The sequence below is a fragment of the Scyliorhinus torazame genome, chromosome 3, assembly GCF_047496885.1.
Source record: "Scyliorhinus torazame isolate Kashiwa2021f chromosome 3, sScyTor2.1, whole genome shotgun sequence".
Lineage (NCBI taxonomy): Eukaryota > Metazoa > Chordata > Chondrichthyes > Carcharhiniformes > Scyliorhinidae > Scyliorhinus > Scyliorhinus torazame.
Window position 1 is genome coordinate 340056267 of NC_092709.1, and position 144179 is coordinate 340200445.

The 144179-nt window shown below is 46.6% G+C and overlaps 1 protein-coding gene across 1 annotated transcript; it reads left to right on the plus strand.

The window, feature by feature from the left end:
- Positions 1–18686: 18686 nt before the first annotated feature.
- On the plus strand, positions 18687–93396 carry pcgf1 (polycomb group ring finger 1). Its single transcript, XM_072497710.1, has 9 exons — positions 18687–18809; positions 28794–28899; positions 63967–64119; positions 69370–69441; positions 71211–71316; positions 78795–78834; positions 85526–85615; positions 85696–85776; positions 92360–93396. Exons 1-9 carry the CDS (start codon positions 18723–18725, stop codon positions 92408–92410), a joined length of 786 nt encoding a protein of 261 aa, XP_072353811.1. The 5' UTR covers positions 18687–18722; the 3' UTR covers positions 92411–93396.
- Positions 93397–144179: the final 50783 nt, after the last annotated feature.

The window sequence follows — 144179 nt, forward strand, 5'->3', positions numbered from 1 at the left end:
ATCCGGTCAAAGGCCTTCTCCGCGTCCATAGCTGCCACTATCTCCGCCTCTCCCTCCACCGAGGGCATCATAATCACATTGAGGAGCCTCCGCACATTAGTGTTTAGCTGCCTGCCCTTTACAAATCCCGTCTGGTCCTCATTTTTGCCAGCAACTTAGCATCCACATTGAGGAGCGAGATCGGTCTATACGACCCACATTGCAGTGGGTCCTTGTCCCGCTTTAGGATCAGAGAGATCAGCGCCCCGGACATTGCCGGGGGCAGGGTCCCCCCCCTCCCTTGTCTCATTGAAAGTCCTCACTAGCAACGGGGCTAACGGGTCCGCTTACTTCCTATAAAACTTAACCGGGAACCCATCTGGCCCCGGGGCCTTCCCTGCCTGCATGCTCCTCAGTCCTTCAACCAGCTCCTCCAACCCAATTGGCGCCCCCAAACCAGCCACCTCCTGCTCCTCCCCCCTCGGGAACCTCAGTTGATCTAGAAATCGTCGCAGCCCCTCTTCCCCCGCTGGGGGCTGAGATCTGACAGCTCCTCATAAAAGTCCTTAAATACCTCATTTATTTTCACTGCACTCCGCACCGTAGTTCCCCTACTATTCTTAACTCCACCTATCTCCCTCGCTGCCATCCTCTTACGGAGCTGATGTGCCAGCATCCGGCTCGCCTTCTCCCCATACTTGTACGTCGCCCCCTGTGCTTTCCTCCACTGTACCTCTGCCTTCCCTGTGATCAACAGGTCAAATTCCGTCTAGAGACTTCGCCGCTCACTAAGTAGTCCCTCCTCGGGGGCCTCTGCATATCTCCTGTCTACCCTTAGGATCTCCCCCACTAACCTTTCCCTTTCCATGCCCTCTCTCTTCTCCCTGTGAGCCCTGATGGAGATTAACTCTCCCCTGACCACCGCCTTCAGCGCCTCCCATACTACCCCCACCTGCACCTCGCCGTTGTCATTGGCCTCCAAATACCTTTCAATGCACCCCCGCACCCTCCTCATCCGCCAGTAATCCCACGTTCAGACGCCACAGTGGGCGTTGGTCCCTCTCCTCTCCTAACTCCAGCTCCACCCAGTGCGGGGCGTGGTCTGAGAGAGCTATGGCCGAGTACTCCGTTCCCTCCACTTTCGGGATCAGCGCCCTACTCAAAACATCTATCCGGGAGTAGGCTCGGTGTACGTGAGAGAAAAAAAATTCCCTGGCCAGGGGCCCAGCAAATCTCCACGGATCTACTCTTTCCCCCCCCGCCTCCCCCCCCCCCCCCCCCAAATCTGGTCCATAAACCCTCTAAGCACCTTGGCCGCAGCCGGCCTCTTCCCCGTCCTAGATCTGGAGCGATCTAATGCTGGGTCCAATACAGTGTTGAAATCCCGCCCCCCCCCCCATTATCAAGCTTCCTGCCTCCAGATCCGGAATCCGCCCCAACATGTGCTTCATAAACCCAGCATCATCCCAGTTTGGGGCGCATACATTTACCAATACCACCCACGCCCCCTGCAACTTACTGTTCACCATAACGTATCGACCTCCCTTGTCCACTACAATGTTCTTGGCCTCAAACGACACCCGCTTCCCCACCAGTATTGCCACCCCTCTGTTCTTTGCATCCAGCCCCGAATGGAATACCTGTCCTACCCATCCCTTTCTTAACCTGACCTGGTCTGCCACCTTCAAATGTGTCTCCTGAAGCATGACCACATCTGCCTTCAGTCCCTTTAAGTGCGCAAACACTCGGGCCCTCTTAACCGGCCCATTTAGGCCCCTCACATTCCAAGTTATCAGCCGGATTGGGGGGCTTCCCACCCTCCACCCCCCTGCTGACTAGCCATCTCCTTTTCTAGGCCAGTCCCGTGCCCACGCCTCCCGCACTCTCCAGTCCCCCAGATGGGGACCCCCGCCCTGACCACCTCTTCCATTTCCAATTCCCCATCGGCCGATGCAGCAGCAACCCTATTTCCCCCCTCCACCCCCCCCCTCCCCCACTAGATCCATATCTAGCTCTTTTGCTCCCCCCATAACACTCCCGTAAGTCAGCTGACTTCTGCTGACCCCAGCCTCCCCTGCCGTCCCATTGACACCCCCACCCGCCCCGGTGTGGGAATCTCCCCTCCCCATTTCCCGCGCTTTCCTGAGCTGTCCTCGCCCCCTCTGGCACCGCTCCGGTTGCGGCCTAAATTTTGTTTAACTCTTAACTATCATACATACTTTTAACTGTGGGTTGACACTATGCTGACTTGACTGGAGACCTGAGGCTAACCTGACCAGACTATCTTACTACCACATGGTGTATGTTCTAGTTGCTGCTCACGGGCTCTGACTGTCTCAGAGGCTGGATCCCAAGAGAGCGGGAAAACTAGTGCCCTCTGGCTTTATAGTGATCGTGTCCTGTCTGGTGATTGGCTGCTGTGTTCTGTGTGTTCACTGGTCATCCTGTGTGTCAATCGCTGCCTGTCTGTGCACCATCATATACCTGTGTGTATATTATGACATCTGCCCCCCCCCCCCCCCACCCCGCCTTTTTTTTTTACTTATTTAAAAAAATGTGTGTAGGTCAATAAATAGTAATTGTGTGTACGTGTGCCTGACTATATACAAAGTATGTTTATATATTTACATGGGAAGGTGTCCAGTGCAGATAGAGGGCAGATAACAAATTAGGAAGAAACAATATGTACAGATGTGTAAACGGATCACAAGGTAATGCAACATTCAGTCTATAAATTCAGTCTCTGTGGCGGGCGACGAATTCTGGTTGACCGCCTCAAGGGTGGGTCAGGGGCCGCCTGTACTTGAACGGGGGAACTGCCTCCAATGTAGAGGTCGTTAAAAGAGCTGGCAGATCGGTTGCCTCGTGGAAAGGTGCATCCTGAGGAACCAGCATGCGAGGCGGGACATCACGTTCAGGTGGCGGGCATGGAAGTAGCCGCAGTGCCTGCCTATTATGCCAAAGAAAGGAGCAATCATGCATGCGAAAGAGGAATGATCTCGGGCCGCTTAACCACCACAGCCGTGGCAGACCAGCCACCGTCAGGTAGCTGAACACGAACGCGGTCAGCAGGAGCCAGAGCAGGAGATCTGTGGCCTGGGCGTCGTACGCCAACTTGCATTGAGCCCGAGACTGTTGCATCCTCTGCAGGACCGGAAAATTGTCAAGGTCCGGGATGTGGATAGTAGGCCATAGTGTGCAGTTCATTAGCAGCTGTGCTGGGGACAGGCCAGCGGACAAAGGAGTCGCCCTGTAGGCTAACAGCGCCAGGTTAAAATCCGAACCCGAGTCAGCAGCTTTGCACAACAGTCTTTTAACAATGTGGATCCCCTTTTCAGCCTTCCCATTTGATGGGGGGTAGTGGAGGCTTGAAGTGATGTGCGTAAAATTGTACAGCAAGGCAAAATCTGTCCACTCCTGACTGAAGAAACAAGGGCCATTATCAGTCCTAACTGTAAGTGGAATGCCATGACGGGCAAAAGTCTCTTTGCATGCCTTGATTGACTGTTGCTGATGTGAGGTCAGTCAGTCTGACCACCTCGGGATAGTTGGAAAAGAAGTCCACGAGGAAGGAGGACATAGTCTCGGCCTTTTGCATGAGAGGTCAATACCAACTTTGGACCATGGGGAGGACACAGTTCATGCGGCTGTAGAGTCTCTTTGGGCTGAGCCGGCTGGAACCTTTGACACTTTGGACAATTGAGGACCGTGTTGGCAATATCCTGACTGATGCCTGGCCAATATACTGCCTCTTGGGCTGGACGGCGACACTTTTTGACCCCCAGGTGACCCTCATGGATTTGGCCGAGGACCAGCTCTCGCATGCTCTGTGGGATTACTATCCTGTCCAGCTTCATTAATATGCCGTCCAGTACCGCTAGATCGTCCTTTACATTATAAAGCTGGGGGCACTGCCCCTTTTGCCAACCATCCATGAGATGTCGCATTACCTGCTGGAGTAAAGGATCCCTGACCGTCTCCTGACGAATTTGCACAACCCTTTCATCAGTGGCAGGAAGTTGGATGCACAAAACTTTAGCTGAGCGTCTATCTGACAGACAAAGTCCGACTGCTCACACGGCATGGTGATGGATCTAGAGAGTGCGTCGGCCACAATGAGCTCTTTGCCCGGGGTGTAGACCCGGTCGAAATCGTAGCGGCGGAGTTTGAGGAGGATACGTTGTCGCCGTGGCGTCATATCATTTGAGGTCTTTTTGGATGATGTGAACCAATGGCGTGTAGTCTGTCTCGACCGTGAATTTGGGGAGTCCTTACACGTAAACATGGAATTTGTCAATCCCTGTGAGGAGGCCCAGGCATTCTTTTTCAATCTGAGTGTATCGTTGCTCAGTAGGTGTCATGGCTCGAGAGGCATATGCGACTGGGGCCCAGGAGGAGGATTCGTCCCGCTGGAGGAGTACTGCCCCAATGCCAGCCAGGCTCGCGACGGTGGAGATCTTCGTCTCCTTGGCGGAGTCAAAACGCCAGTACCGGGGCCTTGGTGAGTTTCGCTCTGAGCTCACGCCACTCTTGCTCATGAGTGGGGAGCCACTGGAAGTCTAGTTTTTTTGACAAGATTGCTTAGAGCTGTGGTGTGTGATGCAAGGTTGGGGATAAACCCCAAGGAAATTGACCATCCCTAGGAAGCGGAGGACCGCCTTGACCTCCGGGGTCTTCATGGCATTGATCGCCGACATCTTGTCGGCATCTGGCTGCACACCGAACTGCGAAATATGGTCGCCAAGGAACTTTATTTCTGCTTGACCGAACGAGCATTTGGCTCTCTTGAGTCGGAGGCCATGCTCATGGATCCTGTGGAACACTCGCTTGAGGCGATTGATGTGCTCCTGAGGAGTTGTGGACCAGATAATAATATCATCGACGTACACTCGCACCCCCTCAATGCCCTCTATCATTTGCTCCATTATGCGGTGGAACACCTCCGAGGCGGCGCTGATGCCAAAGGGCATCCGGTTGTAACAGTAGCGACCGAATGGGGTGTTAAATGTACACAACTTTCAACTGACGCATCCAGCTGTATTTGCCAAAACCCCTTGGAGGCATCCAGCTTCTTGATAAACTTGGCGTGAGCCATTTTGCTGGTGAGCTCTTCTCGTTTAGGTATAGGGTTCAAATCTTTGGGGTCAATACAAATGCGAAGTTCCATTGACTTTTTTTGACACAGACCATGGAGCTAACCCAGTCCGTGGGTTCAGTGCCCTTAGAAATGATGCCCTGGTCCTGGAGGTCTTGCAGCTGCTGCTTTGAGGCGGTCCTTAAGGGGTGCCGGCACCCGACGTGGTGCATGAACCACAGGTGTGGCATTCGGCTTCAGCAGTATCTTGTATCAGTAAGGTAGTGTACCCATACCTTTGAAGATGCTGTGGTATTGTGCTATGATGTCATTTAATTGGGCTTGGAAGTTGACATCTGGCGAGGCCGTTTCCTCTGCGGACAACATGGTGTGAACCCACTGCACACGATTCAGGATTTTGCAAGCCCGAGCACTGAGCAGGGAAGCTCTGTTGGTTCCTACAATTTCAAAATGCAGGGTTGCTTTTGAAGAACGATGGGATACCTCAAGCTGGCATGAGCCACTGGCACCAATGGCATTGCCATTGTAGTCGAGGAGCTGGCAGACCGGTGGAAGAATGCTTGGCTTGACGCAGATGATGCCAAGGTCAGACTTTGAAATGAGGTTCGCTGACGCGCCAGTGTCCAGCCTGAAGCATATGCGAGACTTGTTGACCATAAGGGTGGCACACCACTCGTCGTCCGGATCAATGCTCATCACTGGGAGTTGTTTCATCTTCTTCGCTGAAAGCATCGTATGCTTGGTGATGATGCCCACCCGGAATGGGGATGGGAGGCCCTCGGTGTCGGAATCTGGAACCATGTCGGAGTCTGCAACGGGTTGCTGTACTGACCGGATGTTCCTGCGCTGCGACTGGGATTGCTGTGTATTGGGCAGTTGAGCAGATCTGTACAGGGCTGCGTAGTGGCGAAGCTTGCCACACTAGAGACAGCGTCGAAACATTGCCGCTTTAAATGGGCGGAGCCACAGTTGCACGTCATGGCGCCGATATCAGGACGCTCCGTGCACCACCGCGCATGCGCGGTGCAGTCGAACGATGTGTGCACCTGCACAGTTCGGTTGTCAGCCTCACCGTCCCCTTGGTCATGGCGCGCATACGCAGGAGCCCGGGAAAAGCGCGCAAAATGGCCGCCCTCATCCAGACTCCGGCCCTGGAGCTGTTTTATGGCCTGTACACGCTCCGCATCGTGGGGGGCCTTGCCGCGCCATCTCTGCCGCCTTGATATGGGAGTACCGGTTGTTAGCATGCTCGTGGAGGACGCAGGTTTCGATGGCGATGGTAAGGGTGAGCTGCTTAACTTTAAGGAGCTGCTGGCGAAGGGGATCGGAGTGGACCCCGAAAACGATCTGGTCGCGGATCGTGGAGCCGGAAGTGGAGCCGTCGTTGCAGGACTGAGCGAGGATATGGAGATGTGTTAAGAAGGACTGAAAAGGTTCATCCTTGCTGGAACACATAGCGTTCAAAGCTCTCGTTGACCTCGATGTCACACTGGCTGTCGAACTTCAGCAGGACTGTTTTAAACTTTGTCTTGTCCTCGCCGTCAGCAAAGGTGAGGGAGTTGAAGATGTGGATAGCGTGGTCCCCGGCTGTAGAGAGTGATCTTCTTGGCATCCGATGCAGTTCAAGGTCGGTGGTGTCAAGATACAGCTGGGACTTCTGCTTGAAAATCTTCCAGTTAGCACAGAGGTTGCCGGCGCTGCGGGGGAGGGTGGACGCTGTCCATGTTACCGGATGGCTGATCGCTGGTCAAAGACAGACTATCACAAGGTAGATCCATCGAACTCGAGAATGACTCACTGGTACCATGATGTGTTGGGTATGCCGGGTCTGCGAGGACTGCGTTTACTGCAGCAGTGAGAGACCGGCTTCCAACACTTGAAGAAATGCAACTCGATTTTATTGAACTCTTAACTATCATACATACTTTAACTGTGGGTTGACACTATGCTGACTTGACTGGAGACCTGAGGCTAACCTGACCAGACTATCTTACTACCACATGGTGTATGTTCTAGTTGCTGCTCACGGGCTCTGACTGTCTCAGAGGCTGGATCCCAAGAGAGCGGGAAAACTAGTGCCCTCTGGCTTTATAGTGATCGTGTCCTGTCTGGTGATTGGCTGCTGTGTTCTGTGTGTTCACTGGTCATCCTGTGTGTCAATCGCTGCCTGTCTGTGCACCATCATATACCTGTGTGTATATTATGACAATAGTTATGGCCCCTAGTCTCCCACAGGTGGAAACATCACGATGTCTACCCTATCGAGCCTTTTTAATAATCCAGCAGGCCACCTCTCCTTTTCTAGAGAATAATAGTCTAGTTTGTGGAGTCTAGAACTTAATCTGCCACTTGTCTGCCCAATTCCCAAATAAATTAAGCTCCCATAGCGATTTATCTTGTTTCTTTGGATTCTCCCAGTTTTGTAACATCTGCAAATGTAGCTATTGTGCTTGTAACTGTCAGCTCTTAATTTCTGGTGATATTGGACAAAGGGGTTCCATATCTTTATACGTATGATGGTCAAGAGTATCGAAAGAATTGAATCTGGTGTTCCCACATTGGGTTTGGGTGAAGGTTTCAGCACCACTGGACAACAAGATGCTGTGTTGGATTTATCGGAGTAAGTGTGGGGTGAACATGGGGTTTGAAGCTCTGAACGTGGGTTTCAAAGAAGCCAAAGCTATGCACCATTCGATTGAGCCAGAGTAGGAAACTGGGGATGAAAAATTGTGGGCGAACCAGTGTTAACTTTTGAACTTGTTTGCATAGCAGGAACCCATTTGGTCTGTTATCTCTTCTGGCTTTTTGATGCATTCAGCCTCATGTTCTTCACATCGCCCTGTGGTTTCCTCTGCTTCAAATATTGATCCAATGGTTCCTTACGAGATGCAGTGCTCCATTTCCTCCAGGCAAAGAACAATACAGCACAGGAACAGGCCCTAAGCCTGTCCGACCATAACTGCATAACTAAGGCGGAGGACAACGGAGGCCATCACCCGTCCCTTTGGAGAGAATTCCATTTTTTACTGATCACCCTCTCTTACTGACAACTTTAAATTGTTCATTCTTCATCATAGACATCCCAGATGAAGTCTTTCTCCACTGACCCGAGTAGAGGTGTCAGAAATTTGATACCCCTCCAGTAACTCTCTGCTTGGATTTGTTCTACCCCTCCTAACATTGAGTCTTTCCTCATAACTCTTTCTCATAGATTCACAAGGGAGGTGGTAACATCAATGTAATATGTAACCCAAGGGTGCTAAGAAGCAGTATATGTAATTATAGAATGCATGTTTAATTCTAGAGTGTTATTTCTCATTGCACCGTGTTCCAACGCAATGCCTGACTTGTGCTGTACGTTTAGTTGGTTGCATCTTGCTCTAGTGCTGTACATCAGGTTGCACCCTTTGTGCTTTTAAAAACACTTGTTCTTGGGATGGAAGAGTTCTTGGAAAAGCCAGTATTTATTGCCCATCCCAAAAAGTTGCATTTGTATAGTGTTAGAGAGGGATAAGAGTGAACTGCAACCGTTGTTCCCTTCCCTTGCTCTCCATAATCCGTGTGCTTTTTGGAATGGATGGATTATTGTTTGAAGACAATCAATTGGCCTGGGGACTTGAGACAATCACCATCTTGTTTCACAATGACTCGCTTGAATCAAGAAATACTATTTTCTGAATGGACTCGGGGGATGGATAGTGACATCTCTAGTCTGGAATGTCCTTTCAAGATGGTGGGCCAATTCAAAGGCTGAGTGCGATGGCCCTCGACCACCTTTTTTCCAATTGGGGCAATTTAGCGTGGCCAATCCACCTACCCTGTACGTCTTTGGGTTGTGGGGGTGAGACCCACGCTGACAGGGAGAATGTGCAAACTCCACATGGACAGTGACTCGGGTCCTCTGTGCAGTGCTTGCCACTGTGCCACCGTGCCGCCCTAGCCACTGCCACCCAAGTACAACTTTTGTTATGTTTAGAAGTTATGACATCTTAAATTGGGCAAGATAACACTATCCTTGCATTTTAAGGAAGGGAGGATCATGGGCAGGAGGCAGAGTTTTGATCAAGCAAGATTTCCTCCATGTTGCTCATGTCAGTCATTTATAGCAGAAGCAACCCATGTCAGATATAGCATCGAATTTACAGTGCAGAAGAAGGCTGTTCGGCCCATCAAGTCTGCACTGGCCCTTGGAAAGAGCACCCCAACCAAGCCCACACTTCCACCCCTTCCCATTTTTAAGGGCAATTTATCATGGCCAATCCACCTAACCTGCACATCTTTAGACTGTGGGAGGAAACCCACGCAGACACAGGGAGAATGTGCAGACTCCACACAGACGTGACCCAAGCCGGGAATCTAACCTGGCTGTGAAGCAACTGTGCTAACCACTGTGCTACCTTGCTGCCATTATCTCTTTCCTTTTTTTGAAGACACTTATGGCATTAGAGTCACATAGGCCAGAATGGATAAAGTAAGCAGATTTCCTTTAAAGAACATTTGTGAACTACTAAAATTTCTACAACAACCTGACAGCTTTATGATCACCTTTTTATTAGTACCAGATGTTTTAATTGGACTGTGTTTTGGTACTCCAAGTCTGACTACATTTCCCACTAACTCTCATATCTGTCTCTTGCTGCATTTTGTCTGAATGCACTGTTTGCTTGCTATATATCTGCACCAGACTTCATGGGCTGGATTCTTCGCAGCCCCGCGCTGAAATCGCGCCCGGCGCAGAATCCACTTTCATGCCGTAATCGGGCCTAGTGCCGGTTCGGCGATTCTCCGGGACCCAAAAATCACGGCTGAGGGAAGCCTGCCCAACAAACCTTCGCTCCCGACCGGCCGAGTTCCCAACGGCGTGGCATTAACCACCTATTGCCGGTTGGGATGCTGGCGTGGCGGCTGTCCTGGTCGGGGGATCAAACATCAGGGGGAGGGGGGGCCTATAGGCGGCCGGTGGCAAGATCCTCGCGGTTTGATGCTCTGGCGCGCAGCCGATCGAGGGTCTCATTTTTCCATCTGTCTCTGAGCTCGGCGAGGCCGCCGCCGTGCACATGCCAGGGGGGCCCGTATCTGCAGCTAAAGCTGCAAGATTTACTCCAGGTCCCTGCTAGCCCCCCCTGCAGGGCCTTAAATTAGGTCAATTTGTTTCTCTGAATTTCTGGAGTAAAACTCCACTGTTTTTACGCTGGCGTGGAGACAGACCCATTTTGGGAGTATCCAGCCCCATGTCTTCCCAATTACCTTAGTGAAGAATTATGCATTTCTCATTGCTGTTCTCTGCCCAGTCATCTCCTGCTCTTCATCTGATTGCATGGAACTCTGGTACTTAAATGAACCGTGCTCAATCGCTGTGTCTGACTGCATGAAAATAAAATGGTGCGAGACTTTTCCCAGCATCTCAAAAGCGCTTCAAGCCAATTAATTACTTTTCTGAAGTGTAGTCACTGTGGGATCTTGCTGTGTGAAATTTGGGGTTGTTTTGAGCAGATAATCTGGGTTTAGCGATGCTATAAAATCGCAGAAAGAGGTGTTTGGCCCACTGGATTAACTTGCTCCGGCTCTGTGTCCCATTGAGAATATCTCCAGCTTCTCTGATCTTTCCAGACAACTCTAGTCCCTGAAGTCTGCTTCCATTCTGAAGCATCACTTCTACACTTTCTTCAAGGCCTTGATACATTTGTTGAGGGATGGGTAGTGGGTATATCAGAAGGAACTGATCCATGGAATATTTGTAGGAACAACGCTTGTAGGTAAGGTTTAGGTTAGCTATGGAAAAAGACTAGAAGCTAGCTAACGGTGGTGGTGATGAAGAATTATAGATCACTTAGGTGCTCTGGGAACATGCATTTTTACATGTTGCAGCTATAAATAGTGGTGATAAAGGCTCCAATTTCCTTTCGTCATGATGATCGACCCAGGGTCCTAGCCATTGGTGTTTGTTGGAAGGATTTACATTTCCCTAGGCAGGCATTTTCAAAGTCGGGGTCGCAACCCGCAGGTGGATCGCGGAACTGTCCATCACAGCGTTCTTGCCTTGCACAAATTCGAGCGCAGCAGCCGGCTTTTAACAATGTCGACTGCGAGCGGACTTCAAAAAGGCCGTTACCATATTTTTTTTAAAAAAATGCAGCCTCGCTGCGCGTGCGTGCTCTTTCATCGGTGCGTATGCGGCCATTTTGTTGTGGTCATTGTTAAAAGCCAGCTGCTGCTCGCTCTGCCTGGTTCGGAAGTGATCGGTTCTTTTTTTTTTAAATTTAAAATTAAGAGTACCCAATCAATTTTTTCCAATTAAAGGGCAATTTAGCATGGCCAATCCACCTAACCTGCACATCTTTTGGGTTGTGGGGGCGAAACCCACATAAACACGGGGAGAATGTGCAAACTCCACACGGATAGTGACCCAGAGCCGGGATCGAACCTGGGACCTCGGTGCCGTGAGGCAACAGGGCTTACCCACTGCGCCACTGTGCTCGGTTCTTCTGAACGAAGTCAAGGACGAGTTTCCCCCCCCCCCCCCCCCCCGGCGACTAGCACCATCGGACCCACCCGCAGAGATCCAGCGCCATGGCCTCCTAACTCGCCTATATCTACAGCGCGTTCAACCTGCACTATGACTAGGTCACTGTCAGCGAAGTGTGACCATTTGAGCCTTTCTGGCCCAGTCTGTTTGCCAAGGCATTGGCTAATATTGACGTCAATAGTCTGATCTGCAACGTTAATGCTGGTAGCAGTGTCCCAGTTGCTGGAGCAGTTGTTTCCACTGCTGCCCCTGTTGCTGCTGAGAAAAAGGACAAGAAACGAGAAGAATCTGAAGAGTCTGACTATGACATGGGCGTTGGTCTCTTTGATTAAACGTGCCGTGTAATAAAATTTACAAAAAATAATAAAAAGTTGAATGTAAAAGCCGGCTGTTGCTCGTGAACTTGCGCAATCGGAGGCAGAGAGCAGATCACGCCCCCCCCCCCACCCCCTGAAGGTTGCCATCACATGCTTTGGGCGCAATTGCGATTCCAGCAACAACAAGCAAAGTAAGAGAAAATAGTGGGTCACAATGGTTGGGCGGTTGGTAAAAATGGGTCCCCAGAAAAAAAGTTTGAAATCTACTGCCCCAAGCAATCCGATCCTGGGGTGGGATTCAAACCAGGGATGCTACACACTGCATCACAAGACCTCCCTTGAGCTAGAGTAAAATATTTGATAGTTTAGAACTAGATTCAATATAGAAGGTTCAGAGGGAAAATGAAAAAGCACAAGGCTGGCAACTAACAAGGGGGAATTCAAAAGTCTTCTACAGGCATATAAGTAATATTAGGGACCAAAATAGGATGTAGACATTGGGCAGAGGACATGACTGAGGTACTAAATGAATACTTTGCATCTGCACTTCCAAAGATGAGTATGCTCCCAGTCATTTATGCAGAAGAGATTGGAGGTGGTTCCCAGGGATGGGGAACTGGGGTTTGTGTGTGTGTGTGGGGATTGGAGAGGTTGGGATTGTTTTCCTGGGATGGAGTCTGGTGGTGTTCACGCAGGAGGATCTGGACAGTGGATAGGGAGACCATGTTTCCATTGGTGGAAGGATGGAGGACAAGAGGCACAGGCTAAAAGTATTTGGCAAAAGAAGCAGTGGCGACATGAGGAAAAACTCGTGCAGTGAGTGGCTGCGACCTGAAATAAAAAGCCCGAGTGTGATGGCGGCAGATTCAATTGAGATATTCGAGAGAATTTGAAATAATGTGTAGGGCTACAGTGAGAAGGTGGGGGAGCGGCACTAGGTAATATGCTCTTTCGGAGGGGTGACGCAGACACGGGTAGATGAAGTGGTTCGAGGCATATGGGATACTTGCCTTTATTAGCCGAGGCATAAAAGAGCAGGGAGATTCCGAGGCATAGAATAGAAGAGCAGAGAGGTTATGATGGAACTGTATAAAAGTTGGTTAGACCACCGCTGCGAGTACTATGCAGTTCTGGACATGTCCATATGGGAAGAATAAGATTGTACTAGAGAGGATGTAGAGGAGTCACCAGGATGTTGCTTGGGCTGGAGCGTTTCAGCTATGAAGAGAGACTGGATAGGCTGGGGCTGCTTCCCTTAGTGCAGAGAAGGCTGAGGGGTGGGATATGATTGAAGTATACAAATTATGAGAGACATAGATAGAACATAGAACATTAGAGCGCAGTACAGGCCCTTCGGCCCTCGATGTTGCGCCGACCTGTGAAACCACTCTAAAGCCCATCTACACTATTCCCTTATCATCCATATGTCTATCCAATGACCATTTGAATGCCCTTAGTGTTGGCGAGTCCACTACTGTTGCAGGCAGGGCATTCCACGCCGTTACTACTCTCTGAGTAAAGAACCTACCTCTGACTTCTGTCTTAAAGGTATGTCCCCTCGTGCTAGACATCACCATCCGAGGAAAAAGGCTCTCACTGTCCACCTTATCCAATCCTCTGATCATCTTGTATGCCTCAATTAAGTCACCTCTTAACCTTCTTCTCTCTAACGAAAACAGCCTCAAGTCCTTCAGCCTTTCCTCAAGATCTTCCCTCCATACCAGGCAACATTCTGGTAAATCTCCTCTACACCCTTTCCAATGCTTCCACATCCTTCCGATAATGCGGCGACCAGAATTGCACACAATACTCCAAATGCAGACGCACCAGAGTTTTGTACAGCTGCAACATGACCTCATGGTTCCAAAACTCAATCCCTCTGCCAATAAAAGCTAAGACACCATACACCTTCTTAACCACCCTCTCAACCTGGGTGGCAACTTTCATGGATCTAAGTACATGGACACCGAGATCTCTCTGCTCATCCACACTGCCAAGAATCTTACCATTAGCCCAGTACTCTGTCTTCCTGTTATTCCTTCCAAATTGAATCACCTCTCACTTTTCTGCATTAAACTCCATTTGCCACCTCTCAGCCCAGCACTGCAGCTTATCTATGTCTCTCTGTAACTTGTAACATCCTTCCACACTGTCCACAACTCCACCGACTTTAGTGTCATCTGCAAATTTACTCACCCAACCTTCTACGCCCTCCTCCAGGTCATTTATAAAAATTACAAACATGGTTAGCAGTTTCAAATTCTTTGGGGACACATCACCAAAAGTCTGTCATGGTCCATCCACGTCGACGTTACCACCAAGAATGCACAACAGTGCCTATACTTCCTCAGGAAACTAAGGAAATTCGGTATGTCCACATTAACTCTTACCAACCTTTACAGATGCACCATAGAAAGCATCCTATCGGGCTGCATCACAGCCTGGTATGGCAACTGCTCGGCCCAGGACTGCAAGAAACTTCAGAGAGTCGTGAACACCGCCCAGTCCATCACACGAACCTGCCTCCCTTCCATTAACTCCATCTACACCTCCCGCTGCCTGGGGAAAGCCAGCAGCATAATCAAAGACCAGATAGGAGGAAACTGTTCTCCTTAGAAGGTCAATAACCAGTGGGTATAGATTAAAGTAAGGTGCAGGAGATTGAGGGGATTTGAGGAAAATTTTCGCCCAGAGGGTGGTGTGAATCTGGAGCTCACTGCCTGGAAAGGGTGGTAAGAGGAGGGAACAAAAGTAATACTGTGCCTATACTTGGGAAACTAAGGAAATCTGGCATGTCCACATTGACTCTTACCAATTTTTTAAGATGAGATAAAGATCGTTTATTGTCACAAGTAAGCTTACATTAACACTACAATGAAGTTACTGTGAAAAGCCAGCTGCATCACAGCCTGGTATGGCAATTGTTCAGCTCAAGACCGTAAGAAACTACAGCGCCGTGAACACAGCCCAGCGAAACCGCCTCCCATCCAATTGACTGTCTACACCTCTCGTTACCTTGGGAAAGCAGGCAGCATAAAGACCCCTCCCACCTGGGTTATTTCTTCCATCGGGCAGACGATACAAAAGTCTGAGAACATGCACTAACAGATTCAAAAACAGCTTCTTCCCCACTGTTACCAGACTCCTGAAATGAGCATCCACTCCGTATGCTCCATTTTGTATTTGTTTTTTTATGTATGGAACAATCTGTCTGGACTGTACACAGAACAGTACTTTTCACTTGTACCTTGGTACATGTGACAAATCAAATTCAATTCAAAATTATGGAGAACGTGCAGGAAGGCGAGGCTGAGATGAGACATGCTCATTGAATGACTGAACGGGTTAGAGGGGCTGAATTGCCTACATACGAGCAGAAGTAGGCAATTCAATCCCTTTGAGTCTGCTCCGCTGTTCAATCGGATCATGGCTGATCTCCTGGTCTCTAATCCACCTGCTACCCTTTAACCCATTTTTTTTCTTCTTTAAACCACTTAATGATTCAGATTCCACCACACTATGGGCAGTGAGTTCCACAAATTCATCACTCTCTGCGAAATGTAGTTCCTCCTCATCTCCGTTCTAAATCTACTGCCTCTGAACCTACCTCCGCGACCTCTCATTCTAGATTGTCCCATGGGGGTGACATACTTCGTCAAATAAGGGGACATAATACTCCAGAGATCCCTCTACTCTTGAATCTGCTTTCCATTTAGATAAATGATTTGCTGATTTCCTTGGCCAAAATGGATAACCTCCCATCTCCTAGCCTATCCATCTGTAAAATCCTATCTCCTCTCCCACCGATTTTAGCATCTGCAAATTTTGCTATCTTGCACTCTGCTTGCATTATTTACTTCTGCTGCTAATTCTTGTCGTGTCAGGAGCATGAGTATAATACACTCCACTTGCCTGGATATGTGCATGCCAACAGCAAGTTCAACACCATCCAGGATAAAGCAACCCACTTGATTAGCATCCCTCCCCCACTGCACAACAGCAGTGTACAATCTACAAGATCCACCTTCCCCAACAAACCTTTCTTACCACCTAGAAGCACAAGAACAGATGCAGGAGAACACCATGACTTCTCAGCGGATCAAAATCCTGGAGCTCACTTCCACACAGCACTAAGGTTGTACCTAAAAGTGAGCCTGCACCACCACCTCGAGGAAAAATGAGGATGGACAACAAATGTTGTAATGCTCACATACCAGGAACGAATAAATAGAGAAAAATGAATTCATATTAATAAGGAGGTAGTACACACAAACTTGTAGGTTTGATGAATCCCCTGTACTGGACCAAATGAGCGGAGTGTTTGAAGGAGGTGGCAAGAGAGATTGTCAATTCATTGATGGACTTTCAAAATTCTGTAGGTTCTGGTTCCTGCAGACTGGAAATAGCAAATGTAACCACTATTTGATGTCAGTAAAGGATGTGATAACTGGACACTTAGAAAAATAACTTTTTGATGGGGATGTGCTGAGAAGACGCACAAAAGATGGCTCCTCTGAGATTTAGGCAGCTCAAAATAGCCCACTAAAGTCGGGGAATAAACATTCTTCGCCCTCTTCCAACAACACCAGGACTAGATAGGCCGAGCAGCAGCAGCTCCAGGGGCCGAAAAGCAGCAAAAGCCTGGAGAGACTAAATCGAGATGGCAAGCCTGCGGGGCAACGAGGCCTCCGCCACGCCTGACTGAGCGGGACCACCAGGCCACATACAAGAGCTTTCCCCTCCCCTGACAAACAGATGGAAGGAATTCCTTACAAAGGAACTGCAGGAGCTCATGGAGGCCATTAAAGCAGAGATGAGGGCAACGGTCAGTGACAGTTGTAGAGGCACTGATCACACTGCAGGCCGCCTTTAGAAAAGACAGAGGGACGGCTGGAGACCCAGGACACAACCATAAGAGTGATGGAGAAGTGACCGGATCGCTGCATTGGAAACGGAAATGGCAAGGTTGGTGGCTGCACAAGGGATGCTGGGGGGGGGGGGACCGGAGAAAGGTAGAGGATCAGGAGAACCGATTGCGGCGCCTGTACCTACATTAGTGCGCCTACTGGAGGGAACCAAAGGCAGGGACTCCACGGAATAAATAGCTCACATCGCCAAGCCACCAGAAAGCTCACATCCCCAAGCCACCAGAAATAGACACGGGTCACTCTGGCCCAAGGCTGGGGAACAATCATGGGCCATAGTCACAAAGCTACATTGATACCAGGACCGGGAAGAATCCTGAACTGGGCCAGACAGACAAGATCCTGCAGCTGCGAGGGAATCTTACAAAGGAAAGGAAGATGTGGGGGGCCTGGCCTTCCCAAACCTACAGTTCTACCACTAGGCAGCCACAGCAGAAAGCCAGTTCTACCACTAGGCAGCCACAGCAGAAAGCGTGAGGGTATGGGTGAAGGAACCGGGCGTGGAATGTGTGAGGCTGGTCGTTCCTGCAAAAGATGTCCCTCTGCGCCCTAGTCATGACCGCACACTCATCCCCCTCCGACCAAACAAGAAAGCCAAGTGGTGGAGGCCATGCTCCGAACATGGTATCACTTTGGCCTAACCCAATGTCTGCTATGGCCCCCATCTGTAACAACCACATGTTCACACCCACAACAATGGACGCCGCCTTCCAAAGGTGGAGATGGGTCGAGGGGACTTTTTTTTTTTTTTTTTATTGGCATGTACACGGGTGACAGACTAGCGACCCTTGAGGAACTCCGTGGTTCCAATTACCTACTTTCTCAGTAGAGAAACTACGCCGTACCCCTCGATGCCAAAGCTACTTGAGAAACTGTTGGACGTGGGCAACCTAGAGAAGGGGAACTGTGGGCGTCTGTACGAACGGCTGCTGGAAGAAGTCTATTTTGCTCCCACCCCCGTCCCGGCTGAGATGTGGGAAAAATGGGAGGAAGAACTGGGCAAAAGAGGTGGGGTAGGGGAATCTGGTTCGAAGCACTGCACGCGGCGAACTCCACCTCCATGTGCGCAGGGCTGAGCCTGATGCAGTTAAAGGTGATGCACAGAACGCACCGAGCCAGATTCCGTTTCCAGAGGTGGAGGCCCTTGAAAACCAATGATATGCTGTCAACATGAATTAATGAATGGGAAATCATGCTTGACAAACCTTTGGTGCTTTTTGAGGGAATGTGAATTGTGAGGAGGATGGAAGGAGGCTTCAAGGAGATTTGGACAGGCGAGGTGATTGGGCTAGATGGTAGATAATGGGCAGCATGGTGGTGCAGTGGGTTGACCCTGCTGCCTCACGGCACTGAGATCCCAGGTTCGATCCTGGCTCTGGGTCACTGTCCGTGTGGAGTTTGCACATTCTCCCCATGTTTGCGGGGGTTTCGCCCCTACATCCAAAGACGTGCAGGTTTGGTGGATTGGTCATGCTAAATTTCCCTTAGCGTCCGAAAAGGTTAGGAGGGATTGGGTTACGGGGAGGGGTTGGAAGTGTGGACTTAAGTGGGGTTGTGCAGACTCAATGGGCCGAATGGCCTCCTTCTGCACTGTATGTACTTCGTTCTCAGTACTTCATTGGAAATTGTACGTGGCTCTGGTGCAGTAGTCTAAGTGTGTTGATCTGATGCTGGACATTGTTCTCCATGCTCTGTTAGGTGTCTAATTAGTATCATGCTAGGTCTGATCATACTGTTCGATGGTGTTTCTGCACTTCACTGAACCTTGCGTCCTGCTGACCCACACCTGCAGCGCCCCAGTTGTCCCGCGACCGTCCGCGTTGCGTGGCACGTAAGGTAACGCAATGACGTTCCGCTCAGACGCAAGGTGACGCAGCGCCATGGCGGTTGACGCTCCGATGGCGAACGCGATGCGGCTCAGGAACCAGCTTCAGACCGTCTACAAACTGGACCCCCTTCGGAACGAGGTGTGACGTGAAGCCGGTCGGTCGGGGGAGGATCGCGTTATGGTCTCCGGCGATGAGTCGGTCGCCGGTCCGGTTTCCTCTTCTCAACCGTTGCGATCGAGTGGGGGTGGGGAGTGAGGTCCGGCGTCTGAGAGACGGCGCACGCGTGGTTGCCTGGTTGGCTGTGCGCGCACGCGCTATTGGCACAGCCGGTTTGTGACCGGCGGACTGCGCATGCGCAGTTGACGGCCGGTGGGTTGCCGGCGGGCTGCGCATGCGAAAGGTCACTGGCACCGGACGTGGCGCATGCGCATCGTGCAGCAAGTCACTTCGCCACAATGCGCATGCGTCTGTTCTGACACCAATTGTTTATCGAGTTGCAAAATCAGCTGGAAGTCGCACCGATCCAGTGAACAACCTAATGACAATCTTGTGAAATTATGGCTGATTTTCAATTTCTGCCCACTTTTTTTTTTCGGATATAAATTTATTTGCCCACATGTATAATGGTAATTTCCTGTGTAAACTTGCCATGCTGTAATTACATAATCCTGCTGTTGTTGACACTGTAGCACCCCCTTCACCTTGCCCAGTTGGAAAGATGACACCCACAGCGGCACAAAACATGGAAACAGGAGGAGGGCTTTCAGTCCATCAGCAGTAGGATCATGGCTGTTACCTAGCTTGTTTCCAGGTCACTAAATTCACTAATATAGAATTCCTACCATGCAGAATCATAGAATTTACAGTACAGTACAGCCCATTTGGCCCATCAAGAGTTTGCAACGGCTCTTGGAAAGAGCATCCTACCCAGGCCCACATCTCTACCCTAGCCCCATACCCCAGTAACCCCACCCAACACTGGGCAATTTTGGAAAAAAATGAAGGAGTCCATTTGGCCTGCAGGAACTCTTCACAGAATTTACAGTGCAGAAGGAGGCCATTCGGCCCATTGAGTCTGCACCAGCTGTTGGAAAGAGCAGCCTACCCAAGGTCAAAACCTCCACCCTATCCCCATAACCCAGTAACCTCACCCAACACTAAGGGCAATTTATCGTGGCCAATCCACCTAACCTGCACATCTTTGGACTGTGGGAGGAAACCGGAGCACCCGGAGGAAACCCACGCGCACACAGGGAGGATGTGCAGACTCCGCACAGACAGTGACCCAAGCCGGAATCGAACCTGGAGCTGTGAAGCAATTGTGCTATCCACAATGCAACCAAGCTGCCCTCTTGTTTTACCTTCTTCTAATGAGACTCAATTGTCCCATTGATTGGAGGTGTCAAATACAACTTTATTGCTAATTATTCACTTTAATACACTCTCATAAGAACTGAATCAAAACGTTTCTTGCAATCAAACATAAAAGCATAAAGAAATCACTTTAACAAACAGATAGATGATTCAGGAAGGCAGAATTTCAAGAATGAGATCTCGGTCACAAGGTCTTACTTTAAGGGAATCCTTAGCTATGGTCTAATCCCTCATTTACACTTATTGGTCTCTAATTCTCAGCTGAGACCTCCTGATTTGTTCAAATTGAACAGTGTTCAAACTTTTTTTCCGGGGATTCATTTTTACCAACCGGCCAACCTTCGGGACCCTACGCCGGCCGACCTGCGCGACCCACCATTTTCTCTTACCTTGTTTGCTGCTGACGTAAATGGAGGAAATGGTTTTGGGTCCCTTTGGCCTTCGGACACGCTCCTCCAATGGAACCTGTTGGATGAAGGTGAAGCCTTCCGGTGTCGGAAAGTATGCAGTCTCCTTCTGTCCAAAGTTCTGCATTTTTTTTCCTGTAAAATTTTATCAAATAAACCCCCCCCCTTCCCCCTGTACTGCTGCAGCTCTTGCACGCAGATTTGCACGATCGGGAGCTCTGCGGGTCACGCCCCCGTGTTTGACAATGCCTGAAATAGAACATAGTGCAGAAGGAGGCCATTTGGCCCGTCGAGTCTGCACCGACCTACTTAAGCCCTCACTTCCACCCTATTCCCCCTAACCCAATAACCCCACCTAACCTTTTTGAATGCTAAGGGCAATTTAGCATGACCAATCCACCTAACCTGCACATCTTTTGACTGTGGGAGGAAGCCGGAGGAAACTCACGCAGACACGGGGAGAATGTGCAGACCCTGCACAAGACAGTGACCCAGCGGGGAATCGAACCTGGGACCCCTGCGTTGTGAAGCGCAGTGAAAATCGTTTATTGTCACAAGTAGGCTTCAAATGAAGTTACTGTGAAAAGCCCATAGTCGACCCATTCCGGCGCCTGTTCGGGGAGGCTGGTACGGGAATTGAACCGTGCTGCTGCCCTGCCTTGGTCTGCTTTCAAAGCCAGCGATTTAGCCCTGTGCTAAACCAGTACTAACAACTATGCTACCGTGCTGCCCTAAATAGCTGTCTGTTACTTAAAAAGAGGATGATTTATTAATCAAGTATTGGCCATTACTTTGGACACCACTCAATCTTAATTAAGTGTCTACGTGCGCAGCCTCATGAGAATAGTTTTCTCTCATGCCACTGCTGGCCATAGACCTTGCTGTAACTAGAAATACAATAGTCTGTTCATTATATAAAACATTCACTGTAAATTTCCACAGACAAGACACCAGAGTTTAATAGTTGATTCATTATCTAAATCAATGACTATTTTCACAGTCAAGACATTTAAAATAATTTCATTCTTTAGCTATGCATTCAATTAGCACCCAAAACCCGTACAAAGTTATAACTCCCCAAAATACAACAGCATCAACAAACAAAAGGGAACCCCCAGCCGCCACCTTCTGGCAACATACAACAACTATATCCTCCAACCTGTACAGATGCAGCTCCTCCATTCCGCACCAACTCTCAGTTCTCCCCAGTTTTTGGTCCCTCAAAAGTCATTCGCCTCTTGTGTTTTGAAAAAGTACTCCCAGCCTTCGAATGTGACCCACAGTTTTACCGGGTACAGCTCCCGAACTGCATCTTCCTTCGGTAAAACATCGCCTTGGCCCTGTTAAATCCTGCATGCCTCTTCGCCAGCTCTGCACCAATATCATGAAATATTCTGACATCGTTTCTCTCCAATTCGCAGTCTCGCTTTTCCCTGGCCCACCGCAAGATCTGTTCCTTCTCCACCAACGGCGGCTCCCCCGCTCTCCCCTTAAAGACCTATGGGTTCTGTCCACCTCTGGGGCCTTGTCCAGTGTTCCATCAGCCCGGTCAACAACCTTGACACATTTTTGTGGCACTTATTCTGGCAGCCCCACAATCCGCAAGGTTCTCCTGGACGTGTTTCCCTGCTCTTCCACTTTCACCCTCAATGACTTGCACAAGTACCCCAGGAACCCCACCTCCAGGACTGGCACAAGTGCCCCAGGACCCCCACCTCCAGGAACACTATCCGGTCATTCTGCTCAATCACCAATGTCTCCGCCTCTCGTATCTTCGTCCTTTGTGCTTCTCCACTCTCCATCGATCCTCGCAGAAGTGCTACTGCTGCCTCGATGGCCTTCGACCAGTCCCCATGCATCTCCTTCCTCTACTGTTGAAATTCGTCTGATGGAGGCCATCAACTGCTCCATCAGGGCCTTTCCCACTGGCGTTGACCCTTCCTCCTCCGCCATTTTCACAATTGTTGCTGCACCACAGATCCCCTCCAATTCCTTAGACAAGCATTTGAGTGTTTACCGGGAATGGTAGCCAGTAGACATAACAACTTGGGGAAACCTCTTCCTCTACACCTATTGCACCACTTTCCTGAACGAGCTACCCCACTTAGGGGTATAAAGTGCCCAAACCAATGCCAGAGCTGCCCTGTGTGCGACCACTCACTCCATGGCTGCCACCAGAAGTCTCTACTCCCCTCAAGAGTTGTACCATTGAGACTATATTATCTCCCCATGTTTCTTCTACCAAGATGCATTACCTCACATTTCGCTGAATTGAAGTTCATCTGCCAGGTGTCTTTCCATTTGGCCAACTTGTCAGTGTCAGTTCTCCCCGTGTTTGCGTGGGTTTCGGCCCCACAACCCAAAAGAAGTGCAGTGTAGGTGGATTGGCAACCCTAAATTGCCCCTTAATTGGAAAATGAATTAGGTACTCTAGATTTAAAAAAAAAAAATGTCTGACAAATTTAATCGAGTTCTTTGAGGTGGCACAGGCAATGCATGAGGGTAGTACCATGGATGTTGTATATTTGGATTTTCAGAAAGCATTTGATAGTGTCACATGGCAAGTTTGTCAACAAATTTAAATCTGCATATCTTTGGACTGTGGGAGGAAACCGGAGCACCCGGAGGAAACCCACGCAAGGGTCCCTGACTTGAGGAGAGAACGTGCGGACTCCGCACAGACAGTGACCCAAGCCGGGAATCGAACCTTGGACCCTGGAGCTGTGAAGCAATTGTGCTAAGCACTATGCTACCATGCTGCCCGTGTTACGGGGAAAGGGTGGAGATGTGGGTTTGGGTAGGGTGCTCTTTCCAAGAGCCAGGGTAGACTCGATGGTCTGAATGGCTTCCTTCTGCACTGTAAATTCTATGTAATATGGCGGCCATCAGATTTCCCACTATTGATGGCAAGCTGTAGTTTCCTAGGTTATCCTTTGCCCCTTTTTTTAAAAAATAAATTAAAAAATTTAGAGTACCCAATTCATTTTTTCCAATTAAGGGGCAATTTCGTGTGGCCAATTCGCCTACCCTGCACATCTTTTGTAGGGGCGAAACCCACGCAAACACTGGGAGAATGTGCAAACTCCACACGGACAGTGACCCAGAGCCGGGATCGAACCTGGGACCTCTGTGCCGTGAGGCAGCAGCACGAACCGCTACGCCACCATGCTGCCCGCCTTTGCCCCTTTTTTAAACAACGGCGTCACATTTGCAACCTCCAGTCCCCTGGGAAAATCCTGTGTTCAGAGAGGCCTGGAAAATTTCTGACAACGGCTCCGCAATATCCCTCGTCTCTCTCAGCAATCTAGGATGCAACCCATCTGTGTCTGGCAACTTCTCTACCTGGAGTGCTGAAGTGAAAAGCAGTCACTGATTTTGGTTTTGGCGGAAATGAGAATATTGCTTCAACACATTGAATCAACATGCTTCTGGGACACTCCTTCTTGGTAGCAAGGGCCTAATCATCTGCAGAGCCAAACTTCTAGAGATGGTAGGAGGCATGTTGTTCACATTGATCTTGAAGAGGATTGGAGTTAAAAACTCCAATCCTTGAAGTCAAGTCTTGAAGACTTGAGGCTGTTTTTGTTAGAGAGAAGAAGGTTAAGAGGTGACTTAATTGAGGCATACAAGATGATCAGAGGATTGGATAGGGTGGACAGTGAGAGCCTTTTTCCTCGGATGGTGATGTCTAGCACGAGGGGACATAGCTTTAAATTGAGGGGAGATAGATATAGGACAGATGTCAGAGGTAGGTTCTTTTCTAAGAGAGTAGTAAGGGCGTGGAATGCCCTGCCTGCAACAGTAGTGGATTCGCCAACACTAAGGGCATTCAAATGGTCATTGGATAGACATATGGACGATAAGGGAATAGTGTAGATGGGCTTTCGAGTGGTTTCACAGGTCGGCACAACATCAAGGGCCGAAGGGCCTGTACTGCGCTGTTATGTTCTATATGTTCCATAATTCGGGGTTCTGGTGACACTTGTTTGGTCTCACTGCAAGACCTAGAACATCGAACATATAGTGCAGAAGGAGGCCATTCGGCCCATCTAGTCTGCACCGACCCACTTAAGCCCTCACTTCCACCCTATCCCTCTAACCCAATAACCCCTCCCAACGTTTTTGGTCACTAAGGGCAATTTATCATGGCCGGTCCACCTAACCTGCACGTCTTTGGATTGTGGGAGGAAACCGGAGCACCCGGAGGAAACCCACGCAGACACTAGGAGAACGTGCAGACTCCAAACAGACAGTGACCCAGCGGGGAATTAAACCTGGGGACCTGGTGCTGTGAAGCCACAGTGCTATCCACTTGTGCTGCCCTTTATCTTCGGAGCGTTGAATGATCCCACTTGGAGCCAGTCACTTGTGGGGTTTGGCAGCCTTCAACAGAAGACATGTTGCCACATATGCTGATGGAAGGTTGATGACTGCAACACTGTCTTGAACATGTATTGGTAGCCAGTCTCAATGTGGGGAGTACTTGGTCAGTGCGACTCGTACCGTGTCTGAATCCACTTTGCTCCTTTAAGGAGAAGCAAAGAGCTGTGGATGCTAAATACACAATGCTGGAAATACTTAATTCTGACGAAGGGTCACAGGCCTGAAATGAAATCTTAACTGTTTCTTTGCTGCCATGGCCTGCTGAGTATTTCCAGTATTTTCTGATTTTTATTTCCTCAAAGGAGGTTGGGTACAGGAGTGATGTGATCCTGGCCAGGAGGAGACTATCAAACAGTTGTGAAGAGGTACATAGCTGAGATACTGGCTGGATCCTCCGCAAGTTTCCCTGACTTGAGGATAGCAATGGTCTTAGTCTCTCTCCCGATTGATGGAATTACAACAGTTGCACAAATATTAGTACGGAGAGAAACCAAACCAGTTTTGAAGCACATTTTGACAAATGGTGCAGCCTCTGTGCTGACGCTAATATCGCTAATGAGTGATCTGATGGTAGAGCCTCCAGGATTTGACATTCCTCAAACAGTGGCCTACATTCAACAGGATCCCCACACTCCATGCAAGGAGATCACACCGCCTCCATGAACAGAACCACAAGGATAGCCCAGCTTTTGAATGTAGTCACCTGGTCAGACTCCTTACCACATGTTTTATGACCTAAGAGGCCCTTCAGCTCATTGTGCTTGTGCCAGCCAACAAGCACTTAACTGTTTTAATCCCATTTTCCTGGACCATAGCTTTGTATGCTGTGGTGTTTCCAGTGCTCATCTAAATGCTTCTGAAATGTGAGAGTCTCCGCCTCGATCACCCTTTTGGGACAGTGAGTTCCAGATTCCCACCACCCCGTCTATGTCCCTTATTATAATTGTGTACACTTTGATCAGGTCCCCCCTCAGCCTTCTCTGCTCCCAAAGAAACCAACCCCAGCCCAACCAGCCTCCCTTCATAGCCGAAGCACTCCAACTCTGGCAATATCCTGGTGAATCTCATCTGCACCCTTTCTAGTGAAATCACATTAGGGTGATTTTGAGCCCTCTCACCATCCGTGAGAAACTTTTGTGTGGACTTGAAATCCGGAGAGAATCTTCAATTTAAAAAAAAAAAAGTGATTCTCTCCGGCGTGATCGGATTTTGGAATTGTCTGTTTGCCCCTCCCCGAACCCCGGGTGGAGTAAGGAGCCCTCACTCTCACTCTCCAAACCTTCACCCCCTCTTGTAATCTTGAACCAGTGCCGGCATGAGGACATGCCGACATCATTTAATAATAATCTTTATTGTCACAAGTAGGCTTACATTAACACTGCAGTGAAGTTACTGAAAATTCCCTAGTCGCCACATTAAAGTGCCTGTTCGGGTACACCTGAGGGAGAATTCGGAATGTGCAATTCACCTAACGGCACATTTTTCGGGAGGAAACCTGAGCAACCAGAGGAAACCCACGCAGACACTGAGAATGTGCAGACTCTGCATAGACAGTGACCCAAGCCAGGAAGCGAACCTGGGACTCTGCCGCTGTGAAGCAACAGCGCTAACCACTGGACAACTGTGCCGCACACCAAGTTTGTCCAGGCGTGAGGCAGTCTGGATCCCACCAGGGATCCCGAGGTAAGTATAGCCCCTGGGGTTGGGGGGAGGGGGGGGGGGGGGTGGTGGTGATAAGAGGGACTTGCTGCCTTCAAGAATCTTTGTACGTGCACCCCAAGGTCCCTCTGGTCCTCTACTTCCTAGTGTCGTCCTTTTCATTGTGTATTCCCTTGTCTTGTTAGTTCCCCAAAATGCATCACCTCACATTTTGCACATTTTTAGTGTTGCTGCCACGAAAGACTTCCTTTGATCTTTTCTTGAAGATCTTCCCTGGAAGGTCAGCAGCCAGAAGGGTAAAGAAACCAAGTCTTATCGAGTGAGCTTCCACAAGATTGTACATATGCATGGTCATTTCCAGTGATTGTCTTTCTAAATACCCTGCATTAGTAAGAAGAGGAATCCACAGGGATATATATTTTTTTGATTTGCAGGCAGTGTAGGCTCTGAATTTTAAACTGTTATCCTCTCTGTGGGCACTGTGATGTTTTCTGCCCCCCTCTGGATCTTCCTTGCCAGGGTTCGATGGATGCAAGGTTCCTCCTCTAGAGTTAGTGTTCAATTGGCTGGGATCGTGAATGCTTATTGACGTTTGATTGTAGAGGACATCACAGTCTGGATGATTAAAAGTAATTCTCACACCACCATTAGCTAGAGAGTTTCAGAATGGTGTGTCACATATAGGACGGTGAAAAACAGTGATTTATAGTTTCAAGTCAGGATGATGTGTTTTTTGGAGGGGGAACTTGCAGGTGGCGGTCTTCCCATTCGTCTGCTGCCCTTGTCTAGCCTTTGGCAGGTGCTGTGGAAGGAGGTTTGGCGAGTTACTGCAGTGCATCTTGGAGATGATAGACACTACTACTTTGCGTCAGTGGTGAAGGGAGTGAATGTTTAAGACGTGGGATGTGTGCAATCGAGCGGGCTGAATTGCGTCCAATTTCTTGTATTGTTGGAGCTGCACACTTCCTGGCAATTGGAGCGTATTCCATCACCTCCTGACTTGTGCCGTGTAGATGGTGGACAGGCTTTGGGGAATCGGGTGGTGAGTTGCTGCAGAATACGCCTCTATTGCAGCCATAGTATTTATATGGCTGCCCAATTGCATTTCTGGTTAATGGTAATCCCCAAGATGTTGATGGTGGGGGTTTCATGTTTACCTATTGAATGTAAAGGAGCAATGGTTGGATTCTCTCTTCTTGGAGATGGTCATTGCCTGGCACTTGTGCAGTGCAAACTTTGCTTGCTAGCCAAATCCTGAATGTTGTCCAGATCTTGCTGCATTTGCACTACTTCAGTATCTGAGGAGGTGTGACTAGCTGACCATATTTGTGCTGATCCTCTATCCTGTGCCTCAGGCTGGGGTGTAGCTCCATGGTGTCCTTTAAGTCCAGAGGGTTTATTCCTCAGAGTCTGGATAGGGAATATTGATTAACTGATCCACCGCATCCAGTTGCACTGGATTTCACCTTCCACGGCGGGATAGTGATTGACAGACATGAACCCTGGTTAGCTTGCCCATCCCTAACTCTGGTACTGTGGCAAATTGTAGCAGTCGCCTTCTCGTCTCTGGTGTCACAGAATTATACGACATGTAAGGCGACCATTCAACCAATCTATCCCTGTTTCCTGCTATAAGATCCTGCTTTAACCTTCGGTCTGTAAGGAATAAGCCCAATTAAAATACTCTGGGTGGTCTGACTGGGCAGAGTGGTCTAGACTGGAATGGGAGCTCCATTTCCCTCCCCACTGGTCTGTAGATCTCTGAGGAAGTAATCTGAGGCCGAATATCAAACAGAATTGAAAATATAGTCCGTCTAGACTGAGGGCAGGCTCAGAATGGGTAAAAGTTGAGCATTACATCAGACCTCTACTAAGTCCCTGTTCTGTTCTGGTTTGGCTTGCCTCCATAGAGGTAGCAGTAAAGCATTACAACTCTTTTTCTTTCATTGAATTACAGAATCTGATAGCACAGAGTCCATCTGCCCCATTGTCTCCATGCTAGCTCTTTGAAAGAGCAATCCAATGATTTATGCTTTCCCTTTTGAAACCTACCTTTGAATCTGCTTTTACTACACAGGCAGTGTATTCCGGATCACAACAATTTGCTGCTTTAAAAAATAAAAGGTCCTATTTCTCCACTTTTGCCATTCTGGTCCTTGAGTTATCTGCCATGTAGATCTGGGCCATAATTGCATGTGCGTGCTTTTTCTTTTGTATTGGTGTCATGAGAGGGTGTTGACGCTGGCCTCCGATTATGATCAATTGCGTGACTAGCGAGGCTGTGCTTTATCATTGGCAGGAAGAAGTAAAAGTGAAGATTAAAGACCTGAATGAACACATCGTCTGTTATCTGTGTGCTGGCTACTTCATAGATGCGACCACTATCACAGAGTGTTTACATACATGTGAGTTTTTGAAGCGAGTATATTTATACAATGAGATACAACCTCGGTGGAAACTTAACATTAAAGGGTGCGTTCAGAACTTCCATGAAATCTGGTCTAGATAATCTCAGGAGAAGGCAGAGAGGAGATGCAAAGAAATTTTCTGCTCACTATTTTCAAACGGGGGATACTTGCTGGAGACACAACCTGGTCAATGGCGAAGCCGTGGGAACTGTTCCCACCTCTGAATATGTTGTCTTGATTTTTCTCTCGTGGCAAGGCCGAGAAATGCTTTTAGAGCCTGCTGGTGATCATCATTTCACCTCTTAAATCTTCTTCTAACATCTTTTTACTGTGTGTGTCTCTCGCGCGCTCCCGTTCCCTCGCGCGCTCCCGTTCCCTCGCGCGCTCCCGTTCCCTCGCGCGCTCTCGCTCTCTCGTGCGTTTTTTCTCGCGCACGAGAGTCTCTCTCTCTCCCTGCACACATTCTCTGTTTTAAAATTAAGACTCATTGCATTGTCTTCTCCAGTAAGTAAGTACTCTTTGACCTGGGTACAGAGCAAGTGGTTACTTTGCTGGAATAATAATTGAGAGCCTGGACTAAAGTCACCAAGTTCAACTCTCTCCTTAGCAACTGGGGAAATAAATTTCAGTTAATTTAGATAAATCCGAATCAAATGCAAATTTCAGTTAATGGTGACCATAGGACTACCCGATTGTCATAAAAGCACATCTGGTTCATTTAGGGAAGGAAATCTGCCACCTTTCCTTGAGGTTGTCCACTCTGAAATTTCTTAGCAAAACACTAATTTATGAAGGCGGCTCACCAAAACATTCTTTGGGATGGACAATAAATGCTCGTATTGCCAATAATGCTGAGATCAGTGTTGTTGTGCACCTGGAGTTGCCCATGAGAAGGTCGTGGATTGTCTTTGTAAACCGTTGCAGTTGGTTATGTCGAATGTGCTATTTGGTAGCAGATTTTAATAATAATACTCGCTTATTGTCACAAGTAGGCTTCAATGAAGTTACTACGAAAAGCCTCTCGTCGCCACATTCCGGCACCTGTTCGGGGAGGCCGGTACGGGAATTGAACCCGCGCTGCTGGCCTTGTTCTGCATGACAAGCCAGTTGTTTAGCCCACTGTGCTAAACCAGCCCCACATATGGCCCACTGGTGAATTTTTGACCTTGTGGCTTCAATTAACATGGGATTTGTTGTGATGAAACTTTGCTTCAAACTGTGTGAATCTGGTGAAGCTCAGGAAATTTCAGATGAGGAAAGACGACCGTTGTGAGGTCTAAATCCAGACTATGTTTAATTCATGATATCTGCCCTTTCAAATTATTATAACACTGATTGCTATAATTCTTTATTCATTTTATTGGTTCATTATTCAATGTCTTATTTCTACTAAAATTAATCAGTAAAAGAATGAAGTTGCATTTCTGTGGCAACCTCCAGTCAAAGCGCTTTCAACCAATGGAGTGCATCGTTATAAAATGTCGGAAACACCAGCAAACAATTTACACACTGCAAGCTCCTACAAACAGAAATGTGATAATGATCAGTTTGTTTTGGTCATGTTGTTTGGGAAACCAGGGCAATCTTCAAATAGCACAGTAAAGAGGTAGATGTCTTCCCAAAATGTTATACCTCCCAACATTACACCATTCCCTCAGGATTGCTCTGGGGGCATCAAATCTAGCTCATGTGTTCAGTGTCTAGTGTGGGGCGTAAACCCATAACCTTCTGACTCTCTAGTGAGTGCCACACATTAAGCCATGACTGAGACAAATTTACAGTATCTTCTGTTTGTAGCACTTTAGAACTCATGGTTGTCTTTGGAATACTGGGTGGCAAAGGTGACTTATGTTCGACGGCACCCTCTTGAGATTCTCTGACCCAAAAGTGCTTGGTCCTGACACTGCTTACTTCCAGTGCTGTCTGTCTCCACTGCTGTCTGTCTCCACTACTAATGTTCTCACCTTGTTGAGCCCAAAATTTTCACGCAAGCTTTTAAAGTTGTGAATCAATTAATATGTTCTCCATATGTGAACTTGACCTCTCATAATAAATGCAGCTGATATTGTTACTTCTTAGCAGTAACTGAATACATTGTAAATCTTAATGTAATTGTGGCTTTTATTGGACCACTTAAAACTCCATATCTCTACAGAAAAGAGATGACTGGAGCAAATTTTGAGTGGTTGTGAAATTTAATCCGGGTTATAGACTGTAAAAAGTTATTGTCAGAGAAAATCTGAATAATGTTTAAAAGTAGTGTGTGTGAGGGGAGCAGGGTTAGGAATAGTGGAACACTGAGGGGGGGGGGGGGGGGGGGGTTGCAGTGGAGAATAGAAACCTAGATGTTGCCCTGAGTATGCTCAAGTTGAGTGAGAACCTCTCCAGGTTGAGTCCCAATGTGTGATTATGGGTCTGCAGTCCTTTTGGGGAGTAAACGTATCAAATTTGTAATATGAACCTTGGTGGTTTGCTGTAGTGTATTCGTTTATAGTACACACTGCTGCCATAATAATAATCACTTATTGTCACAAGTAGGCTTCAATGAAGTTACTGAAGCCCCTAGTCATTATGTTGCAGGTGGGAGGGAGTCCATGTTTAGGTTGGTGTGGAGCACGTGGGTGACAGTGAGTGTTTAGGTTAGTGGATGGGATGCCAATCAAGTAGGCTGCATTGTCCTGACTTGTTGGAGCTGCACTCATCCAGGCAAATGGAGAGTATTCCATCACACTCCCGACTTGTAGATGGTGGACAATTTTGGGGAGTCAGCAGTGAGTTATTGAGTTCAGAATTCCTAATCTCTGACTTCCCCTAGCTTTGAATGGCTGGGCTGGTCCAGTTCAGTGTCTGATCAATAGTAATGCTATTTAATGTCAATGGGAAATGGTTAGATTCTCTCTTGTTGGAAATGGTCTTTGTCTGATCCTTGTGTGGTACAAACGTCACTTTTCACATATCAGCCCAAGCCTGAATGTTGTCTAGACCTTGCTGCGTATGGACATGGACTGCTTCAGCTTCAGAAGTGTTTGAATGGTACTGAACATTCAGCAAAAATCCCTACTTCTGACCTTCTAATGGATCATAGAATCATAGAATTTATAGTGCAGAAGAAGACCATTCGGCCCATCGAGTCTGCACCGGACCTTGGAAAGAGCTCCCTACTTAAGCCAATGCTTCCACTCTACCCCAGTAACACCACCTAACTTTTTTTTGGACACTGGGAGGGGCAATTTATCACAGCCAATCCACCTAACCTGCCCTTCTTTGGACTGTGTGAGCAAACTGGAGCACCCAGAGGAAACCCACGCAGACACAGGGAGAAAGTGCAAACTCCACACAAACAGTCACCCGAGGTAGGAATTGAACCTGCAGCTGTGAGGTAGTAGTTCTAACCACTGTGCCACCATGGAGAGAAGGTTATTGATGAAGGAGCTTGAAGATAGTTGGGCCAAGCACACTATCCTGAGGAACCCCTGCAGTGATGTCCTGGAACTGAGATGATTGGGACCCAACAACTACAACCATCTTTTTTTGTGCTAGGTAGGACTCCAACCAGTGAGAAGATTTCCCCATTGACTCGTTTTTCCTAGGTTCCTTTCTGCCATACTGCCAGATGTTGTCACATGTGAAGAGCAGTCACTCCCGCCACACCCTGGACTTCTGCTCATTTGTCCATGTTTGGACCAAGATTGTAATGAGATTGTGAACCTGGCGGAACGCTAACTGAGCATTAGTGAGCAGACTATTTCTGCACAAGTGCTGCATTCTAAACATATTTTCATTCACCTGCAACATACATGGATATGAGGTGAGGAAAGCCCCCACTGGTGCAGAACTTTGGGAACTATTGGCCAAAGTCACCTGTTGCTCCTAACCTGTTAAACTTGGCACATGATGTGCTTCAGCTTACTCAAATGTTGAATTCCATATTTTAGATTCTGGTACTTTACCAGAGGGAAGATTATCATTTCCCTGGTGAGGTTCCATTCCATGCCCATGTTATGCCACTCTTCAATTGAACCATAAGAAACTGCAGGACACAACAGACAGGATGGATGCTCCATTCAAAATAGACAACTTTTACTTTGGGGTCTTCCAGTCAAGTCAGCTGATGAGGTGTTAAGTCATGCTCGCTTGAACATTAGAAACACCGCACCTAAAAATGAATCTTCACTCTAGATGGCCAGCTCTAAGAAATAATGATCTTCATTGTCCACTCCCTCAAACATCTATCCTAGGAGCAGAAATAGACCATATGGCCCCATCATTCAGTAACATCATGTGTCCTACCTCCATTCCGCTTTCCCTCTGGCCCCCCATATGAATCCCCAAAAGATCAAAAATGTAACTATCTTTGCTTTGCAGGTGCTCAACAATGGAGCATCCACACACTTGGAGCATGTGTTCCAAAGATTCATCACCTACCAAGTGATGGAATTTTTCTTTGTCTCAGTTCTAAATGATCAATCTCTTATCAAGACTATTGCCACATGTTCTCTATTCATTAGCCAGGGAACACAACCTCCTGATTCTCGACCCTGTCAATCTCCTAAAGAATCATAAATGGAATCACTGCTCCGTTCCCTAAACTCCAGAGAGTATAGACCCAACCTTCAGGGGGAGACAGTAGCATTGTGTAAATGTAAATGGACTAGTAATCCAGAGGTCCAGGTGAATGTTCATAAAATCCCTACAATGCAGAGGGAGGTCATTTGGCCTATTGAGTCTACACCGGCCCTCTGAAATAGCTCCTTACCTAGGCCCAAACACAACACTCCATAACCCCACCTAGGGCCAATTTAGCATAGCCAATCCACCTAACCTGCACATCTACCTTTCCTGGAGGAAACTGGAGCACCTGGAGCATGCAAAAAGTGCAAACTCCACACAGTCACCTGAGGTTGAAAACTAACCTGGGTCCCTGGCATGGTTCTGGGGGTCAAAGGGTGGCATGTGGCGCAGTGGTTAGCACTGGGACTACGGCGCTGAGGACGCGGGTTAGAACCCCGACCCTGGGTCACTCTCCGTGTGGAGTTTGCACATTCTCCCCTGTCTGCGTGGGTTTCACCCCCACAGCCCAAAGATGTGCGGGTTAGGTCGATTGGCCACGCTAAATTGACACTTAATTGGAAAAAAATAAATAATTGGGTACACTAAATTTAGGGAAAAAAAATCCCATCTCAAAAGCTGGTGGAATTTTAAATTTGGAATTATAAAAAATCTAGCCTCCGTAATTGTGACCATGAAAGAAACTTAATCGATTGCTGTAAAAACCCATCTCATCACCTGTGACGATTGGAAGATTTTAGGAAAACTGAATTATAAATATAGGACTGGACGGCACGTGGCGCAGTGGTTGCCACTGCTGCCTACGGCACTGAGGACCCGGGTTTGAATCCCGGCCGCGGGTCACTGTTTGTGTGGAGGTCACTGTCTCTGTGGAGTTCGCACATTCTCCTCGTGTCTGCGTGGGTTTCGCCCCCACAACCCAAAGATGTTCAGATTAGGTGAATTGACCATGCTAAAATTGCCCCTTAATTTGAAAAAACAATAATTGGGTACTCTAAATTTGAAAAAGAAAATATTGGGCCTGGGGGGTATAGTGTGTGGCCATTTTGGATAAAGCTTTGGAAAGAGACTGGGTTTTGGATAAAAAGCTTTAGGAAGGTCGTCTGATCTGGAAGTGTAGTCTGATCTGGCAACTCTGTTTTTTATAAGATCACAGATAACGGCCGTTTTATTCCTAGTAGGATAGAGGAATATTTTAAAAGCAGAGCATTCTTGTCTGAAGACGAGAAAGAGGCTGAAACGAGGTGGCTATTTGAAGATATTCAGCCAGAGTCTGAAGGGGTCTAACAAAAGTCAGAAGCTGTTCTATACCTCCAGTATTACTCTATGCCTTGCTAATTTTAAGATGAATTAAGAGCTGTATGTTTCCTTGTTGTTTAATAGGAAATTGTATAGTTATGTTAAAGGGTAGCAAGATGTTCTTTTTCGGGTGTGTAGTTCAAGTTTAATATTGCATTTATAATAAAGGTTTTGTTTTAGGAATACCAAAGTCCTATTTTCTTCTTGCAATGACTCCTGGAAGAAATCATTTTGCTGCATAGTCTTGAAATAAACTAAAATACTGGGCTTTTGTTACAGTGTCCTAGCCACTGTTGAAGTCTGGTCTGGGATTGTAATAAAATTGAGGCTGGTCAGGGATCAGATTCTTAATTTCTTGTTTGGCTTGGGGGTTATTGAACTTTAAGACAGTGAGTGTGGTGGAATGATTTCATTCCTACAGGTTTTGACGTTTAAGTCGGGAGTGACTGGAGATGGCACTTTCAGTTGCAAAAATGTTCTTAGGGGGTGTGGTGGGGGTTGGGGTTGGAAGCGATTACTTGGGATAGTTTACAAAGGGTGACTAAAGCAAAACGTTTGGGTTTGGCGGAGAAGTTGCAGTTAACCTTAACAAAAAGGGTGAGAAGGTTATTGCTCAATATTTTCAATTTGCCCTAGACACAGCCTGAATCATTAGAATTAGCTAGAATTCAATGATAAATAGAAATGAAGAAATTGGAAATAGATGCAAAGGAAAAGGAGAGATTGACAAAGGCATAAGAAACCGAAAAAGAAAAGTTTTTTTGACAGGAAATAGAAAGGAGGAAGATAACTGTAGAAATGGAAAGGTTAGCAAAGGAGGAAAGGGATAAAGAAAGAGAGAGAATTTGATCTTCAGACCTGACACTGCAAGGAGAACATCAACTTGGCAGAAGCTAAGGACTGTCTGGAGGAAGAAGAAATACTTCCTAGTCAAAAGCTTAGAAGGTGTATGTTTAAAAATATTCAAGCATTTCCAAGATTTGATGAGAGCGATATGAAAGCCTTTTTCATTTCGTTTGAGAAATGGCCTAACAATTGAATTGGCCAAAGACCATGCGGGTATAGTGTTGGTTCAAAAAGTTGGCAGGTGATTGTATCACTATCAGAGGAGGTATCTAGGGATTATGATGAGATGCAGAAAACCATATGAGTGCATCTGAACTAGTGCCAGAAGCCTATGGAACATAAAGTTTTGGGATCAAATGAACAAAATAGGTCAGATATATATATATAGAATTAAACAAAATAATTTGACAGGTCGATAAGAGCATTTAAAAATAGACCAAACGTATGACGCTCTTGGGACAATTTATTATGGAGGGATTGTCACTTCCCGCAGTCGGGAGAACTCCTATGGAAGAGCAAAGAGTTAAAAATGCTAGACGGGCCACAGAAATGGCCGATGATTTTGAATTGGTTCATGAAACAAACTTTGGTTTTCAACATCACAATTTCAATCGGTGAAGGCTAGGAGCTGGGGAAATGAAAGATTCACAGGTGGTCAATTCAAAGAAGTTAACCTTAACAAAAAGTTCATGATGGTAAGGAGAGTGAGTAAAAAGGAAATGTATGACAGTGGTAGAGAGATAAGAAAACTTGTGTTTTCACTGTAATAAAGCTGGACATGTGAAGTCACAGTGTTGATGGCTTAAGAAAAGTATTGGGAAGATAGACTGGTAAAACAGCATAAGCCAGTGGGATTTATGAAAGTGAGAGCAAAAATTTTTGTCCCAGTGGAAGAGATGCAACAGTGTACAGCCTGTTCAGAGGTTCGTGGATAGCCAGGTACCAGAACATTTAAGGATTTTATTTGTGAGGCTAAGGTTTATTCATGTGTACAAGGTGGATTAGGTGAAGAGATTCAGATGTTAAGGGATACAGGAGCAAGTCCATCTTTAATGGTGAGCGATATGGAGTATTGCCAGAGAAGGTGGTAATATGTGAAATTAGTGGTGAGAGCAGTAGTGAGCCACTACGTAACGTGATGTAATGGAAGAGTCCAGTGAAAGGTGAAGTGGTAATCTGAGTAATAGATTTTCAGTGGTACAATCTATCCGAGGTAATGATTTAGCTGGATCACAGTAGGAGTGCAACCTACGAGATGTTGCAAGAAGTATATCCAGGAATGTTTCCAGATGTGTGGTAGACTGTTTAATACAGGAGGAAAATAATTTAGGAGTGTCACTAGAATTAGATTTATTGTCATATGTACCGAGGGACAGTGAAAAGTATTGTTCTCCGTACAGTCCAGGCAGATCGTTCCATACATAAAATGCACAATGTAAAAGCATAGGCATAGACATTGGAAAGCATAGAACATAGACCATAACAGCGCAGTACAGGCCCTTCGGCCCTCAATGTTGCGCCGACCTGTGAAACCACTCTAAAGCCCATCTACACTATTCCCTTATCGTCTATATGTCTATCCAATAACCATTTGAATTCCCTTAGTGTTGGCGAGTCCACTACTGTTGCAGGCAGGGCATTCCACGCACTTACTACTCTGAGTAAAGAACCTACCTCTGACATCTGTCCGATATCTATCTCCCCTCAATTTAAAGCTCCCCCAATTTAAAGCTATGTCCTCTCGTGCTAGACATCACCACCTGAGGAAAAAGGCTCTCACTGTCCACCCTATCCAATCCTCTGATCATCTTGTATGCTTCAATTAAGTCACCTCTTAACCTTCTTCTCTCTAACGAAAACAGCCTCCAGTCCCTCAGCCTTCCCTCATAAGATCTTCCCTCCATACCAGGCAACATTCTGGTAAATCTTCTCTGCACCCTTTCCAATGCTTCCACATTCTTCCTATAATACGGTGACCAGAATTGCACGCAATACTCCAAATGCGGCCGCACCAGAGTTTTGTACAGCTCCAACATGACCTCATGGCTCCGAAACTCAATCCATCTACCAATAAAAGCTAACACACCGTACGCCTTATTAACAACCCTCTTAACCTGGGTGGCAACTTTCAAGGATCTATGTACATGGACCGGTACCGAGATCTCTCTGCTCATCCACACTGCCAAGAATCTTACTATTAGCCCAGTACTCAGTCTTCCTGTTATTCCTTCCAAAATGAATCACCTCACACTTTTCTGCATTAAATTCCATTTGCCACCTCTCAGCCCAGCGCTGCAGCTTATCTATGTCCCTCTGTAACTTGTAACATCCTTCCGCACTGTCCACAACTCCACCGACTTTAGTGTCATCTGCAAATTTACTCACCCATCCTTCTACGCCCTCCTCCAGGTCATTTATAAAAATGACAAACATCAGTGGCCCCAAAACAGATCCTTGTGGTACACCACTAGGAACTGGACTCCAGTCTGAACATTTCCCATCAACCACCACCCTTTGTCTTCTTCCAGCTAGCCAATTTCTGATCCCAAATGCTAAATCACCCTGAATCCCATGCCTCCGTATTTTCTGCAGTAGCCTACCGTGGGGAACCTTATCAAATGCTTTACTGAAATCCATATACACCACATCAACTGCTTTTTCCTCGCCCACCTGTTTGGTCACCTTCTCAAAGAACTCAATAAGGTTTGTGAGACACGACCTACCCTTCACAAAACCGTGTTGACTATCTCTAATCAAATTATGCATTTCCAGATGATTATACATCCTATCTCTGATAAACCTTTCCAAGATTTTGACCACAACAGAAGGAAGGCTCACTGGTCTATAGTTACCGGGGTTGTCTCTACTGCCCTTGAACAAGGGGACAACATTTGCTATCCTCCAGTCTTCTGGCACTATTCCTGTAGACAAAGATGACTTAAAGATCAAAGCCAAAGGCTCAGCAATCTCCTCCCTAGCTTCCCAGAGAATCCTAGATGAATCCCATCCGGCCCAGGGGACTTATCTATTTTCACACTTTCCAGAATTGCTAACACCTCCTTATGAACCTCAAGCCCTTCTAGTCTAGTAGCCTGAATCTCAGTATTCTCCTCGACAACATTGTCTTTTACCTGTGTGAATACTGACAAAAAATATTCATTTAGCACCTCTCCTATCTCCTCGGACACCACGCACAACTTCCCACTACTGTCCTTGACTGGCCCTACTCTTATCCTAGTCATTCTTTTCTTAGCAGAGGATGGTTGGGCAGAGGTTCAGTTGTCAGAAACTATGTTTGATCAGATGGTTAGTAAAGATCAAGAGCAGGTGGTGGATGAAGCACTATCTTTTAGTTCAAGCAACATGGTTGATTTACAACAAGGATTCAGAGATAAAGCAGTCAGACAAGGACAGCAGTAGCTCCAGAAGCTGCAAAGAGGCCAAAAGCAATGGCAAAGGACAGGAGAAGTGAGCGAATGGATCAGCAGACCCATGAGGCGGGGGTTCCTGGCTACACCCGTGAGAGGGAGACCAGCAAGCCACAAAATGAGCTCCCACTGCCGATGGACGGAAGAAGTTCCTCACAAGTTAATGAAAGGAGCTGAAAGATGAAATCGAGATCAAGGCAGCGGTCATGGTGGCGGTCACAGAAGTGATGCCCGCCATGTAGGTGGCCCTCGGTAAGGTAGAAAAGCGATTGGAGGCCCAAGGAAACACAATTCAGGACCTGGAAAAAGCCTTGACGGACTAGAGCAACCGGACTGTCACCCTGGTGGTGGAAATAACAATATTGGTGGTGACCCAGGGGAACCTGAAGGGAACGATTGAGGACCAAGAGAACCGGTGGAGACGCCAAAATCTCAGGATAATGGCTCTGCCAGAGGGAACCGAGGGTACAGACCCAACAGACTATCTGGACCAGATGCTGGAAAACATGGTGGGGAGGGAACGCTTCCTCAACCCACTGATGATCAATGGGGTTCATGGGTCGCTCAGGCCAAAAGGCGAGGCTGGGGAGCAGCCAAGGGCGATCATCAGCAAATTACACCAGTGCCAAAACCGGGAGAGAATCCTGCGCTGGGCCAGGTAAAAAAGACCTGAAACTAGGAGGGACACAAGATCAGGATGTACCAGGACTTTGGGACACTGGCAAAGTGTCGGACAGAGTTCAGCCAGCCCTGATGTAGACAGGGCCATGTTCTCCTCTACGCTTCCTGAATTTTGGGATGCTGTATTCAGCCATACTTTGGGTTTCTGACCAGAACAGGGAGTGCGAAGAACGGGCTGGGTAAACGGCAACTAGACAACGATGAGGCAGACATTTGAGATGCGGAAAATGCTGAAGGTCAATTTGTGCGGGACTGTTTTGAACCTGGGAACCAGAGCATAGAAAGGAGAGGGCGATGACTGACAGTGAGCGCAGAAGAGAGTGAGGAGGAGATAGAGAATCAAAGCAGCGGGCAAAAGAGTTAAGTCAGGCCGACCACAGGCGGGGGCCACCACACTAGCGGGAAAGACTCCGATGAACTTGTATCTGAGGTCGCTATTGCTGATGTCTGAGCAACATTCTCCAAGGTCAACCCACGGAAAGCCTCTGGCCCGGATGGGTGCCCATACGGGCATTCAGGTCTTGTGCGGATCAGCTGGCGGGCGTATTCACAGACATCTTCAGCCTCTCTTTTACAACAATCTGAGGTCCCTATCTGCCTCAAGAAGACGACCATTGTTGCTAACTTTCGATTGGCTCTTAATTCGTAATTTGCTCTGTTTAACCTTTGCTCTAGAGTCGCCAGGTACCGCCACGAGGTTCAAGTTCAAGTAATGATCAATAACTCAACACACCAATTAGTAAGATTCAAATCAAAACACATTTATTATACACAGTAAGTCACTACTTATGCATATAATTCTACTTTCTAGGCTATTTCTATCACTCAAAGGCCGATACTTAGCTTCGGAATTGGCCCACCAGGTCAGGGGAACAAATGGCCTTTCGTTCAGATGTGCGGAGTCTGCATATTCTCCGTGTCTGCGTGGGTTTCCTCCGGGTGCTCCGGTTTCCTCCCACAGTCCAAAGATGTGCAGGTTAGGTGGATTGGCCATGATAAATTGCCCTTAGTATCCAAAATTGCCCTTAGTGTTGGGTGGAGGTGTTGACTTTGGGTAGGGTGCTCTTTCCAAGAGCCGGTGCAGACTCAATGGGCCGAATGGCCTCCTTCTGCACTGTAAATTCAATGATAATCTATGATTAATCTAGCACAAAGGTTCGGCACAACATCGTGGGCTGAAGGGCCTATTTTGTGTTGTATTTTTCTATGTTCTATGTTCAGGTCCTGAGTCTGCAGGATTCAAAAGCTGGGATGGACTTGTAGCTGGGAGCGCCTATCTCGTAGCGAGCGTTGACTGGAGACTTACTTGGTTGATGTGGCCGCTTGGGCAGTTCACTCTCAAGGGTTGATTCGCTGCTGAGTGACCCTGCCAAGACCCTCCCCAGGGGCTTCCCGCCCTTTGGGGCGGACCCCCTACCTGGTTCCAAATGATTGGACTGCGTTCCGATCGATTTCTCCAATACTGGAGTTGTTCCCTGATCGCTGGGCAGTCCCTAAATATCCGCTGGCCTTCCTTTTGGCTCCTGCTGGCGCCGTGGAGTCTGGCTTGGCTTTATTCACCTTAACTGTTGCAATTGTGCCTTGAAACTGCTCATTACTATGCAGATGGCTGCTGGTTTCAGTGCTGTCTGTTTTTTTTTGCAGGTTTCAATACACCTGATTTCTGCACTTGCTAGTCTTTGCCTGTGTTGGCTGAATTTCCCTTCCAGTCTTTGCGGTTCTCCATTTTAAGTCGGGAAGTGGCCAACCCAGGTGGCTACATGCCCTCATTGTGATCCCTCGCGCAAAGCGTGAAGGATCACCTAACTGCGTTGTTTTCATTCCCTGACCCGGTGAGCACTCTTCCATGGCCTCTACAACTATGCAAGAAAATTTTTTACTAACAATTTCCCTAAGTGGCACTATGTCAAACAGGGACATGCATTACAAAATAAAAAAAACGGTACCTCTAACTGTCTTCAATAAACTACACTCACTAAAACGTTCAGTCATAGTAACTTCCTAAACAATACAAAATAGCAGCATTTACAATTTTCCTGGCTTGGCAGTCAAGCACAGGGTTGTACAATCTTTCCATTTCTTTATTTACAGAAGAACGCAAACAAATGTCCTTTATTATAGATCGAGGGGCTCTGGGTCCTGGGGATAACTGAACATAGGGGATCTCATTCTGTATACCGGGGTGCTAGCGCGGTAGGCTCTCCTTCGCCATTTCCTCATGCGGATAGTCTGCACAATGCTGCAGAGTATCGCCAATGCTAATAGGGATTCGACTACGTAGGAAAGGGAGTACCGCGTAATGAGCTTATCACACCATGATGGTGTGGTGTTGCCTGTTACTGGGCTCTGGGTGCTATGGGGAAGTGAATCATTAACGGTTGGGGGTCGGGGGGTTCGTGTTCGCGCGCAACCGAATACACATTGCAATAACGACGAAATACACGTATGACGTCTTCATTGTTGTCTTCTTTCCTTTTTGTCTCTTCCTTTCCGTTTCATCTCTTTTCCTGGAGCGTCTTGGGTTCTATGGATCAAGCATAGTGTCGGTTACAATCTTGGTTCATATCTCGTCTGTCCTTTAGTGCCATTTGTCACTATGTGTGAGTCCCTAATTTTAAATTTTTTTTTTTTATACCCGAATATTCAGGACAAGACACACTTAAAAATAAAAATACTGAAACAGTGAGAGCCGTCTCTCAGGCTGTGCGATTTACCATCCAAATGTTTGAGGATGTAAATCGCATAGGGAAGGCAACCTAAGGGTCGCCTCCAAACAAAACACAACTTTTTGAACCAAAAGTGCCGAAATGAGGTGCGTATGGGCCGCGATGGGTAAGATTTGGATGGAATCCCCGGGTAGGACGGTGACCGATGCCGTGTGTGCACTACCCGAGCGTAGCTGACCAGAGGGGGGTTCCTCGGGCAGGGCGGAGACCAATGCCGTTTCTCCAGTGCCTGAGCGACCGGCAAGAACGGGCAAAAAATGTAGTCATCGTGGGGAGGTTGCCGTATTGGTTCTTCCTTCGAACCAGAAGAGCAGTTATGAACGGGGGTCTGGCAAGCTCTCGGCGGTTTCTGCCGATAAGCGTGCTGGCAAGTTCTCATAGGTTTCTGCAGACAAATATGGTGTGGGGCTGTGGAAAAATAAATTCCGATCTTACGTACAACACATAACAATACCACTACAAACAACATTAAACATGCTGCAGGTTCCATCAGAAAGGACACCGTTTCTCCCAAGCGGTTCCTTTTAAAACATCATCTGGACACTTCAGTTATCGGTGGCGAACAGGTCGCAAAGGGGTTCTCGCTTTGGGAGTCAGACTCAAAGTCGTCATCTTCTCCCGGATACCATACTCTCGAATGTATAAGGGCTGATAGGGCTGCATGGTGCGATTTGGGGTCCATCACGTCGTTCCGGACGAGCCTGTATGAGTTATCGTGGTGCCAAAAGGTGGTGTCTAGTTCTGTGGGGACGGAATCGTCATCGTAGGGCGGTGGTCTTTGGTGGGTTTTTTTGAGGAATGTGACGAGGAAGGGATCACTCGAATCGTGGTCAGATTCGCTGGGTGTGGGTCCTGTTGCCTGGGAATAGTAGGGAGGCGTGCTGTGGCTATTGTCTGAGTCACAGTCGCTGTCGCTGCTGCTGCTGTCGCTGTCTGGGCGTTCCGGGGTGGAGTCTAGGGTTCGGGGGTGGAGTCGAGGGCGAGTCCATGGATGTGGTGGGAGTGTTGGGGGAGGGTAGGGATACGTTGGGTGTGGTCTGCTGCGTCGAGCATGACATGGTGTGCGTGGTTGGACTGTGGGCCATATGCCTTAAGCTGGTTAACATGGAACCACGCAGTCTTTCCGTTGGGGTACTTAATTTTATAGACTGAGGGGCTTTGTTCGCAATGGAGTACGGACCCAAATACTTTGGTGACCGGAATGTGCTGGGGTTGTAAATTGAGAGCATGACCTACCTCAAAACTCAGTCGCATGCACTGTCTTGTCGAAACAGGCCTTGCTCTGTTTTTTTCCTTGTGCCTAATCTTACTGTGGCTGCTAGCTGAGGCGTTTTCACATTCTCCACTAACTGTTTGACTGCGTTCTCGTGTGTGAGGGCCGTCACTTCGGGGCTGGTCAAGTCCAATCCTAAGAAAAATTCTGTGCCTTTCATGGGGCGTCCTGTCGAGAGTGTGTGGGGTGTAACCTGTGGAAGTTGAGACAGTATTTCTCAAAAACATCAGCGCAAAAGGGAGGACTGAATCCCAAGTGGTGTTGTTTTGTTGGACCATTTTTCTGAGTTGATTATAGGGTCCGATTCATGCGCTCCACGATACCACTTGACCTGGGGGTGGTATGCGATGTGGAATTTTTGTGTAATGCCAAATATCGTGAGGACGTTCTTCATGACACGTCCCGTAAAATGGGAATCTTGGTCGGATTCAATGCTGCGGGGGAGTCCCCATCTCGTAAAGATGTGGTGGGTTAAGATCTTAGCTGTGGTCTTTGCCGTGTTCGTTTTGGATGGGAATGCTTCTACCCATTTCGTGAAAGTTTCTATGACGACTAATACGTACTTGTAACCATTCCTGCAAGGTGGCAATGGTCCTATAAAATCGATCTGGAGGTTGGTCCGGATTGTTCTGGCCACAGATAAGGCAATTCTCAATGTAGTGCGTTACGTCTTCTTTTAAACTTGGCCACCAACCGAGCTGCCTGAGGTGGCTGTAGTGGGATCAATTCCCTGATGTCCATGACTGTCATGGAACAAACAAATCAGTCGATTCCTGTCCTGTTCAGGAACCACATAAAGGGTGTCTTTTAACACCACACAGTCATGTGTGGTCAGTGCATTTTTAAATCTATCATAGGGTGCTGTAAATTGTCCTTTCAAAATCTCCCTGAGAATGCTATCTTGCTTCTGGGCCTGCACTAAATCCTCGATATTCGTCTGCGAGACCTGAACTGCATTCACTGGTGCGCTTTCTGGTGGTGTCCAAAAATATCCATGCCTGGAACCTGCTTTTGCCAGTGGTGGGTTTCCAGGGGTGGGAGGAACAGTGGTGACTGCGAACTTTGACAATTCCGAATGTCCTGTTCTGTGCTTTTTCTAAAATGTGGCAGAGCAATGGGGCTGAAGGGAGGGGTTTTCCGTCTGCGGAAACAAATCCTCTTGCTTTCCACAGGGGTAGGAATTCTGTAAGGCTATTGCAGACATACAGGCTGTCCGAGTATATGTCTGCTGGGCTGGGGAAGGAATCTGGGTGATCCACAATGTACGGCACGGCTGCTAGTTCTGCCGCCTGCACGCCTAAGTGGCCTGGTAGCTTTAAGGAAATCTCTTCAAGTGCGCGTCCTCAACATCTATGCCGCATTCTGTAATGTGCTTCCCTTCTAATACTGTGGAAGAACCATCCACATAAATCCTTAAAGGTGCGCACGTGTTTGTGTGCTGGGGGCCCTGGGGTGAACTACCTAACTTTCTGGGGGGTGTTTGTGCAATAAAGGGGCCTGTGTTATGCTGCGGTGAGATGATTTCACATTCGCGGGGTGTGCCTGGGTATCGGCTAGGAAAGTGTGGGTCTTGGTCCTTTTAACGGTGATGTCCCATCCCTGCAAAAGAAGGGTCCACCTAGCTGTTCTAATCTGACTAACTGTACCGTCCTTGAGTCGTCTGTCAAGTAGGAGTTGGGTGGGGGTGTGTTCCGTGAGGATTGTGATGAGGTTTAGTCCGGTTATGTAGGAAAAATATTGAACTGCCCAGTAAATTGCGAACAGGTGCCTTTCACAGGCCAAAAATCCCTGCTCCACAGGATCTAAGGGCGGGATTCTCCACTCCCGCGCTGAAGTGTCCACGCCGTCGAGGTTCTCGACGCTGCGAAACGGCCCCTATCCTGACCGATTCAGGGCCCAATAATGGGCTAGGAGCGGGGCCGTGTCATTTACACACGTCAGGCCTTGTCGCCATGACGCGGCCGGCGCCGCATAACTGGCGTTACCCGCGCCTGCATGGTTGCCGTCCTCTCCGAGTCCGCCTCGCAAGAAGATGCCAGACTGATCTTGCGGGGCTGCGGAAGAAAGGAGGTCCTCCTTCAGAGAGGACGGCCCGACATTCGGTAGGCACCGATTGTGGGCCAGACCCCATTTGAGCCCCCCCAGCGTTCCCGCGTTGTTCCCGCCGGCAGCGACCAGGTGTGGATGGCGCCGGGGGGAACCCGCCGTTGCAACCAATTTTCTGTAGGAGTTCCAGGAGTTCGGCCAGAAGCTCGATGTGCTCTGCCTTGGTGTATGTCTGCAGTAATAGGTCATCCACATACTGGACCAGACATTCGGGGCGAGAAAACTTCGATCATCCATTTGCCAGCTGTCAGTGGATAATGGAAGGGGAGTTGTGGAATCCTTGTGGAAGGCATGTCCACGTGTACTGCTGATTTTTAAAAGTGAAGGCAAATTTATATTGGGACGCTTTTGCCAATGGAATGGACCAGAATCCATTACAGGCGTCCGAAACCGTAAAGTATTGTGAGTTGAGTTCTTGTTTGAGCATGGTCTCGGGACTTGTGGCTACCGTGGGGGCTGCTGCTGGGGTGACTTTGTTGAGTTCCTGGTAATCGATGGTCAGTCGCCATGATCCATCGGGCTTTCTCACTGGTCAAATCGGGGCATTATTAGTGGAGGCTACTGATCTGACTACGCCCTGCTCCAATAAGCTGTCGATAAGTTTTGTGATTTCTCCCTCTGCCTCTTGGGGAAATCCGTATTGCTTTTGGGTCAGGTCCTGTGATTTGAACGGAACCAGTCATCCGACCACAGTCGTGTTTGTGGGTCGCGAATAATGTCCTGTGCTTCTGCAGAACTGCCCTAACATGCTTGTCTGTGCTAATCGTGGTCGGGTCAAACCAGAATTCGCCGACTGCGCTAATCTTGTTTGCGTATTCACCTATTGTGAGCGTTGCGGGGTACTCTTGCGGATTTTGCCATTCTCCAAACACATTGGTTTACCAGATCAAAGGAAAGGTTGTGGGAATTCATAAAGTCAATTCCCAAAATGTGTTCTGCTGTGTGGGGTAGATCGACTAAAACTATGGGGTGCTTTGTCGTTACATTGCCAATCTGAATTGGTACAGGGGCTGTGATGTGTCCCTGCTGTGAGTGGCCTGTGAAGCCGCTGAGGGTGATGGTGGCTGTAGTGAGCCACGTGTCTTTCTGGAATATGGTGGAGGAATTGATTGTGTTGCGGGACCCTCCTGTGTCCCAGAGAAATTCGATGGGCTGTCCCCGTATCTTTGCTGCAACTACTGGTCGGCCGGACCTATCCCAAAGGGTGTCGCAGACCCAACTGGGGGAGCCCGAACACAGTTAGTCCGTTCCGTTCAGGTCCCTCGGGTCTGAACGGGTGCTCACGCTATGTATGGACTCTGTCCTATTCTTATTCAGAGTGCCTGCCTGCTGGGCTCTCTGTGGCTTTCGTGGGGCATTGCATTCTCGTGCAAAGTGTCCTAACTCTCCACAGTTGTAACGCTCCTGTGGCTTTTGTCTGGGGCTGTTCCTGCCTTCGTTCACCCATGCGGGGTTCTGGTGCGTTTTCACCGCTTGGATGTCTGCTTCTGCCTGCTGTTCCTCGGGTTTCCTAACTGCGGGTTTGTTTTGTACAGACTGCTCCCAGGCGCGGGACAATCTTTTTAAAACCCATTTCTCATTGTGGGCTTCCTCTGAGGGGTCATAATTCGTACAGGCTTTTTGTCCTGCCTCTGTGGCATGGGAGATAAGGGTGCAGGTCCATTTAGCCATACCGTCTTGGGACAAATGGGCGCGGTCTAGATTACCGAAAACTGCTGTGAAATGAATCCACAGGCGTCCAGCAAACACTGGAGTGTTCCGTCTTTTTCTGCCTGCACTTATTCAGGCCTTCTACGGGGTCACCTCTGTTGTAGCCGATCGCATCTAGGATCGCTACATGCATCTCTGCAAGGGTGACTCCTCCTACATTCTGTCGGTTGGGAAGGGCTGCTACGACTGAAGGGTCTAAGCTCAAAATGAGCTTCACGTGCTCACGCTCGTCAAGGCCGTACATGGTCGCCTGCAGCTTTACTCTGGCAAAGAAGTGGTGGGGGTCTTAGGTGGGAGGAACAGTGTGATTTTTCTCGCATGTGTCCCGTAATTGGGTCACGGTTAAGGGGGTGGTATAAAGAAATTCTGTATCTCCGTCCGATGTGACTGTGCGGTGGGTGGTTACTGGATTCATTGGTGCCTGAACTATCTGCGATGTGGGGGGTTGGGGTGCTTTTCTCTTCTGGGGCTTTCCTTGCCCACATGTTCCCTGAACATATCTATGCGCGGTCTCATTTAATTCTCCCCAATCCGGGCCGTCTTCTGTATCTAACTGGGATCCAAAGGTGCTGTGGAATCCATTCTGAACTGAAAGCAAAGACTGCAGTTCTGCAATCTGCTTCCAGCACTTTGCGTGATGTAATGAGCTTTGTCTCGGCTCCGTGGTGGCAGCATGGAGTGCTCATAATGCTGCTTTCAGCTCGCTACACTGCCTTTGCAATGCCTCCACCTGTTTCTCTGTTTCCTCTCTTACCAGGACTGCACGTTGTGTGTCCTGATAGGCCTTTTCGTACTGTGTCTGGAAGCTGCTTAAATGCGTCAGACAAGACTGGTGTGCCCACTTGGCATCATCCACCTCTCTGTCCTTTGCTGCTAACTTTCTTCTCAATTCTATGTTCTCTTTCTCAACCTCACTTACATCGACCTTGCTCATTCGATGTAGTCTTTCTATCTCTTTACGGAGCGTCCGAACGACCTCCTCTGTGCCTTGCAATTGTGCCAAACAGGACACTATTGCCTTTGGCTTGCGAGCTTTTCCCAAGCTTTTCTTATGAATTTCTGACAGGTTCTCTCACCAAGTAGGTCCTATACTCCCGGGTCCTGTTTCCTCATTGTCACAGAATTCACTCCAAAGGGGCCATCCTTTCCCTTTGAGGTACTTTCTGATTTCCTCTTCCCAAACGGGACACTGTCCTGCTCTGCTGCTGGTCGCTGCGACCATGAATTCCTCGGTTCATGAGGCATTGCATTGTCTGCATTGCCATCTTTCCTCTCTAAATGCTCTCTTAAATTTGGAACGAGGGGTACTAAGGCGGTGCTGTAATTACGGGTACAGCTTTCGCTATTTTCCGGAATACAAACTCCAGACATTTTATCGCAACAAAAATCTATCAGTTTTACCTTATAGCCCTGTTAGTTACGCATGCATTAACACACTTCCGAATTATGAGGATTGATCAGAACTGCTTGAACACTTGTGGTTTTTCTGTTCCCAATTGGATTTTGAATTCAAATTTTGGGTTCTCCCGGAGTGGTTAAGCCACTTCTCAGTCGGGTCCCGTCAGGATGTCGCCAGTAATATGTTGCTAACTTTTGGTTGGCTCTTAATTCGTAATTTGCTCTTTTTGTTTAACCTTTGCTCTCGAGGCGCCAGGAATCTTTATGATACCGCCACGAGGTTCAAGTAATGATCAATAACTCAACACACCCATTAGTAAGATTCAAATCAAAACACATTTATTATACACAGTAAGTCACCACTACTTATGCATATAACTCTACTTTCTAGGCTATTTCTATCACTTAAATCGCCTATACTTCGCTTCGGAATTGGCCCAGCAGGTCAGGGGAACAAATGGCCTTTCATTCAGGTCCTGAGTCTGCAGGATTCAAAAGCTGGTATGGACTTGTAGCTAGGAGCGCCTATCTCGTAGCTGGAGACTTACTTGGTTGATGTGGCCGCTTGGGCAGTTCACTCTCGAGGGTTGATTCGCTGCTGAGTGACCCTGCCAAGAAGGACGATTTGAACTTGGGGGCTTTACTTTATAGTCCCCAGGGGCCTCCCGCCCTTTGGGACGGACCCCGTACCTGGTTCCAAATGATTGGACTGCGTTCCGATCATTTGGATCGATTTCTCCAATACTGGAGTTCCCTGATCGCTGGGCGGTCCCTAAATGTCCGTTGGCCTTCCTTTGTCTTGGCTCCTGCTGGTGCCGAGGACTCTGGCCTGACTTTATTCACCTTAACTATTGCAATTGTGCCTTGGAATTGCTCATTACTATGCAGATGGCTGCTGGTTTCAGTGCTGCCTGGTTTTTTTGCAGGTTTCAATACACATGATTTCTGCACTTGCTAGTCTTTGCCTGTGTTGGCTGAATTTCCCTTTAGTCTTTGCGGTTCTCCATTTTAAGTCGGGAAGTGGCCAACCCAGGTGGCTACACCAAAAGCCAAGCAGCGTGCCTTAATGCCTATTGTCCAGTGGCTCTGACACCATCATTATGAAGTCCTTCACAATGTTAATCATGGCACGAATCATCTCCAGCCTCCTGGATTGCCTTGATCCACTACAGTTCGTCTACCGCTGCAACAGGTCCACAGCAGATGCCACCTCCTTGGCCCTGAACTCAACACTGGAACACCTAGATAACAAAGACGCCTATGTCAGACTCCTATTTATTGACTACAGCTCAGCCTTCAACACCATTATTCCTACGAAACCCATCTCCAATCTCCGTGGCTTGGGCCTCGGCTCCTCCCTCTGCGACTGGATGCTGAACTTCCTAACCCACATAATCAGTAAGGATAGGCAACAACACCTCCTCCACGGTCACCTCAATACCGGTGCCCCACAAGGCCATGTCTTCACCCCCCTACTATACTCCTTATACACCTATGACTGTGTGGCTAAATTTCCCTCCAACTCGATTCTCAAATTTGCTGATAACCCCACCGTAGTCGGGCGGAATTCAAACCATGACGAGCCAGAGTACAGGAATGAGATAAGAGAATCTGGTGAACTGATACTGCGAGAGGACAGCGAGAGGACACCTCAGAGGGCAGTGAGGCTATATGGGTAGAGATCAGGAATAAGAAGGGTGCAGTCACAATGTTGGGGGTATACTACAGGCCTCCCAAGAGCCAGCGGGAGATAGAGGAGCAGATAGGTAGACAGATTTTGGAAAAGAGTAAAAACAACAGGGTTGTGGTGATGGGAGACTTCAACTTCCCCAATATTGACTGGGACTCACTTAGTGCCAGGGGCTTAGACGGGGCGGAGTTTGTAAGGAGCATCCAGGAGGGCTTCTTCAAACAATATGTAAACAGTCCAACTAGGGAAGGGCCGGTACTGGACCTGGTATTGGGGAATGAGCCCGGCCAGGTGGTAGATGTTTCAGTAGGGGAGCATTTCAGTAACAGTGACCACAATTCAGTAAGTTTTAAAGTACTGGTGGACAAGGATAAGAGTGGTCCGAGCATGAATGTGCTAAATTGGGGGAAGGCTAATTATAACAATATTAGGCGGGAACTGAAGAACATAGATTGGGGGCGGATGTTTGAGGGCAAATCAACATCTGACATGTGGGAGGCTTTCAAGTGTCAGTTGAAAGGAATACAGGACAGGCATGTTCCTGTGAGGAAGAAAGATAAATACGGCAATTTTCGGGAACCTTGGATGACGAGTGATATTGTAGGCCTCGTCAAAAAGAAAAAGGAGGCATTTGTCAGGGCTAAAAGGCTGGGAACAGACGAAGCCTGTGTGGCATATAAGGAAAGTAGGAAGGAACTTAAGCAAGGAGTCAGGAGGGCTAGAAGGGGTCATGAAAAGTCATTGGCAAATAGGGTTAAGGAAAATCCCAAGGCTTTTTACACGTACATAAAAAGCAAGAGGGTAGCCAGGGAAAGGGTTGGCCCACTGAAGGATAGGCAAGGGAATCTATGTGTGGAGCCAGAGGAAATGGGCGAGGTACTAAATGAATACTTTGCATCAGTATTCACCAAAGAGAAGGAATTGGTAGATGTTGAGTCTGGAGAAGGGGGTGTAGATAGCCTGGGTCACATTGTGATCCAAAAAGACGAGGTGTTGGGTGTCTTAAAAAATATTAAGGTAGATAAGTCCCCAGGGCCGGATGGGATCTACCCCAGAATACTGAAGGAGGCTGGAGAGGAAATTGCTGAGGCCTTGACAGAAATCTTTGGATCCTCGCTGTCTTCAGGGGATGTCCCGGAGGACTGGAGAATAGCCAATGTTGTTCCTCTGTTTAAGAAGGGTAGCAAGGATAATCCCGGGAACTACAGGCCGGTGAGCCTTACTTCAGTGGTAGGAAAATTACTGGAGAGAATTCTTCGAGACAGGATCTACTCCCATTTGGAAGCAAATGGACGTATTAGTGAGAGGCAGCACGGTTTTGTGAAGGGGAGGTCGTGTCTCACTAACTTGATAGAGTTTTTCGAGGAGGTCACTAAGATGATTGATGCAGGTAGGGCAGTAGATGTTGTCTATATGGACTTCAGTAAGGCCTTTGACAAGGTCCCTCATGGTAGACTAGTACAAAAGGTGAAGTCACACGGGATCAGGGGTGAACTGGCAAGGTGGATACAGAACTGGCTAGGCCATAGAAGGCAGAGGGTAGCAATGGAGGGATGCTTTTCTAATTGGAGGGCTGTGACCAGTGGTGTTCCACAGGGATCAGTGCTGGGACCTTTGCTCTTTGTAGTATATATAAATGATTTGGAGGAAAATGTAACTGGTCTGATTAGTAAGTTTGCAGACGACACAAAGGTTGGTGGAATTGCGGATAGCGATGAGGACTGTCTGAGGAGACAGCAGGATTTAGATTGTCTGGAGACTTGGGCGGAGAGATGGCAGATGGAGTTTAATCCGGACAAATGTGAGGTAATGCATTTTGGAAGGGCTAATGCAGGTAGGGAATATACAGTGAATGGTAGAACCCTCAAGAGTATTGAAAGTCAAAGAGACCTAGGAGTACAGGTCCACAGGTCATTGAAAGGGGCAACACAGGTGGAGAAGGTAGTCAAGAAGGCATACGGCATGCTTGCCTTCATTGGCCGGGGCATTGAGTATAAGAATTGGCAAGTCATGTTGCAGCTGTATAGAACCTTAGTTAGGCCACACTTGGAGTATAGTGTTCAATTCTGGTCGCCACACTACCAGAAGGATGTGGAGGCTTTAGAGAGGGTGCAGAAGAGATTTACCAGAATGTTGCCTGGTATGGAGGGCATAAGCTATGATGAGCGATTGAATAAACTCGGTTTGTTCTCACTGGAACGAAGGAGGTTGAGGGGCGACCTGATAGAGGTATACAAAATTATGAGGGGCATAGACAGAGTGGATAGTCAGAGGCTTTTCCCCAGGGTAGAGGGGTCAATTACTAGGGGGCATAGGTTTAAGGTGAGAGGGGCAAGGTTTAGAGTAGATGTACGAGGCAAGTTTTTTACGCAGAGGGTAGTGGGTGCCTGGAACTCACTACCGGAGGAGGTAGTGGAAGCAGGGACGATAGGGACATTTAAGGGGCATCTTGACAAATATATGAATAGGATGGGAATAGAAGGATACGGACCCAGGAAGTGTAGAAGATTGTAGTTTAGTCGGGCAGTATGGTCGGCACGGGCTTGGAGGGCCGAAGGGCCTGTTCCTGTGCTGTACATTTCTTTGTTCTTTGTTGATACGACGACAATAATCTCTCCCTCAATGTCACAAAATGAAGGAGATTGTCATCGACTTCAGGAAGCGTAGAGGAGAACATGCCCCTGTCTTCATCAATGGAAACAAAGTAGAAAGGATTGAGCGATTTTAGGTGTCCAGATTACCAACAACTTGTCCTGATCTCCCCCCCCCCCCCCCCTCCCCCCCCCATTCTGACACTAGTTCAGAAAGCCCACCAATGACTCTACTTTCTCCGAAGGCTAAGGAAATTTGGCATGTCAGCTACGACTCTCACCAAGTTTTACAGATGCACCATTGAAAGCATTCTTTCTGGTTGTACCACAGCTTGGTATGGTTCCTGCTCTGCCCAGGACCGCAGGAAACTATAAAAATTTGTGAATGTAGCCCAATCCATCACGCAAACCAGCCTCCCATCCCCCATGCAAGAAACAATACTTTTCACTGTATACTAATACATGTGACAATAAATCAAATCAAAATAAAGATAGCGGCAGGAGGTACGAGTTAGTGGGGGGCCGCGGCGCATCTCCCACTGAGGAGGAGAGAGCACCTACTGGGGTGAGAGCACCTGGTGAAGCGAGGAGGGTCGGACACCAATGGGGGGGATAGCTGGGGGTAGACGGTGAGGGGGCGGTAGAGAACAGAGTGGGGGACAACAGTAGGGATGGGATGTAGAAGAATGGGAGAGAAGCAGAATTATAAGGGGAGCAAAGGGACAATGTAATGTGATGTGGTAGGGAAATTATTGGAGAGGATTCTTTGAGTCAGGATTTACTCCCACTTGGAAATAAGTGGACATTATTAGAGAGAGGCAACATGGTTTTGTGAAGTGGAGGTCGTGTCTCACTAACGTGATCGAGCTTTTCGAGGCAGTGACGAAGATGAGCAATGAGGATAGGACAGTGGATGTTGTCTACATGGACTTCAGTAAGGCCGTTGACAAGATCCCTCATGGCAGACTGGTACGAAAGGTGAAGTCACACAGGATCAGAGGTGAGCTGGCAAAATGGATATAGAACTGGCTCGGAGGGTAGCAGTGGAAGGGTTCGTTTCTGAATAGAGGGCTGTTAGTAGTGGCGTTCCTCAGGAATCAGTGATGGGACCGTTGCTGCTTTGTAATATATACAAATGATTTGGAGGAAAACGTGTTTGATTAGTAAGTTTGTGGACGATACTAAGGTTGGTGGAATTGCGGATAGCGATGGGGACCGTCCGGATACAGCAGGATATAGATCGGTTGGAGACATGAGCAGAGAGATGGCAGATGGAGTTTAATCCGGACAAATGTGAGGTAATGCATTTAGGAAGGTCCAATACAAATGGGAAATATACTGTAAATGACAGAACCTTATGAGTATTGCTAGGCAAAGGGATCTGGGTGTCCAGGTACACAGGTCACAAAGTGGAGAAGGTAATCAAGAAGGCATACGGCATGCTTACCTTCATCTGCTGGGGCATTGAGTATAACAATTGGCAAGTCATGCTGCAGCTTTATAGAACCTTGGTCAGGCCGCATTTGGAATATAGTGTTCAGTTCTGGTTGCCACACTACCACCAGAAGGATGTGGAGGCTTTGGAGAGGGTACAAAAAAGATTTATTAAGATGTTGCCTGGTATGGAGGGCATTAGCTATGAGGAGAGGTTGGAGAAACGTGGTTTGTTCTCACTGGAACGACGAAAGTGGAATTGCGACCTGATAGAAGTCTACAAAATTATGAGGGGCATGGACAGAGTGGATCGTCAGAAGCTTTTTCCCAAGGTGGAAGAGTTAATTACTAGGGGGCATGGATTTAAGGTGCGAGGGGCAAAGTTTAAAGGAGATGTACGAGGCAGTTTTTTTACAGTGGATGGTGGGAGCTTGGAACTCGCTGTCTGGGGAGGTAGTGGAAGCAGGGACGATAGTGACTTTTTAGGGGGGTCTTGACAAATACATGAATAGGATGGGACTAGAGGGATATGGTCCCGGAAGGAGAAGGGGTTTTAGTTGAGACGGGCAGCATGGTCAGTGCAGGCTTGGGAGGGCTGAAGGGCCTGTTCCTGTGCTGTAATTTTCTTTGTTCTTTGATAGTAAATGTGACATTCCTCAAATTAAATTGAATACTGAAGAAGTATTAACAAATTGGGATAAGGGCAGCATGGTCACACAGTGGTTAGCCCAGCGGCCTCGCTGATCCCAGGTTCGAATCCTGACCCTGGGTCACTGTCTGTGTGGAGTTTGCACATTCGCCCCGTGTTTGCATGGGTTTCACCCCCACAACACAAGATGTGCAGGGTAGGTGGATTGGCCACGCTAAATTAACATAGAATTTAACATAGAATTTACAGTTTAGAAGGCCATTCGGCCCATCGAGTCTGCACCGGCTCTTGGAAAGAGCACCCTACCCAAGGTCAACACCTCCACCCTATCCCCATAACCCAGTAACCCCACCCAACACTAAGGGCAATTTTGGACACTAAGGACAATTTATCATGGCCAATCCACCTAACCTGCACATCTTTGGACTGTGGGAGGAAACCGGAGCACCCGGAGGAAACCCACGTGCACACTGGGAGGATGTGCAGACTCCGCACAGACAGTGACCCAAGCCGGAATCGAACCTGGGACCCTGGAGCTGTGAAGCAATTGTGCTATCCACAATGCTACCGTGCTGCCCCTTGAATTGGAAATTGCCCTTGAATTGTAAAAAAATGAATTGGATATTCATAATTTTTTTTTAAATTGGGATTAAATTATTGAGTTATCTTCTGGACAAAAATCAAAATGTCCTAAAAGAGTGATTACAGTCATATAGAGCTGTATGTGGGAATAAATTGTGAATACAAAAGTAATTATGTACTATTCCCATTGAACAACATTGATGCAGGCTCAATCCACTAAAGTTAGCACAGGTACAAACACAGATGGCTGATTTAGATGCCAAACAGAACTCCTTGACAGAGTTAATGAAGAGCTGAAGGCTAGAGAGCAGCTGGCATTGGAGCCTCATCCAGCAGAAGGTATCGGTGATGGTTATACAGAAGCGAAAGCTAACTCGGAAAAGCAGATTTGGGATCCAAGATCAATTTGCACAGGAGCTGCAGCATACCAGCAGTCCAATTAATCTCAAGACATCAGGTTGCAGTGAAAAGAAAATGCAAGAGCTGTGAGCTCTTAAGAGCAGTCAAATTCCTATCATTACAGTGACACAGGAGATGATGAAACCCAGACCTGGTCAGGAGGGACAGATGAAGGACTGGAACTGCCTCGCCGTTTCACAAGGAGCATCTTCAGTGGTAGAATGCTGAATTCGGAGGCAGAAGCTGGTACAAAAGCCAAAATATTCAGCAAACTTTCAACATACAGTCACTGTTGTCTTGCACCAGCTGTAATCGATTATTTTTGGCTATCCTCCACAGATCCCAAAGGAAGCAAAATACAAAACCGTTGATAAATGTGAAGAACTGATGATGAATGCTGCAGCATCGATCTTTTCTATCAAGTGAAGAATTCTGCTGGCTGGGCCGGGCAACTACATGTAACTGAATTGTTGAAGTTTTTGGTGTAACCATACGGATGCAATCTTGGCCGCCCATGTTTTTGGAAATTTCTCTCGCTCTAGAGTGGATAAATTTATTATCACGACTATAATGTGTGAGAAGACAAAAATGGACTATATTCATGTGAATGTAAAATATTATCATAGAGTATAGTTCTGTGATAATGTTTAACGTTAAAAGGGTTTTAGAAAAATGGAGCCATCTGCTACATTGCTCGTTCGTTTTTTATAAGTGGGGAGGTGTGGTGATTGGAGGATATTAGGAAAATTGGATTATAAATAATGGGACACATTTTCTGGGGGCAAAATGTGTGGCTGTAGTGATTGGGGAGATGAGGTCATTATTGGGTGGAGCCAAGGAATGTAGAGCGACATATTGAGAAGCTGCAGAAAGAGGCGGGGTTTTGGAGAATAGGCTTTTGGAAGTGTAGTCTGATCTGGCAACCCTTGTGGTTTTTTTTAGACCACAGATAAAGGTACTTTCCCAGTAGGATAGGGGGGGAAAGTGTATTACTCTATACCCTGTTATTTGTAAACTGGATTAAGAGCTTCTGTATCTTGTTGTTTAGACTTATAAAATTCTTACAGAACTAGACAGGGTAGATGCAGGGAAGATGTTGCCAATGATGGGTGTGTCCAGAACCAGGGGTCACAGCCTGAGAATTCAGGGTAAACCATTTCGGACCGAGGATAAGGAGACATTTCTTCACACAAAGAGTGATGAGCCTGTGGAATTCATTACATAGAACATAGTGCAGAAAGAGGCCATTCGGCCCATCGAGCCTGCACCGACCCACTTAAGCCCTCACTTCCACCCTATCCCCGTAACCCAATAACCCTTCCTAACCTTTTTGGACACTAAGGGCAATTTAGCATGGCCAATCCACCTAACCTGCACATCTTTGGACTGTGGGAGGAAACCGGAGCACCCGGAGGAAACCCACGCAGACTCCGCACAGACAGTGACCCAGAGGGGAATTGAACCTGGGACCCTAGTGCTGTGAAGCCACAGTGCTAACCACTTGTGCTACCGTGCTGTCCTTTAGCACAGGAAGTAGTTGATGCTAAAACTTTGAATATATTCAAAAGGCGGCTGGATATTGGGGAGAATGGGATCAAAGGCTATGGGGAGAAAGCAGGATTAGGCCATTGAGTTGGATGATCAGCCATGATCGTGATGAATGGCGGAGCAGGCTCGAAGGGCCAAAAGGCCGCCTCCTGCTCTTATCATCTATGTATGTATTGTTGTGGAAAGGGGTAAGCTGTTCTTTTCCTGGTGTGAAGTTAAAGTTTAATATTGTATTTATAATAGTTTTATTTTAGAAATACCAAAGTCCTATTTTCTTGCAAATCACTCCTGGAGCAAATCATTCTTTCTGCACAGTCTTAAAATAGAATAAAATATGGTTTTGGACCAGCATCCGAGCCACTGTTGAGGTCTGGCCTGGGATTATAATACGCCTCATGCTCTGTCGGGAAAGAAGTCTGCTGTCCTTACCTAGTCTGACCTACTTGTGACTCCAGATCCACAGCAATGTGGTTGACTCTTAACTGACTCTGAAATGTTCAATTCAAGGGCTATTTCGAATGGGTAAGTGCAGGATTTGCCAGCATTATGCAAATTGTTTCACCACTGTCCATCCATTATCAGTTATTCACATTGGTAACCCTCTGTGTAAAGTCCTTAGGGTAATTTAGACTAGTTGTTCGAACGTAAAAGGTAATATTGGATCTGCCCCCACCTATCAATTGAAGTAAAAATCGAGGTGGCTGATCCAAATCTCCCATTTCATGATAAGATCTGAAGTCAAATCTTTGTTTGCTCTCCTAAATTAGAGCCTATGAACTCTGGTGCTAGAGTTGGATAGGATTTTTTTATTGTCACGTGTACCGAGGTACTGTGAAAAGTGTATTTCTGCGAGCAGCTCAACAGGTCATTAAGTACATGGGAAGAAAAGGGAATAAAGTAGGACAACACAAGGTATACAATGTAACTACATAAGCATCGGATGAAGCATGCAGGGTGTAGTGCTAATGAGGTCTGTCCATAAGAGGGTCATTTAGGAGTCTGGTAACAGCGGGGAAGAAGCTGTTTTTGAGTCTGTTTGGCAGTGTTCTCAGACTTCTATATCTCCTGCCCGATGGAAGAAGTTGGAAGAGTGAGTAAGCCGGGTGGGAGGGGTCTTTGATTATGCTGCCCGCTTTCCCCAGGCAGCGGGAGGTGTAGATGGAGTCAATGGATGAGAGGTAGGTTTGTGTGATGGGCTGGGCGGTGTTCACGACTCTCTGAAGTTTCTTGCGGTCCTGGGTCGAGCAGTTGCTATACCAGCTGTGATGCAGCCAGATAGGATGCTTTCTATGGTGCATCTGTTAACGTTGGTAAGGGTTAATGTGGACATGCCGAATTTCCTTAGTTTCCGAGGAAGTATAGGCGCTGTTGTGCTTTCTTGGTGGTAGCGTTGACGTGGGTCGTCCAGGACAGATTTTTGGAGATGTGCACCCCTAGGAATTTGAAATTGGAGTTTGACGGAGAATAAAATTAAAGTTCTTGCTGTGTGTCTGTGCATCAAGGGATTGGTTGGGTTTCCATGAAGTGGGATAGCCTGCCTGATCTCACACATGAAGATTGGTTCCTTGGGTGAGATTCTAGAGTGAGCCAGTGCTCTCAGAACCTTGATTTGTGTTTTAAGTATTCCTGTAGCAGTCCAGTGAAATATGTTTCACAGATGCGCAGCATATGAGTGGGTAGATATGTAATATAGGAAAGGACTTTAGCAAAAGAACAGCTGTTCAGCTGTTTTTGATGCAAAGAAATGCTCTGTAATACAATATGGAAATTTTGACTGGGCCAGTTGCTTACAATATAGCATTGCTGTCTTATAACCATGTCTTTTTGACGGTCTTTGGATGATTCATTTTATTTTTAAGCTGTACACTGTATAATGGCAAGCCTGAGCATCATCTGGTTGAATCCTTAGCCTCGTCAAAGGGAAATTAGTTCTGGGAAATGGCAAACTTTAATTTTGGCATTGTATCTATATTTGTATATCATGATTAAATAATAAGTTATAAAGGTCCAGGTTATCCACTGTCTAGATCAGCTGAGACCGGACATAACCCAAGGTGCACATCAGGAATCCATGGAAGTCCAGATTCATTGACTTCCATGGGAATTACCTGGGAAGTTCAAACTTATAATGGACAATTCCCCTGCTCCTTGGGATCCTCCATGGAGGTTTTCTACTCTGAGCTAGAGTTGGAGACTTTGGACAGTTCCATGAGACTTATCTGAATAGTTGGTATAACGACTGGATAACTACAGAATTGACCCCCTGATCCCTGGTCACTACAGCACTGCAATGGCGCTTGCCGATGCTTCTAGGTAAGAAATGTTGAGTGACAATTGGTTGGTTCAGTTTATTGTCATGTGTGCTGAGATACTGTGAACAGTATTGTTCTGCATGCAGCTCAAATAGATCATTCCGTACATGAAAAGAAAATCCATAAAAGGACAGACCTAAAAATACACAATGTAAAAACATAGACACAGGCATCGGGTGAAAGATCAGGAGTGTAGTACTAATTTGACAATGATTGCCGTTTCAAGGATGATTGAATATAATAAATTTGAATTCAATTGATTGAAAGCTAGTCTCAAGTGATGATGCCATGAAACTGTCATCAGTTACGGTAAAAACCCATCAGGTTCACTGATGTCCTTTAGGGAAAGAAATGTACCTGCCTTATCTGACCAGGCCACATCATTCCACTCTAGACCCACGTTTGTGTGGTTGACTTTGCCCTCAGAAATGGCCTAGAAAGTCACTCTGAATCACATTTCTTTCTTCCAAGGCCTAAAATAAACCTAAAATAAAAGGAAAAGACAGGTGTTGGAGATCTCATAAGAACAGAAAGCAGTGGAAAAACTCAGTGAATGCACCTATGGAGAGAGAAACGGAGGAAACATTTAGACCCTTCATCAACTCCAAAGAGCCAGACCTGAGGATTTCCAGCATCTGGCGTTTTTATTCCTTAAACTCTCCCTCTTTTACCTGTCCTGATATCTCTTTATGCTTGGAGTTAATTTTTGTTTTTCGATAACACGCTTGCAAAGCATTCGACCCATGTCGACGACACGACCAAGAAAGCACAACAGGTGCACCATAGAAAGCATCCTATCTGGCTGCATCACAGCCTGCTATGGCAACTGCTCGGCCCAGGACCCCAAGTAACGTCAGAGTTGTGAACACAGCCCAGTCCATCACATAAACCCGCCTCCCATCCATTGACTGTCTATACCTCCCGCTGCCTTGGGAAAGCGGGCAGCATAATCAAAGACCCCTCTCACCCAGCTTACTCACTCTTCCAACTTCTTCCACTGGGCAAGAGATACAAATGTGTGAGAACACGCCTAACCGATTCAAAACCAGCCCCCCACCCCCAGACTCCTACAATGGCCCTCTCATGGGCTGATGGACTTATGGACTGATCTGATCGATTCGCACATCTTCTCTACTGAGTAGTACTACACTTCTGTATGCTTCACCCGATGCCTGTGTATTTTATGTTTGCCCTATTTACTTGCTTTTCATGTACGGAATGATTTGTTTGAGCTGCAAGCAGAACAATACTTTTCACTGTACCTCGGTACACGTGACAATAAACCAATCCAATCCATTTTGGGGTGTTTATTGTGTTTTAAAGACCCAGAAATTCAACTTGATTGTGTCTGGACGGAGAATTTTGAACTATTTTAACATTAGGGTAATGTAGTACTGGTGTTTACAGGTACCTTTGGGTCACTTTCATCCAGCTGGGTGGGACTGCTCTCACTTGGCTCCATTCTCATCTAACCATAACCGAAGAATCATTTGCAATGGCTCCTGCACTGTTAGCTTCAGTATCCACAAGGATATATCCTTAGTCCCGTCCTATTTCTCATCCACCACATGCATATTATCACCCAGCTCTATGAGACCACCACCCCTCTCCCACGTCTCTACTGTCTCAAATTGTCAGACTGCTTATTCAATGGCCAGTACTGGCGAGCAGAAACCTTTTACAATTAAACACTGGTTCCTACTCCCATTTCCTAATTCCTGGCTCCAGGCCTGGCAACATGAGATTAAGCTCATTTGTTCACAACCTCTGTTTCACTTTTGATCCCGAGATCAGCTTTGGATTTCCTATTCATACAGTCCCTGAGACCTCCCAATTCCACCTCCCAAGGTATTTCCTGACTTTGTCTCATCTCAGTTTAACCATGTCTGATGCTGTAGACAGGATGGGGAGCGTAAGTTTACCTTTGGTTGGCCTGAACCTCTTGTTATTTGAACTATTAGGCTTTGTAACAGTTGGTGGCTGCTCACGGATCACGTTTGTCAATTTCGGGCTGCAGCTCAGAAGCACCAAGGAGACTTAAATGTACCACCAGATACGCAGCAAATCAGTATCACTGAGAGGCACAACCCACAGCAGATTGTGAGGAACATCGGAATTAGGAGCAGAAGTCGGCAATTCAGCCCTTTCTCAATCAGATGATGGCTGATCTCTTCCCAGTGACCTGTAAATTCATCCCTCAATAACATTATACTAAAAAAATGGATATTCTGGCCATTATCACATTGCTGTGTGTGGGAGCTTGTAATTCAGAATTACCCAGGCTTTGTACGTTATATAAGAGTAATTACACATCAAAATTACATAATTGTCTGCAATTGCTCTGTTTCTTTGCTATTCTTTCTTCCCCTTTTGCAATTTTACACGTAGGTGGCAGCAGAAAATGTCCAATCTGAAATAAATTAGATATTCTGGAAATGCAACATGTCTGTCAGCATACCTGAGAGAAAGGACACTTTGGGGATGGTTCCGGTTACAAACAGGAGTAGGCCTTTCAGCTCCTCTGACCTGCTCTGCTATGTTATCAGATTGTCGTTGATCGACACCTCTGCTTTAGCTCAGTAAGCCGGACAGCTGGTTTGTGATGCAGAGCGAGGCCAGCAGTGTGGGTTCAATTCCCGTACCGGCTGAGGGTATTCATGAAGGCCCCGTCTTCTTAACCTACCCCTCGCCTGAGGTGCGGTGATCCTCAGATTAAATCACCACCAGTCAGCTCTCCCCCCTCAAAGCAGCCTATGGCCACCTGGGATTATGGCGACTTTACTTGCATCAGATCATTGTTGATTGACATCTCCACTCCTCCATTTCCCCACCCTTGTCTAATCTCCTTGTCTAATGAGCAGTTCTGACACAACATCCACCTGAAACATGAACTTATTTTTCCAGTATTTTATGCTTCCCATTTCCAGTATATGTAGCTAAAATCTCCTATCTGATTTCTTGCAGTGTTTTATTTTACCACCAGGTGATGCTGTTTTTCCAGAAATACTTTTTAAAAACTTTTGCCACAGTGAAAGAAAACTGGGGCGGTTTGCAACTTGGGTTAGGTTGTAGATGCTGTGCTAGGGTCGGGAGATAAGAATGCATTCAATTGCTAATTCACTGTACTATGTAAGGGGGAGGTGAGACCAGAACTAGGACCATAAATATGAGATGGTCATAAATAATTGAATTCGGGAACTGAAAAAGATTCTTTATTCGGAAGGTAGAATATTGTGCGTGCTGCCACAGGGAGTATTGAGGTGAATAGCAGAGATGCATTTGAGGAGAATCCAGATAAGTAGACGAGGGAGAAGGGAATAGGAGGATATGTGAATGGGGTTCAGTGAAGTAAATTGGAAGGACGCTTATGTAGACCAAGTGGCCTATTTCTATGCTGTAACCCCAATGAAATATCTCTGCATTGAGCAGTACTAGGCATTCATTCCTCTGTCTCTCTCCTTCTCCAAATTGCTGTTTTCCACTGGCAGCAGGGACAGTAAGCATAGAACAGAAAGGTGAGACAAAAATTGCATGGGGTGGGAGGGAAGAGGACATGTTATGCAGAGTTATGGTGATCTGGAATGCACTGCCTGAAATGGTGATGGAAGCAAATTCAATATTAACTTTAAAAAATTGGATAAATACGTCAGTAAATTGCAGGGATGTTGGCAAAGAGCAGGGGAGTGGGACTAACGGGAAAGCTTTATTCTGAGTTGGCACAGGTGAAATGGCCTCCTTCTGTACCGTGACTATATCTTATGAACATTTGACATGAGTGCTGAGCCTAGTGTGTATTTTTCAACGTGCCCTTTTTTCTCTCCAGTCTGCAAGAGTTGCATCGTGAAGTACCTGCAGACCAGCAAATACTGTCCAATGTGCAATATTAAAATCCACGAGACACAGCCTCTTCTTAACCTTAAGCTCGATCGAGTGATGCAGGACATTGTCTACAAACTAGTGCCAGGTCTACAGGAGAGTAAGTTAATTTGCTCGCTAACCACCAAAGAATTGCAAAGAGGGTGAATTCTCAATATAGAACTTTCATCCTGCTACCGTTTTAGTTTCTAACCAATTTGCAACTTCAGGTCTGAAGTGTAATCCGATTTCAAAACCATTGCAGTGTGCAAAGTAATAAATGCCTGGAATAATGTGACAGGGAGCTGGGATGGAGACCACTTTCTGTCCTGCACCCCACCAATGCCAGACAAAGTGACATGCCTGTCCCTCAGTCCCAGAGCAGAGGTGTCTATTTATTCCAGGAGCTGTGCCGTTTCCTTTTTGGGCCTTTAATATTGCCCGGGAGCAGGGCCTAATATCTGTCAAAGAGCCACATTCCTGCTTGATGCACTTGGGTCCTCTCAGTGTGCAGGTCCAGTTCTGCTCTTCCCTCACAGTGCCATATTCTTGGGGCTGAGATCTGTTATGGGCGAGGCGTTTTCAAAATTCCAAATTGTATCATGGAGTTCAACCAACCTCTCCCTTTAATGGATTTGTTGCTTTTCCTAGCACACGGCTTTTTACATAGGTGTGGGATTACAATGATGGACACGTGGGTTTTTTGAACATAAAACACTGTTTATTCCATGAACTCAACTTAACATCTTAAATAAACATTGGATCTCTTAACCCCTTACTTCAAAGATAACTCAGAAAATATTGCAACAGTAAATAATTCCTTAAAATGTTCCTTACAACTTCCAAGAGACTAAACACCGTTAAACAAAATCACATCAGGTTAATGGCTTTACTTTAAATCACCCAAATGATCCAGAGATGGTCTTTCATGGCAGAGATCCAGCTCACTGCAAAACACTGACACACACACAGCTCTTTTCAAAACTTGCAGCTCTCTGGAAACACACAGACACACACTGCTTTTTAAACTGAAACTTAAAAACCTTCAAAATGGCTGAACTGAGCTGAGCTCCACCCACTCTATGACATCACTGTTTTCTTCAAGGTGCATTGCTTAAACATCCAATTCTTAAAGACACTTGCATGACACCTCCCCCCAAGAAAAAAAAATAAACCATCAACTTCAAGATGGTTTCATTTTTCACTTTTGCACTATCCACTAAGAAATGCACACAGTAAATATACATTTTCATTTAAAGAAAACGACACACGCAAACAGGTATAATAATATAGTCCATTTTTCTTTGTTGTTCTTCCTCCAACCAAAATCCTTCTCGATTGACAGTCTCTTTGAACAAAGTCTCTGCACGATCCATCCATTCCTCCACTCTTCAGCAATTCGCTTTAGAATCAGATACTCTAGTTCAATCTGACCACTGAGACCCTTGCAATGCTTCAATACAGGAACATTGGTGATCACAGCTTTCAGGTAGTCAAATGCCTGTTGAAAGTCCACTGTTCATTTAAATTTTTTATGTTTCTTCAGCAATTCCATCAGTGGAGTAATCACGCCACAAAACGTTTGCACATAGGTTCGATCAAATTCATTCGTGCTAGGTGATCGCATTATTTCCCTTCACCTTGAGGGTATCGGAAACTTCTCAAGGAAAGTGATTCGGGCTTCTCCAAATTCACTTTCGGCTAGGTTCATCACCAAACCTGCCTCCTGAAGTCGATCGAAGAACTCCATCGATGTTCTAAATGTTCTTTCCATGTCTGGAAGTTGGACATAAAAGCAGGTTGTCCCACTTTCTCCATGCAATCCTTCACTGGTGGGGCAGGATAAGAGTCCGTTCTTGTAACTGCATTCACCTTTCGATAGTCCACACACAACCGTTGGGTACTGTCTGGTTTAGGTACCATCACTATGGGTGAGCTTCATTGGCTGCAACCGACTTCAATTATGCCATTTTTCAGCATACTCTCAATCTCTTTGTTAACCTGTGCCAATTTTAAAGGTTAAGTCGATATGGATGTTGTTTGATAGGAACAGCATTTCCCACATCTACATCATGTATAACCATTTTAGTACTTCCCAATTTATCTTTACAAACTTGCCCATGTGATATCAATAACTCTTTCAGGTCAGTTTGTTTTTCCTCTGGAAGGTAACTCAACAAGTCATCCCAATTTTTAAGAATATCCTCATTTTCCAATATAATTTGAGGTATGTCAAATTCACAGTCATCTGGGTTTGGTTCGTCACTTTGAGTTAGAATCATTAAAACCTCCTTTTTCTCTCCTTCCCTTTCAAAGTACCTTTTAAGCATATACACATGACACACTCGGTGTGTCTTCCTTCTATCTGGTGTTTTTGCCACATAATTCACCTCACTTAATTTCCTTTCAATCTGATACGGTCCACAAAACCTAGCTTTTAAAGGCTCCCCTACCACTGGTAACAACACTAAAACGTTATCCCCACTGACAAAACTACGAACTTTGGATTTCTTGTCCGCTATTCATTTCATCACATTTTGTGCAACTTTCAAATGTTATCTAGCCAATTCACCTGCTCTATTTAATCGATTCCTAAAATTTGACACTTAATCCAATAATGTAAGTTCCGATTTCTCACCCACCAATTTTTCCTTAATCAATTTAAGTGGTCCTCTTACCTCATTACCAAAAATTAGTTCAAAAGGACTAAATTTGATAGACTCATTAGGTGCATCCCTAATTGCAAAAATACGAATGGGATTCCTTTATCCCAATCCTCTGGATAATCTTGACAATACGCCCTCAACATTGTCTTTAATGTCTGATGCCACCTTTCTAACGCTCCCTGCGATTCTGGATGGTACGCAGTTGATTTAAATTGTTTTATTCCTAAGCTATCTATAACTTCTTTGAATAACTTTGAAGTAAAATTCGATTCGTTCCTTGAATTTCTGTGGGTATTCCATATCTAGTAAAGAATTTAAGTAACTCCTCCACAATCCTTTTAGCTGTAATATTACGTACTGGAATGACCTCTGGAAACCTAGTAAACACATCTATTACAGTCAAAAGATATTGATTCCCTCTTTTTGTTTTACGAAGCGGTCCTACACAATCGATTAGGACCCTTGTAAAAGGTTCCTCAAATGCTGGAATGGGTATTACGGGCTCTGGTTTTATCACTGCTTGAGGTTTCCCTATCACTTGACATGTGTGACATGATTGACAAAATTTAACTACATCTTTGTGTAGTCCAGGCCAATAAAAGATTTTCTGGATTTTAGCTTGAGTTTTCCTTATTCCCAAATGACCTCCCACTGGTACCTCATGTGCAACTCGCAATACCTCCTTTCTATACCCTACCGGCAATACTACTTGATGAACTTCTGCCCACTTTTCATCCACCTGTATATGTACAGTTTCCATTTTCTCATCAAGACATCATTTTTACGGTAATAACACTCTGGTATACTCTCAGATTCCTCTTCCGTATATGCTTTCTGATATATCCGTTTTATTTCTACATCTTTCTGTTGTAACTCCACCAATTGTCCTGAACTTAAAAATATCCGCCTCATCCTCCACCTGTTCTTGTTCTTTTTCAACCATCTGATCAAAAATTGTTTCTGATAATTGTACTTCAACTTCATCTTCACTCTTTGATTTCTCCTCTTTTCTTAACCTGTGACTTTGCGACCTTGTTACTACACAAACCGGAAAGATCCCAGGATATTCATCCTTCCACACTTCAGTTGACTGATTTTCCACTGGCTTATCAACCACAGTAGGCATCACTCCCACCTACAATCCAGCTATATCATTACCCAAGATAAACTGTATTCCTGGACAAGATAGTTTATCTATTACTCCTATTACCACTTCACCACTCTTCACTGGACTTTCCAACCTTACCTTATATAATGGAACGCTACGCCTCTCACCCTGAATTCCACATATCACCACCTTTTCTGGCAACATTCTTCCCAAACTACATAATTCCTCATCTCTTACCATTAAAGATTGACTAGCCCCTATATCTCTTAAAACTGTGACTTCTTTACCTGCTCCTCCTGATACACATGAGTAAACTTTATCCACACAAGTAAATTCTTTAAAGACATCTGGCACCTTCTTAACAATTACTGTTGCAATATTTTCTGAGTTATCTTTGAAGTAAGGGGTGTTAAGAGATCCAATGTTTATTTAAGATGAAGTTGAGTTCATGGAATAAACAGTGTTTTGTGTTTAAAAAAAAAAAACCATGTATCCATAATTGTAATCCCACACCTAAGGAAAAAGCCGTGTGCTAGGAAAAGCAACAAATCCAATAAAGGGAGAGGTTGGTTGAACTCCCATGATACATTTTGGAGTTCTGAAAACGCCTCGCCCATAGCAATTGGGGGCTCGAGGGGGATAAAAGTCTATCTATTGGATTGGCTTTTGTGAACTTAAAGACAGTGAAGGATGAAATGAAATGAAAATCGCTTATTGTCACAAGTAGGCTTCAAATGAAGTTACTGTGAAAAGCCCTTAGTCGCCACATTCCGGCGCCTGTTCGGGAGGCTGGTCCGGGAATTGAACCGTGCTGCTGGCCTGCCTTGGTCTGCTTTAAAAGCCAGCGATTTAGCCCAGTTAAACACAAAACACTGTTTATTCCATGAACTCAACTTAACATCTTAAAATAACCATTGGATCTCGTAACACCCCTTACTTCAAAGATAACTCAGAAAATATTGCAACAGTAAATAATTCCTTGAAATGTTCCTTCAAACTTCCAAGAGACTAAACACCTTTAAATGAAATCACATCAGGTTAATGGCTTTACTTTAAATCACCCAAATGATCCAGAGATGGTCTTTCATGGCAGAGATCCAGCTCACTGCAAAACACAGACACACACCCAGCTCTTTTCAAAACTTGCAGCTCTCTGGAAACACCACAGACACACACACACACACGGCTTTTTAAACTGAAACTAAAAACCTTCAAAATGGCTGAACTGAGCTGAGCTCCATCCACTCTATGACATCGCTGTTTTCTTAAAGGTACATTGCTTAAACATCCAGTTCTTAAAGGCATGACAGATCTAACCATAAGAGTAGACTGTTCACTGCTGATTTGAGAGAGTGGATGTAAAAAGGGACAACCATTATGTTGCACAACCTTTTGCTTAATTGTGTTAACTCCCCATTATCTTCCTCCTCCGGGAATGGGGACATTGTCATTCGTATCTGTGTGTCTTGGATTCTCCACATAGGTACTGATTTCCTTGGGGTGGATTTGTGTGCTTTGTTTATATTCTGTATAATGTGGCATTAATCTTGCCCCATCCGATTCCAAATATTGTGAAATATGTTCCCTTGTTTCACAGGTGAAGAGAAGCGAATTCGAGAATTCTATCAGTCTCGGGGTTTGGACAGGATCATCCAACCAGTTAATGAAGGTATAGAAATTAGAGAGTTAGATAGTGGATGCTTTTGCTGCTCAGGGCTTAAACCAGAGTACTGTCAAATGTTGTGCCATAGCTGAGAATTCATTCACGCCTGTCTTTGTTCATTTATTTCGGCCTTTGGTTGCTAACCCAGGAACATGGTCACATTACCACCGTTCCCTTACCTTTCCCAGAGGTGCTGATGCAGCTGGACCGGGCATTGCTTCAGTACAGACACTGACTTGTAAATGTGCAAATGTATAGCTCAGGATAGGAGTTGCAGACCCTCCTAGATTGTCTTAGAGTCCTCGTAAATTAAGGAGTAAGGTCCTGGCCACTGGCAGCAAGCAATTCTAGGTTCATCCAGTAATTTCATTCATTATCTGTACCAGTATTTGAGGTGGCTTGGAAGGCAGTTTGACTTGTTAGAGGTGGAAGATCATGCAATTAAACCTCCAGGAATACCTCTAACCAGAGTTGGCAACTCTAGGTGATGACTGCTTTGGAGCTCCGCTGAAGTTTCCCCACCCTACCCCATTGTAAAATCCTGTTGGCACTCTGTCTCAGCCTTGACATTAAGAACAGACTACTAGGGGGAGGGATGGAGCTTGCTATCACGTAAAATAGTTGAGGTGAATAGCATGGATGCATTTATGGGGAAGCTAGATAAACACATGGGGGAGAAATAAATATACAGATAGGGGGAGTTGGGAGAAGACCCCACCTGTATGGTTTTATGGACCCGTGTGGAGAACAAACACCAGATGTTGGGCTTGTTTATGTGCGATGTATTTTATTTAACTGTAGGAACAATGGCCCAGCGGTTGCCAGCAGCTTCACGGGTAATATTGGCACAAAGGAGGCAAAAGTGTTCAAAATTGGCTCACGAATTAACCAAAGCTGCTGGTAAGGTGGCATGATGGGAAATGCTTGGGGGGTGTGTATGTCTGACCAGGAAACTAAAGCGTGAGGCAATAATCACAGCCTTTTCATATTGAGGCGAAGCCTGGGGAGAGCTGTAGAAAACTGCATTTGTTCATAAGCAATGCCGTTATTTGAGGGCAGTGGTGAGCTCTGGACTAGGACGGCCTTGGGGTGGGTGGGGGGTGCAGGTGGTGGGATTTATATTGAGGAGGTGAGGTTATTTGTTAGACTTTGTGCCCAAGCTGTTATCTGAGGAATTTTGTAGAGAGCAGTCAGGTGTTGCCAACTCTCAGCTGGACAGATTTCTAGAGGTTTCATCACATGACCTCCACGTCTCCTCCTCCTTGTACCTTGTAATGCATTTTATAATGCCCCACCACATGATTTTAAAACTAAAATAAACCCCATTTTTTGGAAGCATGTAGCAAGTGATGTGTTTCAGAGTCCTCCTGGTTTATTTAACCTTTTTCCTTTTGCATGTGGTCTGTCTGAACTTTCCTTTTCTTAAATCACTAAATGTTGGACATTATTAGCTACAAAAGAGCAGGGTGGGGCTCATGGGACTTTAGTGACTTCCGTCCCCACCCATAGAATATTCAATAAGCATTTAAAACAAAAAGAGAACTGAACAATTGGCCATGTAGGCTTTAGGAATTCAGAACGCTCGAAGGAATTGGCTTGTCTTTGTGTTTGGTCTGTTTTTACAGAGAATTACATAAAATATACAGCAAGTCTTTTGGCCCAGCTAGTCCACGTCTGTTTGTGTTGATCTGGCTAGATCTTTTTGATCTGTTTTTGCTGGTGTCTGTGAATGTCATGTACACATTTTTCTGCTTTATTTCCCCCCCCTTTCTCAGCTATGACACCGGACCTGACCAGTTCTCCCTACACCACCTTCGATCACTCCAAAGCCCACTACTACAGATATGATGAGCAGGTTTCATTGTGTTTGGAGAGACATGGGTGAGTTATTGAAAGAATTTCCTGCTAATAGAAATCTATCTCTTCCTTTTTCGACCCTCTCAGCTCATAGCTTGTACTAAGATAATCCTGCAGTCACTGAAATGGATTCCAGTGGATGAGATGCTCTATCTAGCCTGGTGATGATTTCCCTCACCAGCCCCAGAAACATAAATAGAAAATAGGAGCCAGCCATTCGGCCCGTCAAGCCTGCTTCACCATTCATTATGATCAATGCCCCTCCTCATATCCTACATTATAGGGTTCCCCTCCCAAGTCACTCACCACCCTGACTTGGAAACATATCGCTGTTCCTTCACTTTCGCTGTGGCAACATCCTGGAACTCTCCCTAACAGCATTGTGGGTGTACCTACAACTCAAGGACTGCAGCGGTTCAAGAAGGCAGCTCACCACCAGTGCAACTAGGGATAGGCAATAAATGCTGGCCTAGCCAGCAACGCCCACAACCCGTAAATTAATTTTTAAAATCCCATTTAGCCCCAAGAGCTATATCTAATTCCTTCTTGAAATCTCACAACATTTTGGCCTCGACTACTCATCTGATGAAGGAGCTGCTCTCTGAAAGGTAGTGATTCGAAACAAACATGTTGGACTTTAACCTGGTGTTATAAGTCTTCTTACTGTGCTCACCCCAATCCAACGACGGCATCGCCACATCACCAGTGAGTATAGACACTGCTTGTGCAATGCTAAACTGGTTGATATTCTATTAACTTTGCCTGCACTGAAATGACTGGTCTTGACCGTCATCTGAAATTTTGCCATGTATCTCAGCAGTCCCCTGCCACCACCACACCCTTCTCACACATGGAACGGTCCCTTGAGTGGAACAACAGTTTGCGGGATCCAAATGAGAGAATCAGCACAAAGCAGTACAGCGGGAATTAAAGCAAATCGGGGTGTATCTTTGCTGCTTAATTGTTTTTAATCTTGTAAATGTTAATGATTGGCTCCTGCCTTGCCTAACCTGAAAATGCTGAATGTTGTTGCTGAGTATGAAGGTGAATTGAAGGGTTTCTCTCTGTGATTGAGAGCACATATCTGATTCAGTTTGGAGTTCTGACACTTGCATCGCCTTGGGCAGAGAAGGAAAGCTTGGATCTGCGTAAGACCTTGTCACGCCTCTTATTATCATCTCAAAGTGCTTCACATGCAGCAAATTACTTAAGTAACTTGCTTTATAGGCATGTTTTGTGCACAGCAAATTCTCTCAAATGCCAAGGGAACAGGTGGTTCCAGTCTTCTGACTGCACCTCCCAATGTGTCTTTCATTTCAAAACTATTCATTCCTGGGATGTGGGTGTCACTGTCTCGCCAGCATTTATTTCCCCTGAGGAGGTGGTAATGATTTGCCTACTTGAACCGCTACTGTCCATGTGGTGTAGGTACACCCACAGTGCCGTTAGGGAGGGAGTTCAAGGATTTTGACCCAAACACTGAAGGAATGGTGATATAGTTCCAAGTTGGGTTAGTGTGTGGGATTGGCTCAGTATACATCTTTGTCTGATTACACTTTTGTGAAATGAATGCCCTGGGACATTAAACACAAATGCAAGTGATGCTGTGCCCTTGTCTTGACACTTGTGAAAATATTGTTTTATTTACATAGATATTGACTGGCATTTCATCCCTCTTTGTGTCTATCACCTGCATTGGCATTTCATTCTCTCGTGTGTATATTATCTGCATTGGCATTTCATTCTCTCGTGTGTCTATCACCTGCATTGGCATTTCATCCCTCTTTGTGTCTATCACCTGCATTGGCATTTCATTCTCTCATGTGTCTATCACCTGCATTGGCATTTCATTCTCACTTGTGTCTATCACCTGCATTGGCATTTCTGATTCGAGCATGGCCATTATCTACATTGATTTTAATTACTGTGTGAAGCACTTGTGGAGTGTTACCTTGACAGCAGGGAAGGGATGGGGAAGAGAGAGAAGGGAGAGTTGGCATTGTACAGTGCAGAAGGCAGGGAGCATGTTCAGGCAGGGAGCATGTTCAATCAATACACCAAGGGGAAAAAATGAAAAATTCCTATCGAGCGGCTTGTCTGAGTCCAGATTCATCACTCAATCTGGTGAATTTGCAGCAGCTGGAAGGCACTGGGGTCGATACTAATTTTAAAGCAATTAGTTTGGATATGTTGCTATCAGCAAAGCACTCACACAAAGCTGTTGGAAACCCTGAGAAACAGTTTACCAGCGGTGTTTAAGGAGGCTGGTGCTTTTCTGCCTGCCAATAATTTAAAATATATATATTTTTGAAAGGGAACAAAACTGATCCAGTGGATGTTTTATGTGGTTTGAAAGGGTTCCATTTATATCAGGCAAGCCTGGTTCGAAGATTCCCCTCTTACAGCGATCCCTCTTACAGCGATCCTTCCAAGGGTTAAAATTTCTTCCTGTGTACTCTATTTATGCCCCTCATAGTTTTATACATCTCAATCATGTTCCCCTCCATCTCCTCTGCTCCAAGAAAAACAAGCCTAGTTTAACCAATTTCTCTCCATAAATAAACTTCTCTATCACAGGCAACATCCTGGTAAATCTCCTCTGCACCACTTCCAGTGCTATCATATCCCTCCTATCATGTGGATTCTAGAACAGTACTCTAGCTGTGGTCTAACCAACGTTTTATCCGTTCCAGCATAACCTCCCTGCTCTGAGACTCTATGCCTCAGTACGGCCTCAACCGTGACCTTGGATTCATGTCGAATTACATTCACCCCCCGCCATCAGGCCTGGGCTTGAGAAATCCTACCATCTGTCCTGGCTTGAGACAACTCACACCTCTTTAACCTGGGATTACCCCTCTCTCTGAATCTGTAAAGATTTAATTACCTGCAAATGCTCGTATTCAAAGCATCATCTTGCATCTTTGACTTTGTCCATATATATATATATATATATATATATATATATAGTGTCTGTTTCTGGAACCTACCTCTTCATTCACCTGAGGAAGGAACAGTGCTCCAAAAGCTAGTGATTCGAAACAAACCTGTTGGACTTTAACCTGGTGTTGTAACACTTCTTACTCAGCTACTAAAGGCAAATATACAATATGTCTTAATCACTTTATCCACCTACCCTGCTACCCAAGGGACCAGTGTACCTGCACACCATGGTCCCTCCGACCCTCGGTGCTTCCCAGGGTCCTGCCGTTCATGTATTCCCCTGCTTTGTCCTGCCCAAGTGCATCACCTCAAACTTATCTGGATTGAATTCCATTTGCCACTGAATTAGCCTGCCTATATCCTCCTGCAATCTAAGGCTAACCTCCTATTTACAACCCCACCAATTTCGTATCATCCGCAAACTTACTGATCAACCCTCTCACATTCAAGTCTAAATATTTTATATAAACCACAAACAGCAAGGGCCCCAGCACCGATGGGACCCCACTGGAAACGAGCTTCCAGTCAGAAAAACATCCCTCTGCTTCCTACCACTCAGCCAATTCTGGATCCAATTTGCCAAATTTCCTTGGATCCCATGGCACTTTACTTCACTATCAGGCACCCATTTCAGGGACCTTCTCAAAGCCTTGCTGAAGTCCAAGTAGACTAATCAGATGCATCCACACATCTGGTCACCTCTTCAAAAATTTAATCAAATTGGTCAGACATGACCTCCCCTTGTTCATAGAAGCATAAAAACCCCTACAGTGTAGAAGGGGGCCATTCGGTCCATCGAGTTTACAATGACCCTTGGAAAGACCACCCTGCCTAGATCCAATCCTTGCAACCCCATCCAACCTTTGCACTGTTGCTCACGGCTCCAGGGTCCCAGGTTCGATTCCCGGCTTGGGTCACTGTCTTTGCGGAGCCTGCACGTTGTCCCCGTGTCTGCGTGGGGTTCCTCCAGGTGCTCCGATTTCCTCCCACAAGTCCCGAAAGAAGTGCTGTTGGGTGAATTGGACATTCTGAATTCTCCCTCCGTGTACCCGAGCAGGCGCCGGAATGTGGCGACTAGGGGTTTTTCACAGTAACTTCATTGCAGTGTTAATGTAAGCCTACTTGTGACAATAAAGATTATTATTATACATTTAGAGGCAGTTTAGCATGGTCAATCCACCTAACCACATCTTTGGACTGAGAGGAAATCCGAGCACCCGGAGGAAACCCACGTAAACATTGAGAGGATGTGCAAACTCCACATAGACAGTTACCAGTGGTCGGAATGAACCCAGGTCCTTTGAGCTTGAGGCAGCTGTGCTCGCTACTGTCGAACCTTGTTCTTGCAATTCCTGCCGTTCCAAATGCAAATAAATCCGATCTCTCAGAATTGCTTCCAATAGTTTCCTCAGCATTGAGGTTAAACTGACTGTCCGGTAATTTCCTGGTTTATCCCTTCCTCCCTTCTTGAATAATAGTACCACATTATCCTCCATCCTGTGGCCAGAGTGGAATTGAATACTATTACCAGAGCACCTACTATTTCCTCCCTTGCCTTGCCTCACTCTGCCTAGCACTGGAGATTTGTCTACTAAAAGCATGACCAGCCACTCAGAGCCTCCTCTTTGTGTATGTTAATTTCTTTAATTTTGTCACCGTCCTTCTCCCTCCTGATGTTTATACCCACAACAGCCTTTTCCCCAGTGAACACTGACAGAAAGTATTCATTTAGAACCTTATTTACATCCTCCGGCTCCACACACAAATTATCACTGTGGTCTTTAACTCTTAATTATCCTTTTTACCGTTAATGTACTTGTAACACTTAGGCTTATCCTCTTTTACCTGCCACTATCCTTCCATTCCCATTTGTTGTTTTTTTTGCTCGCCTACTTTCCTTTATAAGTTCCCTCTTTTACATTCTATACGCCTTTTGGGCTTCTGCTGTTTTGAGCCCTTTAACTGCCATAAGCCTCCCTTTTTCTGTTTATCCAGTGTTGTATATCCCTTGATAACCAGGCTACACTGGACTTGGTGGTCCCACCCTTTTTTCCTTGTTGGAACATGTTGGCCCTGTACTCTCTCCCTATTTCCTTCTTGAATGCGTCCCACTGTTCTGTCACAAATAGTGTCTGCTCCCGGTCCACTCTGGCCAAATCATCGAAATTGGCCTTGCTCCAGTTTAGAACTTTAAATTTCAGGCCCATCTTTGTCCTTTCCATAACAGTCTTGAATCTAACGGAGTTAATGATCGCAATCCGTGAAATGCCTGGCTTTTGTTGCCTAAAATTAAGTCCAGGACTGCCCCTCTCTTGTAGGACCTTCAGTGTACTGGCTTAAAAAGTTCTCTTGGGCGCATTTTAAGTATTCCGCTCCCTCTAAACATTTCACCCTATGTAACGTCACCATAGTGCCAGATGACCCTAGGCTGCTTTCCCAGAGGGAGAGCTGAATGGTGGTAATTTAATCTGATGACGACCAACCTCAGGCAAGGGGCAAGGCTGAGAAGGCGGGCCTTTATAACTGACCGCAGCCTATACAGGAATTGAACCCACGCAGTTGGCCTCACTCTGCATCACAAACCAGCTGTCCAGCCAACTGAGCTAAATCAGGTCCCTTCACCCCATTGTCCTATGACTACCCCAGTTAATGTTGGTGAAATTGAAATCCCCCACTATCACTACCCTATTACTTTACACTTCTCTGAAATTTGCCTACATATCTTCTTCTATTTATGCCTTGAGTATTAGGGGGCCGATAGAACACCCCCAGTAATGTGATTGCTTGTTTTTATGTTCTACCCATATGGCTTCATTTGAAGAGCCTTCTAAGATGTCAATTACAACACCCCCTCTCGCTTGGAGATCCTATATCTTGGAATATTGAGCTGCCAATCCTGCCTCTCTCGACTCTTGTCTCAGTGACAGCAATGACTTTTGATACTTGCAAAGCACAGCGAATGCACACAGCAAGACCCCGCAATCGACAATATGTAAATTAATTTTTACAGGATGTGGACATTGCTGACTAGGCCAACATTTATTGCCCACCCCTAGTTGCCCTTCAGAAGGCATTGGTGAGCTGCCTTCTGGAGCTGTTGCAATCATCTGAGGTGCAGGTACATTCACAGTGCTGTTAGGGAGGGAATTCCAGGATTTTGACCTAGCGACAGTGAAGGAATGGTGATATATTTCCATGTTGGGGTGGCTGGTGACTTGGAGGGGAACCTCCAGGTTGTGGAACCTCCAGGTTGTGGCATTCCCAGAAATCTTCTGTAATTTGTAGGTGTTGATTAAAGGATAAATTATTAGCCAGTACGTGGGGCGAACTGCTCTGCCTTTCTTCAGAATCATACCATGAAATCTTTTAGTTCCCCTTGACAGGGCAGATGGGGCCTCAGTTTAGCATGCCATCCGAAACGAATCCCTGTTCACACGCCAACCTTAGCAGAAACTACTTTGGCGCGGTGCTAAAGTTGTCAACCTTGGCTCACTGTCAGCTTTACTTTAGTGGTAGCCAGAAGGTCAGCCTTCACTTTCTTTTCTAAAGTTAGCGTGTAAATGTACTCTTAATTCCATCCAGGTGCCATAGCAAACCCTAAGCAGAGACAAAAGCACTGGTTATAAGGGATTGATAGGCAGGGAAGTGAGAAAATGGCTCAGTACCAAATTTCATTAGACATATTGAGTTAACACTTCCACCAAAATAATGAGAATTGATGCAGACTGTTTTATTCATGAAACAGGGATAACCTTGTTGGGACTCAGGCAGCCTGATGTAAATCTGCTTATTATTCACCCATTGCACATGGGATAAAATGTTGCGCATAATAAAACAATTTTATGGTCACCGTGGTCTGATTGATCAGCCGCAGTCAAGAGTTTATTGTGAGTGTATTAAGAAAATAATTCATTTTGCAACCATTATTGCTGCAAGATTAGGAGGTGAATTTCATTTGAATTTTGTATTCTTTTCCCTCATTCCCATGACGATTGTAGCCTGAGTGCGTGATTCTTTTTTGCACTTTTTAAAAATTTGTGCTTTCAATCCCCTTCCACTTTCAAAAATGCCATCTATTAACTGTGGTACACGTTCCCTACGTGCCAGTAGCTTTCCACAAGTGCCCACTAATAGCTCTAGGCCTCTTGTCCAGCAGGCACTGACAGTGAGAAGGCCATCCAAACTGATTCTAACCACTCCTTTGTGGGCCTGGGGGCTGCCAAGCTACCGTTTGTAAAACACGCTGAGTTTGTTATGTTGGTTAGCTTTAAATCATGATGCCACGTAGCACTGTGATGCAACAGGGCTAGGGGCCTGCTTGGCTTCATGATTTTGTGACATATCCAGTCCGCACAAGCAAAGTCAGGAAAGAGGGACTTGCACTTGCGTTGATCTAGCCAGAGGCTCCATGGACCCAGGGCCAGACACACTAGTACCACTCGTGCCCAGAATTTCCAAATTGGTAAATTTGTGGGACCTTTGTATTTACTGAGTTCTATTTCTTGCAAAGTGATCTGATCTGTATGCTAACGGTATATTTTTCTCTTTGGGTCCTGCAGCTCCTCCCTCGGAAAAGAGAAGGGGAAGCTTGTGCTACAGGTAAGATACTGAGTTGGGTTCTATTGGTCACCTATTGCTGGATTTACCTTGAATTCGCTGACCTACCTCTGGTCTGGAATACACTGCTTGACAAGTATGATAGAGGCAGGTTCAGGCGAGGCTTTCAAAAGGGAATTCGACTGTTCTCTGAAAAGGCAGAATGTGAAGGGTTATGGGGAGAAGTTGGGGAAATTTCACCAGGTGAAATGCTCATTCAGAGAGCCAGTACAGAGAGCCAGTACAGACACAACAGGCCACATAACCACCACCTGCGCTGCAACAATTTTGTGATTCTGAACTCTCACTTTTGCAATCAAATCCCTCTGTTGCCTCACCACTCCCTGGGCGGAATTGTCCCCCCCCCCCACGCCAGGTGGGAGAATCGCCCGGGCGCCGCGCGAGTCCCGCCATGCCGCCCCGACGCCCGCACACTATTCTCCCACCCCCCCAAACCGGCGCGGCGCGAATCACGGCTGGCCGCTGGGAGAATCGCCGCTTGCCGTTGGTAATGGGCGAGCGGCGATTCCGAGCGGCCTGCCCAACACGACAGATTCCCGCCTGCGCCTTCCACACCTGGTCGCTGCCGGCGGGAACAGTGCGGGAACGCTGGGGGGGCGGCCTGTGGGGGGGGGGGGGGGGGGGGGGGGGGGGGGGGTGATCTCAAAAGGGGTCTGGCCCGCGATCGATGCCCACCGATCGGCGGGCCGGCCTTTCTGAAGGAGGACCTCCTTTCCTCCGCTGCCCCGCAAGATCGATCCGCCATCTTCTTGCGGGGCGGCCGCGGGGAGGACGGTAACCGCGCATGCGCAGGTTGGCGCCGGCCAATCCGAGCATGCGCGGGTGACGGCATTTACGCGGCGCCGCTTTTACGTGGCGCCAAGGCCCGGCGCGCGTAAATGACGCGGCGCCGCTCCTAGCCCCCCGGGGGCGGGAGAATAGGGGGCTGGGAACGGCCTCCGACGCCGGAGTGAAACACTCCGGTTTTAACTCCAGCGTCGGGACTTAGTCTCCCGATGGGAGAATTGAGCCCCCTGTCTCTGTAACCTCATTAAGCCCTGCAGTCCTCTGAGATCGCTAGACTCCTCCAATTCTGGCCGCTTGTTCACCTTCTATTTGTATTACTTCACCATTGGTGGACGTATCTCCACCTATCTAGACCCCCAAACCTTTCTGCTTCTTTATCTTTCTCTCTCTCCCTCCTTTTATGATGCTCCTTAAAACCTATTTTTTGAGCACCTGTCCTAATTTCTCCTTTGAGGCTGAGTGTAAAAAAACTCCTGCAAAACGCCTTGGGAGATTTGCCCACACTAAGGGCACAGTATAAATGCAAGTTGTTGCTGTACATTGGCAGCAGTAGCTGTACCAGTGCCAGCTGCACTGCAGGTGAAATGAGCTTGAACCTGAAAGCTTTCTCATCATTGTGGCGTTGTGCTACATTTACCACCTGATCTGTCGACAAATGGCTAAGCATGTTTTGTGTGGCAATTTGTTTCTGACCAACACTTTTAGTGTACACGGTTGGCAATAGCTCTGTGCAGTCCCGTGCACTACGGCTGTGCTTTCCTAACAAAATTTGTGGGTAAGTGCACTCCCATTGTGCTGAGGAGAAATGTATACTCAGAAACCCCACGGTATAGTGGGTTACCCCAGGGAAGAGAGAATGGGAAGAAAAATCAGCCTGGGTCACTGTTCACTGTCACTATCCTCAACTGTCGACTAAGGGAAAGTGACATTGCTCAATGTTGAAAAAACTCCTTGTGCTCCTCCGCTGGAGCGATCGGTTTATTATTGGGATGTGGATAACACTGAGAATATCTCCATAGTCATCCTGAGAAAGTGGCGGTGGATGACATGTTGACATTATTTGCCTTCGAACTGAGTGGCTTGCTGGGACATTTTTGGAGAGAATTAAGGGAAGCCAGATGAGGGTGAGAAGAGGGCATTCCCTTCCCTGAGATCACCAGTGAACCAGTCTGGATTTTTCCTAACCTCTCGCTGAATTGTTGAATTTATTTATGGTGGGATGTGGTCACTCAAACTTCATCAGAACTATGAACATATCGGTACCCATGACAGGGTGAGTCAGTGATGGGTGGGGACAAGATTACATAACCTGGTGGCGAATGAAGTTTTGCACAAGGCCCTATATATAATCACACTCTCTGCCAGGAGAATACTCTGAAAACATTCAGCCTGTTTGCTCCTCTTAACACAATTCCCAGATGCAGAAGGCCTTTTTTCTGTGTGTCTGTTCTAATAGCCAGACCCTCAGTAAATCCAAAACATATTTAACACGAAGTAGATACAAAGCCTGCAGTTAATGTGAGGGCTCAAGGGTCACGAATCATTTCACATCGCTACACTGCAGCAGATGGGATCTATTGATTTTTTTTTTTCCGCCCTGTGTTCTCAGATCATTGAAGTAAAATTCAATTATTCCTACTCTTGTCAGAAGGCAGTCTATGTACACCCTCCCTTCCCCAGAAGACACGTGCATAGAGTAAATAACATTGGAGTTGTTAAATCATGCAGCACAGTGTCAGGTGAAATTCAAACATCACCTGCTCCTTGTTGGCGAATATCGATGTTGTACAATGTCCGTTTCAAAACTTTTTGCTTCTCTCTTAAATCTGTAATCCAGTCACATGTTTTCAAGCTGTAAATTGATCTTGCTGTGCTGCAAGCAATTTAAAAATAAAAAAATCTTGGGCTTTGTATTTTTAACCCCCATCTCCCTCTTTTCTCTTGATTTTGGATTTGGATTTATTGTAACATGCACTGAAGTACAGTGCAAAGTACAGCCCAGGGAAATGTTCCACACAAGAAAAACATAGGACATACAATAAATACATAAACATCGGGTGAAACATGCGGAGTGCAGTGCTACTCGGGAAGGAAGACGCGTGGAAAGATCAGTTCAGTCCATAAGAGGGTCATTCAGGAGTCCGGTAACCGTGAGGAAGAAGCTGTTTTTGAATCTGTTAGTGCGTGTTCTCAGACTTTTGTATCTCCTGCCTGATGGAAGAAGTTAGAATAGAGAATTACCCGGGTGGAGGGGCCTTTGATTATGCTGCCTACTTTCGCAAGGCAGCGGGAGGTGTAGACAGAGTCGATGGATGGGAGGCGGGTTTGAGTGATCAACTGGGCTGTATTCACAAACTTTGTCGTTTCTTACGGTCTTGGGCCGAGTGGTTGCCAGACTAGGCTGAGAGTGGATGCAGCCAGATAGAATGCTTTCTGTGGTACATCTGTAAAAAATTGGTAAGTGTCAGTGTGGACATGCCGAATTTCCTTAGTTTCTTGAGGAAGTATAGGCATTGTTGTGCTTTGTTGGTCGTAGCGTCAACGTGGGTGGACCAGCACAGACTGTTGGTGCTGTGCACACCTCGGAATTTGAAGCTGTCAACCATCTCCACCTCGGCACCATTGATGCAGACAGGGGTGTGTACGATACTTTGCTTCCTGAAGTCAATGACCAGCTCTTTAGTTTTGCTGACGTTGAGGGATAGATTGCTGTTGTTACACCACTCCACTAGTATCTCATAATGTACAACTGAATGTAGGTTGACCTGTGGCCCAGTGGGTAGCACACTCCTCTCAGAGAAAGGTTGTGGTTCCGAGTTCTACTCTGGAAGCTTGAGCACCAGAAACCAGGTTGGCACAGCCATTGTAGCGTTGTTGGAGGCGTCTACTTTTGGATGATCGGATGCTCAACAGACACCACAAAACGTGGTGTTCATATATTGGCCATGGAAGTCGGAATCTGCTAAAAGGTATGTAACAACTCAACTGCTGAATGAACTAGCCCTGAAAATAGATTACACTAGACTGTCGGGTCCATAGCCAGCTGTCGCCAATAATGGAGAGCCCAGGGGGTTACTGGGCCACGATGAGTAGGAGGGCCATTGCAGTGAGCACAGAAGCCCACGGCGCAGGCCTAGATTAAGTGGTCTTGGGGGTAGTAGCAATATTCAATGAGATATTAAATTGAGGACTCATCTTTCAAGGAGAGGTAAAAGATCCCATGGCTCGACTGACCAATATTTATCCCTAATTAGATTACCTAGGCCAAACCACTGCCATTTTTGCTCTGCACAAATTGGCTGCTGCATTTTCCTCCGTTACACTTGAGTAAAGCACTTTTGAAACAGTTAAGATTGTGAAGGGTGTTATAGAAATGCATGTTTCAACTCTTTTTCTCTTGCTCTTGTCTCTATTTTTCACATAGCATACAAAATAGGAGTAGACTATACAGGCCCTCCAGCCATACCTGCTACTCGTGTTGGCTTCCCATCCACTTTCCTGCCTGTTCCCCATTTTATTTACTTCCATGAAAGATAAAATGTTTATTGAACTCAGCCGTAAATAAACTCTGGGCTAATCAATTCTAAAGATTTACAATGCTTGCGCTTTCTTGCATCAAGCAAACCTGACTGGAAAGTGCTGCGAGATGTTAAAACACTATCTAAATGCAAGTCTTTATTTTTATTTTCCTCAGTTTTTCTTTCTATTCCTCTCCTGCTACTGCGCACTCGCTCTTGCCCACCCTCTCATGCCCATGTGCTCTTGTGTTCCCTTGTTTACTCCTCTACATGCCTTTGCCCACCACCTTTGCTGGAACAAGATTGGTGAACTTTTACAGCACAGAAGGATGTTGTTTGGCGCACAGTACCTCCTTAGTCCCATTCCCTCCATACTTTTAAAACACCAAAGCAATTGTAGGCTTTACTATTTCAGAAAGACTGGAAGGGTCCGTTTGTTGGGCGGATACAGAGGATTGGTTGGTTAGTGTGGGGTTGGGGGGCGGGGGGGGGGGGAATCGGTCTAGGTTCCTACTGCCATGCTCCATCTACTCGGTCACGTGTGAAGAATGGCATCGAAAGAGTTCTTGAGGATGACCAATACTCCCAACTGTTTAAAGACAACAAAATCGAGAAAGCAAAGTATAACATGACCAGAATGATTTGAGACATGATCGAAAGGCCATGCTGTGCCTGAAAAGTTGCGCGCTGCAGGGTAGCATGGCCGATAGTGGGAACGGGGTCTCCCCGCTTCTATCTACCCAGCTTGAAACGACGTGCGAGATCTAACGTGATCTCCCAAGACATTGTGATGTAAATCCCGTCCATTCTGGGCGGGATCACTTTTTGGCAAATCTACATATTAAATCAAAACAGCTAGTCTCATTTTAATGTGCAGTTTTCCGAGGCTTTGGGCTCTATCCCATTCGCCTCAGAGACCTCAGACGAGCACTGTTCAGTGCTGGTCTCCACAAAATGCGGCCAGGCGGACTGGCACTCATGAGGGATCTCCCAGGGTATTGGAGGCCCCTGTGTACTTGCCCCGTGGCTTGCTGGTACCCTGGCACTGGTGCCACCTGGGCATCCTAGCAGTGCCATCTGGGTGTCAGGATGGAATTGATATTTAATGCATGGTCGGGATAAGGCCCTGCATAGGTGTTGGGGGGGCATGCAGGGGCTGCGGACCCTCCCGTAGTGCTTTGCCCTATGGGTGGGCGTTCTGTTTGGGTGCTCCAGAGATCGGGAGGCCAGAGTTCCGGCGAGTGGAGCTCCTCGGTGCACAAAACAGGGCTATGTGCGTCCTCAGCCACACGTTCCCCGCTGAGGCCCCTATCTAACTGGGGTGCCGTTTTATAGCGTGTTTCCTGGCTGCGAGCATCAGGAAACACGCGGCTAAGCATTCTCACTATGTGACTTTGTTCCCATTTAGTTAAATCCCACCCTTAATGTATTTTGCAAATGTGCACTGTTATAAACAGAGGAATTCCCTTTCACCAGAACATATATATTTTTTTCTCATTTTGATGGTGATGCCTGCTTTCCTGAGGTACTATTTCTTAGCTGAGTCCCAAGTACTTCACCCAAACACGCACCACTCTCATGGTGCCTGTTGGTTTGGTGTGTGCCCCTGGAGAGACATCCCGCCTCACAATTCCATTCTGCCTCCCATTTTATGTATGTGTGCATGTGACTGAATAGAGAGGAAGCCTTGACAATGCCCGTGAGTGCAGAAGGAGTATTTAAGAATTTGGGGTGGTACATAGTTCTTCAGATCTCCCAATCCTTTCCCCAGCATCTCCCAGTTCCATCTTAAAGTTCACACAAGAGGCGGAGCTGCCTCCCATACTAGGGTCTGCTTATAAGTACGCCTTCATACAGCAGAGCGATGTTGTGTTGTGTTTTGGGTCCATTGCTAGTTTCACGGAGACAAATGGTCAAATGCTACTCTGCATAAGTGTTAATGGGGCTTTACAAGGAACTTTAGCGGTGATTGGAGTAAAATATGCCGCTGTGATCAGGGATACCCATAAAGTGCTGCGTAGAATTTACATGGTACTCAACTCTCTAATGCTGATAACCCCTTGTTTGAGATTTGGGATAGGGTCAATGCTTGGACTTGTCCAGCTGCATCTCCAGTATCATAACACGGCCTGAGGAATTGGAGCCCCTGCATATTTTCCCCTTCCTTTTCCCTAAACCAATGGGTCCATTTGGGACAACAACCATTAGAGCACAGCTACGTGATCAAACCACGGACTGTATGGCTTTAGTGGGTTTGAATCCCTGACAGGTTTTGTTTTTGAATAGAAGGGTTCAGGAGTGCTTTTGTCGTTATATTTTACATGTGTAAAATATCGCCTAAACCTATTTTAAAAATCTAACACTTGCAGCAAAAGTACGTCCGGTGTTCAGTCCGAGCAGAGATCAGGCACTTGAGGAGAGTTCTTTGCCACAGAATTAACGTGCTGGATCAGCAACAGGTAAGCTGGGGAGGGCTGGCAATGAATTTGTTTGTTTCTTCACGAGCTTTCTGAAAATTTAATAGAGTTTCTTTTTGCAGGTACAGATACTATTTGACAATGAGCCTCTGCCAGAACACATGACCATGAAACAGCTCTGGCTCTTGAGATGGTATGGCAAGGTGGGTAATCCGTACTCGGGTAGCTAGATAAATATGTAGCATGGTAAGTACATGAGAGATGGGAGTAGAAGGATCTGTAAGGGTAGACGGAGACTTATCAGGAGCATAAACAGGTCAGTTGTAAAAACTATGCAATATGTAAGTTCAATTTCCTCATCATTTATTTGCTCAATTTACCAAAACCTGCAACACAGGAGGCCATTCAGTCCATTGTGTGTTACCTGGCATAAAATAGCAGTCCAATTAGTCCCATCCCCTCCCATTCTCCATAGTTACTATTAAATCTGCTTCATCGACTACTATAGGTAGAGATTGCTGAATAAAATTATATTTTGTCATCTTTCTCTGGTTCTTTCAATTTTAAATCTGTGTCCTCTCGTTACTGTCCCTCCTTCCAGTGGAATCAGTTTCTCCTCCTGCAAAGGGGATCAAAGTATGGGGGGCGGGGGGAGGAAGTGGGATTAAGCTATTGACTTGGATGATTAGCCATGATAATGAATGGCGGATCAGGCTCAAAGAGCTGAATGGCCTCCTCCTGCTCCTAGTTTCTATGTTTCTGTTTATTCTTTTTTGTAATTTTGAATGCATCAATTAAATATCCCCTGAACCCCCCACCCCACCAGCTCATAAGGAGAACAACCCAGGGTCTCCAGTCTCTCCTGTAGTTCCCCATACCTGCTCGTTCTCCTCTGCACACATGCCAAATTGACATGCAGTCCAGACATAAAATAAAGCAATCCGTCTGAAAGCAAAATTAGCAAAATACACAGTGACATCACAAAATTAAAAATGATTCCTATCGCAGGTTTGTAGAGAAAATACAGTCTTAAAAATAATTTAACTCCCCAATTCAACTGAGACCAGTACGATTCCTTGGTGCATCATTCAAGTGGTTATTCTTCTGACTAAGTTACTTTTTGTGGGGGTGGGGTTCAGCAGAAATTGTCCTTGTTGCCACATGTGTTAGCAAGAGAAGTGGAGTTCAGAGATCCTTCTTCTCCCTTACCTACATGATGTCCTGCCTTGGCTGTTTCCCCATAACCCTTCATCCCACTACCATAACCTTTCATCCCACTACTAATTTAAAAACCTGTCTATCTCCTCAAATTTGTTTAGTCTTCCGGCATCCATTGCACTCTGGGATAGAGAAGGTCATAGATTCACAGAGTGAAGTAATTACTTCTCGTTTCTGTAAGTCTGCCACCCTTTAGCCTAAAACTATGGCCTCTCATTCTAGAACCATTGACTTTACAGTGCAGAAGGAGGCCATTCAGCCCAACGACTCGACACCGGCCCTTGAAAGAGCACCCTACTTAAGCCCACTTCTCCACCTCATTCCCGTAACCCAGTAATCCCACCTAACCTCTGGACAGTTAGGGGTACTTCAGTGTGGCCAATCCACCTAACTTGCGCATCTTTGGACTGTGGAAGGAAACTGGAGCACCCGGAGGTAACCCACACAAACACGGGGAGAAAGTGCAAATTCCACACAGACAGTCACCCGAGGCTGGAAGTGAACCCGGATCCCTGGCGATGTGGGGCAGCAGTGCCACCCACTGTGCTGCTCGCCCATGGTTACCCAACAGTGGTAAACATCTGCTCTGCGCCTACCCTGTTAATCCCTCTTAGCATCTTATACAGTGACGTTGGTTGAGGGATTCCTATTGACCGGGATAGCGGTGAGAAACCCCCTCTCTCTTTTGAAATGGCAACATGGGATCTTTTACATCCACCTTGGGGAACAGATGGGGCCTCTGTTTGAAATGAAAATCGCTTATTGTCACAAGTGGGCTTCAAATGAAGTTACTGTGAAAAGCCCCTAGTCGCCACATTCCGGCGCCTGTTCGGGGAGGCTGGTACGGGAATTGAACCCGCGCTGCTGGCCTGCCTTGGTCTGCTTTAAAAACCAGCTATTTAGCTGTGCTAAAGCAGCCCCTGTTTCACATGTCCTCTGAAAGACGGCACCTCCAACAGTGCAGCACTCTCAGCACTGCACTGGAGCACAGTTTGGATTTTTTGCCGTAAGCTGGTGGAGTGGAGCTTGACCATAACCATCTAAACCAGTGATAGGCAACCTCGGAGAGTGAGTGGGCCGTGTGAATGATCCCCTCCATCTCAGTGGGCTGCACGATCAAAATTGGTCTTGTTCACGAACTGTGACACTTGAACTTTGACACTTGAATAAGATTGAATGCATTTAATCCTAATTAAATAATAGAAAAATGCTTAATCATATTAATAGAACTGTAATCAACTTCAAGTGGTAATGGACAGCATAGTAGCACAGTGGGTAGCACTGTTGCTTCACAGTGGCAGGGTCCTAGGTTCGATTCCCGGCTTGGGTCATTGTCTGCACGGAGTCTGCATGTTCTCCCTGTGTCTGCGTGGATTTCCTCCGGGTGCTCCGGTTTCCTCCCACAAGTCCCGAAAGATGTGCTTGTTAGGTGAATTGGACATTCTGAATTCTCTCCCTGTGTACCCGAACAGAACATAGAACATAGAACATACAGCACAGAAGGAGGCCATTCGGCCCATCGAGTCTGCACCGACCCACTGAATCCCTCACTTCCACCCTACCCCCGTAACCCAATAACCCCTCCTAACCTTTTTGGACACTAAGGGCAATTTAGCTTGACCACTCCACCTAACCTGTACGTCTTTGGACTGTGGGAGGAAACCGGAGCACCCGGAGGAAACCCACGCAGACACGGGGAGAACGTGCAGACTCCGCACAGACAGTGTCCCAGCGGGGAATCGAACCTGGGACCCTGGCGCTGTGAAGCCACAGTGCTAGCCACTGTGCTACCGTGCTGCCCGTTGTGGTGCCGGAATGTGGCGACTTAGTGCTTTTCACAGTAACTTCATTGCGGTGTTAATGTTAGCCTACTTGTGACAATAAAGATTATTATTATTATAAAACAAAAGACATACTTGTGCTTGATTGGATGCGGAGGGAGTGCTCAGCTCTCTATCACTTGTGTGCAATTACCACGCAGCTCACTTCATGTGATCTTTCTTTACGTATCACTTCGGACATTGAATGGGAAAAAAGCTACACGGATGGGCAACAGACAACAAAATGTCTTGTGGGCCGAACTCCGATCCCTGATGGGTGAAATGTTGCTCACCACTGGTCTGAACTCGGGTTCCCAGCTTTGACAATTTACCCCCCTAGAGCCACTTTTAACAGTGCATTGTGCCAAGCCAGTTGGCAGATGACGGATCAGTCTATAATTAGGGAGAGTGTCCGATGGTGAAGTGCTGGAGATTAGGGGAGATTTTTATTCATTCATGGGATGTGGGGAAAGCTGGCTGTACAAGAATTTATTGACCATTCCTGAGGGCACTTAAAGAGTCCACAGAATCAGCTACAATGCTGAGATGACATGCAGTCTGTGGTAAAGCAACTCAAATAGGAATCACACGTCCATGGTAAAGCAACTCACAGCAAAAATACACCGTAACATCACAAGATTAGGGAGAGTTCCAGAGTGTGGCGAACGATGGTTGACGTCTGCACTTCATCACGCTCTGTAATGACTACCCAATTTTTGAATCCATTTACAGCATATGTTGAGAAGCCGGGATAGTGACATTGATGAATAGCTTTAGAAGTCAGATTTTCTATTGTTCGCCATTACTCACATGAGGCTGAGTTTTCAGAGCAATGCAACTTCTGCAAATGCACTTTCTCTATGACTGGTTAAGGGGGGGTTGAAGGGGGAGAAACTGTTGCCCTTGTGAACTGGCACCCTTGTGAACTGGCACCATGTTACAAAAGGACTCTCACCAGAAATGGTGTAACCCCCTGCAGTTGCTCGCTATTCTCTTTAGTCGGAACTGGAATCCCTTTGTTTCTATAGGAGCTCCTGAGGCTGGTGAGTTTTAAAAGCTTCCAGTCTGTTGTCATCCTGCCATGATCGTCGCCTTCAACAATTGCAGTTTGCATTTACATAGTTCCTTTAACAAAGACTTTTGTCCAGGCGCTCACAGCAGCATTATCTGACAAAATGTAGCACTGAGCGTGTAAGGAGATCCTGCACCCATGTGTCAATCTATATATTGTGTCCAAGTCTTTGGAGTGGGGCTCCAACCCACACTTTTCTACCCAGATGAACATTGAACTTTGGCTGCCATTGAAAAGAGAATTAAAAGAGACAGCTCGAGTATCCTGTGAATGGCTAAGAAACAGTCCTGGAGCCAGTAACTTTCTCGCCACATTAATGATATACAAGCTTAGTGATCGTTGGATTGAGGATAGCACATAGAACAGAGAACATAGAACATAGAAAAATACAGCACAGAACAGGCCCTTCGGCCAACGATGTTGTGCAGAACCTTTGTCCTAGATTATCATAGAATTTACAGTGCAGAAGGAGGCCATTCGGCCCATTGAGTCTGCACCGGCTCTTGGAAAGGGCACCCTACCCAAGGTCAACACCTCCACCCAACACTAAGGGCAATTTTGGACACGAAGGTCAATTTATCATGGCCAATCCACCTAACCTGCACATCTTTGGACTGTGGGAGGAAACCGGAGCACCCGGAGGAAACCCACGCACACACTGGGAGGATGTGCAGACTCTGCACAGACAGAGACCCAAGCCGGAATCGAACCTGGGACCCTGGAGCTGTGAAGCAATTGTGCTATCCACAATGCTACCGTGCTGCCCTTAAGAACAAATTAATTTACACTATATCATTCTACTGAATTCCATATACCTATCCAATAGCTGCTTGAAGGTCCCTAATGTTTCCGACTCAACTACTTCCACAGGCAGTGCATTCCATGCCCCCACTACTCTCTGGGTAAAGAACCTACCTCTGACATCCCCCATATATCTTCCACCATTCACCTTGAATTTATGTCCCCTTGTAATGGTTTGTTCCACCTGGGGACAAAGTCTCTGACTGTCTACTCTCTCTATTCCCTTGATCATCTTATAAACCTCTATCAAGTCGCCCCTCATCCTTCTCCGTTTTAATGAGAAAAGGCCTAGCACCCTCAACCTTTCCTCGTAAGACCTACTCTCCATTCCAGGCAACATCCTGGTAAATCTTTGCACCTTTTCCAAAGCTTCCACATCCTTCCTAAAATGAGGCGACCAGAACTGTACACAGTACTCCAAATGTGGCCTTACCAAAGTTTTGTACAGCTGCATCATCACCTCACGGCTCTTAAATTCAATCCCTCTGTTAATGAACGCGAGCACACCATAGGCCTTCTTCACAGTTCTATCCACTTGAGTGGCAACTTTCAAAGATGTATGAACATAGACCCCAAGATCTCTCTGCTCCTCCACATTGCCAAGAACTCTACCGTTAACCCTGTATTCCGCATTCATATTTGTCCTTCCAAAATGGACAACCTCACACTTTTCAGGGTTAAACTCCATCTGCCACTTCTCAGCCCAGCTCTGCATCCTATCTAAGTCTCTTTGCAGCCGACAACAGCCCTCCTCACTATCCCCAACTCCACCAATCTTCGTATCGTCTGCAAATTTACTGACCCATCCTTCAACTCCCTCATCCAAGTCATTAATGAAAATCACAAACAGCAGAGGACCCAGAACTGATCCCTGCGGTATGCCACTGGTAACTGGGATCCAGGCTGAATATTTGCCATCCACCACCACTCTCTGACTTCTATCGGTTAGCCAGTTCGTTATCCAACTGGCCAAATTTCCCACTATCCCATGCCTCCTTACTTTCTGCATAAGCCTACCATGGGGAACCTTATCAAATGCCTTACTAAAATCCATGTACACTACATCCATTGATTTACCTTCATCCACTTGCTTGGTCACCTCCTCAAAGAATTCAATAAGACAATACATGATTATGTATTGAGTCTCATTCCAAGACAAACACAAAACTTAAAGCTTGCACTCCAGTCCAGTACTGAGGGAGTGCTGCATTGTTGGAGGTACCACCCTTCAGATGAGGGGCTGGACTCTCCCGTCCCCTAGCCGTGTGTTTCTCGGCAGTGGGAGGGGGTGTGCCATTTGTTGGTGCAACATTGTCTATTGTCAATGGGATTTCCCATTGACCCACCCCACACAGCTGGGAAACCCATGGGCGGAGGTACGCTGCTGGTGGCGGGACCAGAGAATCCTGCCACCAGCAAACAGCCAGAGAAATGCCAAGCAACAGGGGCCCTGTCAGCCCCCTCATGTAGATATAATATATGCCATACAGGACTTCAGGGGGAAAAAATTGGAGAGGTATGTCCTGGTCAATAATTATCCCTCAACCATCATTACAGAAACAGATTATCTGATCATTATTACATTGATTACTATGTGCAAATTGGCTTTTGAGTTTACAACATTACAACAGTGAGTTCATGTTAATAGTACTTAATTGGCTGTAGAATGCTTTGAGATCTTGGGTGGTTGTGAAAAATGCTATTTAAATGCAATGCTGTCTTTCCCGAGGATTGGTTGAGATAGAAGATGGAGCATGATTTTATTGAATGGTGGAACAGGCTTTACGTGCCTTACAGCCCAGTCTTGTTACTATTTCCTTTGCTGTTCTATGATGGCGAGAATTGTTTAACCTCCCTTCCTACTTTTGCCTTCAGCCTACACCGATGATCCTCCAGTATAGCGTGAAGGAGAAACGAGGAAGGTGAAAACCTGAGGCGGACGAACGACTCACCTGGCATGTTCTTTAAAAGAAAAAGAAACTGGCACGCTGAGCAAGCCAGGGGTGGGAACCATTAATACCTACCTCCAACTGTACAGCCTGTGTATCTCCAACTGCTGAATAGACAAGTGTCCAACCAGCTTGGTTCTGCTTTAAAGCAATCCGTTCTGTGAAGACTGGTGGCAGTTTGTGAAAGAACCAGGTGCTCTGCCATTGTTGGCTCTCTTCTCTTCCCCCCCCTCCCCCTCCCCATCTTTTGCAGGTGTTGAGTCTTGTTGGTCATTTAGTTTCCCCCCCACCCCCATCAGCATGGAAAATGACTGTTGGCTGGCCTTTTCAAAAGTGGAGGGTATTTAAAGCTGAACTTGTTTTCACTCTTGCCCATCTCCCCCTCCCAAAAACACACGCATGCAGATGTTTCAACTCATGCCTGTGCCAAAAACCTAGCTATTCCCACCAAAGGGTGTTGAAGGCAACCCCAGGCTCCACCAAGTCAGGACAATTAATTCAAGATGGGGTTGGGTGAAACCTGGGGCCTTACCTGCTGTAGGTGGTTTGGTGCAAAACCGATGAGGAGAGCTTGCCCTGGCTGCCAGTAATATAAGTTAAATAGCTTGTCTGCTTATTTATTTCCTTTTTTTTTCCTGGTGGAATATTTAGAGTGTCAGAAACTTTCAGCGATATTTGCACTAACAGAATGGCAGAATGGCTTTTTAAATAATGCACTATGAAATGATAACTGCATTCATGTGTACCGAGCAAGTATTGAAGCCAACAGCATTCTGTTAAAGAGAGTGTTTTCTATATTCAAAGCCCCTTGTAGTTGGTATCAGCCACAGGTGGAAATTGAAACCTATTTCTTTTGCCGCTGATGCAGTTAAATTTTCAGTGATGTAACCTCGATAGTTTCCTCTACTTCAGAATATTCCTTTGTTTTTAAAGGGTATTGAAGAATAAATGCTTTTCAACTTGTGTAAGATTTGTTTTGTACTGTTGTGAACTTTGGGATTCCTTAAAGCATTCCATGCCTCCGTGTAAATTGCAAAATGAAAATTATATTGACATTGTAATCTAAACAAATGGCATTTTTGAGGGTTTTTTTCCCCCCAACCTGAATTTCTTCCTCCCAACCTGAATTTCTTCCTCTTTATTGTTTAACCCAAATGGGATGGGCGTTGACTCCAACTAGGTTAAGCCACATTACCCTAGTTTCTATTCTTCATGGGTATGCCTGGGAGGTGTGCTAAACAGGAGATGGTATGCTCTGGAATATACATTGACCAATAAAAAGGCATGAACAGGTGCAGCAATTAATCAAAAAGGTTAATTGAATCCTGGTCTTTTTATGCAAAGGACTTGAATACAAATGGTCATGCTTCATCCATGGAATGTGGCAGTTCAAGAAGGCAGCTTGCCACCGTCTTAAAGAGCAATTAGGAATGGACAATAAATGCTGACAACCCCATGAATGAATTTTTTTAAAAAGCAACAATTATTCTGTGACCTCTGCATGAAGCTTTGGGACAATTTTATCATTGATCTGTATCCTTCTGGCCCTGGATTGAAGTACACTTAGATTCATTTATCCATCACATTTGGGAGAGGAGGGTTGTACGTCCCATCATTTGGGCCTAGATGGTTGATGGCAAAGCTGCCAATGGTGGAGTGACAGAAATCAGAGGTAGGAGAATAATGACAGGAATACGCTGTTTAGCCCCTTGAGCCTGATCTTGCATTTGTCTGGGTAACCTGCGACCTAACAATGTACTTGCCCCATGGCATTGAAAAAAATTTTAGCTGAAGGTATCTCCATTTAAAAATCAACAACTGATCCAGCTTCAAATTCCATTTGCAAAATAAAAACAATTGCCTATGTCCTTATCCATTATCCTTTTATATCTCAAATTTTGTTCAAATCCTAGAATTATTCAGCATAGAAGGAGGCCATTTGGCTATCCATGCTCACTTCTGGAAGAGCATGTCACCTATCCCATTTACCTGCCGTTTCCCATTGTCTGCTGTTTTTTTTTTTCTTCTGTCCAGTTTCTTATCAAATTAGCCAAGATTCAATCTGACTCCACCACACTGATCATAATTTTTCTTATGCAGAAAGTGGTTATGCTGTTGATCCCCAAATTTCTTTCTCTGTCAGTCTGGCCTCAATAAAAGTTGAGATGGATTCGCACGTAAAAATAAGTTATTTATTTAGCTTGCAAGCTTAAATCATCTTACAGAAACGTAAGAGACATCCAGCCTCTTACACCCCAGAAAACGACTGAACTAAAAGACAAAGGGATCTCTGCAAAATCAATTCAAATGGTATCAAGTTTCACATACTCGACGGACATGGGTCAGCCTATGTCCCTCCTGACCTGTTCGATCTATTCTGATTGGCTCACTTCCAATCCCTATCTCTGGCCCCTATCAATGCAGCATCACTCTCATAGACACACCTCTTCCTGCTTTTTCCATGCGGTCTCAAACCCCTTTGTCCCTAACTGCCAGAATCAAAGTGGCTTATTTCTACATTACATTAACTAGTATCTCTAAAGTAACTATTTTATATCACATTCGTCAATGCCTCATCTTGCCTTTGATTCTGCCAAACTCTTTAATCTGCGTTTTTGGTTTCTACTCATTCCATCAGTGTGAAGAGCTTCTGCCTCGACCCCTCGTGATTTTGAGCACCTTTGAGCACAATATATCTGCACAAACAAAGTCCCTCATCCCTTGGACAATTCTTGTAAACCTTTACTGCATCATCTCTAAAGCCTTCATATCCTTCCTAAAGTGTAGTGCACATATTTGGAGCACACTACCCAGTGTTTTATAAATAAGAGTTCATCATAACTTCCTTGCTTTGTACTCTATGACTCTATTTATAAAGCCTAAATGCCTTTTCAACCACTTCAGCCTCTCCGTCAACTTCAACAATTTGTGCACAATATAGACTTGGGTCGCTCAGTTCCAGCACTCTTTGTACCCTGTATTTTATACTGCTTCTTGAGATGAAAATCACTTATTGTTACAAGTAGGCTTCAAATGAAGTTACTGTGAAAAGCCCCTAGTCGCCACATTACGGCGCCTGTTCGGGGAGGCTGTTCTGGGAATTGAACCGTGCTGCTGGCCTGCCTTGGTCTGTTTTCAAAGCCAGCGATTTAGCCCTGTGCTAAACAGCCCCTGTTTTCCCTGACCAAAATGCATCACTTCATTGCATTAAATTTAATCTGCCATCAGCCTGTCTACATCCTATACTCTCTCGAGACACTATAGGGAGGAGATAGACTTCCTGCAGCAAGAGTAAAAATTCAGACTGTTGCATTGTCTGCCTAGTGCCAGGATTTTAGACATCTGCTGGAGAACAGTGGGAGAGGGGAAGATCCAGTTGTCATGATACAAGTAGGTACCAATGACAAACGTAGAATAAGGAAAGAGGTTCTGTAGAGAGAGGATGAGGAGCTAGGCACTAAAACACAGACTCTCAAAGGTTATAATCGCTGGATTACTACATGAGCCACATGCAATTTGGAATACGATATATACAATTAGAGAGATGAATACACAGCTCTGGTGTGGGAGAGGTGGGGAAAGCCAGGGTTGTACCATTGGGACAGTACACCTGAACCACGCTGGGACATGTTCTTGCAAGCTGCATAACTAGAAGAAGTCTTACAACAGCAGGTTAAAGTCCAACAGGTTTGTTTGAAATCACTAGCTTTCGGAGCACAGCTCCTTCATCAGATGAGTGAATGAGATAGGGAGGGGTGAGGGATCACATGGGAAATGTAGATAGAACACAGGAAGGATAGAGTGCAAGTCTAAGAGTAAATAAACAGATCAGGCTAGAGGTTGCAAAAATAATAAAACTTCAGGCTCTGTATCTGAATGCACATAGTATTTGAAACCAAACTGATGAATGGGTAGTGCAAATGCAAGTACGACCTAATGATCATTACAAAGACATGGTTGCAGGATGACATGGATTGGGTATGTGACTTTTAGGAAGTTGGGAAAATGTGGCGGAGTGGCTCTGTTAATTAAAGAGATATTAGCACCTTTGACAAGGATGAACCAATTTCAGGAAATCAGGATAGAGGAGAGGTTTGGGTAGAGATGAATGACGACAAAGGCAATAAGTCACTTGTAGAAATGGTGTATAAGCTCCCGAACAGCAACACTCAGTAGGACAGAGGAAATAATGGGAGCTTGTCAGAAAGGTATGACAAGATAGTCAGCATAGCTTTGTGAGGGGCCGGTCATGCCTCCCAAGTCTCATTGAATTCTTTGAGGATGTGTATATTGTGTCTTGGGCTGTTGCAGGTTACAACAGGACATTAACAGGATGCAGAGCTGGGCTGAGAAGTTGCAGATGGAGTTCAACCTAGCTAAATTCATTTTGAAGTGATTCATTGTGGAAGGTCGAATTTGAATGCTGAATTCAGGGTTAAAGGCAGGATTCTTGGAAGTGTGGATGAACAGGAATCTTGGGGTTCACGTACATAGATCCCTCAAAGTTGCCACCGAGGTTGATAGGATTGTTAAGAAGGCGTATGGTGTGTTGGCTTTCATTAATGGGGATTGAGTTTAAAAGCCGTGAGGTTTTGCTGCAGCTTTATAAAACCCTGGTTCGACCACACTTGGAATATTCAGTCCAGTTTTGGTCGCCTCATTATAGGAAGGATGTGGATGCTTTGGAGAGGGTGCAGAGGAGATTTACCAGGATGCTGCCTGGACTGGAGGGCATGTCTTATGAAGAAAGGTTGAGGGAGCTAGGGCTTTTCTCACTGGAGCGAAGAAGGGTGACATGATAGAGGTGTACAAGGTGTTGAGAGGCATGGATAGAGTGGATAGCCAGAGAGTTTTCCCCAGGGTGGAAGTGGCTGTCACGAGGGGACATAATTTTAAGGTGATTGGAGGAAGGTATAGGGGAGATGTCAGGGGTAGGTTCTTTACACAGAGTGGTGGGTGCGTGGAATGCACTGCCAGCGGAGGTGGTCGAGTCAGAGTCATTAGGGACATTTAAGCGACACTTGGGACAGGCACATGGACAGCAGTAAATTGAAGGGGTGTAGGTTAGGTTGATCTTAGATTAGGATAAATGGTCGGCACAACATTGTGGGCCGAAGGGCCTGTACTGTGCTGGACTATTCTATGTTCTATGTAATTATAATGGGCGATTTTAATTTACATACGAACTGGAATAATCAGCTGGGCAAAGATAGCATACATTTCAGATTCATAGAATGTTTTGGGATAATTTATTAGATTAGCATGTTCTGAAGCCAACCAGGGAGAACTCTATACTAGACCTGGAATTGTGCAATGAGATAGGATGAATTAGTGTCCTCACGGTGTAAGGTGTCTCTCGGTAGACGTTATCACAATATGTTTAAATTTTACTTGTCTTCCTCAAATCAAATGTGAGTCCAAGACTAATATTTTGAACTTGAGGGCAATTATGACGGTATAATAGCAGTGCTAGCAAAAGTGAACTGGCAATTTAGGCTAAGTGATAGGTCAATAGAGATGTAGGGACAGAGATTTAAGGGGATATTTCAGAATACGCAGAATCCAATGAGAGAAAAGTCCAAGGGGTGGACCCACCATGCGTGGTTAACTAAAAAAGTTAATGGTGATATCAAACGTAAAGAAAACTCATACAATTGTACAACAATGGGTGGCAGGTCAGAAGATTGGTCACGCTGTAAAAGCAGCAAAGAATGACGAAAGGATCTTCACCCTCTTTCCTCTTTACATTATTACCATTGTAATCTTTATTAGAACAATTAAGGTCCTCCATTATAACTATATAGTTTTGCACCTCTAACCTTTTCTGTAAATTTGTTCCTCTATACCCTTCCCATTAATTGGTGGTCTATGGAATATGCAGTTGTTTAATGTTACCTCTATTGTTTCATAGCTCTAACCAAATTCATTCTGTCCTTGACCTCTCTATAACATTCTCCCACTCCAGCACTTCAATACTCTCCTTTTTTTTTTTAAACTTTAGAGTACCCAATTCATTTTTTCCAATTTAAGGGGCAATTTAGCATGTTCAATCCACCTACCCTGCACATCTTTGGGTTGTGGAGGCGAAACCCACGCAAACACGGGGTGAATGTACAAACTCCACACGGACAGTGACCCAGAGCCGGGATCGAACCTGGGACCTCGGCGCCATGAGGCTGGAGGGCTAACCCACTACACCACCGTGCTGCCCTTCAATACTCTCCTTAATCGATCCTACCAATTCTCCACCTTCCGAATCTTTTCAGATCACCTTGTATCCAGGACTAAGTAGTGCCCAATCCTGTCCTTCATTGAGCCAGGTCTTTGTTATCACCACAACATCATTTTTCTGTGGTTGTCTGAGCCTGCAGCTTATTTATTGCTTTGTGCATATGCATAATAAACTCAATTTAAATTTTATTGCAATCCCTTTTACTCTGACTCTACCTTTTACCTTGTTATTTCCATGCTGTCAGTCGCTTCTGAGTCCATTTGTTTCCAAATTGGTACAAATCCTGCCCCTGAGAATTCTTTCTAATAATTTACCTACAACCGACGTGAGTTTATGGTTTCCTGGATTATCCCTGCTACCTTTCTTAGACAGTGGTACCACATTAGCTATTTTCCAGTCCTCTGGGATCTCACCTGTAGCCAATGAGGATACAATGATGTCAGTTAAGGCCCCACCAATTTCCTCTCTTGCTTCCCTCAGTACTCTGGGGTAAATTCCACCCGGCCCAGGAGGCTTATCTACCTTAATGTCTTTTCATTTCATTTCATTTTTCTTTTTCATTTTTTCACTTTAAAAGACTCAATACCTCCTTTTCATTGTCAACATGACCCAGACTGTCAATGCATCCTACCCAAGAATCATCTTCCACAAAGTCCATTTCTTCTGGCTCAACACATAGGTTCACCCCCCCCCCCCCCCCCCCCGGACTTTAAGTGGTCCATTCCTTTCCCTGGCCACCCTCTTGCTTTGTACATATGAATAAAAAGCTTTGGAATTCACCTTAATCCTAGGGGCTGGTTCAGCATAGTGGGCTAAATAGCTGGCTTGTAATGCAGAACAACACCAGCAGTGCGGATTCAATTCCCGTACCGGCCTCCCGAAACAGGTGCCGGAATGTGGCAACTAGGGCCTTTTCACAGTATCTTCATTGAAGCCTACTTGTGACAATAAGCAATTATTATTATTACTTGCCAAGGACTTTTTATGACCCCTCCTAACCCTCCTAATTTCCTGCTTAAGTACCTTCCTACTTTCTTTATACTCCTCAAGGTTTTGACTGTCCCCACCCTTCTAGACCATACAAAAGCTTCCCTTTTTCTTATTGACGAGGTTCACAATATCCCTCGTTATCCAAAGCTCCCTAAACTTCCCATACTTATCCTTCGTTCTCTCAGGAATGTGACTTTCCTGAATGCTAATCAACTGTCGCTTGAAAGACTCCCACATGTCCGATGTTGATTTTTCCTCCGTAAGAAGTCTTACAACACCAGGTTAAAGTCTAACAGGTTTGTTTCAAGCACTAGCTTTCGGAGCACTGCTCCTTCCTCAGGTGAATGAAGAGGTATGTTCCAGAAACATGTATATAGACAAATTCAAAGATGCAAGACAATGCTTAGAATGTGAGCATTACACAGATGCTTGTCAAACTGTGAGCTAACTGGTGTCTCTGGAACTCTGACTTCCACATGAGTGTTTCCAAACTCCATTCTTGAATAAATTCGCCTTGGAATCAATTCTCCCAAACAACGCTTTCTTTCAGATGTCTTCACCAAAGATCCACTTCCAGGATTTCAATCTCTTCTTTCAGTATTTCTTTGCCTTGGATTGCTATCCACGTGGCATTCAAGCTTTCACATGATTTCTCTGGTACCCAACCTCGCCAAAAGAACACAACTGCTTCACAGGCTGTTTTAAGGTGTTGACATCCTTAGGACTTTTCGCTAGCCGACTTCTCCAGTTCTGCACCTTTCAGCTCTGTCTTTAACTGGGAGCCTCTCTCTGCCCCTTCTTCAAGTTCAGTGAACTGTACCTTGTTCAGGTTCCAGATCTTTGGCTCTTTGACTTCAGTCTTACTGGGACTCTTCTTCCATTCCCTAGTTTCTAGAACTGTATGATCTTTAACTTTTGGGACTTGCTTTCTGTCTCTATTGACCTGCAGTTTCTGTGAGAGCTGCTTTATTCTCACGTTCCAACTGAAGGACAACTGCATTTCATTGTGAGCCACTGCTTGCTAATCAACAACCTAGTCATTCACGTCATAAACCACAGACATGCAGGCACCTTTGTTTGACATGAACTAACTGAAGTTTTAATCCTTATACAGAAATACATGAGGTTGGATTCTCTATTCCTGAGACTAAGTGTTGATGCTGGCACAGAATTCGTGGGGTACCACGACAGCAAAACTGGTGCTGCACCCGGACCAATTCAGCTACTGTTAAGAGGCTAGCACAGGCACGTGAACACAATCGATTCCAATGAGAAACTGTGCCGGATTCGACAGATTCACAATTGACACTGACAAGCTGCAGTCGCATATACACATTGCACTGCCCACACACACCATCCCAGCCGACAAGATGGCAGCAACACGCACGGCACTACATTTCATGGATGCCAAGCTTGAGACCTTCCTGGATGCTATGGAGGAGTGGCGAATTACTGCCACCCCATGCCTGGGCGCAGGTGGCAGTGGTCGTCAGCGCCATGGGAACACGGACCGACCAACAGTACAATATAGGAATGGGTAATTCAGAGATAATAGGGTGGAACCTGGAACAATCAGCATCAATAGGGAAACAATACTCAACAAACTATTGGGATTAAGGGCAGACAAGTCCCCAGGGCCTGATAGCCTACATCCTCGGGTGTCAGGGGGGTTGGGTGGCACCAGGACAACGGGAGGGGGTGGGGGGGAAGGGGGGGGCGATCAATCTGGGAGGGGAGGGTGAATTAAACCGGGAGAATGGGTCAGTCCAGAAGGGGGTCAATCAAAGGGGAGGCTGAGACCAATCAGAGGGGCAGCACGGTAGCATTGTGGATAGCACAATTGCTCACAGCTCCAGGGTCCCAGGTTCGATTCCGGCTTGGGTCACTGTCTGTGCGGAGTCTGCACATCCTCCCCGTGTGTGCCTAGGTTTCCTCCGGGTGCTCCGGTTTCCTCCCACAGTCCAAAGATGTGCAGGCTAGGTGGATTGGCCATGATAAATTGCCCTTAGTGTCCAAAATTGCCCTTAGTGTTGGGTGGGGTTACTGGGATATGGGGATAGGGTGTGGAGGTGTTGACCTTGGGTAGGGTGCTCTTTCCAAGAGCCGGTGCAGTCTCGATGGGTCGAATGGCCTCCTTCTGCACTGTAAATTCTATGAAAATTCTATGATCAGGTCGCACTGGGAAGGAGGGTCGGACTGGGTCACAGGAGGGGTGGGGACGGCCTGGGCTCGGCGAGGGGGGGTTGAGTCCAGGGCAGGTTTGGAGTTGTGGGGTGGGGGGGTTCAGATCGGGTGACACTGGGAAAGGGGGATGGACTAGGAGGGGAGGGAGTCAGTACAGGAGGGAGAGGGGATGTAACAGGGGCTGGGGAGGGTGGGGCGGTGTTTATACCGGATTGGGGTGGTCAGTCCAGGCCGGAGGGAATTAGACTGTGTTGCAATGAAAGGGGGAGCCGGGTTGAGAGGTGGAGTGGTGTTGGGAAGCGAGTGGTGTTGGGAAGCGAGTGGTGTCGGGAAGCGAGTGGTGTAGGGAAGCGAGTGGTGTCGGGAAGCGAGTGGTGTCGGGGAGCGAGTGGTGTCGGGGAGCGAGTGATGTCGGGGAGCGAGTGGTGTCGGGAGCGAGTGGTGTCGGGAGAGAGTGGTGTCGGAAGCGAGTGGTGTTGGGAAGCGGGTCGTGTTGGGAAAGGAGTCGGGGTCAGAGGGTCGGGGGAGATGTCAGATGTTGGTTCAGTGGGGGGGAGGGAACTGGTCATGGGGTGTGGGGGTGTCCTGTACAAGTCTGGGTCAGGGTTTTTTAATTAGTTACTCTGGAGTTAGAAGTGATTTTCTCCCTCTAACTCTTTCGCAGTAAAGTCCCGAAAGATGTGCTGTTAGGTAATTTGGACATTCTGAATTCTCCCTCCGTGTACCCGAACAGGCGCCGGAATGTGGCGACTGGGGAATTTTCACAGTAACTTCATTGCAGTGTTAATGTAAGCCTACTTGTGACAAAAAAGATTATTAAAACATTTTTTTAAGAAGGGTCGAACTGGCAGAACCTTCCAAAGTAACAACTTAAATGAATTCTGCTGGACGGTTCCAAGGCCAGCCCAGTGTAATTGCCCAGCGGGAGTTAGCACTTCTGGGCAACTGTTGAGTAAACACTTACGTGGGAGCTCCCTGGAGGGATCACCAGCACCTCACTGGGATCCCCCCTAAATGTGAGTCTGGGGAACAGAGAGGCTGTGGACCATTGATTCAGTGCTGGATTTGGCTTGTTCCGCTACCATTTGTAGCTTGTTGGACAACAGCACCATCTGGTGGATAATAAAATCTTGTGACAAAAATTGCTCTGAAGGCTACCATTCCGCCATCCCACCCATATTCCCTTTTAATAAACTTAATAATCTTTTTATTAGTGTCATAAGTAGGCTTGCATTAACACTGCAATGAAGTTACAGTGAAAATCCACACTCCGGCGCCTGTTCGGGTACACTGAGGGAGAATTCAGAATGTCCAATTCACCTAAAAGCACGTCTTTCGGGACTTGTGGGAGGAAACCGGAGCACCCGGAGGAAACCCGCGCAGACACGGGGAGAACGTGCAAACTCCGCACAGACAGAGACCCAAGCCGGGAATCGAACCTGGGTCCCTGCGAAGCCACAGTGATAACCACTGTGCTACCATGCCACACCTTTTCCTCTCATCATAAATTGTCTGAAATTCAATCACTGACTATGAATCCTGTGCAGTGTATATGTGTATGTTACACTCATCGGGCACTCTCCTCACTGTTTCATCTGTCTTTGTGTTGTTTCTGAACATTGTTCACCTTTTCTCTGCGTTTATCTGTGCTTCACTCTTGTCCTTTAGTTCTGATGGTTTGTACAGTGCTGAAGCAGTGTTGGACTCTCGGAGGAGCAATCTTACAGATGAGATGTTGGATTTATGAAGTCGAAAGGGAATCCAAGCGATATGGAGATGGGGCACAATAGCGGAATGCAATTTGAAGATCAAGGTGACCTTGTTGAGTCTGTACTCCAGGGGCCGGATGTTTACTCCTCCTCCTATTTCCACATTCTTTACTGAGGTGCTGAATGCCCTCTAAGTGAATGTATATGATCCCATGGTCTTATTGGAAGAAACGTTCTTCCTGGTACCCCAGCAAATATTTATCCCTCAATCAACATCCCTAATTATATGGTCCTTATGTCATTGCTGTTTGATGGGATCTTGCTGTGCACCATTTGGCTGCCACATTCCCTACATTACAACAGTAACTACACCTTCGCACTTCATTGGCTGGCAAACACTTAGGGCTTCTTGTGGGTCTGAAAAACACTATATAAGCACATGTTTCCTCAGGGAGAAAGGGCATTCAGGAGGGACACAGCATAATCTCCACCCCTGCTGTCCACCGCCATCCGCCCTCCTGTCCACCCCACCATTTCCTTGTTCCCCTTAGCATGCCCCTGTTGTACCATCAATTCACTGCAAGACAATGAGAAGAAGTGAACGGTGGCTTTATTAACCGAGAACTTGCCTGCCTGTGAGTTCAGTAACAATGAGTGCCGCCCACAGGTGGCCAGATCTATATACAGCCCCGGGGAGGGGCGGTGCCAGAGGTAGAGCCCACCGGGGCTCCTGTACAATACATGGTGGTAGATCATATTACTATTTACTGGCCATAGGCCACAGTACTATACAGACAGGGTAGATCGTACTACTATTTCCTGGCCATAGGCGACAGTACTAAACAGACAGTTTATACTATGGTAAATACATTCACCACAGCCCCCTTTGCAAAACTATAGTAGTTTACAACACAGGCACGGCTAGTTAGCCCCTTGTGCCTCAAAAAGACCCTCCAACCACTGGCAACTCAATGAAGATAAGCAGAAGACGGGAAATTATAGGCCGGTTAGCCTGACTTCGGTCATTGGTAAGATTTTAGAGTCTGTTAATATAGATGAGGGGCGGGATTCTCCGACCGCTCGCCGGTCGAAGAATCGCCGGGGGGCGGTGTGAATTCTCTGGCGCCGGTGATTTGGCGGGGGCAGGAATCGCGTTGCGCCGGTCGGGGGCCGTTGGCAGTGGTCCCCCCCGGCGATTCTCTGGCCCGCGATGGGCCGAGTGGCCGCCTGTTTTCGGCCGGTCCTGCCGGCGTATGTTACGACAGGTACTTACCGGCGGGACCTGGCTCTGAGGGCGGCCTCCGGGGTCCTCGGGGGGGCACGGGGGGATCTGGCCCCGGGGGGGTGCCCCCATGGTGGCCTGGCCCATGATTGGGGCCCACCGATCCACAGGCGGGCCTGTGCCGTGGGGACACTCTATTCCTCCGCGCCAGCCACTGTAACAGATGGCCGGTGTGGAGAAGAAGCTCCCCTGCGCATGCACTGGGATGACGCCAGCACACGCTGGCGCTCCCGCACATGCGGCAACTCCTGCCGGCCAGCGGAGGCCCTTCCGCACCGGTTGGCGTGGCGCCAAGCCCCTTCTGCGCTGGCCGACGCGGCGCAAACCACTCCGGCACCAGCCTAGCCCCTGAAGGTGTAGAGGATTCCGCACCTTTGGGGCGGCCCGACGGCGGAGTGGTTCACGGAACCCCTCTGCGGCGGAGTGGCCCGCCCTGCCGGTTTGCGGAGAATCCCGCCCGAGATCGGCAAGTACTTGGAAGTGCATGGTAAAATAGGACTGAGTCAGCACAGCTTTGTCAAAGGGAGGCCATGTCTGACAAATCTGTTAGAGTTCTTTGAGGAAGTAACAAGAAAGTTAGACAAAGGAGAACCAGTGGACATGATTTATTTAGATTTCCAGAAGGCCTTTGACAAGGTGCCGCATAGGAGACTGTTAAATAAGTTAAAATCCATGGTGTTAAGGGTAAGATCCTGGCATGGATAGAGGATTGGCTGACTGGCAGAAGTGGGGATAAAGGGGTCTTTTTCAGGATGGCAGCCGGTGACTAGTGGCGTGCCTCAGGAGTTTGTGCTGGGACCACAACTTTTCACAATATACATTAATGATCTGGAAGAAGGAACTGAAGGTACTGTTTCTAAGTTTGCAGATGATACAAAGACCTGTAGAGGGACAGGTAGTATTGAAGAAGCAAGAGGGCTGCAGAAGGACTTGGACAAGCTAGTAGAGTGGGCAATGAAGTGGCAAAATGAAATACAATGTGGACAAGTGTGAGGTTATGCACTTTGGAGGGAGGCATAGACTATTTTTTAAATGAGGAAATGCTTAGGAAATCAGAAACACAAAGGGACTTGGGAGTCCTTGTTCACGATTCTCTTAAAATTAATGTGCAGGTTCAGAAGGCAAATGCAATGTTCGCATTCATGTCGAGAGTGCTAGAATACAAGACCAGGGATGTACTTCTGAGGCTGTATAAGGCTCTGGTCAGACCCCATTTGGAGTATTGTGAGCAGTTTTGGGCCCCGTATCTAAGGAAGGATGTGCTGGCCTTGGAAAGGGTCCAGAGGATGTTCACAAGAATGATCCCTTGAATGAAGAACTTGTTGTATGAGGAACAGTTGAGGACTCTAGATCTGTACTCGTTGCAGTTTAGAAGGATGAGGGGGATCTTATTGAAACTTACAGGATACTGCGAGGCCGGGATACTGCAGAAGGCTGTGGAGGCCAAACCACTGAGTGTCTTTAAGACAGAGATAGATAGGTTCTTGATTAATAAGGGGATCAGGGGTTATGGGGAGAAGGCAGGAGATGAGAAAATATCAGCCATGATTGAATGGCGGAGCAGACTCGATGGGCCGAGTGGCCTAATTCTGCTCCTATGTCTTATGGTCTTATGGTTATTGGTCTCCCCCACTAAGGGGAACTGTTTCTTCCTCATCTACCCTATCTACGCTCCTGATGAGTTTGTAAACTTTGATGAGTTCTCCTCTCAGCTCTAAGGAAAACAACCCCAGCCTATCCAGTCTATCCACATAGCTGAAATGCTCCAGCCCAGGCTGTCTCCTGCGAGACAATGGACACGGTTTCAGTGAAAGGGGAGGATAATTGTCTGGGGCATTACTTGAGACAGGTCATCTGGGTGAAGAGACAGTGGATCGTCACTTCTCTGCACGCAGGCCAAGGTCGCTGTCGGTGACTGCTCTTTCCTTGGGTAACCCTGCGATTTCCAAGGCCCATTCCTCATAAGGGGTGCGGACTCAAATCTCTGGGATTCCTTCCCCCCCTCCCACCGCCTTCGCCCTCTCTCTCTTATTATGGACTATCTTCTTCTGCGGGGACAATGAGAAGACATTGTGAGCTGCATGCTTGATGGGTCGGGGAGGGGTCTATAGCAGATGGCATATGTTGGCACTGCACCTAGATATGAAGGGGTTCTGATGGTGGATGCCAGGTTGTATGATGGGAGGGTGCGAGGTGTCAGCCGGTGGGGGTGGGGGTGGGGTGGCACAGGCACTTACTTCAGCTGTCACTGCCTCCCACGCAGCATTGCTGACCGTGCTGCTAGTTCTCCGACCCCCTCAAGGGAACAGGATGTCTCGTCTCTTATCCACGGCATTGAGAAGCCCAGCCAGGTCGGCATCCCCAAAGCAAGGAGCAGGTCCCCGTGCTGCCATCTCGTGTCTTGACTGGGAGTGAGTGGTGAAGGAGCGTTTAAACGCAGCTCCCCCTTGTTAGCGGTGAGCAGCTGAGGTGCGAGTTGGGTGAATCAGACGTGAGGGAGTCAGGTTTCATGTGGGGGCTGTTTTTTTGTACTAAGTGTGGGTGAATACAGGTCCACCCATTACAGCCGGTGCAAAATACCCCGCCAAGCTCTCCCAAAAGGAAACTTAGGGCGCGATCTTCCGGCCACCCTGCGCCGGAAAAGCATCTCGCTGCGGCGCAGCATGGCCGGTGAAAGCCGGGAGACCACGCTCCCAGGACCTACCCGACTCGCAACGCCTTGCGAGATTCAACGCGATCTTGCGAGACGTTGCACGGAAAATCTCGCCCACAATGGGTGGGATCACTTTTAAACACCTCACAGTAAGCCTCACTCTAATGTGCAGATTCCAGGGTACCTGAACCTTTCGGAATCGATCCCTTTGCCTCGGAGACCGCAGGCGAGCGCCGTTCAGCACTGATCCCCACGAACGTGGACCAGGCGGAACGGCACTTGTCCCCCACAAGTCTCCAAGGGGATCGGAGGCCTGCAGCTGCATGCCCTTTGGGCAGGGTGGTGCCGTGGCATTGCTGGTGCCGTCTTGGTGCCCTGGCAGTGCCACCTGGGTGCCATCCTGGCATTGCCAGTGTGCCATGCTGGAATTTTTTGCACGCACGTGATTGGGCTGGGGTTGCCCACCGTGGATGTTAGAAGGTGTGGGGGACACTCCCATCTTGCGTCCCGGCTGGGGGGAGGTCGGGAATTGTATTTGAGGACCCCGGAGATCGGGACCCCATTTAAAAATGGTGTCCCGATCTCTCGCTACAACGGGGAGTTCTGATGAGCTATCGGGGCTATATGAGGCCTTGGCCTCGCATTCCTCGATAGGCTCATTATTCAACATGAATAGGGTTGCATAGCCATGCAACTGCGAGTGTCGGGAAACACATGGCTAAACGTGCTTGCTAGGGGACTTTGTTTCCTTTTGTGTGAATCACGTTCGTTAACTCTGTTTCTCTCTGCACAGATGCTGCCTGTTCCACTTTCCCAGCACTTTTTATGTTATCATTTCAGATTTCCAGCATCTGCAGTATTTTGCTTCTATTTGACTACTCGCTGAATTGGCAATAATAATAACTGTTTATTGTCACAAGTATGAAGTTACTGTGAAAAGCCCCTAGTCGCCACATTCCAGCGCCTGTTTGGGTAAGCTGGTACGGGAATTGAACCCGCGCTGCTGGCCTCGTTCTGCATCCTACTGCGCTAAACCAGCCCAATTATCGCCTTTTTGAGAAATGCATAGAACATACAGTGCAGAAGGAGGCCATTCAGCCCATCGAGTCTGCACCGACCCACTTAAGCCTCACTTCCACCTGTAACCCAGTAACCCCACCTAACCTTTTCGTCACTAAGGGCAATTTATCATGGCCAATCCACCTAACCCGTACTCCTTTGGACTGTGGGAGGAAACCGGAGCACCCGGAGGAAACCCACGCAGACACGGGGAGAACGTGCAGACTCCGCACAGACAGTGACCCAGCGGGGAATTGAACCTGGGACCCTGGCACTGTGAAACCACAGTGCTATCCACTTGTGCTACAGTGCTGCCCAAAATCTTATTGTGATAAACTGAGGAGAGGTGTGCAAATTGACTCCTCCTCACCTTCTTGCAACAGCGCTTTCAGTGCAAAACTATAGTGATTGCAATATTTTAACTGGGCCTGAGAGCTAAAGGTTTATTGTCTGAGCATTATGTCAATTTGTCACCAACAGAGGGAGCACTTGCACCACATAAACATGAGCTATGTGTGATTGCTGCTGTAAACTGTACTGGCTGTGTTTTAATGACTGGTAACCATAATGAAGTAATTTACTGCTAGAGTTTCCTCCGATGTTGTCCCAAACAATCAAGAGACTTGAGTGGAAGATTGGTAGACCACCGTATTTAACTGGTGCCTCAGGGTTTTCTGCAGTGTTCCTTCAGCTGATCCGGAGTGGCCCAGATAGCATTGTGGCTCCTTCCACCCTCTATTCCCACTTTGAAGATCTCCCTGTTACTCCGGCTGTCTCTCTATAACTTTGTCACGGGCTGTTTACTGCATCAGGTGTGGCTCAGTGGGTGTCACTCTTGCCTCGGACTCAGAAGGTTGTGGGTTGGAACAGAAGGCAGTTCTACACTGTCAGGGACGGTGATCTTTGGATGAGATGCTAAGTGCGGCACTGTCTGCTCCCCCAGGCGGGCAGAAGCGGGCGATGTGCAAGAGGTCAAAGTTGGAGGATATATCGTGGTGATCTGACTGAGGTGTTTAAAAGTTATGAAGGAACGAGATATAGCAGATAGCAACAGACTGTTTCCAGTGGTTCTGGGGCCCATAATGACTGTACGTAGATTTAAGGTGATATGTCAGAGATTTAGCACAGGGTCTTATTACGCAGGAGGGTGGTTGGGCTGCACGGTAGCACAGTGGTTAGCTTCACACGGTTCCACACTGTTGCTGCACAGCGCCAGAGTCCCAGGTTCGATTCCCGCTTGGGTCACTGTCTGTGCAGAGTCTGCACGGTTCTCCCTGTGTCTGCGTGGGTTTCCTCCGGGTGCTCCGGTTTCCTCCCACAAATCCCGAAAGACGGGCTGTTGGGTGAATTGGAAATTCTGAATTCTCCCTCAGTGAACCCGAACAGGTGCCGGAGTGTGGCGACTAGGGGCTTTTCACAGTAACTTCTTTGTAGTGTTAATGTAAGGCAACGTGTGACAATAATAAAGATTATTATGATTATTATTAAGCTGAAGCACTCACTACCAGAGTTAGCGATTGAAACAAAAACAAAGTTTTTAAATGTTAAAAACAATTCAAATTCAAATTTTAGAATAGCTTAGTTTGGCAATTGTAGGGGAGGAGAGATAGTGGAGGCAGGGGTGTAGTGGGATTGTCACCGGACCAGTAATCCAGACACCCAGGGTGATGAAATTTCAATTTATTAAAAAATCTTGAATTAAAAATCTAATGATGATCAAGAAACCATTGGCAATTGTCAAAATATCCGTCTGGTTCACTAATGTCCTTCAGGGAAGGAAATCTGCCGTCCTTACCTGGTCTGGCCTACACGTGACTCCAGACCCACAGCAATGTGGTTGATTCTCACAGTGCGTAGTTCTGTTCCCTCACAGTGTCAAGTTCGATTATGGCCTTGGGTGACTGTGCGGAGACTGCACGTTCTCCCCTGTGTCTGCGTGGGTTTCATCCGGGTGCTCCGGTTTCCTCCCACTGATGTGCAGGTTAGGTGGACTGGCCATACTAAAAAAAAAATTGCCTCTCAGTGCGTCCAAAGATACGCAGGTTAGGTGGGGGAGTGGGCGTAGGTAGGGTGCTCTTTCGGAGGGCTCGATGGGCCGAATGGCTTCCTTCTGCACAGTAGGGATTCTGTGGATTCTATAGGTGCCCTTTGATGGAGGGCAGTTTTTAAAAATAAATTTAGAGTACCCAATTCATTTTTTTTCCAATTAAGGGGCAATTGAATGTGGCCAATCCGCCTACCCTGCACATATTTGGGTTGTGGGGGCGAAACAAACGCACACACGGGAAGAATGTGCAAACTCCACACGGACAGCGACCCAGAGCCGGGATCGAACCTGGGACCTCGGCGCCGTGAGGCAGCAGGGCTAACCCACTGCGCCACCGTGCTGCCCTGCATGGAGGGCAGTTAAGGATGGGCAATAAATGCTGGCCCAGCCAGCAACGCCCACATCCCGTAAATGAATAAGAAATAAATAAAGGGGAGCAGGCCCAGAACAGGTATGTGGGAAATGGGCAGTGGTACAGTGGAGGGCGAAGGGGCTGATGATGATCACCCAGTGTTAGAACATAGAACATAGAACAATACAGCGCAGTACAGGCCCTTCGGCACACGATGTTGCACCGAAACAAAAGCCATCTAACCTACACTATGCCATTATCATCCATATGTTTATCCAATAAACTTTTAAATGCCCTCAATGTTGGCGAGTTCACTACTGTAGCAGGTAGGGCATTCCACGGCCTCACTACTCTTTGCGTAAAGAACCTACCTCTGACCTCTGTCCTATATCTATTACCCCTCAGTTTAAAGTTATGTCCCCTCGTGCCAGCCATATCCATCCGCGGGAGAAGGCTCTCACTGTCCACCCTATCCAACCCCCTGATCATTTTGTATGCCTCTATTAAGTCTCCCCTTAACCTTCTTCTCTCCAACGAAAACAACCTCAAGTCCATCAGCCTTTCCTCATAAGATTTTCCCTCCATACCAGGCAACATCCTGGTAAATCTCCTCTGCACCCGCTCCAAAGCCTCCACGTCCTTCCTATAATGCGGTGACCAGAACTGTACGCAATACTCCAAATGCGGCCGTACCAGAGTTCTGTACAGCTGCAACATGACCTCCCGACACCGGAACTCAATCCCTCTACCAATAAAGGCCAACACTCCATAGGCCTTCTTCACAACCCTATCAACCTGGGTGGCAACTTTCAGGGATCTATGTACATGGACACCTAGATCCCTCTGCTCATCCACACTTTCAAGAACTTTACCATTAGCCAAATATTCCGCATTCCTGTTATTCCTTCCAAAGTGAATCACCTCACACTTCTCTACATTAAACTCCATTTGCCACCTCTCAGCCCAGCTCTGCAGCTTATCTATATCCCTCTGTAACCTGCTACATCCTTCCACACTATCGACAACACCACCGACTTTAGTATTGTCTGCAAATTTACTCACCCACCCTTCTGCGCCTTCCTCTAGGTCATTGATAAAAATGACAAACAGCAACGGCCCCAGAACAGATCCTTGTGGTACTCCACTTGTGACTGTACTCCATTCTGAACATTTCCCATCAACCACCACCCTCTGTCTTCTTTCAGCTAGCCAATTTCTGATCCACATCTCTAAATCACCCTCAATCCCCAGCCTCCGTATTTTTTGCAATAGCCTACCGTGGGGAGCCTTATCAAACGCTTTGCTGAAATCCATATACACCACATCAACTGCTCTACCCTCGTCTACCTGTTCAGTCACCTTCTCAAAGAACTCAATAAGGTTTGTGAGGCATGACCTACCCTTCACAAAGCCATGCTGACTATCCCTGATCATATTATTCCTATCTAGATGATTATAAATCTTGTCTCTTATAATCCCCTCCAAGACTTTACCCACTACAGACGTGAGGCTCACCGGTCTATAGTTGCCGGGGTTGTCTCTGCTCCCCTTTTTGAACAAAGGGACCACATTTGCTGTCCTCCAGTCCTTTGGCACTATTCCTGTAGCCAATGATGACATAAAAATCAAAGCCAAAGGTCCAGCAATCTCTTCCCTGGCCTCCCAGAGAATCCTAGGATAAATCCCATCAGGTCCCGGGGACTTATCTATTTTCAGCCTGTCCAGAATTGCCAACACCTCTTCCCTACGTACCTCAATGCCATCTATTCTATTAGCCTGGGGCTCAGCATTCTCCTCCACAACACTATCTTTTTCCTGAGTGAATACTGACGAAAAATATTCATTTAGTATCTCGCCTATCTCTTCAGACTCCACACACAATTTCCCATCCCTGTCCTTGACTGGTCCTACTCTTTCCCTAGTCATTCGCTTATTCCTGACATACCTATAGAAAGCTTTTGGGTTTTCCTTGATCCTTCCTGCCAAATACTTCTCATGTCCCCTCCTTGCTCGTCTTAGCTCTCTCTTTAGATCCTTCCTCGCTACCTTGTAACTATCCATCGCCCCAACCGAAACTTCACACTTCATCTTCACATAGGCCTCCTTCTTCCTCTTAACAAGAGATTCCACTTCCTTGGTAAACCACGGTTCCCTCGCTCGACGCCTTCCTCCCTGTCTGACCGGTACATACTTATCAAGAACACGCAGTAGCTGATCCTTGAACAAGCCCCACTTATCCAGTGTGCCCAACACTTGCAGCCTACTTCTCCACCTTATCCCCCCCAAGTCACGTCTAATGGCATCATAATTGCCCTTCCCCCAGCTATAACTCTTGCCCTGTGGTGTATACTTATCCCTTTCCATCATTAACGTAAACGTCACCGAATTGTGGTCACTGTCCCCAAAGTGCTCTCCTACCTCCAAATCCAACACCTGGCCTGGTTCATTACCCAAAACCAAATCCAACGTGGCCTCGCCTCTTGTTGGCCTGTCAACATATTGTTTCAGGAAACCCTCCTGCACACACTGTACAAAAAACGACCCATCTATTGTACTCGAACTACATCTTTTCCAGTCAATATCTGGAAAGTTAAAGTCTCCCATAATAACTACCCTGTTACTTTCACTCATATCCAGAATCATCTTCGCCATCCTTTCCTCTACATCCCTAGAACTATTAGGAGGCCTATAAAAAACTCCCAACAGGGTGACCTCTCCTTTCCTATTTCTAACTTCAGCCCATACTACCTCGGAAGAAGAGTCCCCATCTAGCATCCTCTCCGCCACCGTAATACTGCTCTTGACTAGCAGCGCCACACCTCCCCCTCTTTTGCCTCCTTCTCTGAGCTTACTAAAACACCTAAACCCCGGAACCTGCAACATCCATTCCTGTCCCTGCTCTATCCATGTCTCCGAAATGGCCACAACATCGAAGTCCCAGGTACCAACCCATGCTGCCAGTTCCCCTACCTTGTTTCGTATACTCCTGGCATTGAAGTAGACACACTTCAAACCACCTACCTGAACACTGGCCCCCTCCTGCGACGTCAAATCTGTGCTCCAGACCTCTATACTCTCATTCTCCCTTACCCTAAAACTACAATCCAGGTTCCCATGCCCCTGCTGCATTAGTTTAAACCCCCCCAAAGAGCACTAACAAATCTCCCCCCCAGGATATTTGTGCCCCTCAGGTTCAGATGTAGACCATCCTGTCTGTAGAGGTCCCACCTTCCCCAGAAAGAGCCCCAGTTATCCAAAAATCTGAATCCCTCCCGCCTGCACCATCCCTGTAGCCACGTGTTTAAATGCTCTCTCTCCCTATTCTTCATCTCACTATCACGTGGCACGGGCAACAACCCAGAGATAACAACTCTGTTTGTTCTAGTTCTGAGCTTCCATCCTAGCTCTCTGAAAGCCTGCCTGACATCCTTGTCCCCTTTCCTACCTATGTCGTTAGTGCCAATGTGGACCACGACTTGGGGCTGCTCCCCCTCCCCCCTAAGGACCGTGAAAACACGATCCGAGACATCACGTACCCTTGCACCTGGGAGGCAACATACCAAACGTGAGTCTCTCACGCTCCCACAAAATCTCCTATCTGTGCCCCTGACTATCGAGTCCCCAATTACTAATGCTCTGCTCTTCTCCCCCCTTCCCTTCTGAACAACAGGGACAGACTCCGTGCCAGAGGCCCGTACCCCATGGCTTACCCCTGGTAAGTCGTCCCCCCCACAAGTATCCAAAGCGGTATACTTGTTTCTCAGGGGAACGACCGCAGGGGATCCCTGCACTGACTGCTTCTTCCCAGTCCCTCTTACAGTTACCCACCTATCTCCAATCTTTGGTGTAACTAATTCCCTGAAGCTGCTATCTATGACCCCTTCTGCCTCCCGAATGATCCGAAGTTCTTCCAACTCCAGCTCCAGTTCCCTAACTCGGTCTTGGAGGAGCTGGAGATGGCAGCACTTCCTGCAGGTAAAATCAGCAGGGATACTAACTGCATCCCTCACCTCAAACATCCTGCAGGAGGAACATTGCACTCCCTTCCCTGCCATTCCTCTAACTTTCTACCAAGATCTGGCTAACAACTAAATTAAATTTTTATAAAAAATAATAATATAATAAAATATGGTACTTACCTCACACCAATGGGTTTTATTATTAGGTTAGAGGAGGAGGGCGGGTGGGAGACACTACACGTGTAGTGTCTCGGGTTTCCTCTCCACCAGAATTTATTGGTGAGGGTCTTCCCAGACGTCCGCGGGTCGACTTCCTGTTCCCGCCTAAAAAACTAATTTAAAAAAAAAGAAAAATTCTCAGCTCCTGCTGAAATTGACTAACCAGCCAGCTCCACTCCCGCCGAAATCGACTGGCCTGCCCCTGCAAAGACAAGTGCTTTTAAAGGTTGACTTACCTCTCAGCAACCTCCTTCCGCAATGCTCCCGCTGAAACTGACTCACCAGCTGTTCTCCCGCCGAAAACGACTGCTTTAGTGGTCGCCGTACCACGACTGACCAGGGGTCTCTCCCACTCTTACCACCAGCCATTGGCGCGTTTGGAAGGATTTTGCAGAGGGTGAAGCAGTGAGAAATGGTGCTCCTAACAGGAACACAGGGAACGGAGCTTTTGCAATGTGTGCAAGACTCCTTTCTTACAAGTCCGTGCAGCACGGTAGCATTGTGGATAGTACAAATGCTTCACAGCTCCAGGGTCCCAGGTTCGATTCCGGCTTGGGTCGCTATCTGTGCGGAGTCTGCACATCCCCCCCGTGTGTGCGTGGGTTTCCTCCGGGTGCTCCGGTTTCCTCCCACAGTCCAAGGATGTGCGGGTTAGGTGGATTGGCCATGCTAAATTACCCATAGTGTCCAAAATTGCCCTTAGTGTAGGGTGGGGTTACTGGGTTATGGGGATAGGGTGGCGGTGTGGACCTTGGGTAGGGTGCTCTTTCCAAGAGCCGGTGCAGACTCAATGGGCTGAATGGCCTCCTTCTGCACTGTAAATTCTATAAGTCCAACACGACAGGAAGTTGAAGCAGGGCTGTACAACTAATCACTTAACAGTGGGAGGGACAGGCAGAAAGCAAGATCGAAACAAATATCATCAGTTGAGCAAAAACGTGTTGGATAATAATATGGGATATTTTATGGATTGTAACCTTGCACCTTAACGGAAGTTAGGGAGGAGGTAGCAAAGGCATCATTGTTTTATATATATATGTGTGTGTGTGTGTGTAAATCATTATTAAAGGGAATAGTGTATGTGGTTCCGACATATAAAAAGGAGAAATAGAATAAGTGCATTTAATTATGTGGCAGTGGAAAATATAATTCCAATTCTCTTCCCACACCTGGTGGTGCACTTCACCAGATTTCTGTCTCTTATTCCCAGAACAGGTTGCTAGTCTGTCACCAGAGGCTTAAAGCTTGATAGGCGCCGTACCACGACTGACCAGGGGTCTCTCCCACTCTTACCACCAGCCATTGGCGCGTTTGGAAGGATTTTGCAGGTTGATACCGTGATATGAATGAACCTTCCTTCACCATCAAGTCCTGCGAAGTGGGTCTCGTACCCGGAGCCTGTGGCTTGGAGGCAGGGATGCGCAACAGGACCTCCGAAGTGAATGAACTGGAATTCTTTTTAGAATTCATTCTCAGGATGTGGGCATCACTGGCTGAGCAAGTATTTATTGCCCACCCCTAATTACTCCTGAGGAGGTGGTGGTGAGCTGCCTTCTTGAATCGCTGCAGTCCCTGTGGTGTAGGTGCATCCACAGTGCTGGTAGGGAGAATGTCCCATGGTTTTGATCCAGCAGCTGTGAAGGAATGGGGATATATTTCCAAGTCAGGGTGGTGAGTGGCTTGGATAATAATAATCGCTTATTGTCACAAGTAGGCTTCAATGAAGTTACTGTGAAAAGCCCCTAGTCGCCTCATTCCGGCGCCTGTTCGGGGAGGCTGTTACGGGCTGCTGCCCTTGGCTTTCTAGATGTTAAAACATAACCCCAAATAACCATAGGCTTCTTTCCCTTTGAGGGGGAGAGCTGACTGGTGGTGATTTAACCTGAGGATCACCACACCTCAGGCAAGGGGCAAGGTTGAGAAGACGGGGCCTTCATGAATAACCTCAGCTGGTACGGGAATGGAACCCACACTGCTGGCCTCGCTCTGCATCATGAACCAGACCTCAGCCAACTGAGCTAAACCGGCCTCCTTCCAGATGGTAGTGGTCGTGGGTTTGGAAGGTGCTGTCTAAGGAGCCTTGGCGAGATACTGTAGTGCATCTTGTAGATGATACACACGGCTGCTATTGTGCGTGGGTGGTGCAGGATTGAATATTTGTAGATGGGGTGCCAAACAAGTGGTTGCTTTGTCCTGGATGGTGTTGAGCTTCTTGAGTGTTGTTGGAGCTGCACTCATCCAGGCAAGTGGAGACTCACACTCCTGACTTGTGCCTTGTAGGTGGTGGACAGGCTTTGGGGAATCTGGAGGTGAGTTAGTCGCCACAGGATTCCCAGCCTCTGACCTGCTCTTGTAGCCACAGTGTTTATATGGCTAGTCTAGTTCAGTGTCTGGTCAATGGTAACCCCCAGGATGTTGATAGTGAGGGATTCAGATCATCATCAGAGATGTAATAGAAAACAAAACTAGAAACTGAAAATACAACAGCCTCAATCAGATTTCAAAAAGTAAGCTTATGCTTGACTAATCTTTGAAGAGGAACGGGTAAGTAAGTTCAATGCCATAGTCATAGTGGGCGTGATTCGCCGTTTCTGTGACTAAGTGTTGATGCTGGGACAGAATTTGTGGACTTCCACGACAGCAAAACTAGCACCGAACCAGGACCGATTCAGTGACTGTGGAGGGGTTCGCACCGTCGCCACGTGGAACACAATCGATTCCAATGAGAAACGGTGCGGGATTTGCCGGGTCCGTGATTGACACTCAGGAGGCTGACAAGCTGCAGCCGCACATACACACTGCACTCCCCACACACACCATCCCAGCCAACAAGATGGCACAGGGTACGCTGGAGCTCGCCCATACATCTGATGGGTCTGCTGGGGCCAGAGGGCACCCAGGAGGGTGGCCTGGGAGGAAACCCATATCACCTGTGGCCTGAAGTTAGGGGCTGGTTTAGCACAGGGCTAAATCGCTGGCTTTAAATGCAGACCAAGGCAGGCCAGCAGCACGGTTCAATTCCCGTACCAGCCTCCCCGAACAGGCGCCGGAATGTGGTGACTAGGGGCTTTTCACAGTAACTTCATTTGAAGACTGCTTGTGACAATAAGCGATTTTCATTTCATTTTTCATTTCAAGTTCACAGTGAGCAGCCAGTGGCGTGCGCAGCTGTATGGCGCCCTTGCCGGCCGCGGCAATGGTGTTCCGTGCCAGTCCACCCCGACCCCACAGCCCACCTCCTAGCCACGCCCCGCTACTCCCCCCGGCCCTGGCAGAAGCCTCCCCCGGCCAGCAGCACAACTGTCAGCGAGCTATGGCGATGTTGGATGCTTTCCGTTAGCCCCTCTCTCTTCCTCAGCTGCCACGGTGGCCGTTTCACGATTTTTAAAAGCAGAAGTGAACCTCACCGTGGGGAATTTAACCCATCGGAGGGGGAGAATCACGGAGGCCCTGGGGAATACTGGGTTGGGCCCGCTAATGATATGCAAACGGTGTTTACTGTGCATTCTGCAACGCCTATGTAGAGGCAACGGAGAATTGCGATTTGGCGTGAAATCGGCGCCCGCCGCAATTTTGGTGTCGAACCAATTCTCCACCCAATATATCTGGATTTTCAGAAGGCCTTCAGTAAGGGACTGCAGAGTAGACTCATCAATAAGGTCAGGGTACATGGAGTCCAAGGACAATGAGAAAAATGGATGAGTAACTAGTTACAAAAAAGAGAATGGAGAGTAGAACATAGAAAAATACAGCACAGAACAGGCCCTTTGGCCCACAATTTTGTGCCGAACCTTTGTCCTAGATTAATCATAGATTATCATAGAATTTACAGTGCGGAAGGAGGCCATTCGGCCCATCGAGTCTGCACCAGCTCTTGGAAAGAGCACCCTACCCAAGGTCAACACCTCCAACCTATCCCCATAACCCAGTAACCCCACCCAACACTAAGGGCAATTTTGCACTAAGGGCAATTTATCACGGCCAATCCACCTAACCTGCACATCTTTGGACTGTGGGAGGAAACCGGAGCACCCGGAGGAAACCCACGCACACACGGGGAGGATGTGCAGACTCCGCACCGACAATGACCCAAGCCGGAATCGAACCTGGGACCCTGGAGCTGTGAAGCAATTGTGCTATCCCAATGCTACCGTGCTGCCCTTAAGAACAAATTAATCTACACTATATCATTGTACCGTAATCCATGTACCTATCCAATAGCCACTTGAAGGTCCCTAAGGTTTCCGACTCAACTACTTCCACAGGCAGTGCATTCCTTGTCCCCACTACTCTCTGGGTAAAGAACCTACATCTGACATCCCCCCATATCTTCCACCATTCACCTTAAAATTATGTGCCCTTGTAATGGTTTGTTCCACCCGGGGAAAAAGTCTCTGACTGTCTACTCTATCTATTCCCCATCTCATCTTATAAACCTATATCAAGTCGCCCCTCATCCTTCTCCTTTCTAATGAGAAAAGGCCTAGCACCCTCAACCTTTCCTCGTAAGACCTACTCTCCATTCCAGGCAACATCCTGGTAAATCTCCTTTGCACCTTTTCCAAAGCTTCCACATCCTTCCTAAAATGAGGCGACCAGAACTGAACACTACTCCAAATGTGGCCTTACCAAGGTTTTGTACAGCTGCATCACCACATCACGGCTCTTAAATTCAATCCCTCTGTTAATGAACGCTAGCACACCATAGAAAAATACAGCACAGAACAGGCCCTTCGGCCCACGATGTTGTGCCGAACTTTTGTCCTAGATTAATCATAGATTATCATAGAATTTAGAGTAGAAGTTAGTTACTCAGGAAGGTGGCGTTCCACAAGGACCTGGGTGGGCGCAACATTTTTCACCATTTACGTGAACGTTTTGGACTCCGGAGTTGGCAACTGATCTTCAAAATTTGTGGATGGCACCAAATTTGAGGGAACAGCTAATAGAGAAGAATACTGCCGAAATGCACAGGAATACGTTCAGAAACCGGGAGAATGGGTGTGCAATTGGTAAATGAATTTCAGTGTCGGGAGTGCGAGGTAATTCATTTGGGTAGGAAGAGTAAAGAGGATACATATTGGAAAATAAATGGCTATGTGAAGAGAGGAACAGAGGGATCTACCCACTAAAAGTAGTAACACACGTTAATAAGGGCGTATGTAAAGACAGCAAAACAATGCCATTCATTTCTAGAGGGATAGACAACAAACCGTCTCTCCAACGTTGAGCCCACCCAGGATGGAGAAGCACCGGAGAAGGGGCAGACAGAATTTATTCGACTTTAACCAGAACTGGGAGGTTGTATTTATCAGGAAAGATTGAACGGGGTGCGGCTCTTTTCCCTAGAAAAGGGAAGGTTGAAGGGTGACCTGATAGAGCGCTTCAAGGTTAGGATGGGGTTTGATCGACTGGTCCAAGAGAAAATGTTTACATCTGTGGGTGAACGATGGACAATAAATGTAAGTAAATTAAATAAGGAATTCCGGAGAAAGTTCTTTGCCCGAAGAATGGTTTGAATGTGGAAGTCGCCGTAATATTGAGGTGAATAATGTAGATACTTTGAAGAAGAACACAAAGGACAAAGTAATTTTCGCTGATTTTAAATGAAAATCGCTTATTGTCACAAGTAGGCTTCAATGAAGTTACTGTGAAAAGGCCCTAGTCGCCACATTCCGGCACCTGTTCGGGGAGGCTGGTACAGGAATTGAACCGTGCTGCTGGCCTGCCTTGGTCTGCTTTAAAAGCCAGCTATTTAGCCCAGTGTGCTAAACGAGCCCCTGTGGATGGGAGGAGGCTTGGGTGGCGCTGTTAGGCCGATTGACTTGGTTCCGTGTTGTAAATACTTTATCATATATTGGAATCTAGTGTGGGAGGAGCGGGGAGAGGACTGAGTGGGGAATGGTACTCTGGTGTGAGGGTAGCAGTGGACGGAGGCTGTGATTTACAGCTGGAAGTGTTTGATAGAGGAGATTTACCAGGATGTTGCCTGGTATGGAGGGAAAATCTTATGAGGAAAGGCTGATGGACTTGAGGTTGTTTTCGTTGGAGAGAAGAAGGTTAAGAGGAGACTTAATAGAGGCATACAAAATGATCAGGGGGTTGGATAGGGTGGACAGTGAGAGCCTTCTCCCGCGGATGGATATGGCTGGCACGAGGGGACATAACTTTAAACTGAGGGGTAATAGATATAGGACAGAGGTCAGAGGTAGGTTCTTTACGCAAAGAGTAGTGAGGCCGTGGAATGCCCTACCTGCTACAGTAGTGAACTCGCCAACATTGAGGGCATTTAAAAGTTTATTGGATAAACATATGGATGATAATGGCATAGTGTAGGTTAGATGGCTTTTGTTTTGGTGCAACATCGTGGGCCGAAGGGCCTGTACTGCGCTGTATTGTTCTATGTTCTATGTTCTATAGTTAAAGCCATGGGGTAGTTTCTAGGGAGATACACTAAGGCATTGACCTTGAAGACAATACACTGGGAGAAGAGGTTGGCGAGAACAAGGCTGATAGATGTTCAGAACTTAGTACCAGAGGGAATTACAGAGACCTGAATGTAGGGTGGAGGATAGGAGATTGGCATAAGGAAAGCATTACGCAAATTATAAATACGGAGATTTGTTTTTAAGCAGTGAAATGTATGTCAAACTGCACTTACACTTCAAGATGTGTGTTAATTTGAAATGTTTGTAGATGTAATTTTCCTGACTGGGAAATCTCCCATCCCACCCCCAACATTACACCTTCATCAGGAGGAGTGCAGACTATCAACTAGAATTTGATTAATATGCAAATTCCAGGCAATAGCAGCTCAAGAGGAGGGTAATTAATCACTAGTTAAAACAAATTAATACATACATCAGTTTTGTCAGAAACACGCTTTGGGTTAATCGTCCGTAAAATTGGAAGTCCAAAGGATGAGGTGTGGAATAATGTTGTGAATAACGTATTCAAATCCCGCCCCTCTCTTTCTCTAATCCCTGATCAGTCACACTTCAATTGCTTGCTTATTACAGACATAGGCACAGACAAAAACCTTCAGACACACATACACATTGAGACACTCAGACAAACATGCTCCAATATCCACAGTGCCCACACACACACAAGAGAAACACACATATATAGAAACATGCATTGACACACAGACAAAGACAAACATGCATTCAGACACACACACACACATGGCATTCGGCATCACAGAACAAATCCTAAAAATAATTTTCTCCACAGTGTTCACCTCCTCAGGCAGTTTGTAACGATACGCTGCAGCAACGTCAGTATAACCTCAACGCCAAGCTCTTTAATGTCTATTTAGCTTCCACTTAGTGAGAATTTCAGATGTATGATGATGATACTACCTATTCATCTACCTATTTATCTATCTAACCCCATGCTTCCCTGTCCATCTATCTATCCTCTGACTATCTATCCATCATTCTGTCCCTTTCTCTCTCTATCTCTATCGATTCACATCTCTATCCCTGCTTCTATGCATCTCCATCTTTCTATCCATCACTGTTCCTATCCTATATCTCTGCCTGTACACCCATTTATCTAATAAAGCTAAATCTACCCTGGTGTGTCTGCCTCTTTCTAGTGCTCTGTGTGTACCTATTTCAGTTTGTTTCAGTCAGAATATAGTCAGATATTCGTCTAATATATTGATTGACTGGGTTAGCATTGTGTGTACATGAAACAGGTACACAGTTGTGGGGGGTGTTAGGGCAGCACGTTAGCACAGTGGTTAGCACAGCTGCTTCACAGCGCCAGGGTCCCAGGTTCGATCCCGACACTGTCTGTGCGGAGTCTGCACGTTCTCCCCGTGTCTGCGTGGGTTTCCTCCGGGTGCTCCGGTTTCCTCCCACAGTCCAAAGATGTGCCGGTCAGGTGGATTGGCCATGATAAATTGCCCTTTGTCCAAAAAGGTTAGATGGGGTTACTGGGTTGTAGGGATAGGGTGGAGACATAGGGTGCTCTTTCCAAGGGCCGGTGCAGACTTGATGGGCCGAATGCCCTCCTTCTGCACTGTAAATTCTTTGGTTCTATGGGTGGTCAACTCATTTGACTGGAGTCTGATACAGAATGATGTGAAAGATGTACTTTCAGACTGGTCACTCATAAAGATCTTCTTGCCTTGTCTTACACTTGTGAAGTGGTGCCCCTCCAGTTATATGTAACCAATTGTCTCCAACTATTGGAGAGAGATGCCTCTAGTCCTTTGTTGATTATGGTTAATTGCCGTACCGTACATGAAGAATGAGGCAGTGACACAGTTGCAGGAGGGTGACAGAAACCTCTTTGGAGTGATCAGGAGACATATTAAAGTTACCTTTTTTGTAGAAACCTTTAACAAAACAGATCAGGTGGACCCATAGATATCTGAGAAATACAGAGAGGAAACAGGGGGAATTGGATCGTCATGAATATGTTCCCTGGAATGAAGAGCTTGTCCTATGAGGAACAGTTGAGGACTCTGGGTCTATACTCGTTGGAGTTTAGAAGGATGAGAGGGGATCTTATTGAAACTTACAGGATACTGCGAGGCCGGGATAGAGTGGACGTGGAGAGGATGTTTCCACGTGTAGGAAAAACTAGAACCAGAGGACACCATCTCAGACTAAAGGGTCGATCCTTTAAAACAGAGATTAGAGGAATTTCATCAGCCAGAGGGTGGTGAATCTGTGGAACTCTTTACCGCAGGAGGCTGTGGGGGCCAAATCACTGAGTGTTTTTACATCAGAGATAGATAGGTTCTTGATTAATAAGGGGATCAGGGGTTATGGGGAGAAGGCAGGAGAATGGGGATGAGAAAATATCAGCCATGATTAAATGGCAGAGCAGACTCGATGGGCCGAGTGGCCTAATTCTGCTCCTATGTCTTATGTTTATGATAATTAAATATATTAAACAGCCAACAGCTAACAGCATACCAAGACGATGTGTTAATCAAATAAACAAACATGGTGCCTTCCACACCCACAGAATATTCCAGATTGCTTTCCATCCAATGAACTACTTGTTGAAGTGTGATCACTGTTGTAAAGTAGAAAACGCTGTCGCCCAATTTTTGCACAGCAAACTGCAACGCCATTGTGACAGAAAATCTGATTCACTGAAGTACTGGATTAATGTTGGTCAAGATGCTGGGGCAAACGTGACTCGAACAATGTGATGGGATTGTTTACAGCCACCGCAGAGGGCAGATAGGGTCTTGGTTTATGCCGAAAAGGAAAAGAAGAAAGTCACAGATTTATATAGCATCTTTCATCACAGCTGGCTGGTTCGAAGTTCTCTGCAGCCAATGAGGCATTTTTATGTTTAGGAAACATGGCAGCCAATTTGCACTAAGCAATTCCACACAAACAACATTGTGACAATACCCACAGACACACGTTGTAACAAAACACACATTGTTTTCTGCAATGCTGATTGATCAATAAACATTGGGCAGGACAGGGAGAATCTCCCTGCCCTTCTTTGTTAAAAATATGGGCGGCTCGGTGGCACAGTGGTTATCACTGCTGCCTCACAGCGCCAGGGACTCGGGTTCAATTCCTGCCTCAGATCACTATCTGTATGGAGTTTGCACTTTCTCCCCGTGACTGCGTGGGTTTCCTCCGGGTGCTCCAGTTTCCTCCCACAGTCCAAAGATGTGCAGGTTAGGTGGATTAGCCGTGCTAAATTGCCCCTGAGTGTCCAAAGGTTTGGTGGGTTAACGGGGATAGGGCAGGGACTGGGTCTGTGTAGGGTGGTCTTTCAAATGGTCGATGCAGACTCGATGGGCCGAATGGTCTCCTTCTGCACTGTAGGGATTCGTGGGCAGCATGGTAGCACAGATGGCTAGCACTGTGGCTTCACAGCGCCAGGGTCCCAGGTTCGATTCCCCGCTGGGTCACTGTCTGTGCGGAGTCTGCACGTCCTCCCCGTGTGTGCGTGGGTTTCCTCCGGGTGCTCCGGTTTCCTCCCACAGTTCAAAGACGTGCAGGTTAGGTGGATTGGCCATGATAAATTGCCCTTAGTGTCCAAAAAGGTTAGGAGGGCTGAAGGGGATAGGGTGGAAGTGAGAGCTTAAATGGATTGGTACAGACTCGATGGGCCAAATGGCCTCCTTCTGCACTGTATGTTCTATGATTGTATGAAATACCATGGCGTCCTTTTCATCCGCCTGAGAGAGTAGGCGGAGCCTTGCTTCAGCATCTCGTTCAAAAAGCAGCATCTCTGACAGTACACCATCAATACAGTACTGAATTATGTGCCCAAGTCTCCCGAGTGGGTGTCCGAACCCACTACTTTCTGAATGAGAAGAGACAGGTCTATCCATTGAATCATAGTTAACAATGTATATTCAGTACAATCAGTTCGCAGTACAACTCACCTTTTAGCATTTGTTTCTAGTTGTCGTTTGAAACTAAAACTCCGAGACTTGAGCACATAATTAACAGTGGGTGAAGCTGCTTGAGGGGCCACCATTGAGGACATTAAACCAAGGGTATGCCTAGTGGTTTTGGCTAGACGCTACGGAGAGAAAGATGGGTTGTGGGACTAAATTGGACAGCTCTTTCAAAAAGCACAGACTAATTCACCCCAACTCTCACTGTAAAGTACGATGAGCTGAATTTAATGGCCACGGTTGAGGTCCCGTGCACTGGCTGGAAAGCGAGTTGCAATGCCACCCTGACGGGATTACATCTCTATCCCACTAACTGCTGCCTTCAGGGTTCCTGTGCCTTTAAAAGCAAAGAGCCTGCCTCCAAGAGCTGCCAGCCAATTGGTGAGCTAGCAAGACTTCCGGCCCAACAGTGCCAACTGGAGCAATGGCCAATGCTGGGACTGCAACAGGAAGCAGCATCAATGGAGACACCAGAAACAAGATGGGTGGGATGGGCCGGCATGGATAGTCAGGTAGGCCCTGGTGATGGGTGGGGGATGTTGACTGGTGCCTCGAGGGGCATGGGGTGCCTGAATTGGAGGCTCCACACAGCCTGAAGAAAGGCCATTTGCGTATACCCCACATGCCATGCTCAAGGAGCTAAATTAACTTCCAGGCAGGAAGACCATCCTCTACCTCACCTGTCCCTGACTTAAGGGGGGTCAGGAAGCTTTCCCACCTACTTACACTGGCCCCCTGCCTCCCACACCTCTCTAGCGATGACTAAATTCCACTATGGTTCTGGAATATCTTTTATGCAGAAATTTGTCCCAAACCTCTTTATATGGGAGGGCGGAAAATCAGAGAGCAGATGGAAATTGGGAAAAATATTTCAAGGTGCTCCATACGAGCGTAAATCAGACAGAAATTGACACTGACCCATTTAAGAATCACTAGGACCAAAAACCTGCTGAGTTTCAGAGTGCAAGGCCTTGGCAGTGAATGGGGGTTTGCAGGGGGAGTTGGGGGCACGTTCACAGGGAGAAAGCTGACTGTGGCATTAAATTGGAAAGCTGTTTTATGGCTGATCATGGGCTTCATCTCCGCTTTCCGTCCCACTCCCTAAATGTCTTAATCTCTGAGAGACCAGGGGTGGAATTCACTGTTCCTGAGTCTAAGTGTCGACGCCGGGCAGGATTCGTGGACTTCTATGACAGCAAAACTGGTGTCGCACCTGGACCGATTCAGCGACCATTGAGGGGCTAGCACTAGTGCCAAGTGGAACGCAATCGATTCCAAAGAGAAACGGGGTGGCACGGTAGCACAGTGCTTAGCACGAATGCTTCACAGCTCCAGGGTCTCCGGTTCGAATCCCAGCTTGGGTCACTGTCTTTGCGGAGTCTGCACGTTCTCCCCGTGTGTGCGTGGGTTTCCTCCGGGTGCTCCGGTTTCCTCCCACAGTCCAAAGACGGGCAGGTTAGTTGGATTGCCCATGCTAAATTGCCTCTTAGTGCCCAAAAACGTTGTGTGGGGTTACGGGGATAGAGTGGAGGTGTGGGTTTCAGTAGGTTGCTCCTTCCAAGGGCCGGTGCAGACTCGATGGGCTGAATGGTCTCCTTCTGCAATGTAAATCCTATGACTCTACGGTGCCAGATTCACTGGCTCCGTGATTCACACTCGGGACGCTGACAAGCTGCAGCCGCATATACGCACTGCGCTCCCCACACACACCCCATCCCAGCCAACGAGATGGTACTGGTTGCGCTGGAGCGTGCTTATTCCGTTTACTGTACGCACGGGGTGCTGTCGAAGCACTGGAGAATTGCCATTTTACATGATCCTAGCATCCGCCATGATTTTGGCATCAAAATCTATTCTCTGCCCAATCGCATTTCCCGATTTCGGCGCCGGCCAACGGACAATTCCGCCCCAGGTATTTGTCCATCTCCGCCTTAAATAAATTCAGTGCTGGCACATTAACAACCTACTGGGGCAGAGAATTCAAAAGATTCACGACCCTTTGAGTGAAAAGAATTCTCCTCATCTCAGTCCCACATTATCGTCTCCTATTCTGAAACTGTCTTCCAGATCCCCTAGTCATAAGCTGCCTCCACACCCGCTGTCCTATTAAGGGCAGTGCGCAAGATCCCAAAGCTGGAGACTCAGCCAGAGGGCACACACAGAATCATAAAATAGTAATCACAGTGCAAAAGGAGGCTATGTCGCCCATCGAGTCTGCACTCCGAAAAAGCACCCCAAATAGGCCCATGCCCCCAATCTATCCCCGGAACCCCGCCTAATCCTTTGGACACTGAGGGGCAATTTTAGCATGGCCACCTAACCTGCGCATCTTTGGACATTGCGGGAGGAAACCAGGGAAGCCGGAGGAAACCCACGCAGACATGGGAAGAACGTGACACCTCCACACAGTCACCCAAGGTCGGATTCGAACCTGTCCCTGATGCTAAGCACTGTGCCACTGAGCCACCTCTGGACCATCTCTGGATGGTCAGCATGTCCACTGAAAGAGATGATGCTCGGTGAGAAGGAAGGCACCTCAATAACAGGCACCCTTGGTTGTCTCCTATAGGTACACCAGAATAGTCAAATTTTGTATTAAAAATTACTTTCGTACTATGTTTCCTCTTATAAGCAACAATTATGATGTCCTGTTGTTTGGTCCTAATTAGATCCATTTCTAATTTGGTTATCTTGCCTGAGGGATCAGGATCCTTCCCCTTGTGTATTGGTGACCCAGGGTTAATGTGCTTGTGGTACAGTCTGACCAGAACACTGTTAGGGTGATAGACCCCTGGCTTGTTATTGTTGGCGCACAGTTTAGCTCTCTTTAGTTTTAATGGTGAGAGAATATTTACATTTTTTCATTTTAATGGAGCCTGTGGCCACAAGCACCTTGTTAGTCGGTTTATTTGAACGCATGTAAAAAACATGCAATTGCCTCTCTTCAGATGACACCAATTCCTCGTTGAAAGACCCGGTTTAGTTTGGCTCCACCACACTCTGGGGCATTGCATTCCAGATCCAAACATTGCTGTGTTAAAAAAGAAACTTTTCCTTTGCGTCGCCCTTGGTGCTTCTGCCATCCAGTCTATAATGGTGTCCTCTGCCTCTCCATCCATCTACCATTGGGAACAGTTTCTCCCAATCTACTCTCACCTGATTCCTCATGATTTTCAGTACCTCGATCAAATCTCCTCTCAACCCTCTTCTGCCCTCACCTTGACAGCACCAGCTTCTCCAATCTATCTCCCAAACTAAAGTCCTCCCTTCTTGAACCATTCTCGGGAATCTTTTCTACACTTGCTCTAACGCCTTCAAATCTTTCCTGGAGCATGGTGCTCAGCTTTGGACACAATACTCCATTTGAGGCTAAACCAGGGCTTTATAAATTCATCGTAACTTACTAGCTTTTCCAGTTTATCTCCCTAATTGCGAAGCCCAGGCCTTGTTATCCACTTTCTTACCCAACTGTAACCATCGTGATACTATAAATAATAAATGTAAATAATTGGAAGAAAACAAGTGATATTAAGAGCAGCGTTGATCTCTTCTGCCCTCAGGGCATTTGCTCAGTGGCTGGACAAGACGCAGAGTGGTCTCCCGCACTCGGGGTGTGGGCAGATGTTTTAAATGCTGAAAGGACCTGTCGACGGCCATTTTGTGGAGCCACTGCCATTTTACTGATGGCGGGGGGCACACTACCCACTTTTCGGTGGGTGGAAAAGCCGTCAGCTTCCTCCATCAGATCTAATGGCTCCATTGTCCAAAGAGGGGTCTGCGGGCAGGTGAGACAGCCCCTGTGACCTCTCACCCTGGGGGGGGGGGGGGGGATTGCCTCTGGCCTTCGGACCCTTGAGCGTTTTACTTTTGTTACTTACTGGTGGATGTTTGAGGTCCCCTGTCTGCCTCAGCAGTGACCACCTTTCTTGGTGCATGTTTTTGTGCACCAACCTTTCACAGCATAGACTGACTCTTAGGTCTCTTTGGTTGGCACTGTTGTCCCCGAATTGACCACTTGTGATGGAATTAGCAGTATCTCACCCCTGGCTAGTAAAGGCTGCTGAAGTAGCAATGCTAGGAGCGGTGGATAGCACCTGGAGGAAACAGGGAGAATGTGCAGACTCCACACAGGCAGTGACCCAAGCCGGGAATCGAACCTGGGACCCTGGTGCTGTGAAGTAACAGTGCTAGCCACTGTGCTACCGTGCCGCCAGCCACCTGCTCCAACACCACCTTTGTTTGAAAATGCTTCCGTGAATGCTTTCTGCTGGAAACAATGTGCAGGGTTACAGGGGAAAGACAGAGGATTGGCACTAAGCCATGAGCTGGTGCAGACGCAATGGGCCAAATGGCCTCCTTCTTCGCAAGAGCAATTCTATGATTCAAAATCACCTTGAAATGTTTTACCGTGTGAAAGGTACTACGCAAAAGCAAGTGTGGAGGGGAAAGGGAGCTAACGTTTCGAGTCTGGATGACTCTTTGTCAAAGCAAATCGATAGCTTGGACAAAGAATCATCCGGACTCCAAACATTAGCTCCCTTTTCTCTCCACAGATGCTGTCAAATTTTCCAGTATTTTCTGTTTTCGTTTCAGATTCCAGCATCCGCAGTAATTTGCTTTTATATTTATGTAAAAGCAAGTATTGGGATGCTTCTGGAAGCATTAATGATGTTTAATTTATTTATTTTCCTTTTTCTAGAAACAAATGTAGACCATTCCACCCATCAAGATCATTCTGCAAATCCTTTGGGCCAAGCGTGGGCATTTTGCATATGATGTAACGCGGTCCCATCTATCAGCTGGCTTCAGACAGCTAGTTCCACTAGGAAATAACAATAATATTTATTTGATGCTGTCCTTAACAGGAAGGATTTCACAAGGTTATTGAGCGTTAGAAACATGACAAACCTAATAGGAAGATAATGGGGGCAGCACGGTCGCATTGTGGATAGTACAATTGCTTCACAGCTCCAGGGTCCCAGGTTCGATTCCGGCTTGGGTCACTGTCTGTGCGGAGTCTGCACATCCTCCCAGTGAGTGCGTGGGTTTCCTCCGGGTGCTCCGGTTTCCTCCCACGGTCCAAAGATGTGCAGGTTAGGTGGATTGACCATGATAAATTGCCCTTAGTATCCAAAATTGCCCTTAGTGTTGGGTGGGGTTACTGGGTTATGGGGATAGGGTGGAGGTGTTGACCTTGGGTAGGGTGCTCTTTCCAAGAGCCGGTGCAGACTCGATGGGCCAAATGGCCTCCTTCACACTGTAAATTCTATGATAATCTATGATTTCCTCCGCCTTATTTCTAGTGTCACAGCAAACCTGTCCTTCTACACACCAGCCAGCAGAGGGAGCACCTATTCACAGTCGCTGCAACTTTCTGAGCACCAAACTGATCAAATTTAATAGACAGCCCACAATTTTTCTGGAATCTTTATTATTAAAACAAATCTTTGCTTTTTAATTTCCTTCATGGGATGTGAGCGTCACTAATTTGTTGCGCATTCCTAATTGAGCCGGTGGAGATAAGCCGCTTTCTTGAACCGCTGCAGCCCATGTTGTGCAGGTACATCCACAATCAGCAAACATGCCTCCTCCTGACCTTATAATGGAGGGAAGGTCACTGAGGTCAAAGATGGTTGGCCCTAAGGGTGGCACGGTAGCATAGTGGTTGGCATTGTTGCTTCACAGTTCCAGGGCCCCAGGTTTGATTCCCGCTTGGGTGACTGTCTGTGCGGAGTCTGCACGTTCTCCCCGTGTCTGCGTGGGTTTCCTCCTGTGCTCCGGTTTCCTACCACAAGTCCCAAAAGACGTGCTTGTTAGGTGAATTGGACATTCTGAATTCTCCCTCTGTGTACTCGAACAGGCTCTGGAATGTGGCGACTAGGGGCGTTTCACAGTAACTTCATTGCAGTGTTAATGTAAGCCTACTTGTGACAATAATAAAGATTATAAAATCAAAGAGGTAGTTTTAAGGATTGTTCATTCCACCTAGCTTTCCACCTACCGTTTTGCAGAAGGATTTAACAATGATGATGGAATCAATCGTTCTGCAACAGATCCAGGCAGGAGGGGTAGAGCTTTGAAAAACCAAAATCCAATGTTGGTCTCTCACAAGCGTCTTTTCATTCAGTCACGAGATGTCGATATTATTGGTAAGGCCAACAGTCATTGCCCTTGCGAAGGCAGTGATGAACCACCTTCTGGAGCGTATAATTGGTGTGGTGTAGACATTTTCATTGTAGTTTTTCACAGTGGGTGGATACAACTGAGTGGTTTGCTCGGCTATTTCACAGGGAGGTAAGAGTCAACCACATTGCTGTGGGTCTGGAGTCACTTGTTGGCCGGACCAGGTAAGGATGGAAGATCATTATTATAAAGTGATAATCGGTTAATTTATTGAAAATTTGTCATGGTGGCAGATCCTGAACAGTGATGACAACACAAATAAAAGAAATAATCATAATTCATAACGTAGTTACAGATGATCATGAAAATAAAAATAGGATAAAATAATATAAGGATTGCACAATTATGAAGATTTCAGTGTACAAAATGATGACCGTATGTTGCAAAATGCCAGCCTCCTCAATTTGCAGAGTAAAAATGCGAGGTCTGCTGCTCTCTATTATATATTACAAAGTCCCATATATCATATGTTGCCAGGTTGAGTTCATTTAAATTCTCAATCATTTACATACTATGTATGAGTTTTATAAAGTAGGGTTTGGGCTCTCTGTGGCATACTTGTTCGGGGCAGCACGGTAGCACGGTGGTTAGCACAATTGCTTCACAGCTCCAGGGTCCCAGGTTCTATTCCCGGCTTGGGTCACTGTCTGTGCGGAGTCTGCACGTTCTCCCCGTGTGTGCGTGGGTTTCCTCCGGGTGCTCCGGTTTCCTCCCACAGTCCAAAGATGTGCAGGCTAGGTGGATTGGCCATGCTAAATTGCCCTTAGTGTCCAAAATTGCCCTTAGTGTTGGGTGGGGTTACTGTGTTATGGGGATAGGGTGGAGGTGTGGGCTTGGGTAGGGTGCTCTTTCAAAGAGCTGGTGCAGACTCGATGGGCCGAATGGCCTCCTTCTGCACTGTAAATTCTATGATTCTATGAAATCACATTTGCAGAATGCTGCCGTTTCACTTTAATTCCATTGCACATTTATTTGTGTGTGGTTGCGGCGTGAGATAGTGGCAAAGGGAGGTGGGATTCGAGCATTATCGAGCAAAGTCCAGACAGTGATGTTTTCCCCTTTACAGTGAGGGAACACACGTTTCCTTCTCTAAAGCGCATAAGTGAACCACATGAGTTTTTACAACAATTCAACAGTTTTATGATCACCATTACTGATACTAGCTTTTAATTGTATATTTGTTTAAATAACTGATTTAAAATTCCCAAGCTGTCATGGTGGACCTTTAACTTGTGTTTTTACAGCATTAGTCCAGACCCCTGGACTACTTGTCCAGTAACATAACTACTTACTATCCTGATATAAATGCTACGTGTACTGCTGAAATCAAGCTTTGTGTACCTATAAAGTATCTCATGGTTACACATTAATTACCTGTTCGATGAGCCATGACTGTTACTGTATTGGCCATTTATAAACAGAATCACAGAATCAAATGGCAGAGAAAGAGACCGTTTAGCTTGTGACGTGTGCCTGAGCGAGCTCTTCAGGAAAGTCTCAGTCCTCTCTGCTCTCTCCCACAGCTCTGATATCTGGTGACCCCACTTTGTTTTGTAAACCTTGCCATGAATGAGAATGTCTCATCGAGAAACCACTGTAATAAATACCAATGAATTTACAACTCTCTGAGATGGAGCTGGTGTACGTTGTATACAAAATTCAACAACCTATCAAAGGCAAAGAGTCTGGTATCTGAATCATTCTGATTCATTGGACACAATAGTTCCTGATGTGAGAAGCTCAAGTTGTTTAGCTCTCCTGGTTTATTTTTTTAGGTGAGGATGCAGTATAGAAGCGCCTGCTCTGTTATTGCTTTGTGCTTTTAGCCCAAATTCACTAATATTAATGATAATCTTCATTGGTGTCACAAGTAGGCTTACATTCAGGGGCAGCCATTAAGGGGCTGGTTTAGCACAGCGCTAAATCGCTGGCTTTGAAAGCAGATCAAGGCAGGCTAGCAGCACGGTTCAATTCCCGTACCAGCCTCCCCGAACAGGCACCGGAATGTGGCGACTAGGGGCTTTTCACAGTAACTTCATTTGAAGCCGACTTGTGACAATAAGCGATTTTCATTTTTCATTTTCACATTCACACTGCAATGAAGCAGGCCATTCAACCTAACCAGTCCACAGAACTATAGAATCCCTACAGTGCAGAACGAGGCCATTTAGCCCATCTAGTCCACACCAACCCTCTGAAAGAGTACCCTACCAATAGCCATCGCCCCACCTAACCTGCACATCCCTGGACACAATTTTGCAAGGGACAAGCGACCCCACATGTCAACCCTTTCCTGAGATGCATACCTACACATTTCTGGTATCACTATTGTAAATGTTTTCAGCACCCTCTACACTGCCTCAAAACCTTAATTGAAATATTGTGATCAGAACTGCACAAAGTACTTTAAACATGGTCTCACCAAGGTTCGGTATTGATTTAATAACCGTGTTCAAGGGCTCCCATTGGCCTAGTATGTGGTATATTCGATGAGCAGTGAATGCCGATGAGTAAGGGTGTGGTCAACGTATTGCTACTGCAATTCACCACTGTATTGTATCGTATTATGTTGATGCCCCTGTAGGCTCCGCCTGTGGCTCTGCCCCCTCTGGGGTAGTATATAGACCTGCAGCCTGTAGGCGGCACTCAGTACAGAGCAGTCGCAGGCAGGCACAGATCTAGCTTATTAAATTGATGCGCCCATCAATTCACACGAGACGATTAGTAGAAATAAACAGTGGTTTTAATAAACTAGATCTGTGCCTGCCTGCGACTGCTCTGTACTGAGTGCCACCTACAGGCTGCAGGTTTATATACCACCCCCGAGGGGGCGGAGCCACAGGCAGAGCCCACAGGGGCATCAACATAATACAATCCAATACAGTGATGAATTGCAGTAGCAATACATTCACCACAAAGGGTGAATTCAAATCAAACTGTCCTGTTTTCTCCCACAGTCAATGGGACCTTTCGACTTTTCCCAGCCATTCTTCCCACATTGCAGGAGTCCTGTCCATAGCACTGATGACTCATCCTTACATCTCATAGAAATGACAGCAGATATAAAAACACATATTTGTTAATATCTCAGTCAGTTTTATTGAGAACTTATATATATGAATTTGTGCATAACCAACTGCATGAGTTAGTGTCTGTTGATGTGTGAGTGAACAAATGTATGTTAATTAATGTACGTTTGTGAGAGTGTGTGCAGGAATTAATGCATCTGGGAGTCAATGCAATAGTCTGAGTCACTGTGGAGTTGCATGTGTGAATTTATGAGTGTGAATGTGTGCGTGAGTTAATGTGTGTGTTTGATTGAGCGTGAATGTGTCAGTGCATGACCGAATGTGTGAGTGAGTGTGAATGTGTGAGTGTGAATGTGTGTAAAGTGGACGGCACGTTAGCACAGTGGTTAGCTCTGTTGCTTCACAGCGCCAGGGTCCCAGGTTTGATTCCCGGCTTGGGTCACTGTCTGTGCGGAGTCTGCACATTCTCCCCGTGTCTGCGTGGGTTTCCTCCGGGTGCTCCGGTTTCCTCCCACAAGTCCCCGAAAGACGTGCTGTTAGACATTGTGAATTCTCCCTCAGTGTACCCAAACAAGCGCCAGAATGTGCCGACTAGGGGATTTTCACAGTAATTTCATTGCAGTGTTAATGTAAGCCTTCTTGTGACAATAAAGATTATTAAATGTGTGAATGTGAATGTGTGAGTGTATGATTAGTGTGAATGTGAGTGTACGATTGAGTGTGTGAATGAATGTGAATGCGTGAGTGTATATTGAGTGTGAATATGTGTGTATGATTGAGTGTGTGAATGAGTGCGCTTGTGTGAGTATATGACTGAATGTATGATTGATTGTGTGGGTAAGTGTGAATAATTGAATGTGAATGTGTAAGTGTATGATTGAGTGTGAATGTGAGTGTGTGACTGTGAGTCTAAGTGTGAATGTATAAATTTATAACTGATTGTGTGAGTGAGTGTGAATATGTGAGTGTATGACTGAATGTGTGAGTGAGTGTGAATGTGGGTGTATGATTGAGTGTGACTGAGTGTGAATGTGTGAATATGTGAGTATATAATTGAATGTGAATGTGTATGTATGACTGAGTGTGTGAGTGAGTTTGAATGCACAATTCAGTGAATGAGTGAGTGTGAGTGAGTGAGTCAATGATTGAACGAGAGAGTGGGTGTGAATATGAATGTATGACTGAGTGTATGTGTGTGTGATTGAGCGTGGATGTATGAGTGTGTGGTTGAGTGTGAATGTGTGAGTGTGTGATTGAATGTGCAGTAGTGTGTGAATGTGAGTGTGTGATTGAGTGCGTGTATGATTGTGCAGTGATTGAATTTGAATGTGAGTGTGTGATTGGGTGTGGATGTGTGACTGTGATTGATTGTGAATGTGCAAGTGTATGACTGAATGTGTCCTCCTCGAGTGTGAATGTGTCAGTGTGTGATTGAGTTTGAATGAGTGCGTGTATGATTGTGTACTGATTGAGTGTGAATGTGCAAGCGTATGACTGAGTGTGAATGTGTGAGAATGTGTGAGTGTACGATTGAGTGTGAATGTGCAAGCGTATGACTGAGTGTGAATGTGTGATTGAGTGTGAATGTGTGAGTGTACAATTGAGTCGCAGGCTGTGCCCATCCCTAATTGCCCTTGAGGGAGCAGTTAAGAGTCAACCTTGGAGTAGGCCAGACCAGGTAAGGATGGCTGATTTCCTCTGCCCTAAAGGACATTAGTGAACCAGATGGGTTTGTCCGACAATCAACGATGGTTTCCTGGTAATTATTAGACTTTTAATTCCAGATATTTTATTGAGTTTAAATCCCATCACCTGCGGTGGTGGGATTTGAACCCAGGTGCCAGATCATTTCCCTGGGTCTCTGGATTGCTAGGCCAGTGATAATACCATAATGCCACCACCTCTGTGTGATTGAGTTGTGGTTGAGTGTGAATGTGTTCATGTATGACTGAGTAGTGATTCATTGTGAATGTGTACATCTATGATTGAGAGTAAACCTGTAAGTGTATGACTAAATTTGTGAGTGTGTGTGAATTCTTGAGTGTGAGAGAACGTGACTATGTGAGTGTATCGCTGAATGTGTGATTGAATGGGAATGTATGACTATGTGATTGAGTGAAATGCGTGAATGAGTGTGAATGTGAGTTTGAATGAATGTGAATGTGTGAATCAGTGTGAATGTGCAAGTATGTGAGTGAGTGTGAATCTGTGTGAGTGCGAAGGTGAATTTGTGTGAATGTGTGTGAGTGGGAATGTGAATTTGTGTGAATGTGAGTGAGTGTGAATGTGTGTGTGAGTGGGAATATGAATTTGTGTGAATGTGAGTGTGAATGAGTGTGTGCAGTGAAGGTGAATTTGTGTGAATGTGAGTTAGTGAGTGTGAATGTGTGAGTCTGAATGAGTATGAATGTTAATAATGTTAATGTGTGAGTGTTTTAACTAAGTGTGGATGTGTGAACGTGTGAGTATGTGAATGTATGAGTGAGTGTGAATGTGTGAGTGGGAATGTGTGAGTGAGTGGGAATGTGTTAGTGTGTAAATGAGTGTGTGAGTATGAATGTATGAGTGAGTGTGAATGTATGAGTGAGTGTGAATGTGATTGAGTGGGAATGTGTGAGTGGGAATGCGTGAGTGGGAATGTGTGAGTGAGTGTGAATGTGTGAGTGTAAATGTATGAGTGAGTGTGAATGTGATTGAGTGGGAATGTGTGAATGTGTGAGTGAGTGTGAATGTGTGAGTGTGAAAGTATGAGTGAGTGTGAATGTGATTGAGTGGGAATGTGTGAGTGGGAATGTGTGATTGAGTGTGAATGTATGAGTGAGTGTGAATGTGATTGAGTGGGAATGTGTGAGTGTGAATGTATGACTGAGTGTGAATGTGATTGAGGGGGAATGTGTGAGTGTGAATGTGTGAGTGAGTGTGAATGTGTGAGTGTGAATGTATGACGGAGTGTGAATGTGATTGAGGGGGAATGTGTGAGTGAGTGTGAATGTGTGAGTGTGAATGTATGAGTGAGTGTGAATGTGATTGAGGGGGAATGTGTGAGTGGGAATGTGTGAGTGAGTGTGAATGTATGAGTGAGTGTGAATGTATGAGTGAGTGTGAATGTATGAGTGAGTGTGAATGTGATTGAAGGGGAATGTGTGAGTGGGAATGTGTGAGTGAGTGTGAATGTATGAGTGAGTGTGAATCTATGAGTGAGTGTGAATCTATGAGTGAGTGTGAATGTATGAGTGAGTGTGAATGTGATTGAGGGAGAATGTGTGAGTGTGAATGTATGAGTGAGTGTGAATGTATGAGTGAGTGTGAATGTGTGAGTGTGAATGTATGAGTGAGTGTGAATGTGATTGAGGGGGAATGTGTGAGTGGGAATGTGTGAATGAGTGTGAATGTGTGAGTGTAAATGTATGATTGAGTGTGAATGTATGATTGAGTGTGAATGTATGATTGAGTGTGAATGTGATTGAGTGGGAATGTGTGTGTGAATGTATGATTGAGTGTGAATGTATGTGTGAGTGTGAATGTGTGAGTGAGTGTGAATGTGTGAGTGTGAATGTGATTGAGTGGGAATGTGTGTGTGAATGTATGATTGAGTGTGAATGTATGAGTGAGTGTGAATGTATGATTGAGTGTGAATGTGATTGAGTGGGAATGTGTGTGAATGTATGATTGAGTGTGAATGTATGAGTATGTGTGAGTGTGAATGTGTGAGTGAGTGTGAATGTGTGAGTGTGAATGTGATTGAGTGGGAATGTGTGAGTGTGAATGTATGAGTGAGTGTGAATGTATGAGTGAGTGTGAGTGTGATTGAGTGGGAATGTGTGAGTGTGTATGAGTGAGTGTGAATGTGATTGAGTGGGAATGTGTGAGTGAGGTGTGTATGAGTGAGTGTGAATGTATGAGTGAGTGTGAATGTATGAGTGAGTGTGAATGTGATTGAGTGGGATTGTGTGAGTGGGAATGTGTGAGTGAGTGTGAATGTGTGAGTGAGTGTGAATGTGATTGAGTGGGAATGTGTGAGTGAGTGTGAATGCATGCGTGAGTGTGAATGTATGAGTGAGTGTGAATGTGATTGAGTGGGAATGTGTGAGTGGGAATGCGTGATTGAGTGTGAATGCATGCGTGAGTGTGAATGTATGAGTGAGTGTGAATGTGATTGAGTGGGAATGTGTGAGTGGGAATGCGTGATTGAGTGTGAATGTATGAGTGAGTGTGAATGTATGAGTGAGTGTGAATGTGATTGAGTGGGAATGAGTGAGTGTGAATATATGAGTGAGTGTGAATGTATGAGTGAGTGTGAATGTGATTGAGTGGGAATGTGTGAGTGTGAATGTATGAGTGAGCGTGAATGTATGAGTGAGTGTGAATGTGATTGATTGGGAATGTGTGAGTGGGAATGTATGAGTGAGTGGGAATGTGATTGAGTGGGAATGTGTGAGTGTGAATGTGATTGAGTGTGAATGTGTGAGTGTGAATGATTGTAAATGAGTGTGTGAGTGTGATATGTGAGTGAGTGGGAATGTGAGAGTGTGAATGATTGTAAATGAGTGTGTGAGTGTGATGTGAGAGTGTGAATGATTGTAAATGAGTGTGTGAGTGTGATGTGTGAGTGTGAATGATTGTAAATGAGTGTGTGAGTGTGATGTGTGAGTGTATTTATTGGAGTGAATGTGAGTGTATATGGTTTGGATTTGTGTGCATGGTTTGAATATTATTTTTGAATAACAGTTCACTCTCTTCAGGTACTTACTGCACTCCTTCAAATGTGCTATCACCATCCTTCTCTACAATTCTTTCCTCCTCCATCCTTACGAACCATTGATTCATCTCCAACTTCCCTTTCCTGGCCAAACTCCTTGTATATGTTGATACTTCCCAAATTGGTGCTCACCGTTTCTGGAACTCCATGTTTGAACCCCCCCCCAATCTGGTTTCTGCTCCCACCACGATAATGAAACAGCTCTTATCAAAGTCACTGAAACAGCTCGTATCAAAGTTACTGAAACAGCTCTTATCAAAGTTACTGAAACACCTTTTATCAAAGTTGCAAATGGCATTCTAAGTGACTGTGACAAAGGTAAAGTTTCCCCTCTCCTTCTTCTGGACCTGTCTGCAGTCTTGACAACATCATCCTGTGCTCTCGTCCAACTCATTTGGACTGCTCTCACCTTACTCCATTTTTATCTATCTCATCATAACCAGAGAGGTAGTTGCAATGGGTTCTCTTCCCACTCTCATGGGAATGGGATAAGTGGCCTTTTGCTGTGGTATTTGGGCTAATGGATTCTCTGATCGCAGGATGGAACAATGTTGTGCCTCTTACATCATGATGGTGTAACCTTGTCCCTTTGAGCTCGCAGAGTTATAACTCATAACTCCTGGAAGCACAGATCCGGTGTCCCCAAGGATATATCCTTGGTCTGCTCCCAGCATTCATCGATGTGCTTCCCCTTGGCAATATCATCCATAAACACAGTGTCAGTTTTCACCTGTACTCTCACAAGATCATGTTCTACCTCAGCACCATCTCTCTTAACTTCTCCGTTATCTCTAAATTATTAAACTGCTTGTGCGACGGGATGAGCAGAAACTTCATCAGAATACATTTTGGGAAGGCTGAAGCCATTGCCCCCGGTCGCTCTACAAACTCCATTTCCTAAGCACCGACCTCATCCTTCCTCCGAGACTGTTCACAAACTCAGTGTCATATTTGACCTCAAGCTGATTTCCTGACCACACATACAGGCCATCATGAAGGCCGCCAATTTCAACCATCAAAACATTGCCCAACTGTGTCCCTACCTCAGCTTGTCTGCTACAAAAACCCTCATAAACACATATTCTAAATTCCAATATACTAGCTGAGCATTCTACTGGTCATTAAGTTGAGGTCACCCAAAAGGCAACTGGCCTTGTCTTTACTTGCACTAAGCCCCATTCACTCATCAGGTTTGCGCTCACTAAAGGCAGGACGGTGGCGCAGTGGTTAGCCCTGCTGCCTCACGGTGCTGAGGCCCCAGGTTCGACCCCGGCTCTGGGCCACTGTCCATGTGGAGTTTGCACATTCTCCCCGTGTCTGCGTGGGTTTCGCTCCCACAACCCAAAGATGTGCAGACTAGGTGGATTGGACACGATAAATTGCCCCTTAATTGGAAAAAATGAATTGGGTACTTTAAATTTATTTTTAAAAAGTTTGTGCTCGCCCTCCTATATTGGCTCTTGGTTAAGCAATGCCTTGATTTTAAAATTCTCATTGTTGTTTTCAAATCCCTCCAGCACCTTACCTTGCCCCTCCCTATCTCTGTAACCTCCAACGCCACAAACCTCCTCACTATCACCACTCCTCCAATTTTACCTTGTTTAGCCTCTATTTTAATTGGAACCTCATTGGTGATGTGCCTTCAACTGCTTAAGCCTCAGTCCTTGAATTTCCCCCCCTAAACTTCTGCACCCTCTCTGCACCTCTCTCATTTAAAACACTCAATAATGCTTATCTCTGATCACACATCTACCTTCAGGTCTCCTAATGTGTCAAATATTTTTGTAATGCTTTAGAATGTTCCTATGAAGTGCCTTGGACCATTTTATCATGTTAAATATGCCATATAAATACAAGCTGTGAGTTTGTGTGGTTATCTGCTGATGTATGGAACATGGATTTAAGTTTGATTGTGTGTGTTTGGGTGTGAGTATGAATGTGACTGTATGAGTTTGAATGTGGGTAAGTGGGCTTGCATGTCAGTGTGATTTCTCAGACACTAACACATTCCCCAATTGCACCAACACTAAATCAGACTCTAAACTTAGGATCATGTACAGCTTGGCGGGAGACCATTCAGCCCATCAAGTCTTGGCTTCCGAAATGTGTCATCTGACGTTTGGTCACACTTTTGGCGTTTAATTATGTGTTTCCTCAAAGAAACGAACTCGATCTCATATAAGTATGAAATAGCACCATGTCCTGTTACAAATATGGCCTTGCTGGAGGTGAGTCTGTCAGCTCCTCCACACAAGTTCAATTAAAACCTGCATTGAATCACAGGACTGCGTTGAATCTGTACCAGCCTCCCTGAACAGGCGCCGGAATGTGGCGACTAGGAGCTTTTCACAGTAACTTCATTTAAAGCTTACCTGTGACAATAAGCGATTTTCATTTTCATTTCATCTAAACATTGCGAACCGCTCCCGTTACCAGTCGTAGTAAACACATTCATAACATAGCAAACCTCTCACCTTGTTTAACAGTTTGTACTGGCTTGTGTATCGATATATTAAATAAATAGTTAAAAACGGCAGGAAACATGTCGCGAAGCAGTGAGATAAATCTCTGACATCCTAAGGAAGGGTCGCTGATATTTTGGGCTTCATTCATTGGAATGGAATAATTGGCGTTGGACTGAGGTATTTGGGTCGTTGGATTATCTGACCTCCGGATGGGCCAGAGTTGTGTCTCTTACACCGTGGACTTGCCACCTTGTCCCTTTGAGCTCACAGAGTTCAAAAGGATAAGCCCTGGACGCCCAAACACCCATCAACACAGGGGAAAGATGGATTTCAGTTTGGCAATGGTGACTCCTGGAAGCGAATGGGGGCAGCGATCGATTTAAAACATTCTCTCATCCTTCCTTCCAACTCCTTCCGTGGCCTCGCCTCCTCCCACAATCGCCTCCAGATTCCAGTCTCCAATTCTGGACACTTGTGCAGCATTGGCAGTATTGTCTCGGCCCTCCTGGGTAAATCTCCCCCTCTCCCCCCCCCCCTCCCCCCACACCCCACCCACACCCCTCCTCCTCTCTACCTCCCTCCCTCTCTCTATATCCACTCGTGAAAACTTACCTCTTTAGGGCAACCACCAGGCGAGCTGATCCTTATGTGACTTGGTGTCAACTTGTGTCTGATAACACTCAAACAAACAAAGAACAAAGAAATGTACAGCACAGGAACAGGCCCTTCGGCCCTCCAAGCCCGTGCCGACCATACTGCCCGACTCAACTACAATCTTCTACACTTCCTGGGTCCGTATCCTTCTATTCCCATCCTATTCATATATTTGTCAAGATGCCCCTTAAATGTCACTATCGTCCCTGCTTCCACTACCTCCTCCGGTAGCGAGTTCCAGGCACCCACTACCCTCTGCGTAAAAAACTTGCCTCGTACATCTACTCTAAACCTTGCCCCTCTCACCTTAAACCTATGCCCCCTAGTAATTGACCCCTCTACCCTGGGGAAAAGCCTCTGACTATCCACTCTGTCTATGCCCCTCATAATTTTGTATACCTCTATCAGGTCGCCCCTCAACCTCCTGTTTATGAAGCACCTTGGGAACTTGGGGAACATGACTTATGGGATAGGTTAAGTGAATGGGCTAGGGTCTGGCAGATGGAATACAATGTGGACAAATGTGAGGTTATCCACGTTGGTAGGAATAACGGCAAAGGAGATTATTATTTAAATGTTAAAATATTGAAACATGCTGCTGTGCAGAGAGACCTGGGTGTGCTAGTGCATGAGTCGCAAAAAGTTGGTTTACAGGTGCAACAGGTGATTAAGAACAGGTGATTCCCATACCAGCCTCCCCGAACAGGCGCCGGAATGTGGTGACTAGGGGCTTTTCACAGTAACTTCATTTGAAGCCTACTTGTGGCAATAAGTGATTTTCATTTCATTTCATTTCATTTTCAGAAGGCAAATGGAGTTTTGTCCTTCATTGCTAGAGGGATGGAGTTTAAGACTAGGGAGGTTATGCTGCAATTGTATAAGGTGTTAGTGAGGCCACACCTGGAATATTGTGTTCAGTTTTGGTCTCCTTACCTGAGAAAGGACGTACTGGCACTGGAGGGTGTGCAGAGGAGATTCACTAGGTTAATCCCGGAGCTAAAGGGGTTGGATTACGAGGATTGGTTGAGTAGACTGGGACTTTACTTGTTGGAATTTAGAAGGATGGGGTGAGGATCTTATAGAAATATATAAAATTATGAAGAGAATAGATAAGATAGATGTGGGCAGGTTGTTTCTACTGGTGGGTGAAAGCAGAACTAGGGGGCATAGCCTCAAAATAAGGGAAAGTAGATTTAGGACTGAGCTTATGAGGAACTTCTTCACCCAAAGGGTTGTGAATCTATGGAATTCTCTGCCCAGTGAAGCAGTTGAGGCTACTTCATTAAATGTTTTAAAAATAAAGATAGATAGTTTTTTGAAGAATAAAGGGATTAAGGGTGTTTGGGCCGGAAACTGGAGCTGAGTCCACAAAAGATCAGCCATGATCTCATTGAATGATGGAGCAGGCTCGAGGGGCCAGATGGCCTATTCCTGCTCCTAGTTCTTATGTTCTTATGAAAGATGCTCAGAAACATAAGCAGTTCTTGTCCAGGAATCAAGAACAAGGGAACAGAATTTAAAAAAAGTAAGAGGCAGCCCATTCAGGAGTGAGGTCCGAAAGCAGTGCTCATAGA

Bases quoted from the DNA above. Each gene is read 5' to 3' on its own strand.
- pcgf1 (XM_072497710.1), top strand. From the start codon at position 18,723: ATGGCGGTTGACGCTCCGATGGCGAACGCGATGCGGCTCAGGAACCAG. The intron at 69,442-71,210 runs GTATAGAAATTA...CCCCTTTCTCAG, and splicing joins CATCCAACCAGTTAATGAAG to CTATGACACCGGACCTGACC. The intron at 85,616-85,695 runs GTAAGCTGGGGA...TTCTTTTTGCAG, and splicing joins ACGTGCTGGATCAGCAACAG to GTACAGATACTATTTGACAA.